Source organism: Ornithorhynchus anatinus, chromosome 12 (genome assembly GCF_004115215.2).
Source record: "Ornithorhynchus anatinus isolate Pmale09 chromosome 12, mOrnAna1.pri.v4, whole genome shotgun sequence".
In the NCBI taxonomy this organism is placed as follows: Eukaryota; Metazoa; Chordata; class Mammalia; order Monotremata; family Ornithorhynchidae; genus Ornithorhynchus; species Ornithorhynchus anatinus.
In genome coordinates, this window is record NC_041739.1 from 40,549,135 (window position 1) to 40,691,022 (window position 141,888).

Below are 141,888 nucleotides of genomic sequence, written 5' to 3' on the forward strand. Positions count from 1 at the left end.
TTCCTCGACGCCTTAGCGGAAGGTCCTTCGCAGGATCATAAATCCTGAGACTGCAGTAGGGAAGATGTGAAAGAGCTGTGGTTCGGCAGATCTGAAAGGGCGGGGAGTTCGAGAGAGCCGAGGGAAGGTCTTAAAGTCGCTGGCCAGGAGTTTCATTCATTCATCCAATAGTATTTATTGAGCGCTTACCATGTGCAGAGCACTGTACTAAGCGCTTGGAATGTACAAATCGGCAACAGAAGAGACAGTCCCTGCCCACTGACGGGCTTACAGTCTAATTCATTCATTCAATAGTATTTATCGAGCGCTTACTATGTGCAGAGCACTGTACTAAGCGCTCGGAATGTACAAATCGGCAACAGTTAGAGACAGTCCCTGCCCTTTGGCGGGCTTCCGGTCTAATCGGGGGAGACGGACAGACAAGAACAATAGCAATAAATAGAATCAAGGGGATGAACATCGCATTAAAACAATAGCAAACTGCCCCGAGGAACTGACAACCGAGGAAGTCTGTGAGGAATGGAGAGGCGGGCGGAACTAGGCTTTGAGAAAGTGATCCAGACGGTGACTTATGAGAAGGAGATGCCGAAAGCTGGGAGACCACGCGGTAGTTTCGCCGGGATACGGTGAGAGCCAGGATAGCGGTGATCCAACGGAAAGGAAGGGGCGGACCCGAGAAAGAGGGAGGAAGAACTAACACGGCACGGTGACAGACTGAATGGGAGAGCTGAAGGACGGCGGGAAGTCGCGGCTAGTACTGGTTTCTGTTGGCACCGACCGCTGCGTGAGCAATCGAAGGTAAAGAGCTAGAAGGCAATGGGATTTGCTATTTCCACTCTTGGGAAAATTCCAAGATCATAAAAGCATAGGTCTGTTATGAGCTTTCAGTCACCTGTTCTAGGGATGACCATATTTCGCTCTCCTCCCCCGCAACTTTGGTTTCCAGTGAAGTGACTAAGGAATGGGGGGACCAACGGGAAGTGGTGGGATTGGGAAAGACAGGGAGAGGAGGAATTGTGCAGTTTGGGCGAGACCAGGCCAAAGTCTGGGGGCTGACGAACCTTCCTCCTGCTCCAATTTAAATCTAATTTCTCCTTTTATTCTCAGTGTACCAGACCACAGAATAATTTATCAGTGCCTTAAAGGCAATTAAACCGGTGCTTCAGCAGGCTAAGTCATCCCATTTCCCCCCTTTCCCTTTTTCCCCCCTTTCCCTCTGCTCCTCCCCCCGTCCCTTCCCCTCCCCTCAGCACCGTACTCGTCCGCTCAACTGTATATATTTTCATTACCCTATTTATTTTGTTAATGAGATGTTCATCCCCTTGATTCTATTATTTTGTTAATGAGATGTACACCACCTTGATTCTATTTATTTACTATTGTTTTAATGCGATGTTCATCCCCTCGATTCTATATATTGCTATTGTTTTTGTCCGTCCGTCTCCCCCGACTAGTCTGTAAGTCCGTCAAAGGGCACCGATTTGTCCATTCCAAGTGCTTAGTACAGTGCTCTGCACATAGTAAGCGCTGAATGAATACTATTGAATGAATGAATGAATTTCTTTTAATTTTTCCTCCTAGACCTTGCTTTTCACTAATTACTGTATTTCCCTATCCAAGCTCTGTGGATCCCTGGTCTGTCGGCACCCAAAGGGGACCTGGTGTGGTGCAGCATGGCGTAGTGGATAGGGCACAGGCCTGGGAGTCAGAGGGTCACGGGTTCTAATCCCGGCTCCGCCACTTGTCTACTGTGTGACCTTGGGGAAGTCACTTCACTCCGCTGGGCCTCAGTTCTCTCATCTGGAAAACAGAGATTGAGACTGCGAGCCCCACGTGGGACTGTTTCCAACCAGATTCTTTGGGAAGCAGCGTGGCTCAGTGGAAAGAGCCCGGGCTTGGGAAGCAGAGGACGTGGGTTCTAATCCTGGCTCCGCCACCCGTCTGCTGTGTGCCCTTGGGCAAGCCGCTTCACTTCTCTGGACCTCAGTTACCTCACCTGGAAAATGGGATGAAGACTGTGAGCCTCACATGGGACAACCTGATTACTTTGCATCTACTCCAGCGCTTAGAAAAGTGTTTGGCACATAGTAAGCCCTTAACAAATACCATTATTATTATTACTGTAGCCAGCCCAGCCCCTAGAACAGTGCTCGGCACATAGTAAGAGCTTAACAAATATTCATTCATTCAATCGTATTTATTGAGTGCTTACTGCGTGCAGAGCACTGTACTAAGCGCTTGGAAATGACAGTTCAGCAACGCGGCCAGATGACCCCTGCCCAAAACGGGCTCACGGTCTGGGGAAGGGCGGCGGAGACAGACATCAAACTAAGTAAATAGGCATCGATGTAAATAAATAATAATAAAAACGATGGCATCTGTTTAGTGCTTACTCTGCACCAACAGTGCTCTAAGCGCTTACCTGGTGCCAAACACTGTTCTAAGCGCTGGGGGGGGATTCAAGATGATCAGGTTGTCCCACGTGGGGCTCACCGTCTCAATGCCCATTTTCCAGATGAGGGAACTGAGGCCCAGAGAAGGGAAATGACTTGCCCTAAGTCCCCCTTCCCCTCCCCTCAGCTGAGCCCCCTTTCCCTCTGCTCCTCCCCCTCCCCCTAGCACTGTGCTCTTTTGCATATGTTTTTATTACTTATTTTTTATTATATAAAAATATAAATATTTTTTATTAATTAATGAGGTGTCCAGCCCCTTGATTCTATTTATCGTGATGATGTTGTCTTGTTTTTGTCCGTCTGTCTCCCCCTTTTAGACTGTAATGGGGCGGGGATGGTCTCTCTCTGTTGCCGAATGGTCTGTTAATAATGTTGGTATTTGTTAAGCGCTTACTATGTTCAGAGCACTGTTCTAAGCGCTGGGGTAGACACAGGGGAATCAGGTTGTCCCACGTGGGGCTCGCAGTCTTAATCCCCATTTTTACAGATGAGGTAACTGAGGCACAGAGACGTGAAGCGACTTGCCTAAAGTCACACAGCTGACGAGTGGCAGAGCCGGGATTCGAACTCATGACCTCTGACTCCAAAGCCCGGGCTCTTTCCACTGAGCCACGCTGCTTCTCAAGCTCCGCACAGAGTCAGCGCTCGATAAATACGATGGAATGAACGAACGAATAAATGAATGAATGCACAGGGCCAACCAGGGCAGCCAAGCAGCGTGGCTCAGTGGCAAGAGCCCGGGCTTGGGAGTCAGAGGTCATGAGTTCGAATCCCAGCCCCGCCTCTTGCCAGCTGTGTGACTTGGGGCAAGTCGCTTCACCTCTCCGTGCCTCAGCGACCTCATCTGGAAAATGGGGATTAACTGTGAGCCCCACGGGGGACAACCTCATCACCTTGTATCCCCCCAGTGCTTAGAGCAGTGCTTTGCACATAGTAAGCGCTTAACAAATACCAACATTATCATTAAGGGGCCGAGCGGGGACCAGAACCCGTGACCTCTGACTCCCCAGCCCGGGCTCTCGCCCCTGAGTCCCGCTGCTCCTCTAATACACAGACTAAATAATCATGTTGGTATTTGTTAAGCGCTTCCTATGTGCAGAGCACTGTTCTAAGCGCTGGGGGAGATGCAGGGTCATCGGGTTGTCCCTCGCGAGGCTCCCGGTCTTCATCCCCATTTTCCAGATGAGGTCACTGAGGCCCAGAGAAGTGAAGCGACTGGCCCGCAGTCACACGGCTGACAAGTGGCGGAGCCGGGAGTCGAACTGAGCCACGCTGCTTCTCTAACGCCGTGGTTATTATTAGTATTGTACTCGAAAAGAGAACGGAACTAAAAAGGCAGTGAGGATTCGGACCCAAGGTGGTGACGCAAGCAAGGAAAGTAACACCCAGGGACAGTGTTGGATAGATCATTCATTCAGTAGTATTTATTGAGCGCTTACTACGTGCAGAGCACTGTACTAAGCGCTTGGAATGAACAAGTCGGCAACAGATAGAGACAATCCCTGCCGTTTGACGGGTTGACGGTCTAATCGGGGGAGACGGACAGACGAGAACGATGGCGATAGAGTGGAGGGGAAGAACATCTCGTAAAAACAGTGGCAACTAAATAGAATCGAGGCGATGTACATTTCATTAACAAAATAAAATAAAAAGGGACAATATGACCTAGGGCCCGTTCACCTCCGGAGAGGTACGAGTGACCCAAGGGCCCCCCTCCCCTGTTTGGCTGTGTCTTTATTTGCAACATGTAGGAGAAGTAGCCAATCACCAAAGAACTCGGACAAGTGTGTTTTCTTCAATGACAAAAGAGACTCTTCAAGCGGGTCTTATCTGTTTGGGGAAAGAAGCCATCTCCTGTCCCCCAGGAATTTGGAATTTGCGGATGTCCTCTACATCCCCCCTGAAATGGGGGACTTCCTGAGACAAAAACAGAGTCACTTAGATCAAGAGCTGCTACGCTCAGAATGCCGTTTTTAACAAGTAGTAGTAGTAGTGAAGCAGCGTGGCTCAGTGGAAAGAGCCCGGGCTTTGGAGTCAGAGGTCATGAGTTCAAATCCCAGCTCTGCCACTTGCCAGCTGTGTGACTGTGGGCAAGTCACTTCACTTCTCTGGGCCTCAGTTCCCTCATCTGTAAAATGGGAATTAAGACTGTGAGCCCCACGTGGGACATCCTGATTCCCCTGTGTCTACCCCAGTGCTTAGAACAGTGCCCGGCACATAGTAAGCGCTTAACAAATACCAACATTATTGGGAAGCAGCGTGGCTCAGTGGAAAGAGCATGGGCTTTGGAGTCAGGGCTCATGAGTTCGAATCCCAGCTCTGCCACTTGTCAGTTGTGTGACTGTGGGCAAGTCACTTCACTTCTCTGGGCCGCAGTTACCTCATCCGTAAAATGGGGATGAAGACTGTGAGCCCCACGTGGGACAACCTGATTCCCCTATGTCTACCCCAGCGCTTAGAACAGTGCTCGGCACATAGTAAGCGCTTAACAGATACCAACATTATTATTATTATTAGTGGTGGTATTTCTCGCAGTAAGGCCTGAGCAGGCGGCGGGCCGGGAAGGGGCAGGGGCGCGCTCCGGGCGGCAGGGGGCGCTGACGGGGCGGGGCCACGCGGGCGGCGCGAGGAGCGAAGAGGGGAAGGGGCCACGCGGGCGGCGCGAGGAACGAAGAGGGGAAGGGGCCACGCGGGCGGCGCGAGGAGCGAAGAGGAGGGGGAGGGGCCACGCGGGCGGCGCGCGGAAGGGAGGAGCGGGGGGGGGGGGTGGGAGGGAGTGGAGGGGCCACGCGGGCGGTGCGAGGAGCGAGGAGGGGGGAAGGGCCACGCGGGCGGCACGCGGAGAAGGGGGCGGGGTCACGCGGGCGGCGGGGGGTGAAGGGGGCGGGGCCACACGTGCGGCGCGCGGGAGGGGGACGGACCAGGCGGGCGGCGCAAGTGGAGGGGGCGGGGCCGGGCGGGCGGCGCGCGGCGGCGGGAGGGGCGGGGGCAGGAGGAGGAGGAGGAGGAGGGGGGGGGGGGGCGGCGATGCGAGCGCTGCTGTTGCGGGCTCGGGGCTTGTGGCGGCGCCCCCCGCCGCCCTCCCGCCCCGCCATGGCCCTCTACCGCACCGAGCCCAGGGGCCGCCCCCGCTCGCCGCACTACCGCCTCTACTTCAGTAAGTAACCGCCGCCCCCTCCCCCCCCAGCTCCCCCTCCCCCCTCTTTCTCTCTCTCTGTCAGTCATTCGATCGCATTGACTGAGCGCTTCCGGTGGGCAGAGCCCTGGACTAAGCGCTTGGGGCAACGGATGGAGACGATCCCTGCCCAGCAACGGCCTCACGCTCTCGCCCGCCCCCTCCCCCCCCGCTCCCCTTCCTCGTCTCCGCTCCCTTCGCCCCGCGACGACCCCGGGCCCACGTGACCGCGCCCCGGGGCCCCCGCGCACGTTACCGGGGCCCAGGCCCCGCCCCCCCGCACGTGATCACTTTCCCGGGCCCCGCCCCCCACGCGCGTGACCCCTGTCCAGGGCCCCGCCCCTGACACACGTGATCACTCTCCAGGGCCCCGCCCTTCTCACGTGACCCCTCTCCAGGGTCCCGCCCCCTGCGCGCGTGATTACTTTCCCGGGCCCCGCCCTCTGCACACGTGACCCCTTTCCATGGCCCCGCCCCCTGCGCACGTGACCCCTCTCCAGGGCCCCGCCCCTGCGCACGTGACCACTTCCTGGGTCCCGCCCCCTGCGCACGTGATTACCCCCCCCTTTGCGCGTGACCACTGGGACCTGGGTCCCGCCCCCTTTGCGCGTGACCATTCTCCAGGGCCCCGCCCCCTGCGCACGTGATCCCTTTCCAGGCCCCGCCTCCACACCGCCTGTGCACGTGACCACTGTCCAGGGCCCCGCCCCCCGCGCACGTGATTCATTCATTCAACCGTATTTGTTGAGCGCTTACTATATGCAGAGCACTGTCCTAAGCGCTCGGAATGGACACTTGGGCAAGAGAAAATGATGATAATGTTGCTATTTGTTAAGTGCTTACAATGTTCTAAGCGCTGGGGGAGATAGAGGGTCATCAGGTTGTCCCACGTGGGGCTCACAGTCTTCATCCCCATTTTACAGATGAGGTCACTGAGGCACAGAGAGGTGAAGTGACTTGCCCGCAGTCACACAGCTGACGAGCGGCAGAGCCAGGATTCGAACCCATGGAAGTCAGAAGGACCTGGATTCTGATTCCGGCTCTGCCATTTGTCTGCTCTGTAGCCTTGGGCGAGTCGCTTGACTTCTCCGAGCCTCGCTTCCCTCAACCGTAAATCTGTAAAACTGTTCATCTGGGAGCCTCGTGTGGGTAATGGACCGTGTTCGACCTCACTAATAATAATAATGTTGGCGTTTGTTAAGCGCTTACTCTGTGCAGAGCACCGTTCGAAGCGCTGGGGGAGATACAGGGTCATCAGGTTGTCCCACGTGAGGCTCACGGTTAATCCCCATTTGACAGATGAGGGAACCGAAGCACAGAGAAGTGAAGTGACTTGCCCACAGTCGCACAGCTGACAGGCGGCAGAGCCGGGATTCGAACCCATGACCTCGGACTCCCAAGCCCGGCCTCTTAAGTGACTTGGGAAGTGACTTGCCCAAAGCCACACAGCTGACGGTTGGCAGAGTCGGGATAGAGACCATCCCCGCTCAACGGCGGGCTCCCAGGCTAAAGGGGGGAGATGGACGGCAAAACGAAACGGAACAAAACCGAAACGAGACGACATCATCGAGAGAAATAGAATCGAGGAGATGGGCACCTCGTTACCGAAATAAATAGAGTCACAAATAATATAGACAAATGAGCACAGTGCTGAGGGGAAGGGGGAAGAGCAGAGGGTGGAGAGGACGGGAAACACGGACTTGGGAGTCAGAGGTCATGGGTTCTAATCTACCTCTACCTGTCTCCTTGCTCTGTTGTGTGTCTCCCTCTTCTAGCCCGTCGTTGGCTAGAGATTGTCTCGCTCTGTTGCCGAATTGTACTTTCCCAGCGCTCGGTACGGTGTTCCGCACCCAGTAAGTGCTCGATAAATACGACCGACCGGATGAATAATCCCGGCTCCCCCACTTATCAGCTGTGTGACTTTGGGCCGGTCACTCAGCTTCTCCGTGCCTCAGTTCCCTCATCTGGAAAACGGGGATGAAGACTGTGAGCCCCACATGAGACAGCCTGAATCCATTGCGTCTGTCCCAGCGCTTAGGACGGTGCTTTGCACAGAGTGAACGCTTAACAAATACCACCGTTGTTATTCCCTGCCTAAAGGAGACTGTCCAGTGGATGGGGACAGTCGAGCAGCACGATGCTGCATAGAGGACGCTCGGGGGAGTCTGCGCTAGAGTCGGCTGGGAGAATAAAGATAACACCCGGTTAGGCACATGGAATACCCAAGCATAGATGGGAGTCAGAGGTCCCGGGTTCTAATCCCGGCTCCGCCGCTTATCAGCTGTGTGACTTTGGGCAAGTGGCTCAACTTCTCTGTGCCTCAGGTACCTCGTCTGGAAAATGGGGATGAAGACTGGGAGCCTCAAGTAGGACAACCCGATTACCTTGTATCAACCCCAGCGCTTAGAACAGGGCTCTGCGCATAGTAAGCGCTTGATAAATACCAACATTATTAGTATTATTAGAACAGGGCTTGGCACATAGTAAGCACTCAACAGATACCTTTATTATTATCAGGAGGGACATCTCGAAACACTGGACAAACATGAAACTCTTTCCTCCTTTTGGGAAAAGTGGGCCGAGTAGGTAGGAACGGCCGTGCTTTCATTTTACCCATTTTAAAGGGAAAAATGATTTAATGTAGCGTGGTGATTCGTCGGCAGAGTCTGGGATGGGCTGAGATGGAGTTGGGTTGCAGGGAGGAGTCGTCGAGGAGTCCGGAGCTGTGTACTCCTCCACGGCGGATAGTGCCACCCTCGAGTGTGCGTCTCCTCCGGCGTCCTCGGACCGCCCTCGCTTTCTCCCTTCGGCTTAAAAATGTGCTGCAGGGAGAGAAGCCCGAGGCTGTTTTTTTCTTTTGTTTTTTTAAGTGGAGCAGCGATTGTAGGAGTTTTTCTGAGAAGCATTTTAAGAAATAACGGCTAATGATAACGATTAGGACGACGGTGTCCGTTCAGCACTTAAAATCGAGAGTAGACACGATACACGGAGGTCAGACACAGAGTCTTTATCTCCTGGGGCTTTTAGTCCGAGGGTCCAGGAGAAACCGCGTAGGGTTTCCGAAAGAATAGAGCAGTAGGAAACAAGAAATTCTGGAGGCGGCTTCGTTCTGGAGGGTTTGCCCATTAATCAGATGCCTAGAACGGGAAACTATATGTTTTTTTATTTTACCAGTGAACCGCATTTCAGCCTTTTTGAAAGAGTGGCAGGTTCAAGTTTAAACTCAGAAAATGCTGCATTTTCTTGGGCTGTTCTCATATATTTCTCCGGCTTTCCCTCCGATCTTGTCGTGCGATCGTTCGGAGAGATTTCCAGCCTCAGGTATGTCCTCCGGTCTCACGAATGGTAAGGAATGTGGTGACAGTCTCCCGTCTTTTCCCTTGGCAGTTGTCAGAGGCTCAGTCACTTGTACTTACGGAGCGCTTACTGTGGGTAGAGTTAGGATAAGTATAATGTAACAGAGTTGGTAGACATGTGCCCTGTCTTCAAGGAGTCCACAGTCCACCGGGGGTAGGCAGACATGGATATTCCCCCCCGTCCCGCCGTCGACCCCCGGCCCACGTCCTGCCTCCTCACCTCCGCCCAACTAACTCTCTTCCCCTCTTCGAAGCCCTATAGAGCGCTCACTTCCTCCAGGAGGCCTTCCCAGATTGAGCCCTCCCTTTCCCCCGGCCCCTCCTCCCCTCCCCATTCCCCCTACTCCCTCCCTCTGCTCTACCCCCTTCCTCTCCCCGCGGCACTTGCGTGTATTTGTGTATATTATTTATTACTCTATTAATGACGTGTATATATCTGTGATTCTCTTGATCTATTTTGATGGTATTGATGCCTGACTACTTGTTTTGTTTTGCTGTCTCTCTCCCCCGTTTAGACTGTGAGCCCGTCGTTGGGCAGGGATCGTCTCTACCCGTTGACGAATTGTCCGTTCCAAGAGCTTAGTACAGTGCTGTGCGCACAGTAAGCACTCAATAAATACAAATGAATGAGTGAATGAATATAAATAAATAAATTATTTGTATAAGCATAAGTGCTGTGGGACTGAGGGAGGGGTAAATAAAGGATACAAATCCAAGAGCGAGGGCAGCGAAGAAGAAGAGGAAGAATTCTGGTATTTTTAAGCCCTTAATTTGTGCCGGGCACTGTATTAAGCACTCAAATCCCGACTCTGCCCCTTGTCAGCTGTGTGACTGGGCAAATCACTTCACTTCTCTGGGCCTCAGTTCCCTCATCTGTAAAATGGGGATGAAGACTGTGAGCCTCACGTGGGACAACCTCATTCCCCTGTATCTACCCCAGCACTTAGAACAGTGCTCTGTATGTAGTAAGCGCTTAACAAATACCAACATTATTAATAATAACAATAATAATAATGTTGGTATTTGTTAAGCGCTTAGTACGTTCGAGGCACTGTACCTGATGCTGGGATAAATACAAGCTAATCGGTTCGGACACAGTCCCTATCGTTCATTCATTCAGTAGTATTTATTGAGCACTTACTTTGTGCAGAGCACTGTACTAAGCACTTGGAATGTACAATTCGGCAACAGAGACAATCCCTGCCCATTGACGGGCTCACAGTCGGGGGAGGGCTCACAGTCTCAATCCCCGTTTGACAGATGCGATAATTGAGGCCCAGAGAAGTGAAGTGACTTGTCCAAGGCCACACAGCAGATACGTGACGGAGCTGGGATTAGAACCCAGGACTTGCCGACTCCCAGTCCCCGGGTTCCATCCACCACGCCGTGTTGTGGGACTGAGGGAGGGGTGAATAAAGGATCCAATTCCAAAACCAAGGGCAAGGGAAATGCAGGAGGGAGTGGGAGAAGAGGAAATGAGAGCCTTGTAGGGGAAGGCCTCTTGGAGGAGGTGTTCCTTCAATTGGGGGGAGAGGGAGGTCAGCAAGGACCCTGCTGCTGGATAATCAAGGCAGGATAGGAAAAGTTCGTGGATTAACATGGATGGATAGTGTGGATCGGTGAGGAAAAGGTGAATTTTAGCCATGTTGTGAAAGTTGAACCAACGGGACTCGGTGACAGATTGAATATGTGGGTTGAATGAGAGCTGAGTCAAGGATAACACACCTAGATTAATAAGAATAATAATGTCATTTATTTAGTGCTTACTGAGTGTCAAGCACCGTTCTAAAACTGGAATAGATCCAAGCTAATGAGGTTGGACACAGTCGCTGTCCCACATGAGGCTCACAGTCTTAATCCCCGTTTTTCAGATGAGGTCACTGAGGCACAGGGAAGTTGTTTGACTTGCCCAAGGTCACAGAGCAGACAAGGGGCAGAGCCAGGTTTAGAAGCCAGGCTCTTCTGACTTGAGGGCCGCGCTCTATCCGCCGGGCCACACTCCTTCTCCGTTACGGGCTCGTGAGACGGAGGGAGGTGGTGCCGCCTACGGTGACGGGAAAGTCGGGGGGAGGACAGGGTTTGGGTGGGAAGATGAGGAGCTCCGTTTTGGTCAGGTTAAGGTTGAGGCGTCCGTCCTGAAGGCAGAAAGAAATGCAAGACTGCAAAGAGGAGAGAAATCGGGGCTGGAGATGTAGATTTGGGAATCACTGGCACAGAGTCGTTAGTTGCAACCGTGGGAGTGAATGAGTTCTCCAAGAGAGTGGGTGTAGATAGAGAAGAAAGGGGATCCGGAACTGAGCGGCGAGGGATTCCTACAGGTAGGAGGAGGGAGGCGGAGGAGGAGCCTGAAAAAGAGATGGAGAACGAGCGATCAGAGAGATGGGAGGAGAACCGGTGAAGTGAAGCCAAGGTCGGGTAATGTTTCGATCATTCATTCACTCAGTAGTATTTATTGAGCGCTTACTACGTGCAGAGCACCGTACTAAGCTTGTCTCCAGGAGAAGGAGCTGAAGGGCAGTGTTAAAGGAAGCCGAGAGGCCGAGATGGATTAGGACGGAGAAGGGGCCGTTGGATTTGGCAAGAAGGGGAGCACCGGGGACCTTTGAGAGGGCGGCTTCTGTGGAGCGAAGGGGACGGAAGCCAGATCGGGGGAGGGTGGAGGAGGGAACTGGAGACATCAGGTGTAGACAACTCACTCAAGGAGTTGGGAGAGGGATGGCAGGAGGGAGATGGGGCGATAACCGGAGGAGGCCGTGAGGTCGGGGGAGGGTTTTTGTAGGGTAGGGGAGAAGTGAACGCGTTTGAAAGCGGTGGGGAACGAGCCGTTGGAGATTCAACAGTTGTAGATGCAACAGTTGCAGATGCAACAGTGGTAGATGGTCGTCAGGGAGAGAGGAAGGGAGGGGTCGAGTGCTTTGATAAAGGTGTGAAGAGATGGGGTTGGAAGTGCGAGTGAAAGAGGTGGATTTTGAGGAGCGGCTGAAGATCTCTTGAGGTACCGCTGAGAAAGAGGGAAAGATGGGAAAGTCGAAGGGGTAGGAGAGCGGAGGGACTGGGGAGGAAGAGGGGAGACACTTGAGGGCTGTCGTGCCCGGCGGCTTCAGTTTTCTCAAAGTACGTGGCCGGGCCATCGATGGTGAGGGATTGAGTTGGGAAACGGGACGGGGGGACGAGGAGGCCGAGGAGGGAGTCGAACGTCCGAAACGAGTGGCGAGGGCAGTGGTCGTTGGAGGCGTTAAAGCCGGAGAAATAATGTTGCTGGGCAGAGGAGAGAGAAGAGTTAAAGCGGGCGAGGATGAGCTTGAGGTGCACGAGGTCGGCCCGATGGCCGGATTTCCGCCAGCAGAGCTCCGGGGCTTGGGCGCGTAGGCGGAGGAAGTGGACGGTGGAGGTGAGGCGGGGCTGAGGATTAGTCGTACAGATTGATGAAGGGATAGGATAAGCGTGGGGTCACGGAAATGTTGTAGCTGTATGTGTGACCAAAGCATTCCAAGTCCCAGCCCAGATCCTCCTCTGGCAGAGCAATCGGTAACCCAGTGGCCTTGTTCTTGGCCGGCAATTTAGGGATTTTCATTATTTAGATTAAAAACGGATGTAACCTTTTGAGAAATTAAGTCAGGGGACCCGGGTTCTAGTCCTGCCGGGTGACCTCGGGCAAGTTACTTAACTTTTTGGTGCCGCAGTTCTGTCATCGGCATAATGGGGGTTCATTAGCTGGTCTCCCACCCAGTTAGACTGTCAGCCCCGTGGGAGATGTGATCATTTTGTATTTAATAATAATAGTTATGGTATTTGTTAAGCGCTTGCTATGTGCAAAGCACCGTTCTAAGCACTGGGATTGATTCAGGGTAATCAGGTCGTCACAGTCTTCATCCCCATTTTCCAGATGAGGTCGCTGAGGCACCGAGAAGTTAAGCGACTTGCCCAAAGTCGCACAGCTGCCAAGTGGCGGAGCCGGGATTAGAACCCATGACCTCTGACTCCCAAGCCCGGGCTCTTTCCGCTAAGCCACGCTACTTCTCGTATCCTAGCACGTCGGGCAGTGCTTGGCACAAAGTAAACGCTTAACGAAAACCGCGATTATGAATTCTGCCCTTTTTTTTTTTTAGAGAACGATCCAGTCCATTGCCTCCTAATAATAGTAGTAAAAGCCTGGTATTTGTTAAGCGCTTACTGTGTGCCGAGCACTGTTCTAAGCGTCGGGTAGAGGCAGAGTACCCTCCTGTCATCCGAATATATAGTCCAAATCAGAATTTTCCTGTCGTTTTAGTGACTGCTAAAGTTATTGTAATGTTCTGTTCGAGTGAGGGCATTCCACTTTCCATTTCATTCATCTTTTTTAGATGGCTTTACGACTCTGCAATCTTCCCACTGTAAATGCTTCCTGCTATTGGAGGAGGAAAATGAATCCAACATTTGTGTCTACTGATTTAGGTTTCTAGATTTCAGAGAGGTTTGCTTGATCAAAATGGAAGAAATAGGTAAATTCATGAATTGGGAGTTTTAATTCTGGGCGGATGCTACTATCCTCTGGGATTCTGAGAAGATGACTTTACGTCTCTGTGCCTCAGTTTCTCTCTCAGTGAAATGAGAATAGAATGGTAGATCTCAGCCGTAATTGCCCCAAAACCAAGTTGAGGTTTTTTTTTCCTCATCCTCCTTGATCTGGAAAATAAAAGTTTGCTGTAAAAGCGGGGTAGGTATTTCTGTACCCTCTCAACTACTTGCTCAGTGACCTTGAACAAGTCGCTTCTCTGTGCCTTAGTGTTCCTCACCTGTCAGGTGGAGATTAAATACCCGTCATCCCCTCTTACTTCGACTGTGAGCCGGGGCAGGGGCTGTCCTATGTCCAGCGTGATTAACTTGTTAAGAGAAGCAGCGCGGCTTAGTGGAAAGAGCCCGAGCCAGACGGAGGGAGACGGAGGTCGTGGGTTCTAATCCCCGCTCTGCCACTTGGCAGCTGTGTGACTCTGGGCGAGTTGCTTCACTTCTCTGTGTCTCAGTGACCTCATCTGGAAATGGGGATTAAGACTGTGAGCCCCACTTGGGCCAACCTGATGACCTTGTATCTATCCCAGCGCTTAGAACGGTGTTTAACAGACACCAGAAAAACAAATATCCTGCACCGAGGGAAGAGTGCCATCATGGAGACCTAAAAAAACCCCCACAGCACTAAAATTTCATAGGTTGTGAACCTCAGTGAAGGGCAGCGTCTGGGACTTATTCTGACTTGTGTATGCTTCTCCCAGCACTTTTTACAATTCCCCGCCATAGTAAATGTTATGATCACTGCTATTTCTAAGCCCCAGATTGCGTCCTGTGCAGATTTTAGAATTAGAACCCTACTACAGAGGCTTGGACCTGCCCAGCAGCCAAACGGGAAATCCATGGCCCGTGATTTTAAATTCAGCCCGGCTTACAACCTGTGTTTTCACTTGGAGAGACCAGCTTGAGTGTGGGAGTGATTAAAATCACTTAAGAATCGGGAGGCCCAGGGGTAGATTCAGTTGCTCTGGAAGAAAATTTCTTGTCCTTTACTCCCTCCTCTTCTTTTCCTTTATTGAAATGGCTGCGAAGGGCTAGGGAATATGAGGGAGGCTTTCGGAGGTCAGAGTAGAGGCGTTTTTTGAGCACTTGTTGTGTCCAGAACACTTTACAAATGTCTGGGAGAGTACAATACGGTCGCCTCAGTAGCCCTGATCCTTGCCCACAAAAAGCAGCAGCCCGGCCTAGTGGAAAGACCGAGGGCCTGGGAGTCAGAGGGCTCGGGTTCTAATCCCAGCCCTGTCGCTTGTCTGCTGTGTGGCCTTGGGCGAGCCACTTAACATCTCTGTGCTTCCGTCACCTCATTTGTAAAATGAGGATTAAGATCGTGAACCCAATATGAAAGAGAGACTAAGTCCGACCTGATTATCTTGTATTTACCCCCGTGTTTAGTAGAGTGCATGGCAAAAAGCTATTGACACATGCCTTTTTTTTTTTTAAAAGAAACTGTCCAAAGGGAGAGACAGACATTAAAATAAATTACAAATAAGGGGAGCAATAATAGTAGTATTTGTCAAGCGCTTACTATGTGCCAGGAACTGTACTAAACGCTGGAATGGGAGGGTGCACTCAACACCACCCTCTCCGCAAACCTCCTCCGCCCTCTCCCTCCGCCGGTCTTTTACCACTAACCCGCAACCCTGGATCGCTTCCACGGTCGGCTTCCTCCGCTCCCGTGCTCTTATCTGCTTCAATTTGGCCCTCTCCGCTGCCCGACAACAATGCTCTCCTTCATAATTCGCTCCCATACCCGCTGCCCCCACCAGCTGTTCCAGACATTTAACTCCCTTCTCAAACCTCCCGTCCCCCCCCGCCCCCGCCGTCTCTTTCCCCTAATGACCCGGCCACATACTTCCATCAACAAAATTGAACCATCAGGCGCGATCGCCCTAAGATCACCCCCGCTCCTCTCCAGTGCCCTCCTCTTCTTATATTCCCTGCAGTAAGTCAAGATGAAATCTCTCGCCGCCTCTCTAAGTCTACTCCCTCCACCTGCGCTTCCGACCCGACCCTTCATACCTTTTTAAAACACTCGCCCCCTCCCTCCGCCCCTCCCTGACTGCCATCTTGGACCGTTCGCTTTCCGACGGCTTCTTCCCCGTTGCTTTCGAACATGCCGTGTCTCCCTTATCGTAAAAAAAACCCCTCCCTTGACCCCGTGACTCCCTCTAGTTATTGCCCTATCTCCCTCCCTCCCCCCATTTCTCTCCAAACTTCTCGAGAGAGTTGTTCACCCTCGCCGTCTCCATGTCCTCTCCTAGATTCCCTCCGACCCGGCCTCCGCCCCCTTCACTCCACAGAAACAGCCCTCTCTAAGGTTACCGGTGACCTTCTTCTCACCAAATGTGAAGTCTCTACTCCATTCCGATCCTCCTAGGCCTCCCGGCCGCCTTCGGCACCGTAAACCCACCGCCCTTCTCCTTGTAACTCTGTCCAACCTCGGCTTCACCGACACCGTCCTCTCTCTGCTGCTCTCCTCCTCTCTCTCTGACCGCTCCTTCTCGGTCTCTTTCGCGGGCTCCTCCTCTGCCTCCCACCCTCTGACGGTGGGGGTCCCTCAAGCTTCAGTTTTAGGTCCCTTTCTGTTCTCCCTCTACATCCACTCCCTTGGAGAACTCATTTGCTCCCGTGGTTTCATCTCTATGCAGATGAGTCCTAAATCTACATCTCCAGCCCTGACCTCTCTCCTTCCCTGCAATCTCACCTTTCTTCCTGCCTTCAAGACATATCTACTTGGAGTCCCACCGATACCTCAGATTAAGCATGTCCCAGACTGCCCTCCTTATCTTCCCTCCCAAACCCTGTCCTTTTCCTGTCTTTCCCATCACAGTAGACATCACCACCATCCTCCCTACCTCACAGGCCAGTAACGTTGGCTTTATCCTCGACTTCTCTCTCCCATTCCACCCACATATTCGATCCGTCACCAAATCCCGTCACGACGTTGTTAAAATCCATCCTTTCCTCTCCATCCTAACTGCTCCCACGCCGATCTGAGCACTCATCCTATCCCGCCTTGACTACTGCATCCGCCTCCTCGCCGACCTCCCGGCCTCCTGTCTCTCCCCACTCCAGTCCTGCTACTTCATTCTGCTACACGGATCATTTATCGACTGAAACGTTCAGTTCATGTCTTCCCACTCCTCAAGAACCTCCAGCTGCTGCCCACCCACCTCTGCGTCAAACAGAAACTCCTCACCATCGGCATTAAAGCGGTCAGTCGGCTCACCCCATCCTACCTCACCTCACCGATTTCCTACCTCAGCCCATCCTGCACGTGCTCGTCCCGTGCCAGCGTACTCACTGTGCCCCGATCGCGTCCATCTCGTCGCCGACCCCTTTCCCACATTCTCCCCCTCGCCTGGAACTCCCTCCCCTCTCCGAATATACCAGACCACCGCTCTCTCCGCCTGCAGAGTCTTATTAAGGTCACATCTCCAAGAGGCCTTCCCTGATTAATCTTATTTTCCCTGGCTTGCTCTCCCTTCTGCGTCATCGGCGCACTTCTATCTGTGACCTTTGGACATCTGATATTCACCCTACTCCCCAGCCCCGTAGCCCTTATATACATCTCTTTACATTTTCTATTATAAATTATTTATTCATAGTAACGTCCGCCTCCCCCTCTACGCTGTAAGCTCGGGCAAGGAACGTGACGGCTAATTCTGTTGTATTATACTCTCCCAAGCGCTCGGTACAGTGCTCTGCACATACTAAGCGCTCAATAAATATGATTGAATGCATGGATGTGTACACAAGAGCTTTGGTGGCTGGAGGTGGGGGTGAATATTAAGCGTTTAAGGGGTACAGATCCAAGTTCGGAGGTGATGCCCAGGAGAGGTGAGTAAGGGAAATGAGGGTTCAGCCAGGGAAGACGTCGTGTCGGATAAGAAGGGAGAGGAAATTCCAGGTCGCAGGGAGGACGTGGGCCAGGGGTCGGCAGCGACCTAGAGGCGATCGAGGTGCAGAGGGTAGGTTAGCGTTAGAGGAGCGAAGTGTGCGGGCCGAATTGGAGCGGGAGAGCAGCAACATGACCTTCCGTCCTCCCGCTGGCTCCTCCGCTCCTGTTCCCTTCTCAGGAATGATCCCAATTATCCCCCCACCCTCAGCCTCTCTCCTTCCCCTCCCTCAACCTCCCCCGCTTGCTCCGGTTGCCTGCCTGATCTGACGCTTTTGTTATCAGTAATACCTGGAGCAAATAAATCTACCCTCTGGCGTGCAGTGCAGGAGGAGAGGAGGGAGGGAATGGAGGCGAAGACAAAGTTCCCTGTTCCGAAATCCATAGCCTTAAGACGTACGTTTTTTGTCTTTGGGTTAGCCTACTTAGAAGAGTAAACCGAGAAGTTAATTCAGAGCGACAGTCAGGCCGAAAATACAGCCAGCCTCAGAATATTTCCAAATTAAAAGTTTTCACTGTAAAATTGTGCACTCGGCGATCGCCGATGGACGCGTCGGTGTAGCTCAATATGGTAGAAGGGCATTCTACCATATTATCTGTCCCGTAACAAACGAGCGCCCTAGCAAAGTAGTTAGACTGAAGACTTGGCCCACCTTTTCAACCAAAAAGAGGTAACTTTTGGGGTTATTTGAAAGGTGTTTCAAGGGTTGTGTTTTGACTCGGGTGGTGAGCGGGGGAAGGAGAGAGGTAGAGTGATTTGCTGGTCTTTCATCGTGTAATCATAAGGGTGCATCCTCCATCTTTTCATTTGGAGTTGGGGAAGAAGCTGTGACCCCTAAGGCTTGGCGACCTGCCTAATGGCAGCAAAGCGAAACTGAATCATTTGGGATCAATTGAAGAGTTCCACCCACCTCGTCTCCTGAATAATCCCAATTGCATAAACATGACCCGGGACTGTGTGGGACAGTTTTCCAACTCGGTTTTATAAACATTTTTTCACTTTTTGTATGTAAAGACAGAGGGGCCAGGCAAAAGACTTCAGAAACCCAGAAAGGAATCATTAGCCTCATATAAATTGGGATACGTTGTCGGTATTTACGTTAATGTTCAAAAGCCTTACTTGGAGGGAAGATGTTGCCAAGCCCTGTGCATTTCATTAAGACATTTTGCATCACTCTTGATGATAGGATGATATATTACACTGGCTTACTTTCGCTTGTTTTTGTTCTTGCAGAGAATTCAGAGGGTCACTACATTTCTCCTTTTCATGATATTCCTTTGTTGGCTGAATCGGAAGAGGTATCGTTTATCGGTCTGGTTCATTTTCGGTGGAGAGGGAATGAGGGGAGGGGGCCGCTTAAAGACAAACGCACTCCGGGTAGCCCACCCCAGAGCTCCGGGGGGGGGGGGGGGGGAAGAAGCCAGGGAAAGGGGAAGTGGGTGGAAGAGGCAAGATGAATGAAGAGCAAGAGGAGTCAGAGCGGGTGAGGGGCTGGAGGGCCTACATTTTGGTAGAAGAGTGGGAGCGGTAGGGGGAAGGGGTTCTGTGATGGATGGGAGGGAGAACCTTACGGGGGAAAGGTTCGAAGGGGAATGGCTAGAGCCCGGGCCTGGGAATCAGAAGGTCATGGCTTCCAACCCCGGATCCGCCACCCGTCTGCTGCGAGACTTTGGTCAAGTCACTTCACGTCCCCAGGCCTCAGTGACCTCATCCGTAAAATGGGGATGAAGGCCGTGAGCCCCAAATGGGACAAGAGCCTCTATCTGACCCGATTACCTTGTATCTACACCAGGGCTCAGAACAGTACTCGGCACGTAGTAAGTGCTTAACAAATGCCATCATTATTATTATTGTTATTATTATTATTAATAAATGTTAGGGAGAGGAGAAGGGGATTTAAGGGAGTGAGGAAGAAGAAACTGTCTTTGTAGAAGGTGTGAGGGTCGTTGGGAAATTAAGGGTCCAGTAATAATAATGTTGGTATTTGTTAAACGCTATGTGCGGAGCACTTCTCTAAGCGCTGGGGGAGATACAGGGTAATCAGATTGTCCCATGTGAGGCTCACAGTTAATCCCCATTTTGCAGATGGGGGAACTGAGGCACGGAGAAGTGAAGTGACTCGCACTGTTTGAGCAATGGGAACCATTTGGATGGAGGGTGTAGGGCCCATTCACGTAGGGCCAGTAGGGATGCTCAGTAGAGCCGGGGGGCGAGGGGCAGGATTGAGTTGGGGATCATTTTGGAGTGGGGAACGGAACAGGTGAGAGGAAGGATTTATGAGGGATTGTATAACCCACGGAGAAAATCCTGACTGTCGGCTTAAAGGCTCTCCATCAGCTCTCTCCAAGGATACCACCGAGGTTGGGAAGCACTTGGGGGGGGGGGGGGGATTCGGACCGTTGGGAGGCGTGGGGTGAGATTGCGGTCGACGGGATCGGAGGCCGTCCGTAGGGACGGGGACTTGGCTGGATGAAAGCAACGGCACTAGGGACTGTATTAGGAATGGGAACCGTTTGGATGGAGGGTGTAGGGCCCATTCGTGTAGGGCCAGTAGGAATGCTCAGTAGAGCTGGGGGGTGGGGGGGGGGGGCAGGATTGAGTTAGGGATCATTGTGGAGTGGGGAGTGGAACAGGTGAGAGGAAGGATTTATGAGGGATTGTATAACCCAAGGAGAAGATCCTGACTATTGGCTTAAAGGCTCTCCATCAGCTTTCTGCAACCGACAGAGTGGTTCTCTTTCCAGTCCGCACCCTTCCTCCTCCCAGACTCTCTGTCCACTCTCTGCCCTCTTCTTCATGAGAATCCCCCTGCCGGGAGCTTTCCATATTTGCCAGGCCGCAGTTCTCCCGGTGTTCAAAGGCTTTCTAGAATCCCACCTCCTCCGGGAAGTTCTCTCTCCACCCCGAACGCCCCAAGTCATGTCGACCCAACCACCACCCTGAAGCTGTATCGGTCGGTGTTGGTATTGTTGAGCACCTCTGTGTGCAAAGCACTGGACTCAGCGCTTGGAAAAGCACAATACCGTAGAGATCCCTGACCGGGACGGACTAGCAGTCTAAAGGGGAAGCCAAACGTTAAAATAAATTACAGGTAGGGGAAATAGGAGAATATAAGGTTATTGCCTTCGCCGGTGGTTTCGAACGTTTCACTCCCTCCCTGGCCCGCTGCGCCCAATTTAACAATAATAATAATAATAATGTTGGTATTTGTTAAGCGCTCACTATGTGCAGGGCACTGTTCTAAGCGCTGGGATAGATACAGGGTATTCAGGTGGTCCCACGTGAGGCTCACAGTTAATCCCCATTTTACAGATGAGATAACTGAGGCACAGAGAAGTGAAGTGAGTTGCCCACAGTCACACAGCTGACAAGTGGCAGAGCCGGGATTCGAACTCATGACCTCTGACTCCCAGGCCCGTGCTCTTTCCACCGAGCCACGCTGCTTCAATTTCTTGCCCCTAAGCTCGGTACAGTGCTCCGCACGCAGTAAGCGCTCAATAAATACGGTCGAATGAATGGTTTATTGATAAAATTGAAAAGTCAGGCAAGATCTCCCGAAAATCTTCTCTTCCCCTCTCCAGCCCCTCCCGTCTTTCCCAGCAGTACCTCAAGAGTATCCCCCCCTCAAAATATATCCCCTCCGACGCCGCATCTGCACACCTTATCACAACACTCGCCCCCTCCCTGACTGCCATCTTCGACCGTTCATTCCCCGGTGGTTCCCCCCCGCTTTCAAACATGCTCATGTTTCTTTTTTCGTTAAAAAAAAAAAAAACCCCTCCCTCGACTTCATGGCTCCCTCCAGTTGTCGCCCCACCTCCCTCCTATCGTTCCTCTCCGTAAATGAGATGTCTCCACCGGCCGCGTCCACCTCCTCTCCTCCGGTTCTCTCTTTGAACCCCTTCCATCTGACTTCCTCCTGCTTCACTCCAAGGAAACTCCTCTCAAAGGTCACCGGTGATCTCCTTGCCAAACCCAAGGGCCTCTACTCCACCCTAAGCCTTCTCGACGTCTCAGGAGGCCTTCCCCGATCAGGCCCTCTTCTCCCCGGTTCACTCTCCCTTCTGCCTCGTCCATGCCCTTGGATCTGTGACCTTCGGACATTTGCTGCCCCTCAACTCCACCGCGCTTGTGTGCGTATCTCCGAATTGTGGATTAGAAATCATTGATATTAATGCCTGTCTCCCCCTCTAGACTAAAAGCCTGTTATGGGCAGGGGATTTTTTCAGCTAATTTTGTCGTAGACTCCCAAGCGCTCAGTACAGTGTTCTGCACGTAGTAAGTGCTCAGTAAATAAAATCGATTGACTGATGAACCACTCCCTTCCGGAAACGTTTTCTAACGTTGGTGTCGCTGACGGTGTTCTCTCGTGACTCTTCTCCTGTCACTCCGGCTGCTCGTCGTCGGTCTCTTTCGCAGGCTCCTCTTCTGACTCCCACCCCTTGACTGTGGGGGTCCCTCAAGGCTCAGTTCTGGGTCCCCTTCTATTCTCCGTCTACACCCACTCCCTTGGAGAACTCCTCTGCTCCTGTAGCATCAACTACCGTCTCCACAGAGGTGATTCCCAAATGTACAACTCCAGCCCAGCCTCTCTCCCTCTCTGCAGTCTCACATTTCCTTTGGCCTTCAGGAGCTCTCTACCCGGATGTCCCGCCGACACCCCAGGCGTATCCAAGACAGAACTCCTCATCTTCCTACCCAAACCCTATCCTCCCCGTGTCTTCCCCGTTACTCGTAGAAAGCATCGCCATCCTTTCTGTCGCGCGGGTCCGTAATGTTGGCATTATCCTCAACTCATCCCTCTCGTTCAGTCTGCCGCCAAATCCTGTGGTTCTAACGTCTCAACACTGGAAAAATCCACCCTTTCCTCTCCATCCGAACAGTTCCCACACTGATCCAGGCACTTGACTGTCCTGCCTTGACTATTCTCTCAGCCTCCTTTTCTGACCTCGCTGCCTCCTTTTTCTCCCCGCTGCAGCCCTTACTTCACTCTGCCGCCGGGACCATTTTTCTCCGAAACCGTTCGGTCCGTGTTTCTCCGCTTCTCAAGAACCTCCAGGGCTTGGCCATCCGTCCATCCATCAAACGGAAGCTCCTTATCGTTCGTTCAATCCCCTTGCCCCCTCCTACGTTGCCTTGTGGGTTTCCTACTACAACCCAGCACGTTCACTTGGCTCCTCCAACGCGGGCCGTCGCGCTGTACCTCGACCTGGTCCATCTCGCCACCGACCCCTTGCCCGTGTCCTGCCTCTGTCCTGGATCTCCCTTCCCCTTCGTGTCGGGCAGACCGATACCCTCCCGGTCCTCAGAGTCGTATTAAAATCACCTCTTCCAAGGGAGTGGTTCATCTCGTCCTCATTACCCCTCCTCTCTGCTTCGTTGTCCTTGAGCTACGATTTGCACCCTTCAGTCTCCCTACCTTCAGCCCCCCAGCGTTTATGTACAGATCCGGAATTTATTTTAACATCTGTCTCCCCTTCGATCTCTCTGTGGGCAGGGAACATGTCTACCCACTCTCTTATATGTACATAAATGGAGTGGGGCTTGAGTGAGTATCAGAGTGCTTCAGTCGATTGTATTTTTGGGTGCTTACCGTGTGCGGAGCACTGTCCTGAGCGCTTGGGAGAGTACAATACAACAGTAAACGGAGACATTCTCTGCCCACAGTGAGCTTACAGTCTAGAGCGGGAGACCGACATTAATATAAACAAATAAACGATGGATATGTACATAAGTGGGGCTGGGAGGGGGGTTGACTAAAGAAAGCAAGTCAGAGCGACGCACAAGGGACACAGTCGTGATTAGCATTCATGCTAGGGAGCAGTGTGGTCTAGTGGAAGGTGCGAGGGCCTGGAAGTCAGAGGACCTAGGTTTTAATTCCAGTCCCCCCCATGTGCCTGCTGTGTGACCTTGGGCGAGTCACATCTCTACGCCGCAGTTTCCTCGTCTGTAAGATGCGGCTTTAACACCCGCCTCCGAAGCCTACCCAGATGGGGTGAAGCTTACCCAGGTTGTGAGCCCGGGCACCGGGACTGTCCCCGACCTGATTATTTTGTATCTTCCCCACTGCTTAGAACAGAGTTTGATGCCCAGAAAGCACTCAACAGCGTGGCTCAGTGGAAAGAGCCCGGGCTTGGGAGACAGAGGGCATGGGTTCGGGTCCCGTCTCTTCCCCTTGTCAGCTGTGTGACTGTGGGCAAGTCACTTAACTTCTCTGTGCCTGTTACCTCATCTGGAAAATGGGGATTAAGACTGGAAGCCTCACGTGGGACAACCTGATTACCCTGTATCTACCCCAGCGCTTAGAACAGTGCTGTGCACATAGTAAGCGCTTGACAAATACCAACGTTATTATTAGTATTATTATTACTCAACAAATACCTTTATTGTTACTGTTGTTCTTATTATTACACTTTGGAGTATGGTGTGTAGGGAACGGATCTTCTCCTTCGAGCGCTGTTTTTCAATATTGGTTGAGTTCCGCGTTCCCGGGCAAGAGGGACTCGGTCTGAGACTGTGTGAATGGCAGGTTTTTCCCCCTCCATCCCACCCAGAATCCTAGTTTAATTCGAAGCCAGTCAGAAGGCCCTAGAGAGGAGTAGTAATCGCACCTCGGGAGAATTATCCAGCACGAGGAGCATCCGAGCACTTTCACGTCTTGTTAGTCACCCTCCCTGGAGTTTCATTGCGATAATGAAATGGCTGTTTTATGCGCAGTCACCGCGAACCTCCAGTCTTCCTCTCGGTCTGAGCAGAGGATCTGCTTACCGCATCTAAGTGTGGAGAGGAAAAAACTCAAAACCACACACTGGCGAGGGAGTGGACTTTACTCGGCGTCCGTCTCACTTGAATGTCGCGTTCCCGGAGAACGACGCTCCCAAGTAACACCGCCGGTCTACGCGTTTACGTAGATCCGGTTACATTAGCGGGTCCTATTTCCATTTGCATTTCGATTTAACGATCCACTCGGGCAGTCTCGTCTATTGTTCCGTAGCGGTGCTGTATGTTTCCGTCTCGCCGGTATCCTCGTTTATAAATAGACTGGCCAATCTTACTTATTTTCTTTTCCCCCCTTCTTAGCAAAAGAACATTCCACCGAAGAGAGCCCGCATTGATGGAGATGAGGTAGGCAGTTGGATTTCTCTTGTTCCTGGGCGGCGCGGCTCGCCTCCGAAAGATTTGGTCCCCTAAACCAATTTATCGAAGTAGGTAGGAGGAAGCCATTTATTAAAGGGAAGGTCTTCGGTCCTGGGCAAGGCAGAGTCCCCTTCAAACGTGTCCTTATCGTGAAGCTTCCGGGGTGATTGACTGACTTGAAAATGAGATGCCAAACGACGCTTGTCACACCAGTCTTTGGTAGTGAACGCTTACTTTGTGCTCTAAATTAAACACTTAGGAGAGTTTGATAGAGTTCCCGCTAGGAACTCAAACGGTCTTTTCCGAGCAGATCGGAACCCGCCGCTCAGGTGAAGCATGGCATAGTGGCTGGCGCCCGGGCCTGGGAGTCAGAAGGTGCCGTGTTCAGATCCCGGCTCCGCCTGACGTTGGGTAGGTCCCTTGACTTCTCAGTGCCTCAGTTCCCTCATTTATAAAATGGAGATTGAGATTGTGAGCCCCATGCAGGACAGGGACTATGCCCAACCGGGTTTGCTCGTGTCATCCCGGCGCTCGGTACAGCGCCTGGCACATAGTAAGCGCTTAACAAATACCATGATTATTATTATTTGGCTGGCTCTGGTTGAAAACTGCACTTCCGGAGCTGTCCTGGGGCTGGAGTTAACTCATCTAAGCTCCCCCTCTAGACTGTAAACTCGTTGCGGGCAGGAACGTGTCTGCCAATTCTGTTGTATTGTACTCTCCCACGCGCTTTAGGTCAGTGTCTGCCCATGGTAGGCGCTCAGTAAATACCGTCGATTGATTGACCTCTCCAGGAAGTTTGCAGGGCTCCCGAGCGACTGTTATCCAGCCCTTTGCCCCCCACGTGTATCCCTGACTCTCTGCCTCACCCTCCACCTGCCTTCCGTCTTCTTTTCTCTCTCTCTGTTGAGTCTCATCGAGTCCTGGAGAGTTCATAATTCAACGTGTTCTTAAGATTACGTCCTAAAACTGGCATAGAAATAATAGATTGGGGCCTTGCACATTTCAGTGGGAAAGAAAGTGGAGGAGGGCTGAGAAATCATTCTTTAAGTCGGAAAGACTGGAAGAACTGGGCAAGTTAAAGAATCGGCAGTATTTATGGAGCCCTTACTTTATGGAGAGCACTGCGTTAAGCACTAGGGAGACTACAGCACGGTTGGTAATAGTAATAATAAGCACTGTTAAACACTATTAATACTAATAAGCCAATAGACACTTGAATAATGTTTAACAAGAGTGGGATTCAAGCCAGCACAAGGTAGAGACCTATCCGAGTACTGGAAAAAACTCCGCGACTTTTGGAGATGAATCGTTCTCATAAAGTGATCATTTGGTATCAGTCACTGGTATTTTTATCCCAAGCATTGTTCTAAGCACTAAGGTCATCAGGTTGTCCCACGTGGAGCTCCCAGTCTTCATCCCCATTTTCCAGATGAGGTCACTGAGGCCCAGAGAAGTGAAGTGACTTGCCCAAGGTCACACAGCAGACAGGCGGCGGAGCCGGGACTAGAACCCATGTCCTCTGACTGCCAAGCCCGGGCTCTTTCCACTCAGCCACGCTCCTTCTCTGGACACAATCTCTCCTCTCAGGAAGCTCAACTTTCAGTCAGTATCCTTCTTCTGGCCTGGTTCAGGACTCTGGGAGTGGATCTGGAAGCTGACAAGGTGTAAAATAGTATTTTCTGCCTTGCTGCCGCAGTTCTCCGTCATCCTACGCGTACGCTCAGTCAATCGCCCGGTCGTACTTATTGAGCACTTGTTACGTGCGGAGCGCCCTACTGAGCACTTGGGAGAATAGAATCCAACAGAATCAGCAGCCACGTTCTCTGCCCATAAATTCACGTGCATTCATCCGCTTGTAACCAGGCTTCCATAAATGAATAAATTATGAGAACATCTGCCATTCCCTTGGGCTTTTCTTTTTAAAAGTAACGGCGCCTATATTTCACCAGGTGCCAGGTTGCTCCTCAGAAGGCACAGGGAACGAAACATTACGGAATGGCTCTCCCGTTGTCGGAGAAGGCTCACGTGGCATGTTTCTCATGAGCAGTGGTTGAGGACTGCAGCAAGCAAGACGGAATCATTTTCAGGGCTACGTTTCCTCCTCGATGAGCAGTCCTGCCTTATCTACCCAATCGCTCACATCTATTGAGCGCTTAGTGGGTGCAGAGCACTGTTCTGAGCGCTTGGGAACGTACAGTATAACAGATCTGGTAGGCATGTTCCCTGCCCACAGGGAGCTTACCGTCTAGAGGGGGAGGCGGACGTTAAAGTAAAATCATAAGGGGGATTTTGTGGGCCCTCCTCTTGGAAACATTCATAAAGCCTGTAACTGCCCTTGTGACTTTTGCTATTAAAGCCTTATTCAGTGGTGACTAAAAGCCCTTTCTTTGTTTCCTCAGGAAGCTTCAGGGCAAGTTATTTAAGACAACGGCAAGGGGGGGATAAAAATACCAGTGACCGATACCAAATGATCACTTTATGTAAAAGATCCATCTCCAAAAATCGCAGAGTATTTTCAAGTACCCCGATAGGTCTCTGCCTTTGGCTGGCTTGAAACCCACTCTTGTTAAACATCACTACATTATTCAAGTGTCTAGCGTATTCTATAATTTAGGATTGACAAGGGAAGACGCCTATCGGTTCTTTGTCAATGGCAGGGCGAATTTAGCCTAGAATTTAATAGCTGTTAAATTTGGAAATGCAGACAAGAGGCTAAGCTCTGGCTCTTCCCAATCAGTCAATCAATAATATTTATTCTCTTCCCTCTTCTCACGCTGAATGTACCCTAGAATCGTTAGACTGCGAATTGAGAAGCTCAGGTTTGTATTTGATTCTAAAGGATGCATTTCTAGAAGTCCAGGGGCTCTAACACCACGTTCCACAAAAGAAATAGCAAATTGGAAAATTTAGGAGTAGTAGAATAGTATTAAACACCTACTGTGTGCGGAGCACCGTTCCGAGCACTGGGGAAGATGCCCACTGCAGTCTGTTTGGCACTCGTCTATTCTCAGTGTAGAGGAAACCTCAGGATTTGGAGTCAGCGACCTATTGAAATTAAAGGCAGAATTCCCTTGTGATTGATGGAGCTGTAGAAATTCGTAGAAAGCCTCATAATTTCTATTAAGTAGATCTCCATGTAATGGGATTCAAATGTGAGATTCAGATGTTGTGGGATTCAAATATTGTTACCTGAGACTTTTGTCCCTCGCTTTAGATGTTGTTAAAAGTATTATTTCTAGCTTTATTTGTCCGGTTCTTAATTATTTTAATGCATTACAATTACAGTAGGATTTTTCCCAGTGAGCTCTTGGTGAGGTTTGTGTTGCATTTTATGTTGCAGACGGTGTTTAATATGGTGGTGGAAGTGCCACGCTGGACCAATGCTAAAATGGAGGTACGGGATCGTTTGGCATTTAAAAGATTATTTTCCAATTAGAACGTCACTATACTCGGTTACTGTCTACCTGTCATGTGCATTTGCCATTTTCAGAATTTTCCTTTCTTAAGGTAGAAAATTCCTGCTCCACTTCCCCCCCCCCCCCATTAGCTTCCCAAACCAACCTTTTTTGCAATTTTCAAAATTCAAGGTCTCAGGAGTCATCCCATTTGGAGTCAGTTGACTTCACATAATAATCTTCCTTGGGTTTCCAGGTGTCTGAACTGTGGGTCTGAGGACCGAATGGACTCCTTTTGTAGGAATTAACAAGCACATCTGGAAAATATTTCCGAGTTGTATTTTTGTTCTGAGACACCAATAAAACCCCCATTTTTGAGTTTGATGCCGTATTTGTCGACCAATGCAAGGTATTTGAGTGCTTACTATGTGCAGAGCACTGTACTAGGCGCTTGGGAAAGTACAACAGAATTAAAGTTCTGAATTCTGTTTTTAGATATTTACCTCTGCAAAGATAAGATTTTGCTGGCCAGCCTTGGATTTTTATTAGCTATATAAGAACATTTTAGTGCGTGGTTATTGCACTCTGAGTTTTTTTTTCCCTTTTATACGGAAGACTGCATGTCTTTCAGGAGAGTTCCCTTTTGAAGTTCAGAAATGCTGACCGTTTCTCCGTATTGATTGATTTACTATCCCTTGAAGATCTAAGCAAAGTGTGTTGTTGATATTGTTAGCTGAGAATTTTGTCCTTCCACTTTAGATGTTGTTAAAAGTATTATTTCTAGCATTATTTAGAGAGGTCTTTTATCCAGTTCTTAATTATTTTAGCGCATTACAGTTACAGTAGGATTTTTTCCAGTGAGCCCTTGGTTAGGTTTTCAGTAGTTAAAAGAGAATAAAAAGCGGGGCGATTAGATCTTCCCTCCCCTCAGGTTCTCTGCAATTTCCAGTCTCCATAATCCTCCCCGCCTCCCCCCCAGAAGAAAAGGTATGGGATTTGAGGATGGGTGAAATTCTGCCTTATTTAAGGCTCTTTCTTCATCTTTCACCATTTTTAGACTCAATATTAGAGGCAGGTTTGTGTCATCAAGTAAGTGAACAGTTAGTAGTGGTTGGAGAATATCTCTCGGCCACTTGACAGAAACTTTAAAACCAACCAGTTACCGATAGTTACGGGATAACTGCTTTTATTAACACCCCAGTTTTTATTCTCTTTCAGCTACTGAAAACCTAACCACGAGCTCACTGGAAAAATTCCTACTGTAATTGTAGTGCATTAAAATGAACTCGATTTTACTTGTCGAGATTAACAGAGCCACCCTAAAATGAGCCACAGTCAATCGATTAACCCTCTAACCATTTTCATCTTTTCCCTTGTTTCAAATAATAATCTCGTAGCATCATAACGTTTCCTTCTTGGACCAAGACTTTATTTTATTGATTTTTTTTTTTATGGTAGTTAAGTGCTTACTATGTGCCAGGCGGTATACTAAACATTGGGGTAGATATAAGTTAAGCAGGCTGGACACATTCCCTGTAATCCGTGGGGCTTAATCCCCACTTTACAGAGGAGATCGTCGAGGTACCGAGCAGTTAAGTGACTTGCCCGGGGTTACACTGTGGACAAGCGGTGGAGCCGGAATCGGGTAATATATTATCGATAGTTCGTAGCTTGTAAAGCAGCGATGACAGCAAAACCTGTTTTTTAAAATCTAGTTTTAATTGTTGAACTGAGCTAAGGTAGTCGGGATATGAAAGAGTGTTAGGACATGGTGCTTTAAAAGCATTTTTCAGCTAGCGAGCTAGAAGATTAATTGCTGTTCGTTTCTCATTTCTCTTTTTCCCCCTCGATCCGCTTAGATTGCCACGAAGGAGCCATTGAATCCTATTAAGCAAGATATAAAGAAGGGCAAGCTACGATATGTGGCAAATATCTTCCCTCACAAGGGTTATATATGGAATTATGGTGCCCTCCCACAGGTAACGTTTTTGTTTATGATGGTGAAACTTTTCTGTTGTCGGTGTAAAATTGCCTTATCGGTCCTGAGCATTACCTGAAATCCAATCAACTGTAAGAAGAGTTTGTTTTAGGAGTTTGCACATTTGGAATTTTTTTATGCACTGTCTCACCGCATTGACGGAATCGGTTCTTAGCAGTGGGTTTATCCGTTCCCACCTAATTCAGTCAGGGGTTCGACGTTTTCCGAAACGTCAGAGCGTAAAATGATCGCTGTGCTACTCGCGGTATTCGTTAAGCGCTTACTGTGTGCCAGGCTCTGTACTGAGCACTGGGGTGGAGACGAGATAATCAGGTTCCACGTGGGGCTCACAGTCTAAGTAGGAGGGAGAACAGGTATTGAATCCCCTCTTTGTGTCTGAGGGAACTGAGGCACAGAAAGGTTAAGGGATTTTCCCGAGGTCACACGGCAGGTACGCAGAAGAGCTGGGATTAGAAGCCAGGTCCTCTGTTTCCCAAGCCCTTGGTCATTCCTCTGCACGACGCTGCTTCCCTGTATAGTCGCTCTTCGGGGCTGTTTCGCCATGCTTCTGTCAAGCGTAAGCGATGGCCATCGCAAGCCACCCGACTAGCCAACATGGCGGCCGGTACGACAGCTCCCGAACCAGACCTTCCCCAGCCGGCCACCTCACAAGCCCGCCGTCCTCGGCGGCCCACCCCAAGCAGCCTGCTGTCCGCTCGGGTCCTAGAGGCCGGCGTGGCCACCTCTCTAAGGGAATGCCGTCCTTTAAGTAGCTCGGCGTCGGTTGGGGGGCAAGCTGGGGGTGGGCGGTGGGTGACGTTCCTCCCCTCCCCCCGCTGGGTCCCGGCGAAATCCGAGGCGGGTGGACGATGGAAGCCCCTGGCGGGGGGGCAGAGAGGACGAGCGCGGTGGTCTCGGCTCCTGCCAGCGGGGACGGGGCCGGGTCTCGCTCTCTCGCGCCCCCTTGCCGTCCTGCCCCGCGGTCAGAGTAACGGTTGGAGCCGGTGATTCGGCGTGCCCGCCGGCACGAGAGCCGACGCTCAGACCCCCCGAACTCCTCGTCCGCCGGCCAAAGTCCCATCTACCCGGGACTGCGGACTGCGCAGACCTTCCCCGTTCCCCTCGGCGTGGCTCGGTTTCCCTTGGCAGACGCCCACGAGATGGCAGCAGAGACCGAAGTTCTCCCCGCCACCTCGGGGACGGGACGGGGCCGTGCCAGGAGCCGGTGGGGGGAGACGGACTAGACCCGGCCGCCGGCGGGGAGGCCGTCCGATGCCCGGCCCGCTCCCTGGTACGGAGGGGCAGCCCCCTCCCACTCGCCGCGGGAGTCCGGTGGAGCCCTGCGTCCGGTCGGCCTTGCAGACCCCCTTGAATGATGTATCGGTCGATGGACATCGAAGGACGGGAGCCGGGGGGAGGAGGAGGGGCGGGGCGGTGGTAGAGCAATTTTGGCTGGGCCGACAGGGCGGGGCGTGGGACGGAATGACGTCGCCTATCACGCGGGACCTAGGCGCGTCTTGATCCGGATCCTCCGTCGGTAGACTATTTCGGTTCGACCGAGGGAGGATAGACGGTCACATCTTTTCCGAGCGGTGTCTTTCCCTCGGACCGAATTCATTTTCCCCGAGTCGATTCCGCTGAGGCTTAATTGCCGTGCTCGCTGACTCGGTGCTGTCCCGTGTTTATGAAATGAGAGTGGAAGAGAGGTAGAGAAGAAGAAAATCCGGGGCGAAGTAGCCTTTCGAGCTGGGTAGGGAGTGGCGGGGGGCGGAAGGCGTTTTTCTCCCTACCCCGTCTGTCCCGGTCCTATCCCCCCCTTCCTTCGCCTCCTCGGTGTAAGACGACTGCTCCCCAAGCAGTAAAATGAACCGAAGAGACGTGTGCCAGAGTATAACAAGAATCGTTAGGCGGAGGAGCAGCTGCTTTTATGTTCACTTGAGCCGTCGGAACCCTCCATCTGTCTGGACGCTCGCTTTTTTCTTTTCCAGTCTTGTATGGAATTACAAGATACTCTTTAGCGGACGACTAAGCCTTAGGGACAGCTGCACATGCAGAATAAACACTGACCGGAAAAGAAAATAGAGGAAAAAAAAAGTTATCTGTGGAAGATTAGACTGTCTTGTGTAGCAACGGGCCACCCACGTGGACGCCTTCTAGGAGAAGAAACGGGCAGTCCGATATGGTCTCCGGGAAGGAATGAGAATGTTTATCCCAGTTCAGGAAACGACAGGTGGTTCGGCCACCCTTGGGGTCGCTAGAATCCGAGCCTGGGAAAGGAGTGGCGGTTTGGGCGGATGGCAGAGATGAGTTGGGGCTCTGAGGGGGAAGATGGGAAAATCTTCACGGCTTTACATTTTTAAGCCTCCACCGCTCCTCAGCTCCTCCCTCCACAGGAAGATATTTCAACTTGAAAGACCCTTTTCTGCCATGATATTGGAGGGCGTGTGGCAGTTATCCACAGCCTTCGTTTCCGAAAGAATGAACGCCCACCAGCGGGGGCTAGGCGTGGAAATCAACTTAAAAGGAGCCGACTCTACGGGAAGATCCTGAAGGTGAGGAGGCCAGAAAGAAAAAAAAAAAATCCGAGAGAGGCGGAGCGGACTCTCGGGGCAGGTCACTGGATTGTCAAAAGTGAGGTTTCCATCTGACAGCTTTCGGTTATTTCGAAGGACTGTGGCGAACGGCTCCACGGGGCCGGGATGGAGTCTTGAGTGTAGCTGACAAGCGGAGCTTGGCCAAAGGACTCCACTTGGAAGCGGTAAGGGGTTGACTCCGCCAGCATCCGACTCTCCGACTCCCCGGGAGCCGGCGTCTGCCCTCCCCCTCCGCGCCGCCGAGATGACTCCGTCCCGTCCTGCCTTCCGCCTCCCCCGGCCTGAGGCTTCCACAGAGCCCGGGAAAGACCGTTGGCTGCTGTATCGGTCACTGCGGCTACTGTTTTTCCTCAACTCTGAGTCTCTCTTTTTTTTTTTTTTAAGGTATTTGTTAAGCACTTATTATTTGCCAGGCACTGTTCTAAGCGCCGGGGTAAATGCAAGCTAATGAGGTTGGAGAAGGTCCGTGCCCCGCGTGGGGCTCTCGGACATATCCCCCATTTTACAGGTGAGGTAACTGAGGCACGGAGAACTGAAGTGGCTTGCCCAAGGTCTCCCAGCAGACGAGCGGTGGAGCCGGAATAGCATCCAGGTCCTTCTGAGTCTCAGTCCCGGGCTCCATCCGCTAGGCCCGTCTGCTTCTCAAGGAATAATAAAGACTCTCAAGGAGTAATAATGATAACCGTGGGGCATTTGTTCATTCATTCAATAGTATTTATTGAGCGCTCACTGCGTGCAGAGCACTGTACTAAACGCTTGGAATTTGTTAAGCTCTTACCACGTGTCAAGCCCTGTTCTAAATACCGGATGAGAGTGGACACAGTCCCTATCCCACATGGGGCTCCCTGTCTAAGCAGTCGGGAGAACGGGTATTTAATCCCATTTCACACCTGGAGAAACCAAAAGCCGAAGAAGTGACTTGTCCAAGGTCACCCAGCAGGCAAGTGGCGGAGCAGGGATTAGAAGCCAGGTCCTCTGACTCCTAGGACCGGGCTCTTTCCACGCTGCTTCTCGGGCGTGGTGCTCCTCTAGCCACAGGACCCTGTGGATTTTGCTCAAGGTTTGTACGGTTATCCGCCTTCTAATTTAATGTTCCATCATTTCTGACGTCTGCCTCCGGGCCCCGCTTACACTCATAGATCGCGAGGTCCCCATTGGACTGTGTCTAATTCCCACCTGTGTATTCTCTCCCAACACCTAGTGCTTGGCACACGGTAAGTGCTTAAATGCTCTCCCTCGTACTACCGTTCTAAAAAGTTAAACCGATTCTCAAAATCTAGGTATATCAATAAGTCTTTCCTCAACGTGTAACTTTCTCCTCATCTCAGTCCTTCACCTTGTCCCTGCCTTTCCGTTCGGCCGTCCTCTTCCCCAGCCTCGGCCTTAACGCGGAGGTGGATTTTCTTGCCATTGGTTTTTCGACGACGGAGGTTTGAATTTTGTCGAGAAAATAAGAGTTCGAGGCGCGTGACCGTTAGCCGCTAGATTTTCGGCCCACGACGCAGGACTCTTGCACCAATTCAGGCGTGTCGTACTGCTCGGCCTGCTAATGGTCCGTTCGGTCATTCGCAGTTTTCGCTGCGATAGTTGGCGAAGATAAGGCCAACCTCCCTCCAGCTTCCCCTTAAAAAGCAAGGTAGGATTTTCCTCCATTTCATTGATTCATTCAGTCTTATTTACTGTGCGCTCACAGTGTGCGAAGAGCTTGGGAGAGTACACTATAACAACAAACAGACATATTTGAAATGGATTTTGGAGCAGATTAAGCTTTCTTTGGAAGGCCAGGGGACTTAGATCGGCGTATTTTGGACACGTCATCAGGAGGACTGATTTTCTGGGGAAGATACTCATGCTAGGAAAAGTCCAGGGAAAACTAGGGAGAGGCAGACCGACAGCTAGATGGATAGAGACCCTAGCGACGGTAACGGAAAAACCGTTAGGAGAGTGGTGGATCGTGGCAGGGGATGGGACGTTCTGGAGAAAGCGTATCCGTGGAGTCGCTGGGAATCGGAAACAACTCGACGGCACCGGACCGTAATAATAATCAGTAGCCTGGCAGCCCTTAAAAGGGGCCCATGTTGACGCGCCGTTGTAAGAAATGGCTCCACCCTGTAACCTAAGCGTTGAGAGCAGCGGATGGGCTCACCTGGAAAGGGAGCTCTCACTCGTGGATACCGCCGTCAAGCGAGCCGGACCCGTGTTTCTCGTCAAACGCATTTATTCCCTAGGTCCGTCTGGGGAGCCTAATGTCCGTGTGCCTTCCTTAAATCGGTTCATCTCCAGTCGGTTCTGTGTTTTGCCGCTCTTCTGTGATTTGGCCTCTAATATAAAGAAATCTGGACAGAGCGGTTTCCAAGCCAACCGTGCTTAGAGGAATGCTCAAGCAGCGAAATGCTGTTTAAGGAGGAGTTTTTCCGTTGGCGTTGCATTCACCAACGTCTTGTCATTCTCTGAAACCGGCAGCTCTCCAGATCCACAGTGCATTAGTACCGTGCGCTATGCATCAATTAATTCGTTATGCATCGGTGTGTAGCGCATCTCCTGCATTAGCTACAAGGGGGGCGCCCCGGTTTGGCCGCGAGTTATATTTGGTGTTTCCGGGCTTAATTCTGCTCCACGTGCCGCTTAATTCACAAAGCCGTGTGCCCGTGAGCAAGCGTTCAGAGGACTCTCTCTCCGTCACGGGAGGGTTTAAGAGGTCTCTGGTGGCTCTCGGATTCACCATTTTAATCCTCACCGTCGTCTCAGTTCATAGCCTTGTGTAGAAAGGTTGTTGGTTAGCAAACTCTTGTGCACGTGAGAACTTCTGCTCTGCTCCCTCAGAGAAGTACTAGGGGAAGGGGAGAAGGAGCCTTCCAGGGAAACGGGAAGAGAGGTCAGTCTTGGAGAATTCCGGGCCGGAGAAGCGTGCTGGACTCTGAGAGCTCGGGGGCCGGGGGGTCGCCTTCTGTCGGACACCTGGCTTCCTCCCTGCTCTCCTCCACACCGTTGAGGGGACTCCATCCTTCATCCCGCCTTCCAGTGCCCCAGCGGGAAAGAGAAAAACACCGTCGACGTGAGGCTCCTTCCAAAACCCTGGGAAGGCCGTGGACGTGGTTGGCTGGGGCTGAGCTTGTACCCTGAACTCTGAGCCCGCGGAGCCTGAAATTCTGCTCTCTAGCTGCTGATGTTTTTTCTTATTTTGGCTATTTGTCCTTGTCGTTTCTGTTGCTTTAGTGTTCTACTGTTGTGTCGCTCCTCACGAGTCCGTGCGAGTCTGCCTCTTCAGTTGAGTCTCAGATCATAAGCCCCTTGAGGTTCAAGTTCCTTGTCTGATTCCCACCTCTGGTAATAGTAGAAATAATCATTGTGGTGTTTGATAGGCACTCATCATGTGCCAAGCTCTGTACTGAAAAGTTGGGTAGATACAAGAAGATCAAGTCAAACACCCTCCCTGTCTTGACACGGGGCTTCCAGTCTAAGGGGGAGGGAAACAGGTATCGCATTCCCGTTTTACAGCCGAAGAAACCGAGGCACAGAGAGGTTGAGTGGCGTGGCCAAGACAAGTGGCAGAACCGGGATTAGGATCCAGGTTCTCTGACTCCCTGGCCCTCGATCTCTCCACTAGGCCGTGACGCATCTCAATATACTGGTACGTTTCCAACTGGTTTCAACCCGGAGCCTCTTCACGTACGAGACAGATGCGATAACCACTATACTGCAGAACCTCTGGATCGTTTCCCAGGGCTGAACACGGTGCTTTGCACAGAGTAAGCGCTTAATAATACGCTCACTACCCTTTCTGTTGCTTGGGTTTCTTGCCAGCCCTCTCGCCTCTCTTCCCTGAAGATCAGTGAACCATCTAATCTATCGAGAGTGTGTACGGGAGTATTTCAGGAGGCGATAATCATAATAATTATGGTATTTGTGAAGCGCTTCCTATTCGCCAAGCACTGTTCTCAGCGCTGGGGTAGATACAAGGTAATCAAATGGTCCCACGTGGGGCTCACAGTCTTCATCCCCGTTTTAAGGATGAGGTAACTGAGGCACAGAGAGGTTAAGCGGCTTGCCCAAGGTCACACAGTGACAAATGGCGGAGTGGGGATTAGAATCCACGTCCTCTGACTCCCAAGACCGGGCTCTTTCCACTAAGCCACGGAGGAGAATTTCCATATTCACCTGCCTGTTTGCCCCACTTTTTGCCTAATTTGTGCAACCCCAAAAGAGGACGGGGTTATTATATGCAGAATTAAATCGAGAGTAGGGGGGAGCAGGAGGATAAAGAGAAGGGGAAGGAAGACCAAAGGAAGAAGAACCTTTGGCAAAGAAGGTAAACGAGAGAGTAGAAGCTAGAGACTCTCCCTATAGAGAAGCAGCGTGGCTCAGTGGAAAGAGAATGGGCTCGGGAGTCAGAGATCATGGGTTCGATTCCCGGCTCTGCCAGCTGTGTGACTGTGGGCAAGTCACTTCACTTCTCTGTGCCTCAGTTCTCTCATCTGGAAAATGGGGATTACCTGTGAGCCTCACGTGGGACAAACTGATTACCCTGTATCTACCCCAGCGCTTAGAACAGTGCTGGGCACATAGTAAGCGCTTAACAAATTCCGACGTTATAATTATCTCCCAGGGAGGGAGGGTCAGGATGCTCCAGACCGTTAGGATCCCGTCGCTTCAGTGTGGGAAGCTAATCTACGTTGTAAAACTTGAGAGGATTTGGAATCTCCTTTTTTTTGGAGATCTTCTGCAGCCTTCTAGTTCACGCAGTGCGACAGATCTAATTTTCAGATCACGGTTTGCTGCGTGACTTTGGGCAATTCCCTTCACTGCTCTGCGCCTCCATTAAAATCATCTCTAAAATGGGGATCCAGACCGTGAGCCCCACGTGGGCCTCGGACTGTGTCCAACCCGATTATCCCGTGTCCGTCCCAGTGCTTGGCACAGTGTCGGTCCCATAAGAATTGCTTAACAAATCCAAAGAGAAGAAGAGTCCGTCGGCCTTCTCCACTAGAGCGTGCGCTCACCGAGCCGTTGAATGCCCCATTTTCTCCGCCCGTGCCCTCTTCCGCGGGCGGTTCGTCAGTCGTCCGGATCCGAGGAGGAGAATCCCTGAAATCGCAGGAGTTGAGCAGAAAATAGCTCAGATGGCCACCTGAGAATTTCTCCTCTTCATCCGCCAATCCCCGGCCGGGCACGTCACGTAAGCCGGAGGGCTAGAGGCGCTGTCTTGGCACGGGGCCACCTTCATTTCGCCTGGAGCGGGATTAAAGAAAGGGAGCCCCAGAGGGGATCTCCGAAGGAAAATCTCCGCTCTGTGGGCCACGTGGTCACATAAAATGTCCGAGAGATTGGGAGCTTGTCGGGGGGGAGCAGCATTTCTTGGATCGACTCTTCTCCCGGGTGGAGGCTGTGAGTAGAACAGAAGGAAGAACGTTGGGTTGGGGATGAGGTGGAATGACTTTCGTTCGGTGTGTTCCGAGCCTTCACAACCTGCTAGGTGTTGCTCGGAGCGTCGCCACAACTCATCGTGTGCCCTCTAGTTGTTTACATTTGAAGGATGATATGCAATTCTTGAGATCTGGCCCAGTTGAACGGAGCATTACACTCAAACTGGATCTTTTTGGCAATCTTGAGTACACCATTCCTTGAGCTTTTCGGTGTAAGTTGCCGTTTTTGTCCAGTTCTGCAAAAAATGCTATTTTGGGATGTCAGTTTCTCTTTGGTGGCTAAGAGAATGGAATCTTGCGTACTCTTTTAGGCGAAAGCATTCAAGAATAACCCAAGAGCTTCTGGACCTCTCCGGTGGGGGGAAGGAAGAGGGCGTCCGTGAATAGAATAAAACGAGGCAGAAAAGCAATTGTTCCTTCCGTGTTAGTGTAAAGAAAATTGGGTTTCACCAGTAAACTTTGAAAAAGTCCTCCTAAAGAGATGACATTTGCTCCAGCCCTGATACCGTGGCAGCTCAGCCGGCGTGGTGACCGCAGGAGTGACTCAGGTACAAATCTTGGCAGGCAGCAGGAGACAGAATTGAAGAATCAAAACCCTGAGAGAGAGAGAGAGAGACCTTAAGTTCAGTCACTGACCGAGCCGGGAAGAAGTGGGTGTCGGGGATCTCATCCCACTTTGAGTTGTTTGATTTCTTAGATAAAGAAGCGTGAGAAGCAGAAAGAGCAAGCCTGCGAGTCAGAGGACCTGGGTTCTAGTCCTGGCTCCATCGCTTGTCTGCTGTGTGTGGTCTTGGGCAAGTCACCTCTCTGCGTCTCAGAATCCTCATCTGTAAAATGGGGATTAAATCCCTCTTCCGCGTGGAGCAGGGACTGTGTCCGACCTTATTGCCTTCTATCTACCCTAGCACTTAGAACGGTGCTTGGCGCACGGTACGTGCTTAACGAACGCCGTAATTATGATTACTTTATATCTGAGGGGCGGGAAACAAGGACGGATAAATACAGATTCTCTTTGAGTCGTCGAGTCTCGGAGGCCTTCTGCCGTGTTGGCCTTGAGCGGGTCTGAGGAGAACTTTCCCTTTGGGATTATGGGTGTCTGTCAAACTTAATGGTTAAACGGTAAGAGTGAAATAAAGAGATGTAGCGGGAGGGTATCGGAGAATCTGAACTTCTTTTTTTGTTGTTGTTATAGACTTGGGAAGATCCCCACCACAAAGATCACAACACCGCCTGCTGCGGGGATAATGATCCTATTGATGTCTGTGAAATAGGCTCAAAGGTACGTCTCTGTCCGAAAGGACCATTTTCACATTATTGTTGATGTATTGATGCCAAAGATGAGAGTTGGAAGGGTGGTTTTGAAAGTCATAAATTCTAAAAAGCTCATCTGGCTGTTGAGAGCAGAGTGCCCTGCCCGAAAACTCATGCAGTAAGTTTATGTGTGTTGTTTTTCCGAAAAGCCATCCGGGAACACGAGAGGACGCTTCAGCTACGTCTACGGGTGATGCGTTTCACACCGCGTGTGTCGAGGCCTGAGGCTTTTGGGTTAGGAACCCACTGGAGCGAGTACCTTGTTATGCCAGATTCTCCCGTGGCGGAAACTGTTCCGGGTTGCAGGTGATATTGGGAATGATCGCTTTCTCATTCCTTAAGGAGGCCGAACTTTCCCGTTTGGGGCACTGCCGCGAGGGGGATGTGGAGGCGAAGCCATCGTCCAGTCTGCCCATCCACCTGTCCCCCCTACCGCCCTTCCACCCCTTCCCCCGCATCCCGATTTTCGTAGCTGCAAGGAAAGCCACGGCTCTGTGTAGACTGGGGAGTTTCTGAACGGGAACTGACAGTGGCCTAAATCAGGTCTTTCCGCCTATTATCACTCAGTGGTATTTATTGAGTGCTAGCTAAGTGCAGAGTACTGTTAGGAGAACACCTTACAGTAGTAGGAAGACACGATCCCTGCCTACAAGGAGTTTACAGATTCGAGGAGACAAGCATTAAAATAAATCACAGATGTGGATAGACGGCTGGGGGAGGGTCGATATCGAAACGCCCAAGTGAACAGGCAGAGGAACGATGTAAAGAGGAGGAGGTAGCCACTGGAGGATTTTGAGAAGTGGGGAGAAATGTGCCACGTGGTGTTTTAGAGAAAATGAAAAATGAGCCGGGCAGCGGAGCGAAGTATGGAATAGAAAGGGGGAGGGGTAGAGAGCAGGGAGATCTGCAAGGAGGTCGAAGCAGTCGTCGAGTTGCTAAAGGTCAAGTGTCTGGTCCAGCGTCGTGACAGTTCGGATGGAGAAGGAGGGGTGGAACCTGGAGATGCCGTGAAGGTAGAATGACAGGATCTGGTGACCCACCGGATGATTGAAAGTGAGAGGCGAGCCGAGCTTAATGCCGGGTCTGCGAGCTTGGGAGATCGAGGATGGTGACGTCGTCAACTGTCCTGGGAAAGTTAATGGGGAGAGAGGATTCGGGGGCAGGGAGATGAGCAGTTCAGTTTTAATCATGTTACGTTTGAGGCGTTGGCCATATAGCGATGCCTGGAGTCGGGCCAATGTGAGAAGGAGGGGCTGGATCCGGGAGCCATCCGGATAGCGGTGGTTGTCGAAACCGTAGCCGGTCAGTCGTATTTACTGAGCACTCAGCTGGGTGCAGAGCCCTGTACCGAGTGCTCGGGAAAGTACCAGCAGATGAGCTAGCCAGGGGAGTGGATGTTTATAGAAAATAGCAGGGGACCCAGAACTGAGCTCTGAGGGAACGGGAGGCGGAGGAGGAGCCCGCGAAAGAGGAGCAGCCGGAGAGGCGGGAGGGGCACAAGTAGAAGACAGTGCAAGAGGCAGCTGAGAGGTCGAAGAGGATCGAGGCGGAAAAGAGTACGTTAGATTTGCAAGGAGGAGGTCATTAGCGACTTTAGGGAGAGCAGTTTCCGTGGAGCAGAGGGGACTGTGCCCGGAGGGGTTAGGCGGATGGGCAGGCTGGACGAAGGGAGTCGGTCGAGAGGAAGGGGAAGCGGTGTACGGGAACGACGAGGAACGGTCAGGAGAGGGATGGGAGAGTAGCCGGATGGTGCAGCGGAGTCGAGAGAGCCGAAACACACATGTGGTATGTTTGAAAGAGTGGAAGTTTTCGTGGGAGAGCGAGTGGTTCAGGAACCCGTACTTCCCACTGCGTCACGGTTGATCATCTTTCGTTGTCGCTTGGCCCCCATCCTTCCTCTCCACAGAACTCTCTCCGGGCTTCCCGTGTTCCTCCACATCCAGTAGGAGCTCCTCACGGATTTTTAGTGTCAAGGCTTTCAGTAGCTGGCCCTGCCTTGCCCGTTTACTTGTACCGATGTCCGTTCTCCCCCCACCGCCGTAGACTGGGAGTTCGCGGCGGCCAGGGATCGTCTCTCTTAATTGCCGTTTTGTACTTAATTGCCATATTGTACTGTACAACCCGCTTAGTACAGGGCCCTGCACCCGGTAAGCGCTCAGTAAGTACAGTTGAATGAATAAATGAATGAACACCTCCACTCTACCCCCTCTGTTCCCCAGCTTGCTAACTTCATTCCCTCCAAGCCACCCACGGACAACTCTCTCGCCTCAGTCTCCCGCTCAGTGCTGTTCCCCAACCCGGGAACTTTCTCCCCTCCAACTCTTTTTTTTTCCCCCACTTTCAAAGTCCTCCTAAAATCCCTCCTCTCTCCCGATCAGGTCCCGATACTCTGAGTCGTAGAAACCCGTCGGTCTCCTCCAGCCCGTCGGAACTTATTCGTTCCCTTCCTCAGAACGCGTGCCTTATGTGCTTGTTCGTTTGTATGTTGTTATTCCTTTGACTGTTCTAGTTGTAACCATTTGTGTGTTCGTCTCCCCGGCGAGAAGGTAGGCTCCTGTGGGCGGGAAACATCACTTGTCTTTTTATTTTTTCATACTTTCCAAGCGCTCAGTATGTGACGTTACACCAGACGGACACTCGTTGAGCACTAAAACTGCTCCGTGGAGCCTGCCTGAGGATTTATGATTAATTATGTTGCCTTATGATATATAACATTTAAATGTCCCCCCCCCCCGAGACGTATTCGTAAGCATCCTGGAGAACGCTCTAATGTTTCCTCCCACGGTAACCAGTCCGGGTCACTGGTGCTGGGGCCCGCTCCAAGATTTAGGGGAGAGACGGCGCCGGGAGGTTCTGTCCTCAAGAAACACCCTGCCTTGCTGGGGTCCCGCAAAGGTCACCCCTCGGGGTTACTGCCGGAAATCCCTGGGGTGCCCTCCTCTACTGGAGTGGAGCGGGGGCAGTCAGGGCCACAACCTGGAAAGGGAGACCTTTCGCTCCTAATGAGCGGCTCAACGTGAACGGCGCCGGCTCTTCGGGTCCCCCGCAGATGCGGCTCTGCCCGTTAGCCCCGCACGACCTGTGAAAACAGCAGTTCAGTCGGCCAAGCAACGGCCTTTTCGAGCTGGGGCCAAAATCAGGCCAGGAGAGTAGGCAGTTAAGTCATTTGTCCCCTTGATTCCTTTCCCGCCTTCCTTCTCAACCCCCAACGGCCTGGGCGTGTTGGAAATCTGTAATTGATTTCTCCTGAACCGGTGGGGAGCCCTTCTTCCTCACCGTGATGAAGAAGCCTTAATCTTTTCCCTGCAATAAGTGTATGTTGTAATCAGTGGTCTTTATTAAGCGCTTATTTAAATAGAGTTGGTAGGCATCATCCTTGCCCACGAGGGGCTTACGGTCTGGAGGGGGAGAGGGATGTTAAAGTAAATTCCGGCTGTGCATCTGAGGGCTGTGGAGCTGAGGATGGGGGTGAATATCGAGTGCTTAAAGGGTACAAATCCAAGTTCGAGGGTGATGTGGACAGAGACGGAATAGGGGAAACGAAGGCTTAGTTGGGGAAGGTCTCTTGAAGGGGATGTGAGTTTAATAAGGCTTTGAAGTTGAGGAGAGCGACGGTCTGTCCGGTATGAAGCGGGAGAGAGTTCTAGGCCGGACGCAGGACGAGGGCTAGGGATTGGTGGCGAGAGAGACGAGATGGAGGTACTCCTTACCGTTGACTTTAAAGCACTCACTCACCCTCTCCCTTCCTCTCGTTCCTCGTCGATTTCCTACTGCAACTCAGCACGGACCCTTAGTTGCTGTAAAACCGACCTACCTCGTTTTCCTCTGTCTCGCCACTGACCCCTCGCCCACGTCCCGCCTCTGGCCTGGACCTTCCTGCCTCTTCATATCTGATAGACCATCACTCTCCTTACCTTCAAAGCCTTATTTAAACCACATCTCCAAGAAGCCTTCCCCAACTAAGCCCTCATTTCCTCTACTCCTTGTCCCTTCTGTGTTACACGTAGCCCCGCAGCGCTTACGTACATATCTTACGTGCATATCATCCTCGACTCCGCTCTCTCATTCACCCCACACACCCAATCCGTCACCAAAACCCGCCGGCCTCACCTTCACAACATCGCCAAGATCCGCCCTTTCCTCTCCATCCAGACTGCTCCCTTGCTGGTTCAAGTTCTCCTAATATCCCCACTTATTATTATTGCATCAGCCTCCTCTCTGATCTCCCATCCTCCTGTCTCTCCCCGCTCCAGGCTATACTTCACTCCGCTGCCCGGCTCATCTTCCTGCAGAAACGCTCTGGGCATGTCACTCCCCTCCTCAAAACCCTCCAGTGGTTGCCCGTCAACCTCCGCACGAAACAAAAACTTCTCACTCTAGGCTTCAAGGGTCTCCATCCCCTCGCCCCCTCCTACCTCACCTCCCTTCTCTCTTTCCACCGCCCACCCCGTAGGCTCCGCTCCTCTGCCGCCAACCTCCTCACGGTGCCTCCTTCTCTCCTGTCCCGCCGTCGACCCCGGGCCCACGTCCTCCCGCTGTCCCGGAACGCCCTCCCTCCTCGCCTCCGCCAGACTAACTCTCTTCCCCTCTTCAAAGCCCTACTGAGAGCTCACTTCCTCCTGGAGGCCTTCCCAGACTGAGCCCTCCCTTTCCCCCTACCCCTCCTCCCCTCCCCATTCCCCCACTCCCTCCCTCTGCTCTACCCCCTTCCCCTCCCCACAGCGCTTGTGTACATTTGTATATATTCTTTATTACCCTATTTTACTGATGATGTGTATATATCTATGATGCTGTTGATCTATTTTAATGGCATTGACGCCTGTTTCGCTGTCTGTCTCCCCCATTTTGACTGTGAGCCCGTCGTTGGGCAGGGATTGTCTCTCTCTGTTGCCGAATTGTACATTCCAAGCGCTTAGTACAGGGCTCTGCCCAAAATAAGCGCTCAATAAATACGATTGAATGAATGAATGTAATTTGTTTTAAAGTCTCTCTCCCCCCTCTAGCCTGTCAGCTTCTTGCGGGCAGGGACCACGTCTGCCAACTCTATTATATTGTACTCTCCCTAGTGCCTAGAACGGTGCTCAGTATAGACGATTGATTGAGGGAATAGATCGGTGTTAGAGAAGCAAAATGACCATCCCGGGCTGTAATAGGAAACGACGTAGGGAAGGCGGAAGAGGGCAAGGTGGGTGGGAATGATTTCCATGGATCAGTCCCATTAACAGTAAACTCCCTTAGGATCTTTAGATAGTTTTTCTTTTAATTAAGGAGGATGAATCGGTAGGTGAGGGGAAGTTTTTCAAACAGGAGATCAGTGGAGGAAATAATGGATAGGTGGGGCTTCTCGCCTCTGAACTTTCCTCTAGGAGGATGAGAGGCTGAAATAAGTTGCCGGGTCAAGGGGGCAGTTTGTGAGTCTCAGTGGCTGGTGGTTTTCCTGTCGGGGGGGTCCCACCTCTGAGGACCGGGGGGGCCACGTTGGCAAGGGAAAGGGGCAAGAGAGGAGTTCTGGAAGCGCAGCTGCAGCATTTATTGAGCGCTTACTTTGTGCGGAGCACTGTTCAGTGAACTTGGGAGAGTAATAATAATAGCGATGGTTTTTGTTGAGGGCTTACTATGTGCCGAGCACTGTCCTGAGCAGGTTGTCCCACGTGGGGCTCACAGTCTTCATCCCCATTTTCCAGATGAGGTAACCGGGGCCCAGAGAAGTTAAGTGACTCGCCCAAAGTCACACAGCCGACAAGTGGCGGAGCTGAGATTAATAATGATAATAACGATTATGGTATTTGTTAAGTGCTTATTATGTGCCGAGCACTGTTCTAAGCGCTGGGGGGGGGATACAAGGTGATCAGGTTGTCCCACGTGGGGCTCACGGTCTTAATCCCCATTTTCCAGATGAGGTCACTGAGGCACAGAGAAGTGAAGTGACTTGCCCAAAGTCACACAGCTGACAAGCGGCGGAGCCGGGATCGGAACCCATGACCTCTGACTCCCAAGCCCGGGCTCTTTCCACTGAGCTACGCTGCTTCTCAAGGGTACAGTATAGTACAGTAGAACAATATCATACAATATCTACGATGTAGCAGAGTAATCCAAGGTCCCTCTAGACGGTAAACCCATTGTGGGCGGGGTTGTGTTGTTCTCTCCCAAGCTTTCACTCCAGTGTTCTGCACACAGTAAGCGCTCAATAAATACCGTCGATTGAGTTAGTAGACCCATTCCTTGCCCACATGGAGTTTACAGTCAGTTTACTGGACTAGACTTTCGAGATAGCGTGATAGAGGACGTGAATTCTGTCCTCAGGGAGCTTACAAACGATCGAGGAAAGGCGGACTCCAAGTGAAATGCAAATAGGAAGAAGAAAGTGGAAAGCGAATTGGAGTTTGAAATGTACAAAAGACTCCGGCTGGTATGGGTGCATGTGTGTAGAGGTGGTGCAAAAGTGTCTAGGTGGTGGTTGAGCGGGCATGATCCGGAGAGAAAAAATAATCAGGGAAAGCCTCCTGGAGAAAGTGGAATTTCAGAAGGGATTTAAGGACGGAGAGAGCCGCGGTCTGTGAATTCGAAGGCGGGGGGAGGAGTTCTTGACAGGAGAAAGGATTTTGTGAGCAAGGGGTCGGAGACAACGGAAAGGACAGCGAGGCACAGCGAATGGGTCAGCTTGAGGATTGAAGAGTGGGAGCTGGGGTGCAGTCGGAGCAGAGTGGATAACAAGGAGAGAACTGATGGAGGGCCTTAAACGGAACGATCGGGCGTTTCCGCTCGATAGAGTGAGACGAATGGATAATCACTGCAAGTTTTTCGAGGAGTGGAGAGAAGTGCTCAGAGTAACGTTTTAGAAAACGATTCTGGCAGAGCGAAGTGCAGATAGAGGAGAGACCGGAGGCAGGGTGACGGGCGAGGAGGCCGAAGCCGTAATCTGGTCGTGGGTATGACGGGCGCCAGGGTCAGGCCGTCAGTCATTGATTTGGATGGGGCGGAAGAGGTGGATCGGGGAAATATCGTGGAGGGAAGACCGACGGGACTTAAAGACAGACCGAACGTGAGAGTTAAAAGAGCAAGGAGTCAAGGACGATGCCAAGATGGCAGGCTTCAGAGACGGGGAAGGTGGGGGAACGTCGTCAACTGTGATGGGGGTGGATTTTGGAGGGAAGATGACTTCGGTTTCAGTCATACTGACATTAGGATCCACGTTGAGATGTCCCGGAGGCAGGGTGAAACGTGAGATTGCAGGGGAAGGGAAAGGGTGGGTACCAAAGTAGATCTGGGAGTCGGTCTGCATAGAAGAGGTAACCGAAACCGAGGGGGTGTAGGGACAGTGGGAAGAGAGAGGGACCTGGAAAGAGTCCCGCGGGACCCCCACGGGTAAGGGAGAGGGGGAGAGGGGGAGCCGGCGAAGGGGACCGAGAAGGAGCAGTCGGAGAGCCGGGAGCCGACGGGATCAGAGAACCCCAGGTTAGGTAGCGTCTCCAGGAGAAGGGAGAAGTCCGCAGTTTCCGAGGAAGGTCAAGATCGACTGGGGTAGAGTAGGACCCGGTATATTTGCCAAGGAGGAGGTCGTCGGCGACCTTGGAGAACGCCGTTCCGGTGGCCCGAAGGGGGCGAGAACCAGTTGTTGTGGCTCAAGAAGGGAGTTGAAAGGCGGTGCGTATGGGAGCGGTGGAAGAGAGAAGGCGTCGACAGTTGGTGGGTGCCGTGGGACGGTGGGAATAGGTTTGAAGACACAAGGGAAGAAGCCGTCAGAGAGCGAGCAGTTAGAGGATAGTGGTCGGGGAGGGAAGAAGAGGAGGAGCAGGCAATTTGGGTACGGGGTTAAGACGCTCAGGTATCTGGGATCAATTTTGAAAGCAGGCCAGACGATCTGCTCCGGAGAGATGGCCGGGAGGGATCCGAGCGTGATATAGGAGTGGGAGGGAGTTGGGAAGGGAACGGGGGTGGGGGGGCTTTAGGGACCTCCTACCCGCTGGCTTCAGTTTTGTCAGCAGTCTGAGGTTATCGGGGACAAGGGAGAAGTGGAGTGAAGGGTATCATGGGGGAGGGAATAATGGTCTGGAATCATTAGGGGGCGGGAACGGTCAGTCATCAATCGAACTTACTGAACGCTTACTGTGTGCAGACCACCGAAATCAGTGCGAGTACAGTGTAACAGAGTTGGTAGACGTATTCGTTCATTCAGTAGTATTTATTGAGCGCTTACTATGTGCAGAGCACTGTACTAAGCGCTTGGAATGTACGGATAGGCAACAGATAGAGACAGTCCCTGCCTATAACGAGCTCACGGTCTAGAGGGGGAGACAGAAATCGGTATGAACGGATAAGTCATTTGTAATGTATGATTTAAACATCAATTAAATTAATGCCGCGGATCTGGGGGTGAGACGAATATCGGATATCCCACGCCGATGCCAACGGGCGTGACGGTGGAGGTTGAAGGAGGAATGTTGCCGGGGGAGAGAGAGAAGGCCGAATTGTGGCAGACGGAGGTGAGCCGATCCCGGCGCCTGGGTTTCCGTTAACGAGCGCGGAATTGGAGGAAGGGCATTGCGGAGGTGACCCGGGGCTGGGGGTCGTGCCGTGAGATGGACAGAGGGAAAGGAGGGCGACGGAGAGGGTGAGGCCGAGGTCGTGGGTCCGGGCATCCAGAGAAAGGTGGTTTAGTGGGGCGTTCGAGAAGGCGGGACGGCTTGGGGTGAGCGGTAGAGTTCTGAAGATTAGAGGTCTCTGGGGGTGAGTTGTGCGGAGAGGGGTGTGGGTAAGCTGGCCGGTTAGTAGATGAATGGTGAGAGAGCAGTATTTAATAATAATAATAATAATAATGTCGGTATTTGTTAAGCACTTACTATGTGCAGAGCACTCTTCTAAGCGCTAGGGCAGATACAGGGTAATCAGCCACCTTACTGCCACAGGCTGTCGTTATATCCCGGCTAGACTACCGTGTCAGCCTTCTCTCTGACCTCCCTTCCTCCTCTCTCGCCCCGCTCCGGTCTATTCTTCACTCCGCTGCCCGGCTCATCTTCCCGCAGAGACGATCTGGGCACGTCACTCCCCTTCTTAAACAGCTCCAGCGGTTGCCTATCGACCTCCGCTCCGAACAGAAACTCCTCACTCTAGGCTTCGAGGCTCTCCGTCACCTCGCCCCTTCCTACCTCTCCTCCCTTCCCTCTCTCCACCGCCCACCCCGCACGCTCCGCTCCTCCGCCGCCCACCTCCTCGCCGTCCCCCGGTCTCGCCCGTCCCGCCGTCGACCCCCGGGCCGCGTCCTCCCGCGGTCCCGGAACGCCCTCCCTCCTCGCCTCCGCCAAACTGATTCTCTTCCCCTCTTCAAAACCCTACTTGAAACTCACCTCCTCCGAGAGGCCTTCCCAGACTGAGCTCCTCTTCTCCCTCTACTCCCTCGGCCACCCCCCCTTCACCTGTCCGCAGCTAAACCCTCTTTTCCCCCTTTCCCTCTGCTCCTCCCCCTCTCCCTTCCCGTCCCCTCGGCACCGTACTCGTCCGCTCGACTGTATATATTTCCGTCACCCTATTTATTTTGTTAATGAATTGTACATCGCCTCGATTCTATTTAGTCGCCATCGGTTTTTACGAGACGTTCTTCCCCTCGACTCTATTTATCGCCGTCGTCCTCGTCCGTCCGTCTCCCCCGATCGGACCGTGAGCCCGTCAGACGGCGGGGACCGTCTCTATCCGTTGCCGACTTGTTCGTTCCAAGCGCTTAGTACAGTGCTGTGCACATAGTAAGCGCTCAATAAATACTATTGAATGAATGAAGGTCGTCCCACGTGAGGCTCACCGTCTTCATCCCCATTTTCCAGATGAGGTAACCGAGGCACCGAGAAGTGAGGCGACTTGCCCACGGTCGCCCGGCCGCCGGGCGGCAGAGCCGGGATTCGAACCCACGACCTCTGACTCCCAAGCCCGGCGTCTTTCCACTGAGCCACGCTGCTTCCCGGGTTCGGAGTTGAAGTTAGAAACGGTAGAATGACTAGCGATGTGACCAGCTTGGCGTGTGGGTGAAGTGGGGGAGAACGGGGAAGGGTCTGTGGAGTTGAGAAGCGAGAGGAGATGGGTAGCCGGTGTGGGGGTGGTCAGCGGAAATAGCCGTGTCAGTGTTGAGGTGCCCCGGGATCGGTTGAGGAGAGGAGGAGAGAAAGGCGCCCAGGTCATTCGGGAAAGCCGAAGCAGGGCCCGGGAATGATAACAATAACCGTAATAATAATAATAATGGAAGCAGCGTGGCTCGGTGGAAAGAGCCTGGGCTTCGGAGTCAGAGGTCATGCCTGTCAGCTGGGGGACTGTGGGCGAGTCACTTCACTTCTCTGGGCCTCAGTGACCTCATCTGGAAAATGGGGATTAACTGTGAGCCTCACGTGGGACGACCTGATGACCCTGTATCTACCCCAGCGCTTAGAACGGTGCTCTTCACGTAGTAAGCGCTTAACGGATGCCAACGTCGTCATTTGTTAAGCCCTTACTGCGCGTCAGGAACTGTCGTAAGGGCCGGGGCGGATACGAGCGGATGGGGTTGGACCCGGTCCCTGTCCCACGTGGGGCTCCCAGTCTCAATCCCCATTTTCCAGATGAGGTCACCGAGGCCCAGAGAAGTGAAGTGACCGGTCCGAGGTCACACGAGAGGACCGGCGGCAGAGCCGGGATTAGAACCCGTAACCTTCTCACTCCCGGGCCCGTGCGCTGGCCACCGAGCCGTGCCGGCTCTCCAACGGATGGCTGCGGCTGGTAGTTGAAGCCCACGGCGGGGGCTCGGATCGAAGGGGCGGGACGGAAGGGGACGGATGCAGCTTAGACCGTGATCCCCGTGTGGGACGGGGACCGTGTCCAACCTGATGAGCTTGTATCTACTCCAGCGTTTCGTACGGCGCTCGGATCGTAGTTCGGCACGAGGTAAATATTCCTGTCATCGTCGTCGTCGTGATGACGCGGGGCAAGGAACGGGAACGCCCACCCCCCCCCCCCCCGCCGGAATCAGGGAGAGGGTGGCTCTTTCGGAAAGGGCTAGGTGTCGGTGGAGGTGAGGAGGAGGAGGAAGAGGAGGAGTGAATGGGACGGAAATAGGTCGAGGTCGAGAGGGAGCTCTCCAAAGATTGGGAGTGCCGCAGGTCACCCCAGGTGGTGTGGTAAGATGGAGAGTCGGGAGGCGGAGGGTGCCGGGGTCGGATCGGGGGGACTGAGCCGACGAGGCGCGTCGCCGGGCCGGCGGTTCGGGGAGGCCGGGGGAGAGAGAGGACGTCGGGGAAGCGGTGAGGAGAGGGGGGCGGGTATCGGAAGTGTCGGAGGGGGTATCTGTCAGCTGCCCTCCGGCCCTCGCGGGCTCCGGGAAACGGTCGATGAACTGCATGTATCGAGAGCGTACTGTGTGCAGAGCACTGTATCGAGTGCTTGGGCGAGTAGGATACAACAGTATAACAGACCTTCCCTGCCCACAATAAGCTTACAGTCTAGAAGGGGAGACGGACATCAGTAGAAATCATGAAATTACAGATATGCAAGTGGCGTGGGGCCGGGGGGGAGGGATCGGAGAAAGGGAGCGAGTCGGGGCGACGCGGAAGGGAGCGGGAGAAGAGGAACCGGGGGCTAAGTCAGGGAAGGCTTCTTGGGGGAGATGTGCCTCGAGCGAGACTTGGAAGTTGGAGAGAGTGACGGTCGTCGGATGTGAAGTGGGAGGGTGTTCCGGGTAAGAGGCAGACGTGGGCGAGGGGTCGGCGGAAGGGCCGGTGGAAGGAGCCGAGAGCGGAGGAGCCGCCGGCCCTGCCGCTTGTCACCTGTGTGACCGTGGGCAAGTCACTTCTCTGTGCCTCAGTTACCTCATCTGGAAAATGGGGATTAAGACCGTGAGCCTCACGTGGGACAACCCGACGACCCCGTATCTCCCCCAGCGCTTAGAACCGTGCTCTGCGCGTAGTAAGCGCTCAACGAGTAGCATTATTATTATGATGATGACTGCCCCGGGCCTCCGTCACCCTGTAGACAACACTGCCCCGTCATCCTCTTGTCTTTCCCGTCCCTGGAGACAACACCACTGTCCTCCCCGTCTCACGAGCCAGTAGCCTTGGCAGCATCCTCAACTCCTCTCTCTCATTCCACCCCCGTATTTATTCAGCCTGTCACCAGATTCCGTCGGTTCGACCGTCACAGCGTTGCTGAAAGCCACCCTTCCCTCTCCGTCCTCACGGCTGCCACTTATCCTATCCCGCCTCGACTCCCGCACCCGCCTTCCCTCTGACGTCCCGGCCGCCGCCTCTCCCCGCCCCGCCCCGTACGTCGGATCGTTTATCGACGGAAACGTTGGATCCGTGAAGCCCCGCCTCCCCGAGAACGTCCGGGGGCTGCCCGCCCACCGCCACGGCCCACGGAAGCCTTCGGTCAGCTCGCCCCGTCCTTCCTCGCCTCACCCCACCGATTTCCTGCTCCCGCCCAGCCCACGCACTCTGCTCCTCTCCCACCGCCGTGCCCCGATCTGCTCGGTCTCGCCGCCGACCCAGCTCCCGCGTCCTCCCCCTAACCTGGAACTCCCTCCCCTTCCGCCAGACCGCCGCCCTCTCCACCTTCGAAGCACCGTCAAGGCGGCATCTCCTCCAGGAGGCCTTCCCCGATTTAAGCCCTCCTTTCCCCCGCCCGCCGTCCCTTCTGCCTGTGCGCTTCCATCTCGTGACCTCTGGACATTCGATTTTCGCCCCACCCCCAACCCCCCAGCACTTACGTACTTACGTTTAAATCATCTATTATAAATTCACTATTTATTCGTTTGACCGTGTCTCCCCCTCCAGACTGTGAGCTCGTCACGGGCTGGGACCGTGTCTGCTAATTCCGTTGTGCTCTCCGAAGCGCTCGGTACGGTGCTCCGCACCCGGCAGGCTCTCGGTGAATGCGATGGGTGGATCGATCCATTTCTCTGTGCCTCGGTTACCTCCTCTGTAAGATGGGGATTGAGAGCGCGAGCCCCACGTGGGACACGGACTGTGTCCGATCCGCTTAGCTTGTGTCTACCCCAGCGCTTAATGCGGTGCCTGGCCCATAGTGAGTGGTTAACAAATACCATTAAAAAGGAAAAAAAAAGGGGGCAGGCCTTGTGGGCTTCAGTGGCGATGACACCCCAGATTCTTCTCGCCACTTCCACGGTGCGTTTTTACGGGCTTTACGGCCATGGCGTGGTCAGGTTCATTTGGATGGCTGGTCGGTGACCCCGGTCTGAAGGAAAGAGTAGCACGGTGTGGCCTAGTGGATAGAGCACGGGTGTGGGAGTCGGAAGTTCGTGGGTTCCGATCCCGGCTCCTCCTCTCGGCCGCCGTGTGGCCTCGGGCGAGTCGGTTCGCCTCTCCGTGCCTCGGCTACTCCGTCTGTAAAACGGGGATTGAGACCGTGGGCCCCGTGTGGGACTGGGATTGTATCCGACCCAATTTGCTCGTGTCTCTCCCAGTGCCTATTACAGTGCCTGGCAACTTAAGAAATACCACGGTTATTAGTATCATCGTTTAGCAGGGTTTAAAATCTTCCACGGGTGGCGTTAGGTCAGCGACAGCCAGTAGGAGAGGGCGTTCGAAGGGATGGAGAGACACGCCACCGGGCCGGAAGAGCTCGTGCGGGTCTGGAAGAGCTCGTGCGGGGGCCGGAAGAGCGTGGGCTGGACGGTAATAACATTTCTAGGCCTGGAAGGGCAGGCCCCGTCCAGAGAAGGGGAAAGCCTGGGAGCCTAGAGGTCCCGTGGTTTCCCGAATCTTAAACTGGGGCTGAGGGAGACAGCGATGCGGGCGAAATTAAAATTCCAAGTTCTCAAGTGTAGAACCCTGGGGCCTCAAACAGTCAACATTGGCCGGCTGCCCGTCACCCGATATATATCTTGAAACTTACAAAAAGGCACCTTCACCTCCTGCTTCTCAAAGGGGCAGTTAACTGGACCGCTTTCCTCAACGGAGCGGAGAAACGGGAATCGTCGTGAGCATTCGGTAGGAGAAACGCGTTGTCGGGGAAAGCCCGGGGCGGCGGGGCCCAGCGGGGGCCTGGGAGTCGGAGGCCCCGGGTTCTAAATCCTGATTCTGCCGCCCGTCTGCTGGGCGACCTCGGACAGTTCGCTTCGCTTCTCCGTGTCCGTCACCTCGTCCGCAAAATGGGGATTGAGGCTGTGAGCCCCGTGCGAGGCGGGGACCGTGTCCAACCTTCCGTCGACCCCAGCGCTTAGCGTAGTGGCCGGCACGCGGTAAGCGCTTGGCAGATACCGCCGGAGGAAAAAAAAAGAGCCAGAGGAGATTTCCATTTAGGTCCCACGAGGCGCAGCACACGGAGGTGTAACAGGAACTCGGGGCCCTTCTCTAACTTGGAAATTAGTAGATGGCTGGAGACCTGTGTGACGAGGTACGGGTCCCCTTGAGCGCCCTTAAGTATTCAATCTCAACTATCTGAGTGGCTGAAATTTTGAAGAGCAGGTGCTGTTCGTCTCAGCTTCGGACAGTTCCCGACGTTTGACAGATTTTTCTAGATCTCTTCTAGTTGTGTAGATTATGAGATATTCCGGGGGGGGGGGGGGGGCAGGCCACGCTGAATGAAAAAAGCCGCCATGGAGAAATGGCTTCCGCGGGCTTTAACGACGCAGTCCGTCGGTCTGATTTTTTCAGTTTTCAACCGTCAGTGTATTTTTAAACCGTGTCAGTTACCCCTTCACTAGGTATTTGCGATCGGGACTCTCTCCTTATTGGAACGAGCTTTATGTCATAAAACCGGAGTGCTCGGCAGGAAAAATAAAATAAACGTACGCTAAACGAAGTCACAATAAATGATGCAGTTGGAAGTCTCGAGAGGATGGATTTCACAGATAAGCGCGGCTAAATTGCCGGCCGGGAGGGGAGGCGACGGATAGAGAAGGAAGTTTACAGTGAATGGAAAAGGGTTCTCAGTGAGCGGATTTTTACGGATTTGGGAAATGGGTCGATGAGTTGGGCGGGCTGGAGTCCGCAGCGTTCCTCGAACCCGCAAGGCTTCCGAAGCTGCGCCGATGTAAGAGGCAGGATTACATTTGGACGTTTGGGGAAATCCACCTTTTGTTCTCCATGCCAGAAGTGGTCTGTTTATCAGATGCTCTTCCGGCACGGGCTTGGCCTCGCAGTGTCTCTTTACGTAGAATTTGCAACCGAATCAGCGTTTCACATTGGGAAGTAGTATCGCCTTCCCCGTCGTGCAGGATTCTGGCCCCTCTGGCTGTGCCAGACGGAATCCAGAACGTCTCTTTTGGCCCCGAGCTGTCCTTGCGACTGTCCGGCAGACGTGCTCCTCCCCGGCCTTGGGACGACTCTTCCCCGCGCTCGTTCCTCCCGTCTCAGAAACAGTAATGCCGTTCAGCTCTCCGCCCAGAGCGACGACAGCTTCGGGCTCTGGTCTCAGGTCGTTGGTTCATTCGGTCAGCCGTATTGATTGAGCGCTTACTCCGTGCAGAGCACTGGACCAAGCACTTGGGAGAGCGCGATGGCACAGTCAACAGGCAGATTGCCTGTCCACGGTGAGCTTACGGTCGGGGTGATGGAGAGGGACTGGGAAAGGTCCATCCGTCGCTCACCTTCAGAACAACACTGCGCATCCCGGCTTCTCCGGGGGGAGAAAAGCTGCCAACGATTTGAGGGACGACCGAAGGAATCCCTCCTTTCCTCAAATCCCCGTCGTTACGGCGATGCCTTTCCAGGCTGACCCGAACCCAACAAACTCTGGAGTCGTTTGCGTAATAACTATTTTCTTTCCTCGAAAATTAGGCAATTTGGATTACCGCCCTTCGTGGAGGATTTAGTTCACCCTCTGTTGTCCGCTGCCTCTGGTTTTGATAAAGTCGTCGAATTATAGGTTTAACAGAGAGTAAAATGTCATATCCCCAGATCGTAGAGGTAGAAACAAACTAGAGAGGTGATCTGTCTCCAAGCAAGGATTCACCTAAATTAGACACATCAGGCATATTGATAAGGATGGGCTGCTTTTGCTGGGATACTTCCTTTCATTCCAAGGTATTTATTGAGCATCTAACGTACGTGGAACACTGAAGTGTTACTAAGCCCAGGAGAAAGTTCAGGGATGGTAATCGAGACGTTTTCCCTGGCTCCCGGGGGCTTGTGAGGGTGAAGTCTACCGACTTCATCGTATTTCGCTCTCCCAAGTGCGTAGTACGGTGCCCTGTTCTAAGGAAGCACTCGATAAATGCCATTGTCTGACAGCCTGACTGTCAAACGAGGAAAGTTGAAAAGAAAATCGCGAAACAGTAAAAGGGAAAGCAAAGAGCTGTAATTCGTTAGGGGAGAAAGCAATCTGCAAGTTTTTCACCGCTCCTACCGTGAGAAAAAAAGCAGGGCTCAGTGGAAAGAGCCCGGGCTTAGGAGTCAGAGGTCATGGGTTCTAATCCCGCCTCCGCCACCTGTCAGCTCTGTGACTTTGGGCCAGTCACTTCACTTCTCGGTGCTTCAGTTACCTCATCTGGAAAATGGGGATGAAGACTGTGAGCCTCACATGGGACAACCTGATTACCTCGTATCTGCCCCAGCGCCGAGAACAGTGCAAGGCTTAATAAGGGCTTAACAGATGCCAACATAATTATTATTGCCAGCCAGTCCAGAATCCAGCCAGTCCAAGTGCTTAATACAGTGCTTTGCACACAGTAAGCGACCAGTAAATACTGGTCTGCTGCCCGGATTCTCCTTCTACAGAAACGCTCTGGGCACGTCACCCCCCTCCTCAAAAATCTCCAGTGGTTGCTATCAGCCTCCGTATCGAGCAGAAACTCCTCCCTGTCAGTTTCAAAGCTCTCCATCCCCTCGCCCCCTCCTACCTCTCCTCCCTTCTCTCTTTCCACCGCCCGCCCCGCTCCTCCGCCGCCCACCTCCTCGCCGTCCCCCGTTCCAGCCCGGCCCGCCGTCGACCCCCGGCCCGCGTCCTCCCGCGGTCCCGGAACGCCCCCCCCCCCCCCCCCCCACCTCCGACAAACTCATTCTCTTCCCCCTTTCAAAGCCCTACTGAGGGCTCACCTCCTCCAGGAGGCCTTCCCAGACTGAATCCCCCTTGCCTTCTGCTCCTCCTCCCCTCCCCATCACCCCGACTCCTTCCCTCTGCTCTACCGCCTTCCCACAGCACTGACGTCTGTTCGTACGTATTTATTATTAATGATGTGTATATATCTATAATTCTGTTTCTCTAGTTTGTTACTATCGATGTCTGTCTGCTTGTTTCGCTGTCTGGCTCCCCCTTCTAGACTGCGAGCCGGTTGTTGGGTGGGGATCGTCTCTGTTGCCGAATTGTACTCCCCAGGCGCTTAGTACCGTGCTCTGCACTCAGTAAGCGCTCAGTAAATACGATCGAATGAATAAATGAAGTAGATACGATCGGCGGGCGATTGAGTGAAAGATTCCAGCGGTCACATCGGTTTCGAAGGGAGTGGGCGCCGCCTCTCGGTCTCTGCCCTGGGAGGAGATCTCTCCGGGTGGTCCGGGGCGGCGGGGTGGGCGGCGTCTCCCTCGGGGCCCTCGGTGGAGATGGAGCCGTGGACTTGGCCTGCCCCTGCACCTCCGGCCTACCTGTCTCGCGTCAACCCTGTCCATCCCGATCAGACTGTAAGCCCGTCAGTGGGCAGGGATCGTCTCCCATCTGTTGCCGACTTGTACATTCCAAGCGCTCGGTACGGTGCCCTGCACGCAGTAAGCGCTCAATAAATACTGTTGAATGAACGAATCCCACGCCAGCCGGACTTCGAGAGGGTGGGCGAATTCCTAACACCTTCTTAGTAAAAATGACAGAGACGGGTGCATTTGGAAAAAGCCCTTATTGGGCGTTAGCGGCCGGGGATCCGTTCGTTCAGTCGTATTTATTGAGCTCTTACTGTGTGCAGAGCTCTTGGAAAGTGCCATTAGACCGCGAGCCCGACAGCGGGCGGGGATCGTCTCTGTCTGTTGCCGAGTCGTCCATTCCAAGCGCTTCGTACAGTGCTCTGCACGTAGTGAGCGCTCAGTAAATACTGTTGAATGAATGAATGCAGCGATAAAGAGAGACGATCCCTGCCCACACCGGGCTCACAGTCTAGAGGGGGGAGACAGACGTCGATACAAGTGATCAGGCAACGCTATAAATAAATAGAATTATAGCTAAATACACATATTCCTAAGTGCTGTAAGCATTTAACAAATATCATTATCATTATTCATATCTAGAGAGAGAGAGAGAGAGCTGTCCTTTGTTGTCATTCATTCAATCGTACTTATTGAGTGTTTACTGCGTGCGGAGCACTGTTAATAACAATAATAATAATGTTGGTATCTGTTAAGCGCTTACTATGTGCAGAGCACTGTTCTAAGCGCCGAGGGAGATACAGGGTAATCAGGTTGTCCCCCGTGAGGCTCACAGCTAATCCCCATTTTCCAGATGAGGGAACTGAGGCCCAGAGAAGCGAAGTGACTCGCCCACGGTCCCACAGCTGACAAGTGGCAGAGCCGGGAGTCGAACCCATGACCTCGGACTCCGAAGCCCGGGCTCTTTCCGTTCTAAGTGCTCGTTTTCTCTAAGCGGAGACTACGATAGAGAGGTCTCAGATCAATGAGGGATCGGCACCCACACCGTTCCCCGAGGAAGAGCGGGTCCACGTTGTGCTGATCTCCCTGCTTCCGTTCCGCTGCCGCGGACAATTTCACCGGGGGACGTAGCTACACTTGACGGCTCTGGGCAAAGCCGTGCAGGACGGACAGATGATGGTCTGATTCTAAAGATCTTCCGGTTATGGATCGTTCGGTCAGTGGTGTGCAGAGCGCCGTGCTAGGCGCCTGGGAGAATTCAATACAGTAGAGTTGGCAGATGTGATGATAACGGTATTTTTTTAAGCACTCACTACGTGCCGGGCCCCGTATGAAGCGCTGGGGTGGATACAAGCCAGTCGGGTTGGACACGGTCCCCGGCCCGCACGGGGCTCACGCTCTCGGACCCCATTCTACAGATGAGAGGACTGAGGCCCAGAGAAGCGAAGCGACTTGCCCCGGGTCACACAGCGGACGGGTGGCGGAGCCGGGTTCGGGTGTGATCCCTGCCCGCAAAGGAGCTCCCAATCTAAAGGAGACTCCGCAGCCTCCCCGGGTAGCCCGTTCCAGTACTGAATCGCCTGGAAACTTGCAAGATCGTGACCGGGTCTAACCAAACGTCCTTGCCGTCATTTAAGCCCAATCAGTGAGTTCTCCTTTGGGTTTCGATCACACGGCAAGAGCGTTAGTTCAAAATTACAAGTTATGCGTGTGTGGAGAAGGAGAAGAAAAAGAAGGGAAGGGAGGGAAGGAAAGGTTGCCTTTCTGCCCGTCTCCGGGAAGGAACGGCATGAGAGGAACCCGGCTGAGGAGGAGGGAAGACTTAGGGTCTGGTAGTGACGGGGAATGGCCATCTTCCCTGGTCGAAGTCTCTCTCCCTCTCTCGCCTTGTCTTTGGTCGTCTCTGCTACATTCCCCTCACGCCGCAGTTGTTTCCGTCCTTTGTTGAGGTACGTAAACGGGCGGGTGGTCTTCACGCACGGGTCATCGCCTGAGCGGTATTCGCCGGTGAGCGACGTCGACCTCCCCCCTAAGAGTAACTCGGCTCTCAATATTTCCCTGAAGGTTCTCGGTAAACGAGTGGAAGACGCTTTCGAAAAAAGAGCACGGAGAAGCGGCGTGGCCTCGTGGATAGAGCCCGGGGCTGGGAGTCAGAAGGACCCGAGTTCTAGTTCTGCCCGGCCGCCCGGGTGTGCGACTTCGGGCGAGTCACTGAACTGCTCTGTGCCTCGGTTACCTCATCTGCCAAGTGGGGATAAAGGCTTCGAGCCCCGTGTGGGACGTGGACTGTGTCCGACCTGCTTTACTTATATCTGCTCCGGCATTTAATACGGTGCCTGGCATATAGTAATCGCTTAATGAATGCGATGGAAAAAATGTCTCGTTTCTTCTCCCTCTTTATGAAACAGCTGGCTACGGATGAAAATTATACAGGAGCATCTTGTCCTGTGGAAAGACCCAGACCACTCTCAACTGGGAACTTCCGGCGGCCCCACTGGGAACTTCCGGCGACTTCCAGGCATCCGTGAACATGCCGTACCGTGGGTGGCATATTTTGTCCTTAAATCTTGCATAGAGCCTGAAATCATGCACATCCTTTTAAAGCAAATTCAAAAAGTCACACCCTACAGTACTTGCGTAAATCTTCTTAGACTCCATCTGCACTCCGCTAATTCCCCTACCCATAATCTCCTATAATAATGATGATGATGATGATGGGATTTGTTCAGCGCCTACTGTGTGCCAAGCACTGTTCTAAGCCCCGGGATAGATACAGGGTCATCGGATTGTCCCGTGTGGGGCTCGCGGTCGTAATCCCCGTTTTCCAGAAGAGGTAACTGAGGCACAGAGAAGTGAAGTGACTTGCCCAAAGTCACACAGCGGCCGAGTGGCGGAGTCGGGATTAGAACCCACGTCCTCTGACTCCCGAGCCCGGGCTCTTGCCACTGAGCCGAGCTGCTTTAGTGTCCGCCTCCCCCGTAGTCTATAAGCTCCTTGACGGCAGGGATCGTGTTTTGCCAACTCTGTCACGCTGTACTTTCCCAAGCACTTGGTACAGTGCTCCGCACACCGTAAACACTCGGTAAATTCCGTCGATAGATGAATTTCATTCTTATCTTTTGGGTTTCTGTTGAGGCCCAAGTAATTATCCGGTAATTGGCCTTCGAAGCGCCACTGAAATGCTTCAGGGTAAAACCAGACACTTTTGTCTGGACTGGCTCTGTGGACAGTCCTGAATTCAGTTGCCAGATTAGACAACTTTCCGCTTCATTTAGGCCGTGTTGATTTCTCATTACTTAAATGTACCTGCCTACAGTAATTTAGAATAGGCAGTGTGCATTTTCTCTCCTCCCCATTACTCTCCACGGTCAGTGAGAAGCTCACGTCAATCAGTCCATCCAACGTGAATTGGAACACTATTTTCCAAATAGGAAATAACTCCCTGGAAAGGATATTTGCTTTTTTTTAATCGATCAGTAACCTTTATTGAACGCCTGCCGGGCCACGCACTTTATCGTTGCGTACCAGAGCACGTGGTAGAGTTCGGTGGAGTGAGCAGACCTCTGTCTTGAAGGAGCTCAAAGTCTGGAGGCAAAAAAGGCAGTAAAATAACGTACAGAGAGGCAGAAGAAGGAAACGGAGTATGTGTATGAGTTAGTTTTTAAGGAGGAGTGTTGATATTCATTCATTCAATAGTATTTATTGAACGCTTACTATGTGCAGAGCGCTGTACTAAGCGCTCGGAACGGACAGATCGGCAACAGATAGAGACGGTCCCTGCCCATTGACGGGCTTACAGTCTAATAATATATAAGCGGGGAAGATTCAGAATTAACCAATCGGTGGGATTTATTGAGCCCCTACTGTGTGCTGAGCACTAAACTAAGCCCTCGTCGAGGGAGGGATTCTGAAGGAGAGATGAATTTAGAAAGATGGGAAAATGAGGAACGCGGTTTTCCCAGTTGCGGGCAGAGGGTAAGTGGTGAGGAAGACGTCCGTCGGGATGCGAGTCGAGAGCGAGACGCACCGAGAAGATTAGTTTGAGAGGAGTGAAGACTGTGAGCTGGGGGGAAGTGGGAGAAGAGAGCGGATAAGAGCCGACAGAGGGCCTTAAAACCGTCGATCGGGAGCTTCCGCTGGATACGAAGCAGAACGGACACCTAGCGCAGGTTTTCGAGGAATTCATTCATTCAGTAGCATTTATCGAGCGCTTACTATGTGCCGAGCACTGTACTGAGCGCTTGGAATGTACAGTTCGGTAACGGGTAGAGACAGTCCCTGCCCTTTGACGGGCTTACGGTCTAATCGGGGGAGACGGACGGACAAAAACAATAGCAATAAATAGATTCAAGGCGAGGAACATCTCATTAAAACAATAGCAAATGCATTAGAGTCAAGATAAGACGTATGCGGGATGACGCTTTAGAAAAATGATCCGGGCAGGAGGGAAGTCTGGAGAGGGGAGAAACTGGAGGAAGGAAAACCAGGGAGGGAGGTGTTGACGAGTTAGCAGGTTGGCAGGTGCCTTCTTCACTGATGTGAATTCAGGTTCTTACGGACTTGAACTCGAACGTGTCTTCGGTGAACGGCGAAGCTCCTGGAAGGTATTTTCAGACCTTGGCTCAGCAGCGTCCAGATTTCCGTTGTTAGGAGAGAGAGGTCTGGGCGTCTGCAAGTCCGGTCTAGTTCATTGGCTTACACCCTCCAGCAGTTAAAAATCTAACTGCTAGTCGGATATATAAACCGCTGCAAGTTAAGATGGGTTCGGGGAAGGTTCTGCCGGTTTTGCGATTGTAAATATTGTGCACATTATCGAAAGGGGATAGTTTATTTTATGGACAAAACCGTCTGAAAGGTATTCTGCCCCCACCCCCGGTCTGAATCATATAAAGATACATAAGTGACTTTTTTGCCACATCCATAGTTTCAAAATGTCCATCTAGATTTTGATTTTGAAAACGTGTTTGGAAATTTAGGCCCAAGCGAACGTTTCAGCTCTTCTGAGAGCAAAACTTTACAGCCGAGTCGGAACCCTTAAAAATAGGATCTTTTAAAAAGCGCGGGTGTAAACCTGGCGTCGACAGCCCGAATGAACCACCGTAATAACTTTCCGAAGAAGATGAAACATCTGTTTTTACGTCTTGCCGTTTCCGTGATTTTCTCAAGAGCTATTTCTTCAAACCCGCTACGTTTACTAGTTTTAAGATCTCTTAATGTACTGCTATCCTTTTAATGTTAGCCTTCGAACGCCATCCGTACGGACCTGTTTTTAAAGTGGTTTGGATTCACGTTACCGTTTTTATTTTCTACGAGAAGGCGAGCGACCTAGTCCGTAAACCACGCGTTGGAAAGTCAAATATAGTGAAAGACTTTCCTTCCGTGGCGCGAATTGGGATTGGGATTATATGGTGACCCGAAGAGAAAGCGCTTCTCTAGTTCAGAGTCGATTTCTGGCACTCTTCTAAATCTTGTATTTCAGGCTCTATAAATAACTCACTCCTTTTGGTTTCTGGAGTGCCGGTGTGAGTCACCGGTTGTCAGTTTTCCTGGGCCCCAAAAGTAAAAACCCAAATGGGTTAGGATTTGGTTTTCCGTAAGCGTCTGATCCGGGCAACTTCGGATTTCCCTTCGGCCGTTGGCGGCCCCCGGCATCTCTCTGTTCGATTTAGAAAAGCCGAGCTCAGGTTGGGCGGAGCAGAGTGGGTCTGTGTTTTTCTCCCACGCTGGGAGGCCCCGGACCTGTGTGCGGAGCGCTCTGCTAAGCGCCCGGGAGCGTAACAGCGATAATAATAACGATGATGATATCCGTTAAGCGCCTGCTTCGTGCCAAGCACTATTCTAAGCGCTGAGGTAGGTACAGGGCAATCGGGTCGTCCCACGCGGGGCTCATCCTTTTAATCCCCATTTTCCAGATGAGGCACCGAGAAGTGAAGTGACTTGCCCGAGGTCACCCAGCAGGCGCGTGGCGGAGGCGGGGTTAGAACCCGTGACCTCCGACTCCGACGTAACAGAGCTGGGAGACGTTCCCTGCCCACAACTGGCTTACCGTCCAGAGAGGGAGGCGGGCGTTAACGTAGGTAAAGTAAAGACGTGTACGTAAGTGCCGTGGGACCGAGGAAGGGGTGAAGGAAGGGACCAAATCCAAGCGCCGAAGCGACGCGGGAGGGACCGGCAGTAAAGGAAGCGAGGGCTTAGTTGGGGAAGGCCGCTCGGAGTCGGTCAGTCGTATCTATCGAGCGCTTACCGCGTACGGAGCGCCGTCCGAGTGCTTGGAAGAGTACGGCGTAACCATGTAACAGACACGGTCCCTGCCCCCAGCGAGCTTACCTTACGGTCTCCGGGAGGAGGCGTCGGCCGAATAAGGCCCTGAAGGCGGGGCCGGCGATCGTCGGATACGGAGAGGGAGGAAATTCCAGGCCAGAGGCGGGACGGGGGAGAAGGTCGGGGGGCTAGATAGATGAGACCGGCACCATTCCTGCCGTCTGGTTTCCGAACCGAAGCCCGGGGACGAAGGGGAGGAGACCTGTCCTTTCTGGAGCGCCCGGAATGACGACGGTCACCTGGGTTTCGCCGCCCGGTTTCCGGGCAGTCCGGGCCCCCCCGGGAGATCAGCGTCACTGGGTGGAGGAGCTCAGCGACGGCGCTCGGTGGAAAGAGCACGGGCTCTGGAGTCGGAGATCCTGGGTTCGAATCCCAGCTCTGCCACTTGTCAGCCGTGGGACTGTGGGCGAGTCACTTCACTTCTCTGTGCCTCAGTTACCTCATCTGTAAAATGGGGATTAAGACCGTGAGCCCCACGCGGGACGACCCGATTCCCCTGCGTCTACCCCAGCGCTCAGAAGAGTGCCCTGCACACAGGAAGCGCTTAACAAATACCGACACCGTTATCATTATCAATATAAAATTAATAGCGACGGTGGTGGGATTCGTTAAGAACGGACTCCGGGCCAGACGCTCGACCCAACACCGAGGTCGACACAAGATGATCGGGGCAGTCCCTGCCCCGCGTGGGGCTCACGGTCTAAGAAAGCGCGGGGACGGGTACTTTACAGGCGAGGAGACCGAGGCCCAGACGAGTTGTGATCCGCCCAGAGTCACGCACGGCCGGTAAGTGGAGGAGCTGGGATTGGAACCCGGGTCCCCCGACTCCCGGGCGCGCACGCTTTCCGCCGGGCCGTTGGGTAAGCGGCCTCATCGTTGATAGTGGCCGCAGCCGGAATCGGGCATTTCTGGACTTGAAGTCCTGTTTCTGTGAGGGTAGCTTGTTTTGTTTCTTTTTATGGCATCCGTTGAGCACTTACGGCGTGCCGGGCATCGTTCTAAGCGCTGGGGCAGATAACGAGTCGATCGGGCCGGACTGTGTCCGGACTGTGTCCACGTCGGGCTCGGAGTCTTAATCCCCATTTTCCGGATGAGGTGACTGAGGCACGGAGAAGTGACCCGCCCAAGGCCACGCGGCAGGCAGGGCGCCCGAGCCGGGATTAGGACCCAGCTCTTTCTTAACCGTGGAGGACGGCGAGGGACCGTTGGCCGAACGCGGGCTTTCCGTTGCGCCTTTCCGGTCCCTCTTTCCCCACCCCTTCCTGAACTCACTCTGAAGTTCCCTCTTGGGTTCCGCCCTGGCGTCTTAATCCTCGCGTGGACCGCGGTCTGGAGGAAGGAAAGGGGCACCCGGGGGAAGGGTCCGAAACCAAGCGTTCTGAGATCTGACCCTCCCCCAGAGAGTCGACCCTGGCCCGGCTCCCGACCCTCGGGTGGCTGGCTGCGCCGAGGTAATAATAATAACGTCGGTGTCTGTTAAGCGCTTACTGTGTGCAGGGCACTGTTCTAAGCGCTGGGGGAGATACGGGCTCATCGGGTCGTCCCACGTGAGGCTCACGGTTACTCCCCATTTTACAGATGAGGTCACTGAGGCACCGAGAAGTGAAGTGACTGGCCCACGGTCACACGGCTGCCAAGGGGCAGAGCCGGGAGTCGGACCCGTGACCTCTGACTCCGAAGCCCGGGCTCTTTCCACTGAGCCACCCTGGCGGCGGTTTACCGGAGCTTGGGTTTGCCCGCTCCTGGTCCGCTTCGTCGAAATGACAAGCATCCCGTTGAGTTTGAAGATCAAAGGGCCCTATTAGTAGATCGCTTGATCCAAACCATATTCACATGCGTAATTGCCCCACTTTTTCGCCAACCGTTTGCGACCCCAAAACAAGAGAGGTGTCTCTAGGTGGGGAGTTAAGTCAAGCAATAACGGGGAGTAGGAAGAGAAATCTAAGAGGGCCCGCGAAGCTGCCCGGCCCGGCTCCGCCACTTGTCAGCTGTGGGACCGTGGGCAAGTCACTTCACTTCCCCGTGCCTCAGTGACCTCATCTGGAAAATGGGGATGAAGACCGGGAGCCTCACGGGGGGCAGCCCGATGACCCCGTATCCACCCCGGCGCTTCGAACGGTGCTCTGCACGTAGTGAGCGCTTACCGGATACCGACGTCGTCACTGAAGCGTCTTCCGTGGTCACCCAGAAACCCAGCACGAGCGCCCTGCCGACGGGCGTCTCCGAAACGGAAGCAGCTGCAACTCTAATCCTTTGCCTCTGCGAGGAAACACGATAGGTTTAGTGTGCAATCTCCCGAGCGGAGTTGCAGCTTTAGGATGTCACCTAGGTCACAAGCAGTAAAAGGACGTCGTCCCCACAGTTCCCGGGGAGAGGATGGTCTTGGTGGAAAACGTCCCTTCTACCCACGTGCGCCGGACGGGAAAGAGGCTGCCAGATTCCCCAGGCTGGCAGGAGCAGAGTTCGGGGTTAAAAGATGCGGCCCGGGGATTCCACACCGAAGGCAGATTAAGCCGGCTTTTGAAAGCCCCGGGGTTGTAACGGATTCGAAAGCCTCGAAAGAAAATAACACCTCGTGGCAGTGGGAATGCAAGAGGGAAGGAAGGAACGAGGCGGTTCCGCCAGACCCGCGTGATCCGCGCGGTGCGTTTCAGGGACGCGGGAGCGTCGCCTCCGAGAGTGGAATCGGGAAGCGAATTCTCGTAGCAAATGCTACTCTACGTTAAGATGGGGGAAAGGCCGCGAATGCCGTCGTGAGGTTTTTTGTCGGTCTTTTGGTTTCGTTCAATCCTCCCCGGGGACAGAGACCCGTAATCCTGAGAACACACTCGGACCGCGGAGTCCAACAGTTCGGGCACCGTTCCGAACTCCGGTCGGCTGTAGCAGCGGGGGCGACGTTTTACTGATCGTTAGGACCCGTCAGTAAATGTGTCACCGGAGCACTTAATCCTTCGCGGGATCTTGCCGTGAGACCTCCCGCTATCCTCTCGTTTGTTTTCGTTCCTTACGGCGGGCCTGCCTTTCGGTCCGATTTCCACCTTCGTCGCTATAAAGGCTTCGACGAAGCCTCCGCGGGCTTCTCGGCGACTCTTTCGATGCTGAGATCCCCCCTCTGTGTCTGAAGGTTCACGCCCGCGGCGAGATCGTCCGAGTGAAGATCCTCGGTGCCTTGGCCCTGATCGACGAGAGCGAGACGGATTGGAAGTTAATCGCTATCAACGTGGCCGACCCCGACGCCCCCAAGTTCCACGGTGAGTCTCTCTACCTTTCCAAGAAATCCGGAATCCCGGGGCTGAAATGTCAGGATCATACCCGGTCTATTTAATTGGGAGCTAAACGCGCGTCCGCCGCTTTTTACCGGTTTGGCCGGAGACTCGCTGGGCGTTCTGATAAGTCGCCGTCTGCCTCGCGTCACTGGGACGAGGGAAGCGGGAGGCAGGGGAGGAAGCGGACCACCAAATAATAGCTTAAGCCCAAAGCGTACGTGCCGTGGGGCACCGGCTCAGGTGGCCAGGGTTTTTTAGCTGTTAAAGAGATCAGAAACCGGTGTGCGGGGGCGGCGAAAGTAAGGTGAGAAGTAGTGAGGAGATGGCTCGCTGGCATTTTGACAGGACTGTGAAATCTGCCTGGTGTGTGTGTGTGTGTGTGTGTGTGTTTACGCACCTGCGTGTGAAGAAGGGAGGGGAGAGTCCGTGATGGATTCTTGCGCGTATCCCGCCCCCCTCAAATTGCTCTTTTCCTCTCTCTCGCTTCCTCTGCCCTTCCTTGCCTTCTCTGCCTCCCTCGTCCTCCCCCTTTACACTCGGCCCTTCTCCAGGGGGCCGAGGCCCAGGTTTGTGGAGAGCCCAACTGGGCGTCGGAAGATGGCCGATAATCGTAATAATTATGGTATTTCTGAAGCGCCTAGCTACGGGCCAGGCACCGGGCTGAACGCTGGAGGGGGTGCCAGGAGATCGGGTGGGACACGGCCCCTGCCCCCAAATGGAGCTCACAGTCTCCGTCCCCATTTTCCAGATGAGGTAACCGAGGCCCAGAGAGGTGAAGCGACCCGCCCAGGGTCGCACGGCAGACGCGTGGCGGAGCCGGGATCGGAACCCGGGACCTTCTGACTCCCAGGCCCGTGCTCTCTCCGCTAGGCCGTGCTGCTTCTCTAGGCCATTCTCCTTCTCCGAGAGCCGTCTCGGTTCCCTCCCTACGAGGACGGGCGGGCGGCGAGGAAAATGGGTTGTATAAAGCCGGGAGGCGATGCCTCAGATTGTGTTTCGGGCGTGATCGTCTCTGGAAAGAGGTGGGGGAGAGAGTGGTAGAAAAGGAAGTTCCTTAGTGCGGGAGTTCTGTTTTTAAGCCTTTCCACGCGTTTCTGCTCAGATCAGAATCCAGCCGTAGTCCTGTGGATTTAGAGTCTCGTCAGATAATTTTGATATTTCTCATGTCCTCCTCTTGATTTCTCTCACCTAACCCTTCGCCTCGACGCTCAGGTTCTCTCAAAATGGGAGCGACGGGGGGAAAACGTACTCGGGAACCAGGGCCCGACCGCGGTCGGTCCCTTCCCGTAGTTTCTCGATCCCGAAGCCTCCGTCCCGAGGACCGTCCATCGTTCTCGACGGGACCGTCCAGCCTGCTCAGAGAGGAGAAGGGGAATTAGGTCACTGCTGGACAGGCAGGGAATTGATCATGGGTTCGTCTCTCGTACCGGCGTCTCCAAACCTCAGCCGCGATCACGGAAATTGTCCGGAACCTTTGCCGCGGAATCGAGGACCTTTAAGTGTGTTTTGAAAGTTTGGCCTCGGGTCTGTTTTAATGTCCTCGGATGAGCTGAGATTCTCACCTCTGGAGAGAGGTGATTCTGAGATAGGCGTTGGGTAATGTAGAAAGTGTGGGGTGTTTTTCCCCGAAAGAGAGGAGCAAGAAATAGCTTGAAATTTGTGTTTTTGAGGGGAGGGATCGGGAGAGGAGTTTCATCAAGGAGGTGAGTCGTTCTCTGTTTTGATTTTCAAGCGACGCGCAGTGTCGTGTGTGTTTCGTTTAAATTCATCCCCAGAATCGCGTTTCCTCTCACCTCCTCCCTGTGCCTCGTTCTCGCCCGTCCCGCCGTTGACCCCCGGCCCACGTCCCGCCTCTGGCCTGGAACGCCCTCCCTCCTCGAATCGGCCAAACAGTCACTCCCCCCCCCCCCCCCGCCTTCGAAGCCCTACCGGGAGCTCACCTCCTCCGAGAGGCCTTCCCAGACTGAGCCCCCCTTTTCCTCAGCCCCCCGTCCGCCCCGACTCGCCCCCTTTGCTCTACCCCCCCCTCCCCGCCCGCAGCACTTGTGTATATATTGTACATATCTATGATCCTATTTAATGCCTCTTTACTTGTTTTGATGTCTGTCTCCCCCCTTCTAGACTGTAAGTCCCCCGAGGGCAGGGATCGTCTCCCTTCATTGCTGAATTATCCTTTCCAAGCACTTAATGCGGTGCTCCGCACACAATAAGCGCGCAATAAATGCGATGGGATGAATCCCGGCTCCGCCACTCCTCTGCTCCGTGACCTCGGACGAGTCGCTTCACTTCTCTGGGCCTCAGTTACCTCATCTGTGAAATGGGGACCAAGGCTCCGAGCCCTAGTGGGAAGCAGCGTGGCTCGGTGGAAAGAGCCCGGGCTTGGGAGTCAGAGGTCACGGGTCCGCCGCTTGCCAGCTGTGTGACCTTGGGCGAGTCACTTGACTTCTCTGTGCCTCGGTTCGCTCATCTGTAAAATGGGGGTGAAGACCGCGAGCCCCACGTGGGACGACCTGATCACCTTGTCTCCCCCCAGTGCTTAGAACGGTGCTTTGCACATGGTAAGCGCTTAACCAATACCACCGTTATTATAAGGACCGTGTCCAACCTGATTAACCCGTATTAACCTGTGATTGAGATCGTGGGCCGCGGAGCGTGTCCGACGTAATCATCAACTTCCTGTTCCGGCGCTTAGTACGTCCCGGTGCCTGGCACACAGCGAGCGATTCACAAATACCGCAAAAGACGCGCGACTCCAGTATGAAGTGAGGGACCTCTGTATAGATTTCAGCCTCGAAGAATGCGCTAAACTTCGTTTTAACCTGGAACCACCCCAGCGATCGGAACGGTGCTTGACGTACAGCGAGCGCCTGAGAAACAGCGCTCACGGTAGAATTATCGAGGCCGGCACCGGGTGGAAACCTGCGACCGATCCTTCCCGCCCGTCCTAAAGTTGCCCGAGGCGGACGGCGGACCCCGTCCGGAGGGGCTGGGCGCGGAGAGCTGCCGCGAGGCTGGCAGGCTCTGCGCTCCGGGGTCTCTCTCTCCCCGGGCCGGCCGGGGGGTCCCGCCTCCCTCCCGGCATCCCCCGGCTCTATAACGTCGGTGTCTGTTAAGCGCTTACTATGCGCCGAGCACCGTTCTAACCGCCGGGGTGGCCGCGGGGTCATCGGGTCGTCCCCCGTGAGGCTCACGGTTAATCCCCATTTTACGGATGAGGTAACTGAGGCGCAGAGAAGCGAAGTGACTCGCCCACGGTCACCCAGCTGACAGGTGGCCGCTCTGCACTCCCGGCATCCTCTGCCCCGGCCTCCGGCCCCGCCGTCTGACGGGCCTCGGGGGCTAGTTCAGTTTTAACCCCCCGTGTTGGTTGGCTGAAACGTTCTGCCAGGCTTTCTATCCCGGTGCAGTTTCTCTGCGCTTGTTCCCGGAGACAGAACATTCATCGGTTGCCGTGAGGGGGTGTTTTCAAATGGGTCGACCGATGGAGTCCCTCTCTCTCGGAGCCGTCGTCTGTTCCGGTTTTTTAACTTTTCCTGACGGGAAGGTTAACTAAGACCGGCGTGCCCGGAAAAACGAAGTTCAGCACGTTTTTCGAGGCCGAAATTTATGCAGAGGTTCCTCACTTCATACCGGAGATGTGTTGTTTTTTTTTTATGGTTATCTGTTCATCGCTTACTCTGTGCCGGGCACCGGAACATACTAAGCGCCGGAATAGCTAAACGATAATCACGTTGGACACGCTCCGCGGCCCACGATCTTAATCACCGTTTTACAGGCGGAGGTAACTGAGCCCAGAGATAGTAGCAGTAATAATGTTGGTATTTGGTAAGCGCTTACTATGTGCGGAGCGCTGTTCTAAGCGCCGGGGTAGATACGGGGTCATCAGGTTGTCCCGCGTGAGACTCACAGTTAATCCCCATTTAGCAGATGGGGTCACTGAGGCACAGAGATGTTAAGTGACTTGCCCAGGGCCCCTCAGCGGGCAAGTGGCAGAGTTGGGATTAGAACCCAGGTCCTTCCGACTCCCGGGCCTGTGCTCTCTGCCTTCTGTGCTCTCCCAAAGGGCAGATCAGAGCAGACCGGCGTAAACCGTGTGCGGTTTTGGGCTGAAAAAAAGAGAGCTGGGATCCAGACCCTTTCTCCTGAGCCAGTCGCACTCAAGCGCCGCTGAGCAGTGTAGGGAACTGGGAATATCCCAGGCCTGAGGATCACGGGACCCGCCTTCTAGTCCCTCTCTTGCTGGGCGACCTAGGGTGAGTGCCGTAACTTCTCTGTGCCTCTCTGTCATCCTCTGTGAAAGGGAAGTCGATCCCCGGTCTCCTTTGCCCTTTAGATCGGGAGCCCCGCGTGGGACGGGCGCGGGGTCCGACTCGCTTATTTTGCGCCTGCCTCGGCCACCCGATGCGTAGTCGGCGCTTGCTTAACAGATGCCGTCATCGGCGTTGGGATCGTCGGCGGCATCCAGACGGATCACGCGTGAGGGCGTGCCGCCCATCTCCTGACGTTCCGCGCCGGAGACCCAGCGGGAGGGAGTCCGCCGAGCCGGCCAGGCCCGCGGGGCGGGGAGATCTGCAGGTTTTGCGGACCTAATAATGTCGGTATTTGTTAAGCGCTTACTACGTACAGAGCACTGTTCTAAGCGCTGGCGTAGACACGGGGGAATCAGGTTGTCCCACGTGGGGCTCACGGTCTTCATCCCCATTTTACAGATGAGGTGACTGAGGCACCGAGAAGTTAAGCGACCCGCCCAAAGTCACGCAGCTGACAAGTGGCCGAGCCGGGAGTCGAACCCGCGACCTCCGACTCCAAAGCCCGGGCTCTTTCCACTGGGCCACGCCGCTCCCTTCCGGGTCGGGCCAGCCGGGACCGCGACGGGGAGGAGAGGCCTCAGCGACGGCCTCTGCGAGGTACCGGCCGCCCGCGGGGGCGGCCGTCTCGGCTTCCGGTTCCCGCGGCCGAACGTCCCCCTCCCGACCCGCACGCGGATCATTCGTTCGGCCGTGTGCATCGAGCGCCGTGGGCGGGCGATTCTTTGCACCCAGGTGACGGATGCCGTGGGGCGGAGCGGCGCGTGAGGGGAATTTAGCGAACGAAGAAACAGCCGGGGTACAGACTGGGAGCCCTCCGAGGGCAGCCGAAACAGGAGGAGGGCCGTTTCCGAGGCTGAGTTGGCCCCGGGGGCAGCCCTGGGCCGCTCTGCGCAGCTGGAACGCCGATGACCGGAAAGAGGTCCGCCGGCTCAGTCCCGCGCGCGTCTCCCCGCTCCGCGCGTCGGTCCGAGGTTCCTTATTCGATGCGTCAGCTCCGTCCGTCGCGCGATTCGGGTCGGCGCGGCGGCTCTAGTGATAAAACGTATCGCGTTAGCAGGGAGTAGGCAGGGACGGACCGGGAGAGGACATGCGGTTTCTCCTCAAACTGCAAGTACGCAGGAGGGCTTCCTGGTTCTCCCTCTTTAGACCGTGAGCGCCTCGTAAGTTTCTTTTTAAAAAAAATGCTATCCGTTAAGCCCGTATCCTACGCCGGGCACCGTACCGAGCCCCGGCGACGAGGTCGGACACGGTCCACGTCTCCCGTGGGGCTCACGGTCTCAATCCCCCATCTCACAGCCGAGGTGACCGCAGCACGGGGAAGCTGAGCGACCCGTGCGAGGTCACGCGGCGGACGGGCGGTGGAGCCGGGATTAGAACCCGGGTCCTCTGAGCCCCGGGCCCGAGCCCGCTCCGCTGAAGGTGGACGTCAGGGAGGGGGCGAGAACCGCGATGAGGCGCGGAGGGGGTGGCTTTCGAGGGGAGGCGGGAGATCTCCTCCGGAGATACCGCCGGGAAGGACGGGAGAGTCGAAGTGGGGGCGGGAAGGGGGAGGGACCGAGGAGGGGTCGGGGCGATTTGGGGGAGCTCAACCCTGATGGTGTCAGTTTTCGCAATAAGGAGGCGTCCGGGTCACTGGGGGCGTGGGAGGGGGGAGGTGGGGGGGGGGGGCGGCCGGGGGGTCCGAGGAGGGAGTCAAACGTCTGCAACAGCTGGCGAGGGCGGTGGGCACGGGTGTCCACAGGGGCGGAGGCGTCGTTCTGCCGGGCCGAGGAGAGGGCGGAGTTAAAGCACGCGAGGACGAAGTGGGTCCGACGTCTCGATCTCCGCCGGCCGCGCCCCGCGGCTCCGGGACGAGGGCGGAGGAGGCGGACTGTGATCCGGGGCCGTGGATCAGTGGTAGGAGATGGCTGGAGGGATAGGGGAGCGAGTCAGTTGAGTTCAGGAGGGAGGGCGGTGTTGAGGACGTCTCTTTGGTTATCGGGGGAGGGGAGTTTGGGAACGGAGGCCGAGTGGGGTACGACGGGCGATCGGACGGGGCCCCGCGACCGGAGGGTCCGAGGGCTGGCGGGGGGGGGACGCAGCCCCCGTCTCGCGTAGGGATCGCGGTCTCATTCCCCGTTTTACAGAGGAGGGACCTCGGGCACAGATAAGTGAAGTGACTTGCCCGAGGCCACCCAGCAGTGGCGGCCCCGGGATCAGAACCCGGGTCCTCTGGCTTCTAGGCCCGGGCCTCGATCGCTAAGGCGTGCCGCTTCCCTCTGGGCCGCGGCGCTTTGTCCGCGGACCCGTTAGGAAAGATGAGCCCGCCGTTGGGTGGGGACGGCGTCTTTCCGTTGCCGAATCGTACTCTCCCAGCGTCCGGTACGGCGCTCTGCACCCGCTAAGCGCCCCGTGACTACGACTGAACGGGTGAACGGGAGGGGGCGGCCGGAGGGACGGAGAGGGTTTGGATGGGAGCGAGTGGACGATCCTGCCCGGGTCCCTCCACTCCTCAAAAATCTCTTGACCAGTAGCTTCAACACGCTCCATCGACCCTCGCTCGTCCACATATCCGTTCTCTTCGGCCGTTAATAATAATAATAATAATAATAATAATAATAATACCACCACCGATTGTCTCGTTTTTGTTTAATTCTGTTCCGCTCTGCCGTCCGTCTCCCCCGTTTAGACCGCGAGCCCGTCATCGGGCGGGGACGGGCTCTGTCTCTGGCCGAATTGTCCGTTCCGGGCGCTCGGTACAGTGCTCTGCACATAGTAAGCGCTCGGTAAATACTATCCAACGGATATTTAAGTGCTTACTGTGTGTCGAGCGCTGTTCTAAGCGCCGGGGTAGGCTAATCGGGTTGGACGCTAACCCTGTCCCGTAAGGGCCTCCCGGTCTTAATCCCCATTTTACAGATGAGGCAGCTGAGGCCCGGAGAAGCCAAGCGACTCGGCCGGGGTCACCCGGGAGACAAGTGGCAGAGGCCGAATTAGAACCCGCGCCCTCTGCCTCCCGGGCCCGTGCTCCATCCGCGCCGCTTCTCCGTCATACCCCAGCGCGCCATCTTCATTCCTCTCAATCCAAGCCCCTCACCCCGTCTCTCTCCCATCAGGATCCAGACCGCGCTCTTCCCAGTTCTTTAACGGTATTCGTTCGTCACTCGCTCTGTGCCAAGCACTGCTCTTCGAAGCTGGGGTCGATAGACGTCAATCTGGTCGGGGGCACGGTCCCGGCCCCGCGTGGGGCTCACGGTCCAAGTAGGAAGGAGGTCAGATGTCGACTCCCCGTTTTACGCGTGAGGAAACCCGGGCCCAGAGAAGTCAAGTGGCTTACCCGAGGCCACGCGGCAAGCAGAGAAGCAGCGTGGCTCGGTGGCAAGAGCCCGGGCTTGGGGGTCAGAGGCCGTGGGTTCGACTCCCGGCTCTGCCTCCTGTCAGCCGTGTGACCGTGGGCGAGTCGCTTCACTTCCCTGGGCCTCGGTCACCTCGTCTGTAAAATGGGGATTAGCCGCGAGCCTCGCGTGGGACGACCCGATGAGCCTGCGTCTACCCCAGCGCTTAGAACGGTGCTCTGCACGTAGCAAGTGCTCAACGAATACCAACACGCAGCAGGTCGTGGCTCGGTGGAAAGAGCCCGGGCTTCGGAGCCAGAGGCCGTGGGTTCGACTCCCGGCTCTGCCTCCTGTCAGCCGTGTGACCGTGGGCGAGTCGCTTCACTTCCCTGGGCCTCGGTCACCTCGTCTGTAAAATGGGGATTAGCCGCGAGCCTCGCGTGGGACGACCCGATGAGCCTGCGTCTACCCCAGCGCTTAGAACGGTGCTCTGCACGTAGCAAGTGCTCAACGAATAACAACACGCAGCAGGTCAGCGGCAGAGCTGGGATGGACCCCCCCCCCCGGGTCCTCTGACTCCCGGGTCCGAGCCCTTTCCACGACAGCACGCTGGGTCTTCGAGACCCTGCCGAATTCACCCCTCTCTCAGGAGCACCTCCTCTGTTGATTTTAAATTCCCGCGGGGTTAAGTCACCCACCTCTGCCGCTTCAACACCTCTGCACCACCTACACAGTCGTACCCGTCCGTGGCGTCCGCTGTGTACTTTACTACTCGTTTTTTTGCCCGTCTTCCACGGATCGTAAGCTCTCCGAAGGCATGGACCGTGTCTTCTCCCTGCGTTCTACTCTCCAGACGCTCTGCTGCAAATAATGGTATTTATCGAGCGCTTACTGGGTCCAGAGCACTGTATTGAGCGCTTGGGGGGTCTACGATGCTACTGCAGGCTAGTGATCTGAATGCTGTCGATTGAACCGTGAGCCCGCCTGAGGGCAGGGACTGTCTCTAGCTGTTAGCGATTTGTACTTTCCGAGCGCTTAGTACAGTGCTCTGCGCATAGTAAGCGCTCGGTCAATACTACCGAATGAATGATCGACCGAATGCCAGCTAGTGAATTGGGGAAGGCAACTGCAAGACAGAGACTAAAAATGCAAGAGAAGGGCCTTAACCCCAGCAAACTCCGGGAATTCATTACAGCCTGCATCCCGCCAAACGACAAGGGAGCCGGATACCCACTGGCCGGCAGGGATTGGCGGCGGCGGCGGCGGTATTTCTTAAGCGCTTACCGTGTACAGAGCCCTGTGCTAAGCAGTCGGGAGAGCGCAGTACGTCTGACTTAGGATCGAGTTCCCTGCCCCCAGTGAGCTTAGTCTAGAGACGTTCATATACATGAATAATTTATAATATTATTATTATTATGGTATTTGTTCAGCTCTTACTATGTGCCAAGCACTGTTCTAAGCCCTGGGATAGCTACAGGGTCATCGGGTTGTCCCACGTGGGGCTCGAAGTCTTAATTCCCATTTTCCGGGTGAGGAAACTGAGACGCAGAGAAGTGAAGTGGCTTGCCCACGGTCACGCAGCAGACGGGTGGCGGAGCCGGGATTAGAACCCACGCCCTCCGACTCCCCAGCCCGGGCTCTTTCCGCTAAGCCGTGCCGCTTCTATAATGATATATATATATATATATATATATAATAATCATATATAATGTGGCATCGTTGATTCTTGGCACTGTAAAGAATTGGAGTCGGCAGCAGCCCGAGACGATTGCGTATCCTGCCCAGAGCAGCTCCCGGTAAGCGGACAGGCAGCCCGACGGAACCGGTAGTTTATCCGGGCCGCAAGCGTCCAGGCAGGTAGTAACCGCCACCGAATCCAAGATGCAACGGGAGGTAGAAATTCCGGGAGCGTTTTCCGGCCGCCGGTGGCAGATAACGGAATCGGATAACCCCATTTTGACCCGCTAGCGTGAGAGTTTCCCCGGCTGTCGGAAGCCGGATCTAGGCGTCCTCCGGCTCCCCGCTTCTCTCGTCCCTCCCGCCCGGAGTTCACGGCTGGAAGAGAGTCGGAGAGATCCCGGCCTCCGTCTCCGATTCCCAGACCTTGGATCGGGCTTTCTCCAACAGCTTAGGATGCCAAGATTGGGAATTCAGACTGTTCTGCCTAGACCTGTAGCAAGCTTGGGAGCGGTAGGCAGGCTCTGAAGACCTCGTGGGCCCGGAAGAACTGGTTCTGGAGTCTTCCTTTCCACCCCGTTAGGATACGCTCGATTCCCGTTGGAGGGTTGGGTTAAAAGCCAAAAGGTTGGAGGGCAAAGACGATCCGGTGCTCCCTCGACCGGATACCTCTGGAGGCCTTCACCCCCGAATTAGAACCTCCCGTAGAGGTTCCGTCTGCTTTGGCCTTTTACTTTCCGTACGCGAGAAGGAGGAGACCTTGCGTGTCTGGAATTCTTCCGATTCTCGAATCAGCCGAGCGAACCTCCGACTCGGAGCCCCGTGTGGGACGGGGACCGCGTCCAGACTGATTAAACCCGTATCTTCCCCGGCGCGCGGCACGGTGCTTGACGCGTTTCAAGCACCCAACAGACGTAATTTCAAAAAAAATCTATCGGCGTTTGTTATTAAGGTATTTAAGCGTGTCAGATACTGGCTTAAGCACTGGGGTAAATACAAGATAATCAGATCAGTCCCAGTTCCACACGGGACTCGTGATTTCATAGGTACTGGATCCCCGGCTTACCGAGGAGGAGATTGAGGTCCAGAGAAGTGAAGTGACCTGTCCGAGGTCACACAGCAGGCAGGCGACCCAACCGCCATTAGAATCCGGGTCCTCCGACTCCTGAAGCCCTGCCCTTTCTACTAGGCCGTGCTGTTCCTCGTGAAAAGATATTATTTTCGTTTGCTTTGTTGTGACTCGAAACATCCTTTTAGAGATCTCAGTCTAGATTTGGTAGTAGAGTCTTGAGAATCCCCTTGATAAGGGTGATCACGAGGGTGTTTGTGAAGCGCTGACCGTGTGTCGGGCACTGTTCTGAGCACTGGGGTAGCTACAGGGTAATCAGGTTGGACGCGGTCCCTGCCCCACGTGGGGCTCCCGGTCTTAATCCCCGTTCGACAGACGAGCTACGGAGAAGCTCGGAGACCTTGCGCGACGTCACGCGACGGGGAAGAGGCGGAGGCGGGATTGGAACCCGGGTCCTCCTGCCTCCCGGGCCCGTGCTCCACCCACCGGGCTGCGCTGCTTCCGTTTCCGACCGAGCCGGCGGGAGGGGCCGCGCAGAAGTCGGGGGTACAGAGCGCGTTAGTTTTCGTGTCACGTAGGCGTGTGCTCTTCACGTTCTGATGGTCAGAGCAGGTCGTGACAGCTGAGAAGCTTTCAGCGAACTTGTGGAAGTACGCGTTATTAAAAGGAAAGGAATTCTCCGGTCTGGCACCTCCATTCCCGGTGCCCGAAGTGCAGGCCGTGCCTCTGTATGGATCCGAACGGCCGCTGCCTCTGAATGTCTGGAAGGCGTTCTTAAAAACGTATGTCCTCGCTTCCCCCGGACTTTGTTTGAAGTGTCTGTCGCGAGCGTGTTCAGCTCCGCAAGAAACGGCGTCTGTAGCGCCGACGCGGGCGCTCGTACGGTTTCTTTGGTGGCTTCCTCTAGCCAGACCCTGTCGAATGCGAAGCTACAAAAGAACTCACCAGACTGAAGAGTCCCAGGCCGGTGTCCGTCCGGCCCCCCCGAGAGCGGCGCCAGAGACCCTTTCCGTGGACCCGAAGGGAGCCGTCCGTGAAGTCAGTCCCCAGAGATGATCTTCAGAGAGCGAATGAGGAGAATGAACGCAGTAACCGAAGGGCAGCCTCGCTTTGTTATTTTGCAAAAGCCGTCGTCCGTTGTCGTTACTCCGTGGTGAGTTGTGGTGGAAACGGACCCGGCCGGGGCCGAGAGGAGTACCGGCCGGGGAGGAAAGAGACGCGTCCCGTTGTCCTTGCCGGGGTACGTTCATCCCCGGCCCTCGGCGGCTCCCCGAGGAACCGTTCCGTTAGCGTCGTCGTTATCCTCGTCGTCGTCGTCGGTGTCCGCTAACGCTTTATCGTTATCATTAGCCCCGCATGCGTTAGTACTGTTAGTACTGTTTCTGTCCGTCCGTCTCCCCCGATTAGACTGTAAGCCCGTCGCTGGGCAGGGACCGTCTCTATCTGTTGCAGATTTGTCCCTTCCAAGCGCTCAGTACAGTGCTCTGCACCTAGTAAGCGCTCACTAAATACTATCGAACGAATGTACGAATGAACCCTTCTCTCGGCGGCCGCCTCCTGTACTTGCTCGTTCTCGGATCGCCGTTCGCCGCGAGTGGCTTTAGCGGATAGACCGCGGGCCCGGGAGGCGGGAGGACCGGGCTTCCAATCCCGGCTCCACCACCTGCCTGCCGGGTGACCTCGGACGGGTCATCTCACTTCCCTCCGCCCCGGTTTCCTCATCTGAAAACGGGGATTGAGACCGGGAGCCCCACGTGGGCCGTGGACTGCGTCCAACCCGAGTAGCGCGGCTGTCTCCGCACTTGGTTCACAGTGAGCGCTTCGTTCATTCGTTCAATAGTATTTATTGAGCGCGTACTATGTGCAGAGCACTGTACCGAGCGCTTGGAATGTACAGGTCGGTCACAGATAGGGACGCGGTCCCTGCCCTTTGACGGGCTCACGGTCTAGCTGGGGGAGACCACGGACGGGAACGACAGCGATACATAGGATCGAGGGGATGGACGTCTCATTCGAGCAATAGCAGATAAATAGAATCGAGGCGACGTACATCTCATTAACAAAATGAACAGGGCGATGAAGATCTGTACGGTCGAGCGGACGGGTACGGCGCCGAGGGGATGATGGGAAGGGAGAGGGGGAGGAGCAGAGGGAGAGGGCGGAAAGGAGGGCTTAGCTGCGGAGAGGTGAAGGGGAGGGTAGAGGGAGCAGAGGGAAAAGGGGGAGCTCGGTCTGGGAAGGCCTCTTGGAGGAGGTGAGCTTCACAGATACCATAAAAAAAAAAAAAAAGGGGGTGAGGTCGATGGGGACTTCGACCGGGAGCCATGGCTGGTTCATCCTCGTCTTCCTCGGGCCGGATTTGAAGAGTTTGGCTTGCTTGCTGCCCCGCTGTATCACCCGCTGCCGTGAATTTCTCCCTCTTTCTTCCTGAAGGAAGCCTCTCGAGACTCCCAGGCTTTGCTTTCTTTTTTTCCCCGTTTCTCGCCCCCCCTGAGCCCCACGTGGAATCCATTCTCCCTTTGGGCTGAGGAAAACCTTCCTCGAGTGTCAAGGTGGCTCCCGGCTCAGCTAACGCGGTCAGCCTGAGAGTTGAGAGAACTCCCCTTTCTGATGAGGGAAGGAGTATAGCCTGTTTTCAGTGAATCCATCCGTGACGTTTACTGAGCCCCTGTTGTGTGCAGGGCACTGTACTGGACTCTTCGGGGAGCACCGCGGTCGAGTAAGTAGCTGAGACCCCCCCCCCCCCCCGCCCGCTCTCGAGGACCTTGAAATCTAGCGAGACGGCCGTTAAAATAAACGACAGGTAAGGGAAGCATCAGAGGGGTAAAGCGAGGGCCTGGGAGTCGGAGGGCCTGGGTTCTAATCTCGACTCCACCACGCGTCTGCTGCGTGACCCCGGGCGGGTCCCGAGACTTCTCTGTGCCTCAGTTACCTCAGCTGTAAAATGGGGATGAAGACTTGGAGGCCCACGTGGGGTATGGACTGTTTCCAACCTGATTAGCTAGAGAGGCAGCGTGGCGCAGTGGAAAGAGCCCGGGCTTGGGAGTCAGAGGACGCGGACTCTAATCCCGGCGCCGCCGCCTGTCTGCTGGGTGACCTTGGGCAGGTCACTTCGCCGCTCTGTGCCTCAGTTCCCTCATCCGGAAAACGGGGATTAAAAGTGTGAGCCCCACGTGGGACGGCCTGATGACCTTGTATAATAACGTCGGTATTGGTTAAGCGCCTACTGTGGGCGGAGCACTGTTCTAAGCGCTGGGAGATATACGGGGTCATCAGGTTGTCCCGCGTGAGGCTCACGGTTAATCCCCAATTTACAGATGAGGTAACCGAGGCCCAGAGAAGCGAAGTGACTCGCCCACAGTCACACAGCTGCCAAGTGGCAGAGCCGGGAGTCGAACCCACGACCTCTGACTCCCAAGCCCGGGCTCTTTCCACTGAGCCACGCCGCTCGTATCTACCCCAGCGCTTAGAACAGCGCTCGGCACGTAGTAAGCGCTCAGTAAGTACCGTGATTATTATTATCGTACCTACTCCAGAGCTCGGTAGAGTGCCTGCAACGTGGTAAGCAGTTAAGAAATTCTATAAAAGAGAAAAAAAGTGAGATTTTTTTTTTTTAAAAAAAAAAGGGTGGTTGTCCTCCAGCTGGACTTCCTTCCCAATTTCCTCTACTCTCCTCCTTTCGGGGAGCTCACTCCCTCACATAAATTTAACTCACACCTCTTCCGTGTTGATTCCCAAATCCACCCGCGGAGAAGCAGCGTGGCGTAGTGGATGGAGCCCGGGCCTGGGAGTCGGAAGGTCATGGGTTCTGATCCCGGCTCCGCCACTTGTCTGCCGTGTGACCTCGGGCGTGTCGCTTCTCTGGGCCTCGGGTACCTCGTCTGTAAGACCGTGAGCCCCACGTGGGACGGGGACCGTGTCCAACTCCATTTGCTTGTATCCATCGCAGCGCTTAGTCCAGCGGAACGACCCGGAGAAGATTAGCGTGGCCCCCGCGCGAGGATGACGCGCAAATTCGCGAAGCGACCCGTATTTTTATCGTGATGCAGTTGTCTCGTTTTGGTCCGTCCGTCTCCCCCCATTAGACGGCGAGCCCGTCGAGGGGCGGGGGTCGTCCCTCTCTGTTGCCGAATCGTCCGTTCCGAGCGCTTAGTACAGTGCTCTGCACGTAGTAAGCGCTCGATAAGTGCCGTCGAGTGAATGAACGTAGTGCTTAATAAATGCCATAATAATAATAACCCCCAAACCCGAAGCTCTCATCTAATCCTTCCGCCTCCAGGGTGTAACTCGCGGACACCCCACCGACACCTCAAGCTCGACGTGCCTCGAACCGAACCCGTCATCCCTCCTAAGACGCCCTCCTCCGAGCTTCCCTTTCTCCGTCGGGGGCCGCTCCACCCTCCCCGCCCGAGAAGCCCACGCGGCCGTAGCCTTATCCTTGCCTTCTCTGCGTCCTTCCTCCCCCGTGGCGAGTCCGTGGCAAAATCCGCCGTCCGTAACGGCTCTCGGATAATCCGACGGCTACCGACGGGGGCCGGTCCTCGGGGAGGCCCTCCTCCGGGAAGCCTTCCTCCATTAACTCACCACCCGCCGGTCACGTCGGCCACCCCGAGCACTTTGTGACTCGAATCTCTACCCTCGGCGTGGATGTGCGCGCTTACGATCGCGTTCGCTCATCTTCCTTATCTTCTTTATGAATGGAAGTGAGGAGATTTATCCGCCGATTAGACCGCAAGCCCGTCGAAGGGCAGGGACCGTCTCTCATCTGTCGCCGATTTGTCCATTCCAAGCGCTCGGTACAGTGCTCTGCACACAGTGAGCGCTCGATAAATACTGTTGAATGAGTGAATGAGATCTAGTTATCGGTCCAGCTGCCTCGTCCTGACGTATTTGTACTTTCTCCCGGTGCGTCCTCTGACTCTCGTTACCTCTGTAAATCACAACCGTCTTCTCGCTGTTGTGGTTAGGACGGCTCGGCCCTTCCCGTGTACTAAGCTCCGTACTAAGCACCGAGGTGGATACGGGATACCGAGATTGGATACGGTCCCTCTTCCGCAGTCTAAATGGGAGGGAGTAGGATCGAATCCCCATTTTACGGAAGAAGGACCTGCGGCACGGAGAAGTGAAGTCGCTCGCCCCAGCTCACACAGCAGACGAGTGGCGGGGCCGGGATCGGGACCCAGCTCCTCTGTCTCCCCGGCCCGTGCTCTTCTCACTAGACCAGTTGCGCTTACCCGTGTTTCCCCCGCCGAACTGCGGATCCTCGAAGACGGGTGCTCGTTACCGTTGTGTTCGACAGAGGCGGCGCGGTTTAGCGGAAGGAGCCCGGGCTCGGGAGTCAGGCGACGTAGGTTCTAATCCCGGCTCCGCCACCTGTCCGCCCTGTGGCCTTGGACGAACCGCTTAACTTCCCTGTGCCTCAGTTCCCTCTTCCGGAAAACGGGGACTAAGACTGTGAGCCCCACGTGGGACAACCTGATGACCCTGTATCTACCCCAGAGCTCAGAAGAGTGCTTGGCACACAGTGGGCGCTTAACAAATGCCATTATTATCACTGCTATTATTTTATTCTCCTGAACACTTTATACGATCCAGCTTTCGCTGTCGGTTCTGGACGTGAGGACCCAGCCCTCCTGTCCTGAACAGAGCTAAGGCTCTCCATCCCCTGGCCCCCTCCTACCTCTCCTCCCTTCTCTCTCTCCACCGCCCACCCCGCCCGCTCCGCTCCTCGGCCGCCCGCCTCCTCGCCGTCCCCCGTCCTCGCCCGTCCCGCCGTCGACCCCCGGGCCGCGTCCTCCCGCGGTCCCGGGACGCCCTCCCTCCTCGCCTCCGCCGGACTCATTCTCTTCCCCTCTTCGAAACCCAACTCGGAGGTCACCTCCTCCGAGAGGCCTTCCCTGACCGAGCTCCCCTTCTCCCTCTGCTCCCTCTACCCCCCCTTCACCTCTCCTCAGCTAAGCCCTCTTCTCCCCCCTCTCCCTCCGCGCCTCCCCCTCTCCCTTCCCACCCCCTCGGCGCCGTGCCCGTCCGCTCGACCGTATAGATCTTCATCGCCCTTTTTATTTTGTTAACGAGATGTACGTCGCCTCGATTCTGTGTATTGCTACTGTTTTAATGAGACGTTCTTCCCCTCCATTCTATCCGTCGTCATCGTTCTCGTCCGTCCGTCTCCCCCGACTAGACCGCGAGCCCGTCAGAGGGCGGGGACCGTCTCTATCCGTTACCCATCTGTCCATTTCAAGCGCTCGGTACAGTGCTCTGCACATAGTAAGCGCTCGATAAATACTGTCGAATGAATGAGTGAATCTTCCCACGCAAAACCCTTCCCTCCCCATCGCTGTAGACCGCACCACCGTCCTCCCCGTCTCACAAGCCCGTAACCTCGGGATTAGCCTCCGCTCGGCTCTCTCGCCGAACGCTCTTAACGCAGTCCGTCGGTTCGGCCTTCGCGACGTCATCAAAATCCACCCGTTCCTCCCCGTCCCGACCGCTACCTCGTCGATTCAGGCCCTCGTCCCGTCCCGTCTTGATGACCGCGTCGGCCTCCTCGCTGACCTCCCTGCCTCCCGTCTCTCCTCCCCCGCAGTCCGTTCTTCGCTCCGCTGCCGGGATCATTTTTCTCCCCACCTGTTCAGTCTCCGTTTCCCCGCTCCTCCTGAAGCTCCAGTGGTCCCAGTCGAGCCGAAACTCCTCCCCGTTGGCTTTGAAACACTCGTTCACCTCGCCCCCCTCCCCCCCCCCCCACACCTGAAGCAGCGTGGCTCAGTGGAAAGAGCCCGGGCTTGGGAGTCCGAGGTCTCGGGTCCGAATCCCAGCTCTACCACTTGTCAGCTGTGTGACCGGGGGCAAGTCGCTCAACCTCTCGGTGCCCCGGTTCCCTCATCTGTAAAATGGGGATGAAGACTGGGAGCCCCACGTGGGACGGCCTGATTACCCTGTCTCCGCCCCAGTGCTTAGAACAGTGCTCCGCACACGGTAAGCGCTTAACAAATACCAACATTATCATTGTTACCTACCCCTCTGATTTCTTCCTGCAACCCAACCTGCGTACGTCCCTCCCTTCCCTCCTCGCTGTACCTCCTTCTCTTCTATTTCGTGGCTGACCTCTTCCCCACATCCTGCCCCTGGCCTTGAACAATAATAATAACCATTATTATTATCATTATTGTATTTGTTAAGCGCTTAACTGCGGGTCAGTCACCGTTCTAAGCGCTGGCGTGGATGCGGGCGGATCGGGTTGGACACGGTCCCTGTCCCACACGGGGCTCACAGTCTCGCTCCCCACTTTGGCAGATGAGGTCCCGAAGTGAAGCGACTTGCCTAAGGTCACACAGCAGACTAGTGGCAGAGCCGGGATTAGAACCCATGACCTTTTAACTCCCAGGCCCGGGCTCCGTCCACTACTCCATGCCGCTCCTGGAACCCGCTCCCTCTTCACTCCCCTCACCCTCAAAGCCTTGTTAAAATCACACCTCCAGGAGGCCTTCCCTCATTAAGCGCTTAGTACAGTGCGCTGCACATAGTAAGCGCTCAATAAATACTACTGAATGAATTTCCTCTTCTCCCACTCTCTCCTCGTTGTCCTCGAACTCGGATTTGTTCCTTTTATTCACCTTTTTTTTGCACCCCTCACCGCAGCCCAACGGCACCCACGTACCTGGCCGTAACCCGTCCCTCTTACCGTCTCTCCCCACTCTAGACCGTAAGCTCCCAGCGGGCGGGGCACGTGTCCACCGCCTCTCCCAAGTGCTTAGTACAGAGTAAGCGCTTAATAGATACCGTCGTTCGATTAGCGGTCAGGAAATCCTGCTGCTTGATAGATCACGCCTTCCCGAAGTCTCCATTTTGTCCCCAGGCCACGCGTTGACTTCGCAGCCGGCCGATCGATAGTCTGGTCATTTAAAAAAAATTTTTTTTTGGCATTTATTAAGCCCTTACTACGTGCCAAGCATTGCTCTGAGCGCTGGGGTAGATACAGGGCGATCAGGTTGTCCCACGTGGGGCTCCCAGTCTTCATCCCCCTTTTACAGATGAGGTCACTGAGGCACAGAGGAAGTGAAATGACTTGCCCGCGGTCACACAGCTGACGGGTGGCGGAGCCGGGCTCAGAACCCATGACCTCTGACTCCCCAAGCCCGGGCTCTTTCCCACTGAGCCACGCTGCTTCTCCGGGGTGACCGGTGGGGATGCTCTCCGCCGTGCTTTTCGGTCTCCAACCCCACACGGATTCCGGCCAGGGGAGCGGCGTCGGAGAGAGCGGTGGCTCAATTGCGCGATCTGTCACCCGCGGCGGATTGTTCAAAACGGCGGGCCTGGCGGACAGGGCCCGGGCCCGGAGCTGGGTCGTAATCCCGGGCCCGCCGCTCGCCCGCCGCGTGACCTCGGGCGAGTCACCTAACTTCTCTGTGCCCCGGTCTCCTCATCGGAAGAAAACCGGGGATTCGGTGTCTGTTCTCCCTCCCCCGTTTATTGTGAGCCCCTTATGGGTCGGGGGCTAAAAGTGCGAGCCCCACGTGGGACGACCTGGTGACCCTCTGTCTACCCCGGCGCTTAGAACAGTGCCCGGCGCGTAGTAAGCGCTTGATAACTACCGTGATCGTTATCGTTATTATTATAGAAGCCGCGTGGTCTGGGAGACAGAAGGACTTGTGTTCTAATCCTGGCCCTTCCCCTCGTCTGCTCGGTGACCTGGCTTCTCTGCGCCTCAGTTACCTCATCTGTAAAATGGGGATTAAACCCCCCTCCCTCCCATTTCGACTGCGGTCCGGGGACTCCGCCCAGCCCGATCACCTCGTGTCCGCCTCAGCCCTCCGAACAACCTGGGACACCTAGCGCTCGGCCAACCCAATTTAAAAAAAAAAACCCTCCTTTTTAGGAAATTCCAGAAGTCCGGGTGACCCGATGTAGTTTTGCCGATAATTTTCGAAATCATCCACCCTTGGTTTTTCGTGAGAGGGAGGCCTTTAAAATGATTCGGTTGTATCTTCCGTTGATTGTCTAAAAGAGATTCGGCGAGTTCGAAGGTGTGTTCTGTCACGGAATCTCAGCGACGACTCGGAACTGTTTCAGGTGGGCTGGTAGAAGACCGCGACACCTTCTTCACCCGATTCTTTTAAAGAACGTTAATCAGCAGAGGAGTTTAGGCGGCCACTCTGAGCACGACCGGCTGAAACTGATATTTAGCGTCGCAAAATAATTTCCCTATGACGATGCTTTTCGGGGTGATTCTCCTTCCCCCGTCTTCGAAACTTAGAATTCACTTCAAGCCTGTCGTCGTCGCGAGTGTTTTCTTTTTTTCGTGCAGAGGTACTTTTTTCTTCAGAAGTGGGGTGATGTTTTTGCCATCTCTTATTAAGAAGAATTCCCTTCGGTTGTGAGACGAAAGACGTTAATGAATATCCTAGGTTGGTGTCTGGTGAACGACGCAAAGCATTTCCCTCTTTACGGGGAATAATAATAAAGAGACACTTAAAGACATCGCCCCAAAGCTAATGGGTCTGAAATTCCTTGTTTTAAAATTTAAGTCCGTGCCTGAGCGGCCTTTGGGGTTTATTTGGGTGTGATTATTCATTCAGTAGCATAATCATAATAATAATAATAATGTTGGTATTTGTTAAGCGCTTACTATGTGCCGAGCACTGTTCTAAACGCCGGGGTGGACACGGGGGAATCAGGTTGTCCCACGTGGGGCTCACGGTCTTCATCCCCATTTTACAGATGAGGGAACTGAGGCGCAGAGAATAATAATAATAATAATGTTGGTATTTGTTAAGCGCTTACTATGGGCAGAGTGCTGGGGTGGACACGGGGGAATCAGGTCGTCCCACGTGGGGCTCACAGTCTTAGTCCCCATTTTACAGATGAGGTAACTGAGGCACAGAGAGAAGTGAAGTGACTTGCCCACAGTCACACAGCCGACAAGTGGCAGAGCTGGGATTCGAACTCGTGACCTCTGACCCCAACGCCCGTGCTCTTTCCACTGAGCCACGCTGCTTCTCTTAATAATGTTGGTATCTGTTAAGCGCTTACTATGTGCAGAGCACTGTTCTAAGCGCTGGGGTGGACACGGGGGAATCAGGTTGTCCCACGTGGGGCTCACGGTCTTCATCCCCGTTTTACAGATGAGGGAACTGAGGCCCAGAGAAGTGACTCGCCCACAGTCACACAGCTGACAAGTGGCTGAGCCGGGATTCGAACCCATGACCTCTGACTCCAAAGCCCGTGCTCTAGCCATGCTAGTATCTATTGAGCGCCTGCGTGCAGAGCACTGTACTAAGCGCTTGGAATGTACATTTCGGCAACACACAGAGACAACGCCTGCCCATCGACGGGCTCACCCGATCATAAAAGCTGAACGTGTGATATCCCTTTATCGCTAGTGACATCGATGTGTAAAGACACCAAAAGAGGGAAGACTTAACCCCCCCCCCCCCGGGATTTATTCAGATAAAAAGGCGGACGCGTTCTTGAGACAGCAGCGTGGCTCAGTGGAGAGAGCCCGGGCCTGGAAGTCAGAGGTCAGGGGTTCGAATCCCGGCTCCGCCGCTTGTCCGCTGTGTGACTGTGGGCGAGTCACTTCACTTCTCTGAGCCTCAGTTCCCTCATCTGTAAAATGGGGAATAGAACTGTGAGCCCCACGTGGGACAATCTGATCACCCTGCATCCGCCCCAGCGCCTAGGACAGCGCTCTGCACATAGTAAGCGCTTACCAAATACCAACAGCAACACCGGGGCTCCGCCGGGACCGTCGGCCAGCGTGACCGGGGCTGCAGCCCGGGGTGTCTTGAGCGTCGGATGTGAAGTTTCACCCGCCTGACTTTCGTCTGCGTCTCTAGAAGGCGGACGATTCGGTGCTCCCTCGCTGTTTTGAAACGGCGCCCACCCAGGTGGAGTTTCCCACCCCGGTTAATTAGCAGTCTCTCCTCCCAGCCCTGGCAGAGTTCCCCATTCGTGCAGTCAAACCGTCCCCCCCCCGTCCCCCCCGATTCTTCCAGACTCGCATCGCTTAGCATACCGTCTATCAACCGCTAGACATTTCCATCGTTTAACGAAGGCCGAATGCCAAGTCGACGACGTAACGCGGCGGGAAATGCCCGTTTTCTAAGAGGACGCGGGCCACCGAACCTCAGATATAAAGTAACCGACGTTCAAACGTACGCGGGTCCGCTCGCGGGCCGGCGCGTCCCTGGTCACTTATCCTTGCCGCCGCCGTGCCGGGGACGGCTCTGGGGGAAACCGAAATCCCCATCGCGACCTTCCGCCAGTGCCGCCGTTTCCCTCAGCTGCCTCCTGAGGTGTTTATTTTCGTAAGGCCCGGGAATGTTTATTCACATCCCAGCTGCTTTTCTTCGGTCCAGTGCCGGGGCGTTCGGGCGGAGTCTCCTCGGCTACTGCCTGGCTTCCTTCATTACCCCTCGATGCTTGCAGTTGGAATTTAAATTCCGGATGAACCAGAGAAAACCAAAAAAAATCCAGGAGGGGCAGCGGAAAGAGGACGGGAATCCGAAGACCTGGGTTCTAATCCCACCTCCGCCACATGCCTGCCCCTTAACCTCCCTCTACCTCCGTTCCCTCACCTGCAGAATGGGGATCCGCTACCTGTTCTCTCGCTTACTTCGACCGTGAGCCCCGTGCCGGACCCGATGACCTTGTCTCTGTCCCGGCGCTTGGCACGTAGTAAGCGCTTAACGAACACGGCGGTCGGCATCGTTATCGTCATCCGATCATCCCCGAACCCGGACGGCCCCTATCTGATATTTCCCTTCTGCCCTCCAACTTCCGCACTCCGTGAAGCCGCCCGAAGGAAAACCGTGTGGCCCGAGAGGAATAAAAGCGTCACGCTGTTCATCCCATGGGACTGTGGTTGTGAGAATGAAGCAAACAGATGTACAGAAGAAGTGATAAATTGTGCTAAATCGTAAATTAAGGCGAAATAGAGAAAGTCCAAATAGATTCGGAGTTAATGAACTGGCCCCAAGATTCGGTTCTTAGCGGCCGTGATGAACGAGGTAGGAGGGGATTGAAATGTGGCGTATGAAATACCTTTAATTCGCTAAAGCTTTTTGAGATCCGAAAAACCGAGACAGACCCTCTTCCTAGAACTCGAACAGTCTTCTGTGCGAAGTCTGAGAAACCGATCCCCTTTCTTCCCGGGAAGTTTCGGGATGACTCACCGTCAGAAAACAAAAATCCGAGGGCGAGTTACTTGGCTTCGGGCCTGACGTCTCGTACGCATCCTCGCCTGCTTTAACTCCGCCGCCCAGCAACAGTATCGCTCCTTCCTCGTCAGCTCCCGTGCCCTTTCCCCGCGCCGGCTGTTTCAGACGTTTAACTCCCTTTCCAAAACCCTCAGTCCCCCAGCCTCTCACCCGGCCCTTGGCGCCTAGATGACCTCGCCACCTACTTCGTTCATAAAATCGAGGCAGTTAGACGCGACCTCCCTAGAATCTCCGCGGCTCTTCTCCGGTCCCGTCCTCCCCCTCCCCCGTCCTTCCCAGCGGTATAAGAAGAGATCGGCCCTCTCCGCCTGCACGTCCGACCCCATCCACCCTGGCCCCTTCCCTTCTTCCTTCTCTGACGGTCATCTTCGACCGCTCGCCCTCCAGCGGCTCCCGCCCCACTGCTTTCAGACACGCCCGCGTATTCCCCCGTCCTGTCCCAAAAGACAACCCTCCCTTGACCCCACGGCTCTCTCCCGTTAACGCCCTGTCACCCCCCCCCCCCCCCCGCCGTTCCTCTCCAGACTCCTTTGGAGTATGCTCACTGCCTCCCGTCCTCTGTGGGAGATCCTCGAGGCTCTGTTCTAGATCCCCTTCGCTTCCCCATCTCCGCCCGCTCACTCGGTGAACTCATTCACTCCCACGGCTTCATCGGCCTCTACGTTGCTGATTCCCAAATGTACCTCTCTGGCCCCGACCGAGACGCCCTTCTCTGACGTCTTGCATTTCCTCTTGTCCCCAAGTCGTCTCTACTCGGATGTCCAGCCGGCGCCTCGGACTTAACGTGCCCGGAACGGGATTTCTCATCTTCCCGCCCGAACCCTGTCCTCCCTGTGACTTTTCCATCGCCGCAGACGGCACCATCACCCTCCCTGTCCCACAGGCCCTTAACCCGGGCATTATCCCTCGACTCGTCCCTCTCATTCAACCCGCGTATTCGGTCTGTCGCCGAATCCCGACGGTTCTACCGGCCCAACTTGGCTAAAATCCACCCTTTCCTCTCCACTCAGACTCTTGCCACGCTGTTCCAGTCGCTTACCTCCAGGCTCGACAAATGCATCAGCCTCCCCTCCGACCTCCCTGCCTCCCGTCTCCCCCGATTCCGGTCCGTACTTCACTCGGCTGCCCCGATCATTTTTCTGAAGGAGGTTCAGTCCGCGTCTCCCCACTCCTCAGGTACCTCGAGCGGGTGCCCTTCCACCTCCGCCTCAGACGGAAACTCCTTACCGTCGGCTTGAAAGCGCTAACTCCTACCTCGGCCCCCGCTCTTCCGTTACGACGCGTCCCGAAAGCCTCACTCTTCTCACCCCGGCTCGTTCACTGTACCTGGCTCACCTCTCTCACCGTCAGCTCTTCACCCCCGTCACAGTTCACTCCCTCTCCCTTCTTGTGAGGCGGACCACCACTCTTCCCCCTTCAAACCTTAGGAAAATCCCCTCTCCTCCAAGAGGCCTTCCCCGGCTAAGTCCTCATTTCCCCCATTAGCCCTCCCCTGTTGCATTTCCTACGCTCTGAATTCTAAACCCGCTGGGCACCTGATATTCATCCAGCCGACAGCCTCGGAGCACTTACGTACATATCCGTAATTTATTTTAACGCCTGTGCCTCCCACTAGACTGTACGCTCCTCGTAGGCAGGAAGCGTGTCTACCAACTCTATCGCACGGTGATTTGCTCACCAAAAATTCCACTGATTGATTGAACCCCTGTGGCTCTGTCACCCCAGTGGCCCTGCCAGGTGTCGAATGCAAGAGCGGTGTGTGTTCGGGGGGAGGTGGGAGGATGATTAAAGCAAAGTGATTCCCGGTGGGTGTAAGATTGGTTGAACTCTTCGTTTTTTTAAAAGAAAGACTAACAAAAAGCGAACCCACAGTCTCGCTCTGGTTTTGAAGAGGGGAGCAGAGGGTATGATTAAATGACCCACAGAGAATAAAAGCAAATTAGGAAACGCCTGGGGGGTAACTCCCTTCTTACCAAACTAGCCGGGTGCCACAAAACCTTTGGGTTCCTTTTGTTGTCCGAATAACCTAGTAATAGGAGGGGGGAATATGAACCTTGGTTAAATATAGAAAGCGTAAATATTCTTTAAAAATTTACCGATTTATGTATCTCTGTAGGGAAGCAGCGTGGCCTAGTGGCTAGAACGCGGCCCTGGGTGTCATAAGGACCTGGGTTCTGATCTCGGCTCCGCCTCCTGTCTGCCGTATGACCTGGGGCAAGTTGCCTGCCTTCTCTGTGCCTCGGTCCCTTCATCTGTAAAACGGGGATTAAGACCGTGAGCCCCGTGTGGGCCGGGGATTTTGTCCAACCCAAGTTGCTTGTATCTACCCCAGCGCTTGGTACAGTGCCTAGCACATAGTAAGGGCTTAACAAACACCAAAATCGTTATCATTATATCTTTTTACCCTTGGGTGATAAGGTTATGTTCAATGAGAGATTTAAAGAGCCTCTGAACCTCATTGTCCAATATACCGAAAATGTATCTCTTTTTTAAAAATGCCCGTTGGAGAAATCATCGGTCGATCAATCCTTGGTATTTACTGAGCGCTCGCTATGTGCAGAAGGCTGCTGTAAGTGCTCGGGAGAGTACAGCACAGCAGAATTAGAAACATTCCCGGCTCATTATGAGCTTACAGGAAAATAGTCCCGATTTTGTTACGGGAGGAATGGCTAAGGGACGGTTTTCCTAAACGTTTAATCTTTATCGGATGTTATATCTGTGCTACGAGGAGGCTTTCCTCTACCCTGTTTTTGTTAGGCTAGTGGTTGAAATAAACAGTAGTTGGGATTGTAACGGGAGAATCATTAATAAATGCTACTATTATGACTAGAGCGGAGAGTAGAATCTGGGGGAAGCAAAACAGTGGCCCCTCCAAAGCATAACAGACACTTGTTAGAGGACGTTTCCCCTTCCGCCATTTTAGGAGGGGAGAAACCCAGAGTTGGTGGGTGGTCCTTGAGCTCTCTTATCAGTTAATCGAACTGACAGTGGGATTTTTTTTTTGAGCGTTTATGGATGCAGAGCACAATACGAAACGTTTGGGAGGCTACGGTACGACGGAGTTCCCTGCCCGCATGAGCTTACGGTTATTCAAGACGCAGAACGCAGTGCACTTTACAGAAGAACGTCCGGGTTGGCTGATTTCTACGGTTGGATTAATTCATCTTTTGCTCTCTCCCTCCCACCCACCACTTTGTCTTGACTTCCTCTTCCTTTAGAGATGGCGGCCTCAGCACCGTTGACTTGACCCCTAATTTCTTGTTATCCGCTACTAGCTTTCCGTCGCCATCAAATAAAAGGCCAACGTGCGCCATAGACCTCATGCCTGGTGTTCTGCGGCAGTGGGTTTGAGTTATCCTTTACGTCGCTCGGCGGCCAAGCAGTCGTTCTTTTGCTCTGGTCCCGTTTCTTTATATTCGTCTTTGCTGTTCGAGCCTAGTTTCCATTTCTTCTATTGCCGTTTCGGGTCACGACTGGTTGAGCTAACTTTATTTTTTGCCCCTCTTTGTCGTTAAAAGAGGTCATCCTCTTCACCTGCACTCCTTAGCCTAAAAAAACCCACCTGTAGTCGGTGAATTCGGGGGTTTTTTTTCCTCTTCGGTCTAAATTGGATAATTCAAGACAAAAAAAACCGTATACATTTAGAATTCTAGCCTGTGGGGATGTTCCCGTCATCTACCCGACTTCTTATTTTTAAGCAGTCTTCTTAAGTGGGGAAGCAGCGTGGCTCAGTGGAAAGAGCCTGGGCTTCGGAGTCAGAGGTCATGGGTTCGACTCCCGGCTCTGCCCCTTGTCAGCTGTGTGACTGTGGGCGAGTCACTTCACTTCTCTCTGCCTCACTCAGTTACCTCATCTGTCAAATGGGGGTTAACCGTGAGTGAGCCTCACGTGGGACGACCCGATTCCCCTGTGTCTCCCCCAGCGCTTAGAACAGCGCTGTACACATAGTAAGCGCTTAACAAATACCAACATTATTATTATCATTATTTTGATTTTGATGGTGTGCCTTCTACCTTCCAAATCTTAGCAGCCTAAATTTTTAAATATCCTTTGAGAAAAGAAGAGCCGACCACCTATCTTCAATGTTTAATTCATTCCCCTAGCTGAGGATAGGGTACTGGACCAGATGAACAGTTGAGGTTTGTTTCTTATTCCCCGATGTGTTTGTGAAGAACGCCTAAAGAAGATCATATGCCTTATTTCCTCCATCTTTTGCACCGAAAGTGACCTCACCGTATTTCATTTTTTTTATGGTGTTTTTTTTTAAGCGCTTACTCTGTGCCGTGTACTGGGGTGGACACAAGCAAATCAGTTTGGACCCAGTCCCCTGTCCCACCTGGGGCTCACAGTCTTAATCCCCTTTTGACACATGCGGTAACTGAAGCACAGAGAGGTTACGTGGCTTGCCCCGAGTTACCCAGCAGACGAGTGGTGGAGCTGGGATTCGAACCCAGGTCCTTCTGACTCCCTGGCCCGGGCGCTACCCACTGGACCACATCTTGGGATTCTGGCAGCTGTGGAGTTAAGTCACCTGCCACTCTCCATACACTGGGAGTCGGCGGGTCATGGGTTCTAATCTCAGCTCCGCCGCGTGCGTGCTGTGTGGCCCTGGGCAAGTCATTTCACTTCTCTGTGCCTCAGTTCCCTCATCTGTAAAATGGGGATTAGGAACGTGAGCCGTGCGGGGGGCAGGGACCGTATCCCACCCGATTTCCTTGTATCCGCCCCGGTGCTCGGTACAGTGCCAGGCACACAGGAGGTGCTTAACAAATACCACAGTTATCATTATTATTGTTATTATTATTGCCAGGACACGTGCCCTAAACACTTTGGAAAGATTCATTTCTTTTCTTATTCTCTCAAGAGACTGTATTTACCTCCTTGGATATCACAATTAGTCTTTTTCCCTAATCATGCAACTCGAACAGTGACTTCTTCGGTGAGCTTCCTGTATTTCTGGTATTTGGGAATTATGCGTTTCCGCCAATCCTGCCACTCAGTCCATACCGTTTGACTGTTGCCAACCTTCTCGCTGCGCCTCGTTCTCGCCCGTCCCGCCGCCGGCCCCCTGGCCCGCGTCCTACCCCGGCCTGGAACGCCCTCCCTCCTCAAATCCGCCCGTCACATTTCCCCGCTTCCAGGCCCTACTGAAAGCTCACCTCCTCCAGGAGGCCTTCCCAGACTAAGCCCCCCTTTTCCTCAACTCCCCCTCCGCGCCGGCCCGGCTGGCTCCCTTTGCTCTACCCCCATCTCCTCCCCCCACAGCACTTGTGTATATATGGACGTAGCTATAGATCTATTTATATTGATGCCCGTTCGCTTGTTTTGATGTATATATCTACAGTTCTGTGTATTTATATTGATGCCCCTTGTTTTGATGTCCGACTCCCCCCTTCTAGGCTGTAAACCCGGTGTGGGCAGGGATCGTCCCCCTCTGTGGTCGAAGTGTGCTCTCCCATCACTTAGTAGAGTGCTCTGCACGCAGTAAGCGCTCAAGGAATACGATTGAACGAACGAACGAACCACTGGCCAACTAATACTGAAGGCAATTCCACTTCCCTCTTTTTCTCACGTATCTTTCCAGCTGTTTTCCAGCTCTCTGCGTCTCACGCTGGCTCGGTTTCATCAGTCTTCTGGGCATCGTCACTGAGTTGAGCGAGCTCAGACCTCCCAGCTCTGTCTAGACTTCTGCTAGATTGTCCCCGAATTGGAAAGCGTATTCTTAGAAGGCTCAAAATGTTCTGGCTTTAATATCTTGGGTCCAAGTGGTCCCGTCCCTCGCTAAGTCTCTCCTTCCCTCCCTCCCTTCCTGCCTTTTCATTTCCATCCCACGGATGCACCCCGGACACGGGGTTATTGCAGAGGTTGCAGGCAGAGGTGGCGAGAGGCGGCTGGAGCAGTGGTTAATTGCTTCCGGAAGCCAGTGGGCGACAAACCGTAGGTTGAGACTAAGGAGACGGGGGACCCGTCAGCATTTGGGGTTTGCAAGTGGATGCGGGGCCGAGGCGAGGGAGTTTAAATGGGGAGATGGCAGAAGGTCGGCGACGTCTCTTCTCCCTCCCCGCACCTCGGCTCCCACGCTTTCGAGGTTTGTAGGCGGCGGTGGATGGAGATAAAGCGCTCCGGGGGTCTTCACAAACTTCGCGGCCAAAATGGCGATCGTGACCCGAGGTCGCCATTTCCATCCGCTCGTTCCGTAATTGCCCTGCCCTGCCGTTGAAGCTCTTCTTTCTCCTAGCAGTCCGTCGCTCTCCGTCTGTGTCCCCTGTTAGGTTGTAAGCTCTTCCAGGGCAAGGAGGGTGCCTAGTGCTTAGTACGGTGCTCCGCACGCAGTAAGCGCTCGGTAGATGCGATCGAATGAGTGAATGAGTGTTTTCAAAATCTACTGAACTCTCCCAAGATCGTAGTCCACTGTTCTGCTCACAGTTCTGTTGACTGATTGACTTTTCACATTGATGTTCAGAAGGAAGGAAACTGCTCTCCGAGATGTCTCTCTGTCAGTTTACGGTAAAAGATGGATGGGCAAGCCCTCCGTATCGCAATAAATGACAAGGGAAGATATCCGTTGGGCGTAGTTTGGGAGGAGAATTATGTCTGTAGCTCTGAGTATTGAAAACAGAACAGAAAAAAAAAAAAAACCGAGACCATCCTGCCAAACTGTTTACAAGACTGATTAAATTGATGTTAACAGAGCCTGCTCTTTGTCTTTTTTTAATATACAGATATCGATGATGTCAGGAAGTACAAGCCAGGATACCTCGAAGCCACGCTGAACTGGTTCCGATTTTATAAGGTGCCAGATGGAAAGCCAGAAAATCGGTTCGGTTTTAACGGAGAGTTCAAAGACAAGGTAAAGACGATACAGACTTTAAAATGCAGCTCGCCGACGTGTGCTTCGTGGAAACGCAGACGAGTAGAACATTTTGGTGTCCGCCTTATGAAAAGATACCAACAGAAAATAAGTCATCTATTGGGTTCTATATAATAATAATGATGATGATGGCATTTGTTAAGCGCTTACTATGTGCAGAGCACTGTTCTAAGCGCTGGGGGGATACTAGGTGATCAGATTGCCCCACGTGGGGCTCACGGTCTTCATTCCCATTTTCCAGATGAAGTAACCGAGGCTCAGAGAAGTGAAGTGACTTGCCCAAAGTCACCCAGCTGATAAGTGGCGGGGCCGGGATTAGAACCCAGGACCTCTGACTCCCAAGCCCGGGCTCTTTCCACTGAGCCACGCTGCTTCTCTCTCCCACCCACCCCCGACGCTCCCTTTCCCCTCCACTGCGGGGAACGTGGCTGTTACGTTGTTGTATCGTACTCTCCCGAGCGCTTAGTACGGTTCCCTGTACACAGCGAGCGCTCGACGAATACGACGGAATGACCGACTGCCGTGCCGAAGAGAAGCAGGGCGTGGAGTTTCACTCTGTCGTTTCCACATTGAAAATAAAAGTTAACCGAATTGTGTTTTCTTGGCCAGAGTCAGTGGCTTCCATTGGCTCATACCCAGAAAACGCGCAAAAGCTAAGCAGACGGATGAGGCGTAGCTCTATTGAAAACTACATAGTAATTTGGTGGGTTTTCTTTGCCCCGCGTCGGTCCTACAGAAACTTCGGTTGGGGCTGCTTTTCCTTTTAGGGGTATGAGTCTGTGCTCACGGACTATGATGCCGAAAATCGCTTTTGGCCTAGGTCCGTCTTAGGCAACGTTTCCCACTCCTGCTATTTAAAATTTGGGATTTGAACTCTCTACACCGACTTGTTTACTGTAGGTGTAGACGTACCTTCCTTTTCCTAGGAATACCGTCCCCCTGGCCGTATTCTAATAACCACTGAAACAAGAGTCCGTTCAGCAATTTGTATTCGGCTATTCGTGTCACCCCCTCCTGCTCCCTAACCAGGAATAGAATTTTTTCAACTCACTTTTCCCCGAATTAATCACGTACACGGTGTGTTCAAACCCAGATGGGCATCCAAGCCGTCCTGATTGACAAATAAGTGCCGGCCGCTCTCCTTCAGTGCGGAAAAAGGCTTGGAGCCGGGTGTCAGGGGACCGGGGTTCTGGGCCTGCTTTAGCCACTTGCCTGCCGGGAAACCTTGGCCAAGTCGTTCACGTTCTCTGTGACTCAGTTTCCTCATCTCTAGCGGAGGCATAAAATACGTATTATCCCTCCTTAGATTGTATGCCCCACGTCGGTGAGACCGTGCATCCAATCGGATTATCTGCATCTACCCCAGAGATTGGCACCTAGCAAGCACATGATAAATACCATCACTGTTATTCTTTTTGTGCCGAATAGAACTGGCAAGAGTGTGCCTGTCTGCGACCTTCCTTTCCCTGCCGGAATTATTTGCTGTGCTGCAGGGGCGTTTTATTTGGTGTTATTTGATTTGTTTTGTTCTGGGGCGAGGGCGGGGCGTGGTGGGAATCTGGAGGGTAGGTCCAGTGAAAGGGAGAAGTGCACAAAGCATCACAGGGAAGAATCAAGAGGCTTTTTCGGCTGCCGCGTAATAAAGCGGGCTGGCTGTTCTGCCGAGATCGATCTTGGAGATTCCCCAAGTCTCCAATCTTTTAATAAGAATTCTAATGCAAATCTGTCATGTTATGATCTTGGGTGCCGAGAAGGCTTAGTTATCCTAAGGGGGGAAAAAAAATGAATCCTCTATATCATACAGATGCCTGGCAAGATTTCTTAACCTCTGAATCTGTGTGGCGTTCTGCAGAATTTGTGCCAAAGGAATTCACATTTTAAAATGCACACAGGATGCTTTAAAAATATTGTGGGCTTTTGTTTTTTTCCATTTCAACATACCATTTCAGAGCGTTGCCTTTTTTCTCTCAACGATCTAGGATTTTGCTCATGACGTCATTAAATCCACACACGAGTGTTGGAAAGCTTTGCTCCACAAAAAGGTCGACGGAGGGGCTATAAATTGGTAAGGAGGTGATCAAACCGAATTTCACTTCTCCTCTTCTTACTTCTCCGTTCTTCCCACCCAGGACGCTCATTTATATCCCTTAGATCTTTTGTGTGTGTTAAAATTAATTGGGATACTACGCACGAAAAATGCAGTCACCTAATTTCCGTGCTACCTCACAGATCTATTCCCGGAAACACAGTAATTAGATTTTTCAATAAGAGCTATTCCGTTTGTTGTTGTTTTTTTGAATTTACAGAAACTGAGCTCCACTTCAGAAATCCTAAATGACCATCTGTGGTAATTATATCATCAGGTATCGGTAGTCAGAGTCATAATGGTACATGGTCATCGTTCAGTGAGGGCATTCGGTCCCGTCGCCACGGTACCTTGTGACGATTGCTGGTTAGATACATTTAAATGCAGAAAATTAAAATATCTTTGCACACCGGATTGGATCTTGGATATTGGAAGTTGTCGAGCCCTTCTCTGTGACGCCATTTTGCATCGTATTCCACGTTCCCGGATCTTCGTGTCTTATCGCCAAGCCCATTCCTTGCGCCGAGCGAATTCCCCCTCCTCTACCTGCCTAGCCAATCTGTTCCAGGATATAACTCGGCCTTTTCAGTTCGACAGAGCGTTACGAAAACCTCCCGTAGATATCACCCAATTACACCAGTGATATTTGAGTTGTTCACTGCTAATGAACGCAGCGAAGGGTTTTATTCAGGTTTTCGGCATGGATTTCTATCACGTATATGTTCTGCAGCTATATACGTGTAAAAGAGGCTACCTGGAGAAAAGCAGTTGGTACATATTCAAAGTCTAAGAGCTTGCAGGATCATTTGCAATAAAATTAATTTCAAGGGTCCCTGGGACAAGCATCTGAAACTCGGGCGTCTTTAACTGTCCCTGTGCACTTTCCAGAGGTGAGGTCGCAATAATAATACGGTGAATAAAGAATTTGCGAGGACAAAAACCGGCTCACGTATGTGAATGACGGTGAGCTCCTTAAAAGTTTTATCCTACAGTAGACCTTGTTTATAAAGGTAGTCAAGAGACCGAGAAATCACCTATGCTCTGGCCAGATGTTACCCACAGAGGGATCGAGTCACCAAATTTATGTTGCCTGAGCGGTTTTCCGGGTCTGGAAAGTGCACGGTGCTCTAATGGGCGTAAGAGGGATTTCACCACTAGATTCTGCGGTATGTTTATCGAAGTATCTTTTCTGTAGACTTGACTGGTTTGATTCCGATTTCCGTTCCCTAATTTTAAGAGCGCTTCCCTCTCCCACCGAATTCCGTGAGCATGGCCTCGTGGAAAGAGCCCGGGCCTGGGAGTCAGAGGACGTGGGTTCTAATCCCGGCTCCGCCACCTGTCTGCTGTGTGACCTTGGGCAAGTCACTTAACTTCTCTGTGCCTCACTTAGCTCATCTGTAAAATCGGGGATTAAGACCGTGAGCCCCGGGTAGGACAGGGACTGTGTCCAACCTGATTACCTGGTATCTACCCCAGCGCTTAGAACAGTGCTTGGCATATGTGAAGCAGCGTGGCTCAGTGGAAAGAGCCCGGGCTTCGGAGTCAGAGGTCATGGGTTCGACCCCCGGCTCTGCCACCTGTCAGCCGTGTGACTGTGGGCGAGTCACTTCGCTTCTCTGGGCCTCAGCTACCTCATCTGGAAAATGGGGATTCACCCTGAGCCTCACGTTGGACAACCTGATCCCCCCTGTATCTCCCCCAGCGCTTAGAACGGTGCTCTGCAAATAGTAAGCGCTTAACAAATACCAACATTATTATATAGTAAACGCTTCAGAAATATCACAATTATTATTACGTTACAATTTGCTTTCCTTGTATTCCGCATTCAGTGCCAGGGTCACGTTCCTGAGGGTAAGAGTCCTTCGTACGTGATGCCGAAGGCCGAAGGGCCCGGGCCCGGGACTTACAGTCAGATCTCACCGTACGATATTTTCTCAGCTTTGCCCGAAAGCCGTACACATCTTCTGTTTATTTAAGCGGGCGGCCCTACTGATAAACGGGCTTCCACTTTTAGAGATTAAGAGATCGTGGGTTCGTTTGTGTCTGACGGTTGTCGTTCTCATTCGTCTTTCTCCCGGTCTAATGGTCGCGTTCTTATTTTTCAGCTTAAATGTGCAGGTACAAGATAGCCCGTTCCGCTGCAGCGCCGAGGAAGCCAGATCGGTAGTACAGACGGTAAGGAGAAAGCCTTGCGGTAGAAATACTTAGACTCCGAGTCCCGTTTGAGACGGACTGTGCCCAACCTGAGTATCTTATAGTTACCCGAAGTATTTAGTACGGTGCTTGGCACGCAGTCGGTGCTTGACAGTTCTCTCGATTAGTATCATTTGCGGTATTTAAGTGCTTATTCTGTGTCGTGCACCCGAGTAGATACAAGATAATCAGGTCCCCCATAGGGCGCTCGGTCTAAATAGGAAAACGGGTATTGAGTCCCCGTTTTTCAGATGATTAGCGAGATTGTTGTTATGGTATTTGTTAGGCGCTTCTAGGCACCCGGCACTGTTCTGAGCGCTGGGATAGATACAAGCTAATCGGGTTGGACACCGTCTCTGTCCCACATGGGGCTCACAGTCTCAATCCCCATTTTACAGGTCAGGCTTCAAAGCTCTCCATCCCCTCGCCCCCTCCTACCTCTCCTCCCTTCTCTCTTTCCACCGCCCACCCCGCGCGCTCCGCTCCTCCGCCGCCCACCTCCTCGCCGTCCCTCGGTCTCGCCCGTCCCGCCGTCGACCCCCGGGCCGCGTCCTCCCGCGGTCCCGGGACGCCCTCCCTCCTCACCTCCGCCAAACTGACTCTCTTCCCCTCTTCAAAGCCCTACTGAGAGCTCACCTCCTCCAGGAGGCCTTCCCAGGCTCAGCTCCTCCTTTCCCTCCGCTCCCCCTCCCCTCCCACCCTCTGCTCTTCCCCTTCCCCTCCCCTCAGCACTGTGCTAATTTCTCTATGTCATTTATTACCCTATTTATTTTGTTAATGACGTGTACATCTCCTCGATTCTACGTATCCTGATGATGTCTTGTTTCGGTTTTGTTCTGTTTTGCTTTGCTGTCCGTCTCCCCCGTTTAAACTGTGAGCACATCATTGGGCCGGGATCATCTCTATCTGTTGCCAAATTGTCCATTCCAAGCGCTTAGTACAGTGCTCTGCACACAGTGAGCGCTCAATAAATACTGTTGAGTGAATGAATGAGGGAACTGAGGCCCAGAGAAGTGAAGTGACTTGCCCAGGGTCACACAACAGAGACAAGTGACCGAGCTGGGTTTAGAAGCCATGACCTGTACTCAGGAAGTGCTCGTCTGATACCACTGATTGATTGATTGATTGATTGATTGATGGGGGAGTCGAGGGTAACGCGTTGTAGCTTCTTTAATGATACGGGGCAACGCGGCCTAATGGAAGGAGCATGGGACAGGAAGGCAGGAGACCTCCATTCTAATCCCACTCTGTCACCGGCCGGCTCTGTGACTTTGGTCAGGTCACTTCACCTCTCCGGGCCTCAGTTTCCACCCCTGCACCTTTCTCTGCATCCCGGCTCCGCCACGAGACCTTGGGCGAGTCATTTCACGTCTCTGGGCCTCAGTTATCTCATCTGTAAAACGGGGATCGAGACTGGGAACCCACCGTGGGACCGGGACTGTGTCCCAACCCGATTTGGTTGCATTCACCCCGGGCCTTGGGACATTGCTTAGAAATAAAAAAAAATAAAAAATGGTGGTATTTGTTAAGCGCTTACTATGTGCAAAGCACTGTTCTAAGCGCTGGGGGGTGCAGGGTGATCGGCTTGTCCCACGTGGGGCTCACAGTTTTAATCCCCATTTTACCGAGGAGGTAACCGAGGCACCGAGAAGTGAAGTGACTCGCCCACGGCCACACAGCAGACGAGTGGCAGAGCTGGGATTCGAACCCATGACCTCGGACTCCCAAGCCCGGGCTCTTTCTCCTGAGCCACGCTGCTTCTCAAATGCTTGACAGATACCACAGCCATGATTATTTTTATTACTGTCTTACGTCGTGAACCCTGTGCGGGAAAGAGACGGCGTCATCTCGTTATACCCCCTGCTCTCGGCACGGGGTCTCGGCACTTAGCTCCAAATAAATACAGGAGAGAGAAACAGAAACTGTAGACATCCAGCTGGCAAGTATGTTTCAATACAAGTCGGCGCCGTGCGGAAAAGACGAGGTTAAGAATGTAACACCGTGGCCAGCGAAGGACTCGGGGAAACTTGAGTCGGTTAATCACGTAGGCCATTGGAGAGGAGAGTTTTAATTGTATTTTCTACAAGGCTCGTTACCTTTAAGTGTCCCGATTCCAGGTAGCAAGATGAAGTGTTATTTCTATCTAGACTGTGGTCTTTTCTGCTGCCCCGTTGCCGTGAGCTTCCTCCCCCCCCCCCCCACTGCTAGCCGTCTGTGTATCCACCCAATAGATCCATCGCTGGCTTACATCATTAATGAGTCGGGTGTCTTTGAGGGACTCCGGAAACCAGTTGAAGCATTTAAATGGGTTGTCTTTTCCTCTCTTTTTTTCTAAGAATAGTTGGGCTTCCTGTTCCATTTCAAAATCCCCCATTTTCCCCTTCAGTCCGTAAACGTGTACTCCCTTCATCTCCTGCAGACCGCAGCTTCAGAGCCCTTCTGAAATCACCTCTCCGCGGAAGGGACTTCTCCGACTTCATTTCTCACCTCCCTGTTTAGAAACGCCACTTCGGCTCTTCAACTCCCCGCTTCCCTAAATACTTGGGTACTCACGACCGCTGTCGCTCTTAGGTTCCCCGTCACTTCTTCCTACCTGTAATTTGGGAAACAGAATCCTAAATTACAGGTAGGAAGAAGTGACGGGGAACCTAAGAACGATAACCCTGTAGTTTAGGGGTTTTTTCCCCTGCCCGACAGTTACCTCTCCGAAGGCAGGGATTAGTCATGTTTACTGATGTCGTAGTAATACTAACACCGGTAATACTATTACTTCTGAAGTGCTTCCTGTAGGCCGAGCACCGTTCTGTGCACTGGGAGAAACGCCACGGGGGGAGTTAGATGTGGCCCCCGTCCCTAGGCAGCACTAATAAATAAAAACTAATAAGAGTAAAGTGCTCTGCACCCGGTAGTAATAAATACTATCGATTAATCGTTTTTTCCCCACGGGGCTGGCTTGTATCAATCCAGGGATCGGCCGGAAGCGGCACGGTCACGTGGAAAGAACCGGGGCCAGGGAGTCAGAGGACCCGGGTTCTGATACGGGCTGTGCCGTTTGCCTGCTGTGTGAGCTTAGGCAAGCTACTTCCCTTTTTTCTCCTCCCCTTCTGAACGGTATTTGTTAGCGCTTACTGTGTGCCAGACACTGCACTGAGCACTGGGGTCGATATATGCTACTCAGGTTGGACTCGGGCCCCGTCCCACAGCTTTGCCATCGGCTTTAAAGCAGTCCAGCCCCTCGCCCCCTCCTGCGGCACCTTGCCGCTCTCCTGCCCGGCCCGCGCACCGCACTCCGACGCTGACCTTCTCACCGCGTGTCGACCTCGTCTATCTCGCCGCCCGACCTCTCGCCCGCGTCCCGCCTCTTCGTGTCCGACAGACACCGACCGTCCCCCCTCGTCGCCTCAGCGAGGCACATCTCCTCCAGGAGGCCTTCCCTGACTACGCCCCCGTTTCCTTCTCCTCCACTCTCTCCCGCGTCGCCCCGGCTCGCTCCCTTCATCCGTCCCCCTTCCCGACCCCACGGCCCTTACGTGCGTAGCCGTAGTTTCATTTATATTAATGTCTGTCTCCCCCTCTAGACTGTAATCTCACTGTGGGCGAGGAATGTGTTGGTTCTGTTGTGATACCGTACTCTCCTTAGCCTCTTAGTACGGTGCTTTGCACACAGTAAGCGCTCGGTAGAGATGATCGACTGGATTTTGCCAGTGTTTCTTCCAGTCACGCTCCCCCTCAGTCCCCAAGTGCAGCAAACGGGAAGGCCAGACGTTGGAAAATCCCCCTGAGCATTTTACAGGCAAATCCATTTTCGGTGCCCCTCACTGCCCGCGTTGGCCGGCTCTTTTCGGGATCACCGTTAACGGGTGGTAAGCCCAAACGTACCAGGATAAAAATCACCGAATACGCGCCGAAGCGGGAAATGAAATAGATCTGGGACGATCGGGTCGACGGGGTATTTTGAATTCATCGCAGAAAACGAGATTGCGGATCGGCTTTGTGATGATGATGATAAGAGAGCAGCGTGGCTCGGCGGAAAGAGCCAGGGCTTGGGAGTCCGAGGTCATGGGTTCGAATGCCGCCTCTGCCACGTTCATTCATTCATTCATTCAATAGTATTTATTGAGCGCTTACTATGTGCAGAGCACTGTACTAAGCGCTTGGAACGAAGAAGTCGGCAACAGATAGACACGGTCCCCGCCGTCTGACGGGCTCACGGTCCGATCGGGGGAGACGGACGGACGAGGACGATGGCGATAAATAGAGTCGAGGGGAAGAACGTCTCGTAAAAGCCGATGGCGACTAAATAGAATCGAGGCGATGTACAATTCATTAACAAAATAAATAGGGTGATAGAAATATATACAGTCGAGCGGACGAGTACGGTGCCGTGGGGACGGGAAGGGAGAGGTGGAGGAGCAGAGGGAAAAGGGGAAAAGAGGGTTTAGCTGCAGAGAGGTGAAGGGGGGGTGGTCGAGGGAGTAGAGGGAGAAGAGGAGCTCAGTCTGGGAAGGCCTCTCGGAGGAGGAGAGTTTCAAGTAGGGTTTTGAAGAGGGGAAGAGAATCAGTTTGGCGGAGGTGAGGAGGGAGGGCGTTCCGGGACCGAGGGAGGGCGTTCCGGGACCGCGGGAGGACGTGGCCCGGGGGTCGACGGCGGGACGGGCGAGACCGAGGGACGGCGAGGAGATGGGCGGCGGAGGAGCGGAGCGTGCGGGGTGGGCGGTAGAAAGAGAGAAGGGAGGAGAGGTAGGAAGGGGCGAGGTGATGGACAGCCTCGAAGCCTAGAGTGAGGAGTTTCTGTTCGGAGCGGAGGTCGATAGGCAACCACCGGAGTTGTTTAAGAAGGGGAGTGACACGCCCAGATCGTTTCTGCGGGAAGATGAGCCGGGCAGCGGAGTGAAGAATAGACCGGAGCGGGGCGAGAGAGGAGGAAGGGAGGTCAGAGAGAAGGCTGACACGGTAGTCTAGCCGGGATATATCGAGAGCCCGTAGCAGTAAGGTAGCCGTTTGGGTGTAGAGGAAAGGGCGGATCTTGGCGATAACGTAAAGGTGAAACCGGCAGGTCTTGGTAACGGATAGGATGCGTGGGGTGAACGAGAGAGACGAGTCAAGGATGACACCGAGATCGCGGGCCCGAGAGACGGGAAGGACGGTCGTGCCATTCACGGTGATAGAGAAGTCTAGGAGAGGACCGGGTTCGGGAGGGAAGATGAGGAGCGCAGTCTCGCTCACGTTGAGTTTTAGGTGGCGGGCCGACATCCAGGTGGAGACGTCCCGGAGGCGGGAGGAGATGCGAGCCTGAAGGGAGGGGGAGAGGACAGGGGCGGAGATGTAGATCTGCGTGTCATCTGCGTAGAGATGGTAGTCAAAGCCGTGAGAGCGAATGAGTTCACCGAGGGAGTGAGTGTAAATGGAGACAGAAGAGGGCCGAGAACTGACCCTTGAGGAACTCCAACGGTTAAAGGATGGGAGGGGGAGGAGGCGCCAGCGAAGGAGACCGAGAATGACCGGCCAGAGAGGTAAGAGGAGAACCGGGAGAGGACGTAGTCCGTGAAGCCGAGGTGAGATGAGGTATGGAGGAGGAGGGGCTGGTCGACAGCGTCAAAGGCAGCAGAGAGGTCAAGGAGGATCAGAATGGAGTAGGAGCCATTGGATTTGGCAAGAAGGAGGTCACGGGTGACCTTAGGGCAGTCTCGGTAGAGCGGAGGGGACGGAAGCCAGATCGGAGGGGGTCCAGGAGAGAATGGGAGTTAAGGAATTCTAGGCATCGATTGTAGACGACTCGTTCTAGGATTTTGGAAAGGAAGGGTAGTAGGGAGATAGGGCGATAACTGGAGGGGGAAGTGGGGTCGAGAGCGGGTTTTTTTAGGATGGGGGAGACGTGGGCACGTTTGAAGGCAGCGGGGAAGGAGCCGTTGGAGATTGAGTGGTTAGAAATAGAAGTTAAGGAAGGGAGGAGGGCAGGGGCGACGGTTTTAATAAGGTGAGAGGGAATGGGGTCCGAGGCGCAGGTGGAGGGGGTGGCGCTTGCGAGGAGGGAGGAGATCTCCTCTGAGGATACTGCAGGGAAGGATGGGAGAGTAGGGCAGAGGGTCGGTGAGGGGGAGGGGAGAGGCGGAGGGGTGACTTTGGGGAGCTCAGACCTGATCGTGTTGATTTTCGTGAGGAAATAGGTGGCCAGATCATTGGGGGTGAGAGATGGGGGAGGGGGAGGAACAGGGGGCCTAAGGAGAGAGTTAAAGGTCCGGAACAATCGGCGGGGGTGACGGGCATGGATGTCGATGAGGGAGGAGAAGAAGTTTTGCCTGGCGGAGGAGAGGGCAGAGTTAAGGCAGGAAAGGAGTTGAGTTCAGTAGAGACAGTGGTTTTGAGGGGATTCATTCATTCACTCAATAATATTTATTGAGCGCTTACTAGGTGCAGAGCACTGTACTAAGTGCTTGGAATGTACAAATCGGCAACAGATAGAGACAGTCTTACAGGCCTTTGACAGGCTTACAGTCTAATCGAGGGAGACAGATAGACAAGAACAATGGCAATAAATAGAGTCATGGGGAAGAACATCTCATTAAAACAATAGCAAATAAATAGAATGGGGGTGAGAGATGGGGGAGGGGGAGGAACAGGGGGCCTAAGGAGAGAGTTAAAGGTCCGGAACAATCGGCGGGGGTGACGGGCATGGGTGTCGATGAGGGAGGAGAAGAAGTTTTGCCTGGCGGAGGAGAGGGCGGAGTTAAGGCAGGAAAGGATAAATTTGAAGTGTGTGAGGCCGGCTCGGTGCTTGGACTTTCGCCAGCGGCGCTCGGCAGCTCGAGCATAGGAGCGTAGGAGGCGGACGGAGGAGGTGATCCGGGGCTGTGGGTTAGTGGAGCGAGAGCGGCGGAGGGAAAGGGGGGCGAGAGAGTCGAGATGAGTAGAGAGGGTGGAGTCGAGAGCGGAGACCCGATCGTCGAGAGCGGGAAGAGAGGACAGGGCGGCGAGGTGAGGAGAGATGCTATTGGAAAGACGGATGGGATCGAGAGAGCGGAGGTCTCCGTGGGGCAGTAGCGAAGATTTGCAGGGGGAGGGAGTGTGAGAGATGAGGCAGGTGAGAAGGTTATGGTCAGAGAGAGGGATTTCAGAGTCGGTGAGGGAGGAGATAGTGCAGCGGTAGGAGATGACGAGGTCGAGGGTGTGACCGAGTCGGTGAGTGGGCGCGGTATGGTGGAGGAGGAGGTCGGCAGAGTCGAGGAGGGATAGCGGGCGGGCGGCAGAGGAGTCGTCGGGTACGTCCGTATGGATGTCTAAGTCTCCGAGGATCAGAGTGGGCAGAGAGAAGGAGAGAAGGTGTTGTCAGCTGGGTGCCCGTGGGCAAGTCGCTTCACTTCTCTGTGCTTCCCTCATCTGTAAAATGGGGATTGACTGGGAGCCTCATGTGGGACAACCTGATTACCCTGTATCTCCCCCAGCGCTTAGAACAGTGTTCGGCACGTAGTGAGCGCTTACCAGATGCAGTATTTGTAGACGGGGAGAGCTGTGGTCGTCCCGGCGGATTCAGGGGAGCAGCATATCTACGTGAGAAGGACCGCTCCTTTGCTAGCTAGCTAGCTTCCGGAGGATACGGAGGGCCGCTTGCGCCGAGAGGGCGGGAGAGGCAGAAATGCGAGCTCCGGGCGGATATCTCTGCCGCGGACGTGTCTCAGACGACCCCCTGGCACGACGGAGCGGCGGTGACGGGGTTCGCTGACACGTGTCTGCGGCGGGCTCCGGGCCAGCCGAGAGCTGACGGAGGAGGAGACCGTAAGCTCGCCGTGGGCAGGGGATGTGTCTGTTATTATAATGGGGAATTTACTGTGCCCTTACCGTGCGCTCCGTAAATATGAGAGACGCACCGACTGAGGACTTTCGGCTCCTTCGGGACATCGTTGACAGCTCACTGTGGGCAGGGAGTGTGCCTGTTTGTTCCATTTTACTCTCCCAAGTGCTTAGTACGGTGTTCTGCACCCACTCGTCAAATCAGGAAATACGATTGAATCAGCGTGGCTCAGTGGATAGAGCACGGGATTGGGAGTCGGCGGTCATGGGTTCGAATCCCGGCTCTGCCACTCGTCAGCTGTGTGACTGTGGGCGACTCACTTCACTGGGCCTCAGTTACCTCATCTGTAAAATGGGGATGAAGCCTGTGAGCCTCATGTCGGACAACCTAATTACCTTCTATACCCCAGCGCTTAGAACAGTGCTCTGCGCATAGTAAGCGCTTAATAAATACCAACATTATCATTATGAATTGAATGAACGAGTGAGCCCTGTGAGCCAGAGAGAATCTGTTGGGCAATTTACATCTCCCGGGCTTTAATCTTGGCAAATTGCAATCTGTCAATCAGTGGTTATAATAATAATGATAATAGTGTTTTTTAAGTGCTTAATATGTGCCGGGCACAGTCCTAAGCACCGGGATAGCTGCAAGATAATTAGAATACAGTCGCCGGTCCACTTGGGACTCACCGTCCTAATCCCCATTTTACAGATGAGGAAACTGAGGCCCAGAGAAGTGAAGCGACTCGCCCGAGGTCACAGAGCAGACACTTGGCGGAGCCGGGATTAGAACCCTTCTGACTCCCAGGCCCGGGCTCCGTCCACCGGGCGATGCTTCTTCTCGCATTATGGGTTGTTCATTTGACGGCTGCATGCAGAAAACTGCATCAGGCGCTTGGGAGAGCGCGATGCAACCGAGTCGGGAGACACCCTCCCCGCCCACACGGACCTTATAGTCTACGGGGAGAGACAGACCTTAAAATAAATTACAGATGTGTACATAAGTGCCGGGGGGCTGAGGGTGGGGTGAACATCAAGCTCTTTCAGGGTGCCCATCCAAATCGTCGTCGTTTCTCGTCTTTTTCTTTGTTTGCCGTCCTCCGAGGACACCTCCGTCGCCTGGCTCTGACGTTCTCAGTCCTCAGGTGGCTCAGGTTGGGCAATTACCCCGTTGGTGATTTTGTAAAAACGTATCATTTCTTGTCTTTTCTCAGTCCTGACCTGGAGCCCTTTTGCCGTTTCATCTCTCTCGAACAACAGAGATGTCTTCGAGTCCAATTTTTCTAAGAGTATAATTCCTAACTTTCCTTTCTTTTTTTCAAACAAAAATCAATTTATTCTTCTGGGACAGAATTATGAACTTACCCCAGCCGGAGTTGGCCACGGTAACGTTATCCGTCAGCGAGCGTGACACGTCCCCTCACTCCACCGGATAATGCCACCGGATCGCTTTTGGCTCCCGAGTCAAAGCGAGCCATTCATCAGTCACCGTGCAGCCCTTCCAGAAGAACACCAACTGCTACGAAAACGTATCCGACACCGGGGTGCTGTAAACTCCAGTCCGCTCGACGCGATGAGCACGGGTGTTATTTCCCGGGGAGGGGGTCGCTCCGGACCCTCCTCCGGGATAGGCTCCGGGCACCCAGACGACAAAAGGGGCTCTGAGTGTCTGTTTCCAAGGTGCCCTGAATCCCGCACCTGCCCCGTTCAGCTGTGCTAGCTGGCGGTGACCCCCCCCCCCCCCCCGTGCGTGGGATCGCGCTCGCCACTCGCCCCAACGGCAGGAGCAGCTGCTCTCTCTTTCCCTCCCCGTTCTCGGGACAGACGGCTAGCGGGAGGGCCGGAGAGTTAGGCCGGACGCGGAGCCTTGGAAAACCTTTTACGTATTTGCGAAGTCTAAGGAAAAAGGCGACGAGGCCGTTCACCCCGACGGCAGAGGGACGGGGGGTCTCCGTATGTTCAGAAGGCTCGCAAAGAGGAGGAAGGGGATCCGTGGGCAGATAATGAGGGACGACTTCACCACACCCCATCTGAAAACAGACACGCGCAGACCTACCCACTCGCTCCGTGAGTCAAAACCCGCCCACGTTGGCCTGGACCCACACTTTCCAAGTGGTGTTATTTCGAGAGGCGATAAAAAAGCTTAGAGAATGTGGGGAGGAGTGTTTCGGATTAACCGCCCCGCACTCCATCGGCCCGGACGAGCGCGCGCCGACTGTAAGATAGAGACAGGCTGCTAAAACTGCAGAGTAAATAACTGCCAAAATCCCCTATTAGACTGGAAGCGTCGGGCTGCGTAATGTTTTTCGCCTTACGGTAGCTCGCCCCCTTCCTTTCAGTAACGCTCTTTAAGCTGATGAGGAGCCACTCGATCATTCTATTTTTACACCCTCTCCGCCCGCCTCCGAAACGTTTGGCAGCTCCAACAAGAAGCAGCTGCCGGTTTCGAACAGGAAATCTAAACAGGCTAACTCTCCTTCGAACCCACTAATGGGAGCCAAGGGACGGCGAAAGAAGCAACCTTAGTCATGCGTTTCGGTGGAATCGGTGTTACTTCGTTCGGGGACACGTGCGGGTCGTCGGTATTTCCGGACCCGCGTCGAAGCCTCCCCGGGCCCGGGTTTGCTCTTCAAGGGCTGCGTGGGCCAGATGATGCCCACCTCCCTCTGTCTCCTTAGGGCGGCATTAGAGGTCCCACCTGCGATCTGCCCATCTGGGGATTTTTCCACAATTCCCTCACCCAGACTTCTCCCGGAATGGGTTCGTGAAGCCCCGTCTGGGAGGTTGCTCAAGAAAATCCAGACCTCCCTGCCTTGGGCCCTCCTCCCACCCTCTCCCTTCTGCCCTGGGAGGGCGGGGGCCCCCTCACGGACCCTAGAGAGCATCGTCTCCGACTCCTGTCCCTCTGGCCGCAGAGGTTTGAGACCTGAGGGATTCCGCTAAGATGTGGGGGGTGAGGGGTTCGACACGGTCGGGAGTTCGGGCGTCGGGCCTGGCCCTGAGCTTGCGGGAGATCGGGGGTCATGGGAGGGCCCGGTTAGAGAAACAGCGAGCAGGAGGTGAGGACTGTGCTTTTCAGGAAGGAACGTTTGTACCCAATTCATCAAAGTGCTGGAAAAAACGGGAAGTGTGCCCTTTGGTATCGGCACCTCCTTTGTGCCACTGTCTTTTCTTCTCCCCGCTCCTTTCCTTGGTCCATCCGTACACCCTCTGGCCTTCTGGTCTTCCGAAACCCCTACCCAGAAGCAGCGTGGCTCAGTGGCAAGAGCGCGGGCTCGGGAGCCAGAGGCCGCGGGTCCCGTTCCCGGCTCCGCCGCTTGTCCGCTCTGTGGCCTCGTCGCTTCTCCGCGCCTCGGTCACCTCGTCTGTCAAATGGGGATTGAGGCCGCGAGCCCCGTGTGCGACGGGGACTGTGTCCGACTGGATTACCTTGTGTCTGACCCAGAACATTGCTTGGCACGTAGCGAGTGCCTAACAAATACTATTATAATCATTATTATTGGCTTTAAACCGCTCGTTCAGCTCGTCCCCTCCTACGCCGATTTCCTACTGTAACCCAGACCACACACTTCATTCCTCTAATGCCAACTTACTGTATCTCGATCTCATCTGTTGACCCCTTGCCCACATCCTCCCCCTGGCGTGGAACTCCTTCCCCTTCCGTATACGCCAGACCTCCCACTCTCCCCCCCTTCAAAGACTTCGTATCGCAGCGTGGCTCAGTGGAAAGAGCACAGGCTTGGGAGTCAGAGGTCATGGGTTCGAATGCCGCCTCTGCCACTTGTCAGCTGTGTGACTGTGGGCAAGTCACTTCACTTCTCTGTGCCTCAGTTACCTCATCTGTAAATTGGGCATTTAGATTGTGAGCCTCGGTGGGACAACCTGATGACCCTGTATCTACCCCAGCGCTCTGCACATAGCAAGCGCTTAACAAATACCAACCTTGTTGTATTGAAATCACAATGTCTTCAAGGGGCCCCAATTAAGCTGTGTTCTCCCCTACTCCCTCTCCCTTCTGGGTCGCCCTTGCCCTTTGGTTTAGTGATAATAATAATAATAATAATGGCATTTATTAAGCGCTTACTCTGTGCCAAGCACTGTACTAAGCTTTGAGATGGATACAAGCAAAGCGAGTTGGACACGGTCCCTTGTCTGTATCCTTTAAACGCTTGATATTCCCCCCACCGTCAGCCCCCAAGCGCCATGTACCTATCTGTAATTTCTTTTTAGATCCGTCTCCCTCTCTAGCTGCTGTGGGTAGGTAGCACGTCTGCCAATTCTATTGTATTGTACTCTCCTAAGTGCTTCGGACACAGTAAGCCTTCACTAAATGCCATTGATCGATCCTCCGAGGGCGCAGAATAATAATAACGATTATGGCATCTGTTAAGCGCTTACTATGTGTCAAGCACTGGGGGAGAGACAAGGTCATCAGGTTGTCCCACAGAGGGCTCCCGGTCTTAATCCCCGTTTCACAGATGAGGGAACCGAAGCTCAGAGAAGTTCCGTGACCTGGCCTAGGTCACACGGAGGACTAGCGGCGGAGCCGGGATTAGAACCCACGTCCCCCGACTCCCGAGCCCGTGCATTTTCCACCGAGCCACGCTGCTTCTCAATCACCTCAGACATCCTTGGCCATTTTTCTGGCCACTGGTGAGAAGGGCAAGGGTTTTTAGAGCTTTCGGAACTCTCTTTATAAGAAACTGAAGGGGAGGCTCAAGATGGGAGTCTTATGTCCAGCCACAGGCTCCCGGCTCTCGGGACCAACAGCAGACTTGGTTATCTGAAAGGTTTTTGGTTGCTTTTGAGAGAGGAGTGTTTTGGAAAGATGGGGTACGCTGGAGGATGCAGCGGCAGGTCGCACATTCCACGTTTGTATCTAGTACCTTCTTGACGTGCCGGGCGTGTATTCGTAGCGAGGTCAAAAGCGAGATCCTGAAAGTGTCCTTGTGTGGAAGGTTACACCGGTGCTTGTTCCGAGGGAGGGAAAACCTTCCTCCGTACAACCCCTCCGCAGGGTTTCTGATTCGCTTTTATGCGGCTAGGTCCGTACGCTCCTCTGTGTACACTCCCACTCCCTTTTGGACGTGTCTTTATGTGCTGTTGTTCCCCCTACCTGTAATTTATTTTAACAGCCGTCTTCCCAGATAGATTGTAAGCTCCTCCAGGGGAGGGATGGTGTCTGCCAACGCTAATGTTCTCTCCGCAGCACAGAGTAAGCACTCGATAAATACCACTGATTGGGCGTATTATTATTATCATATATTATTGTATCATTACTGTATTATTAGTTGTTTTTTCCTGCACATGTCAAAATGGCCATTTCAGAGGCTGCGCTGAAGACCCCCTCTGAACCGTGGGTTTCGTTAAGCGGCGGCTATGAGCCAAACTCTAGGGTAGATACAAGATAACCAGGTGGAACACGGTTCCTCTCCCTCCTGGGGCTCCCAGTCGAGGAGGGAGGGAGAACGGGGCAATTAATCAGTCGTATTCATCGAGCGCTTACTGTGTGCGGAGCACTGTACTCGGCACTTGGGAAAGTACGGTACGGTAGAATTGGAAAACGCAGGCGGTTCAATCCCCATTTCACAGAAGAGGAAACTGAGGCACAGACCAGTTAACGGTCAAGGTCGCGCACGGCAGACGAGCGGCGGGACGGGGATCGGAACCCGGCTCTCCGGACCATCGGGCCCGTGCTCTCTCCGGTAGGCCACGCGGCTTCTCTAAGAAAAGCCCCACGCGCGTTAGCCAGAAGTTTAAAAATCCTATCGCCCCCCTTATCGGTATCCCATTTATCAGACAATCCGCACCATAGGTCACATTCAAGTGTAAAAGGAGGACTGATTAGAAATGGGAATTCGAAATTATCTCTCCCGGAGTCCGGACACGTCTTACCTGGGCTTCGTTTGCGGCTCCGAGAACAGGGTCGTTTCTGCCTGTTTTTACCCTTGTCCTGCGGACGCCATTTCGTCCACGACCTTGCCCGATTGTCCCCTCCCGCCCCTTCTCTCCCGCTTGACAGTTCTAAATGATCAGGGTAGCGCCGCCGAGGTACGATCTCTTATCCTGAAAAGGCTCTTCGTTACTTCCCGATAACCACAGTGGGCAGCGTCGGGGCCCTTAAATCGTTCTGCCCGCTTTCCTCTGGCCTAATCGAATCAGAGGAGAAGATGGAGGAGTCAGAGTTAATATAGTCTGTTACGAGCTTTCCCTCTATTGTGTCGGTGGTTTAAACGCATTGTTTACTTCACATATATCTAAATTTTTTAAGCGATACCATCTGTGAAACTGTCAAGGACAGCCAAACCTTTACTTGACGCCCCTCCCAAGAATAGCTAATTTGCTTTACAAGGAAGCCAAAAACAACTTTTTTTTTTAATCTTCCCTCCAATTCGAGTCGTTGGAAGACCTCCCAGCGGACCCTATATTCAGCTCGACTTCTGGGTTGCCATCTTAAAATTAAGGAAGGGCCAAAATCCCCGACACCCCTAACCCCCACCTTCCTCACCCCCTAGACTGAGAAGCAGCAGTGCCTAGTGATAATAATAATCATGGTATTTGTTAAGCGCTTACTATGTGCCGAGCACCGTTCTAAGCGCTGGGGTAGGTAATCCCCATTTTACAGATGCGGTAACGGGCACAGAGAAGTTGTGACTCGCCCGAGGTCACACAGCAGACAAGTGGCGGGGTCGGGATTAGAACCCATGACCTCTGACTCCCGAGCCCGTGCTCTTTCCGCTGAGTCGGAGGACCTGGCTTCGAATCCTGACTCGGCCACTTGCCGGCTGCGTGACCTTGATCGAGTCACTTCTCTGTGCCTCAGTTCTCCCATCTGCAAAATGGGGATTCGATATTATCCATTCTCCCACGTGAGCCCCAGGCGGGATCTATCTCGTGTTTACCCCGGCGCTTAGTAGAGCGCTTAGCACGTGGTAAACGCCGTGATCGTTACTGTTGCTGTCGTCATTCCTTGTTGGGTTCCCGGAGAGGCGGTGGCTCACCGGAGGAGGGCCCCGAGATAGTCGCTGAAATCAACTGCCCGGCGTGGGAGAGACCCCCAGTTAGGCCAGTGATTGTCCCCCCCCCCCCGCCCCAACCCCCTGCCGAGTAGGTGAGGGGTCACCCCAGAATCTCCCCCACCCTCCCTGGCATTTCCAGCAAGGATTTAACCGAGCGCTCTCCCTCGTGGCTACAGAGTGATGGGAGCCTGGTGATGGGAGGCGGAGGCGGGGGACGATGATCTTTAGCCCGCCCCGTTAACGGGGAGAATTGACCCCCCCTGGTCATTTTCAGAATGGGCTTTCCCCTTCCCGGTCGTTCCTTTATCCTGTTCAGCGTAAACCTGAACAAATCTCCCCCAGTTTATGAGAGAGCACGGAACCGGAAGTCAGGAGACCCCGGCCTGAGGCCTTCGGCGGGCGGCGTGACCTGGGGCAAGTCACTTAACCTTTCATTCATTCGTTCAATAGTATTTGTTGAGCGGTTACTAGGTGCAGAGGACTGTACTAAGCGCTCGGAATGTACAAATCGGTAACAGATAGAGACGGTCCCTGCCCTTTGACGGGCTCACGGTCTAATCGGGGGAGACAGGAACAGTGGCAATAAATGGAATCAAGACCTCTCTGGACCTCAGTGTCCACCTCCATAAAAAGGGGAGCGGGGAAATGGTGAGCCCCGTGCGGGACAGGGACCGTCCGACGGCCCCCGATCTCACGCGCTTTGTAGCCACCCCGGCCCTTAACACGTCGGGAGCGCTTCGTAAATACCGGTAACCTAATCGGCAGAGGCATTTCCAGAGATTTTGGCTCCTGGGGCAGATTGCAGCTAAGGCAGCTCCCAGTCTAGTTGGCTTCCCAACCTCCAACGTCCTTGATGTGAGACGGGAGGGGAGAGGAGCTACTGAGCGTCTTCCTCCGTCCAGCTAGACTCCCGACGCTCGCTCTGCGACCCTCCAGGATTGCCTGAACCAGCAAATTGCTATTCCTTAGAGCATTTTCAGAGAAGCAGCGGGGCTCAGTGGGAAGAGCCCGGGCTTAGGAGTCAGGGGTCGTGGGTTCTAATCCCGCTTGTCAGCTGTGTGACTTTGGGCAAGTCACTTCACTTCTCTGTGCCTCAGTTACCTCCGTCTGTAAAATGGGGATTGAAACTGTGAGCCCCGTGTGGGACAATCCGATTACCCTGTATCCCCCCAGCGCTTAGAACAGTGCCTGGCACATAGTAAGCGCTTAACAAATACCATAATTACTATTTTTATTAAAATGGGGATAAGGCCGTGAGCCCCACGTGGGACAACCTGATGACCATCCATCTACCCCGGCGCTTAGAACAGCGCTTGGAGCAGAGTGAGCGCTTAACCTTTATTATTATTATTCTCATTATCCTCACCCCACCCCTACTCCCAGAGTACTTATATACATAATTTTGTATACTCTGTTGCTTTCCTGTTTGTAACTTATTGTATTGACTGCCTCCCTCGCTCGACTGTAAGCGCCCGGGAGCAGGGCCACCCCGTTTATCCGATGATAAATATTTATTCATCCCCTCCCGCCTTGATGACTCGGCCTCCTCGCTGTCCTCCCAGCCCCCTGTCTCTCCCCACTCCAGTCCATACTTCGCTCTGCTACCCAGATGATTCTTCTCCAGAAAGTTCAGGCACGTTTGCCCTCTCCTCAAGAACCTCCAGTGCTTGCCCATCCACCTCCACATCCTAAGAGAAACTCCTCACCGTTGGCTATAAAGCAGTGAATCGCCTTGCCCCCTCTTACCTCGCCTCGCTACTCTCCTGCCGCAACCCAGCCCGCACACTTTGCTCCTCCAACGCCGACCTTCTCGCTGTATCTCGTCTTGTCTCGCCCACGTCCTCCCTGCGCCCTGGAACGCCCTCTCTCATTTCGGACAGACGAGTACTCTTCACCCCCCTTCGAAACCTCATTGAAGGCACACCTCCTCCAAGAGGCCTTCCCTGACTAAGCCCTCCTTTCCTCTTCTCCCGCTCCCTTCTGCGTCCCCCTGACTTGCTTTTATTAATGAACTCCTAGCCCCACAGCACTTACGTCCATAAATGTAATTTATTATTTCTATCAATGTCTGTTTCCCCCTCTGAACTGTAGGCCCGTTGTGGACGGGGAGTGTCTCTGTTCACTGTGATATTGTGCCAGATCTTAGTACGGTGCTCTGCACACAGTAAGCGCTCAATAAATCAGACTGACTATTGTAATAATAATAATAATAATGTTGGCATTTGTTAAGCGCTTACTATGTGCAGAGCACTCTTCTAAGCGCTGGGGTAGACACAAGGGAATCAGGATGTCCCGCGTGGGGCTCACGGGCTTCATCCCCGTTTTCCAGATGAGGTAACTGAGGCGCAGAGAAGTGAAGTGACTCGCCCACAGTCACACAGCTGACAAGTGGTGGAGCCGGGATTCGAACCCATGACCTCGGACTCCAAAGCCCACGCTCTTTCCACTGAGCCACGCTCCTTCACTCTCCCAAGGACTTAGTACGGTGTTCTGAGAACCCCAGAAAGTACCACCAGGGCTGCATTTCCAGACTTTTGAGGGCTGCAGTTTTGCCCATTTAGGATTTTGTACCCCCCAGCAGGACCCTTCTCCGTGAGCAGCTGACCCCCCCCCCCCCCCCTTAGTCTCTGCCGATCAGCTATCTCTTCCAGACACAGAAAGAGAGCAGAAGGAAAGAAATGTGTGTTAATGTCTGTCCTTTTTGTGAATTTATTCCGTTCTTGCCCTATTCATGGGGAGTGGTCTACTTGGCTGGAGTCCCGAGTGGAAAAGATAAAGTTTGTCAGAAAGCCATTCTTCCTTGTTTGGTGCTTGCTGAGTCTCTCTCTCTCTCTCTGTCCCTCTCCCTCCCTCTCCCCTTGACTTGCCTTGGCCCACCCACCTCAACAAGTTTCCATCCTCAGAAATAACAAACGCCGACGACCCGCTTTTCTCATAAAGAAACCCTTCAAAACTGTCAGATACTATCCTTTAGTGTCAAGTTTTGACCATTAAAAGGTATGATTGGGAGAACGTTAATAGGGAGATTTACTTAGAACCCTTAAGGTGGCAAGAAGGTATTTTGTCCTCGGTACCATCTTCTTCTTCTTAGTTCTGAAATCTGTTGCCTGCGCTCACGAAGCTCTGGCAAACCAACACTTTGACAGACGTAGGTAAAATCAGTCTGTCGTCCTGCTGCAGGGTTGTGTGGGTTTTCTCCTGTTTGTTGGATGTGTTTGTGCTGAAACAGGTTGGGATGTGAGTTCCTCTCACGGAGCCTTCATTAAAAGCAGGACTGGTGTTTTTATCTCGTAGGCATCTTCTTCAATGGACCAAGATCCCGTTTCCAAAGAAGGTACGATCCGTGTTTATTCCATATGGCCACCGGGACTAAATCGCTTGCATTCGTGGAAACATAATGAAGGCATAAAAATAGAAAAGGCTTTTATATAAACCAAGCGTACCAAACCGTAAAATATTTATATCAATTCCCTAGCCGAGAAAACCTAGTAATATTCCTCTATTTCAGGGAACGGGAAGGAACATATGGTTACCGTTTTCAACCTAGGAAATGTTGTTTTGATTATTCTGGGACTTGTTTTCTCTCCCAACCCCTGCAGCGGCAGCCAGTCGACGACGGTAGTTTTAAAGCGATGCCAAGTTCCTTTGTGCCCCGGAAGTATTCTGGGTTTTTTTTTTGCTTCTCTCCTTCCATTTCTCCCCTTAGTGAACGAGGAGCCTGAGGTGAAGAATCAAAATCCAAGGAAGGTTTTAAAAAAAGGCAAAAGCCATTTTTATGAGAAAATTATCTATGGAAAACAAGAAAAATCTGTAGTGGGTAAAGAGGAGGATATTCTACTTAGAAGATAAGAAAAGAAAAGAAAAGAAAAGAAAAGAAAAGAAAAGAAAAGAAAAGAAAAGAAAAGAAAAGAAAAGAAAGGAAAGAAAGGAAAGAAAGGAAAGAAAGGAAGGAAGAAAGGAAGAAAGGAAGAAAGGAAGAAAGGAAGAAAGAAAGAAAGAAAGAAAAACAACAGTGCAACACAGGGCTAAAACCATGAGTCAGGCTCCAAAATGTTTGCAAAAAAGAACGTATCAACACGATTTTGTGGGAAAGCAAGCTGCTCTCCTTATTTGGTATATTTCCAAAAAGTCGTCCCTCCACGAAACTTTCCCATTTTGGGTATCTGACAGTTGGGTGGAGTTGGCTAATCCTCCCATGTTGATTCTAGAGCTGGTAACCGGAGGGATTTTCGTGGTGGTCAGTAAGTAAATACTCTTACTGTGTGCAGGGCACTGTGCTGAGCATTTGGAAGAGTACCATCCAACAGAGTTGGTAGACATGTTCCCCACCCAGAAGGAGCTTACAGTCTAGAAGGAGAGGTGCACATTCACGCAGATCAATAAATTACAGTCCCATGTGATTGTCTCCAGTGGTGCCATTAAACGAAGCATGGGGATTTGAGCTCTGTGCGAGCACTCACCGCATGACCTGAAACAAAGTTTGAGGAATTCAGAGGGCCCAAGAACTTAGCCTCTGCAGTAGTGGGGAAAGCAGGAACGGTTGAAAAAGGGGAAAGGAGAGCTACCTTTTTCCACTCGCTTGCATGAGCCTAGCCGCTCATTGAAAGCGAAAATATAATTCATACCCTCTGTCTCTTTTTTTGACATAGATGATGGGTGGCACTTTCTCAGCAAGTAATTGAAACGTCTCTTCCTCAAGCCTCCGGTCAGCGGCCCCCTCCCGCCTCCAGCGCTGCCCGTAGGATTTGCCGGCTCCCCGTGAATCGAGAGCGGAGAATCGGATTCTCGGAACTCCACGGCTCGTAAATAAACCCGCGCGTTTTCAGCCACCGCGCTCTCAGCGCTACTTCAGGATGGGCAAGGATCTTCACAGAGCGGTGGCTGATTTCCAGAAAACGTTAAAAACTCTCGGTGCCCGACCATCTCCGACACCAAGAAAGATCTCGGCAGGTTATGGATCGATCAGTGGTCTTTATTGAGCACTTTCCGAGCGCAGAGCACTGCACTGTACCCTGGGGAGTGTCCAGCACAATACCGTCGGGAAACACGGTCACAGGAAACTTACGGTCTAGCGGGGAAGACAGCCATTTGAAATAGGGTGTGAATGTAGAGTGTGGAATTATGTGTGGCTCAAGATATTCATTCAATAGTATTTCATTCAATAGTATTTATTGAGCGCTTACTATGTGCAGAGCACTGTACTGAGCGCTTGGAATGAACAAGTCGGCATAGGATGGTGATAGAGGGTAGGAAGTCATGAGAAGGCACAGTTGGAATTTAGAAAAATCTTGAAGATAGTGGACGGGGCAGACCGAAAAATCGACGTTCACCGGATTCCACAGCACTGGGAAGAAGGACTTCCCATCGGGGTTTAAAGGTGGCGGGTTCAGAACCAAACCATCGGGCTTAGCTCTTCCCAGGCCGCGTGGGGAGTCTGTGGGATGCGTTTCCATGGAAAGTCTACTGGTAGACGCATTAAAGGGCCTTCGGTAGATATTGAGAGGGAAACAGTATGGCCTAGTGGATGGAGCAGGGCTCCACCATTTGTCTGCTGTGGGATCTTGGTCAAGTCACTTACCTTCTCTGCACCCCAGTTATTTCATCTATAAAATGGGGATTAAGAATGAGCCTCAGCTCTTAATACAGTGCCTGGCACATAGTGCTTCGTTAATACCATTTTTTTTTTTAAAAAAAAAAAAAGCATAACAAAGGAAAGGTACCGGAGATACCACTAGACCGTAACTCCCTGCAGGTAGGGAATGTGCCTACCAACTCTGTTGTATTTGTAATAATTATTATTATTATAGTACTTTAAGTGCTTACTATGTTCCAGGCACCGTTTTAAGTGCTGGGGCGGATACAAGCAAATCGGGTTGTACACAGTCCCTGTCCCACATGGGGCTCACCGTCGTAATCCCCATTTTACAGATGGGGGAACTGAGACTCAGAGAAGTGAGGCGCCCTGCCCGAGGTCACAGAGCAGACGTGGCGGAATCGGGATTAGAACCTAGTTCCTTCTGACTCTACTGTCCCAAGCGCTTAGTACGGCGCTCTGTACACAAGTGCTCAATAAATGCGATCGATTGAGATGGAGTTCTGAGGCACACGTCTTCCGATTTGAAAAGAGCGGGTAGAGGTCTTTGTCGTTATGAAAGTGATGGAGAGGGGATCCAGATTGATAACTGGAGCAGACTGATTTGGAGCTAAGAGACAACAGTATAGTGATATTTGAAAGAAGCATCAGTATCTAGTATATTAGGAGGAGGGATATGCGAATGAGGAACCCAAATACACTTCTATTGTTTAAAAAGATGAACCTGAGAAATAAATGATGATCAGTAGTATTTACTGACCGCCTGCTGTGTACAGAACACCGTACCGAGTCTCCTTTTGTCGTGGGCTGCCGAGTCGTTCCCAACCCATAGGGACTCATTCATTCATTCAATGGTATTCACTGAGCACGTACCATGAGCAGAGCACTGTACTAAGCGCTCGGAATGGACAATTCGGCAACAGACAGAGACGATCCCTGCCCATTGGCGGGCTCACAGTCTGATCGGGGGAGACAGACGGACAAAAACAAGACGACTTAATCACGATAAATAGAATGAAGGGGATGTACGCCTCATCAACGAAATAAATAGGGTAATAATAATGTAGACATGGACACATCTCTCCCAGAATGCCCCACTGCCATCTGCTATTGTCCTGGTAGCGGATCCGTAGAGTTTTCCTGGTAAAAATCCGGAAGCGGTTCACCACTGCCTCCTTCCGTGCAGTGAATTTGAGTCTCCGCCCTCGACTCTCTCCCGTGCCGCTGCTGCCCAGCTCCGGTGAGTTTTGACTCGTAGCAGACGGCCTTCCACCCGCCAGCCACCGCCCAAGCTAGGAGTGGAATCGGTAGGCCTCTGCTTGACTCTCCTTCCCGTAGCCGAGGCTGGTAGAGGACTGGAAACTCTCCGGGCGTGATCACGAGAGGGGGGGTAGAAGTACAGTAGAGGTAAAAGGCATAATCCCTCCTCTCACGGAGCATGAAATCTCACCGTTAGGCTAGTGTTGGGGGAACCAAGAGTATAAGAGAATGTGAAAGTGGAGACGACGAGCGAAACACGTTCGCATTCAAGAGAATGCGGCGGCGTTTCACGAACTGATTTCATCACCTCTTCACGCTGTTCCCGCGAGGTGGAGATTTTCGCGGTATCCAAATGGAAGGATCCTTTACGAACCTGAGGTCCGCGGCGGGTTATCAGAGGAAAGATTAGGGTTGTTCAAAGATATTTCCGTAACCGTGAGGCTGGGTGTCGAAGAGGACCAAGCATCTTGGTGTCGGTCTGCCCCCCTCGAGTCATTGTTCGTAACTCTCGTTTTCTTCCCATATCGGAGCAGTCCTATTGGTGACGGGTAAGGATTTCTCCTATCCGGAAGCTTTTCTCGGCCGCATTTTGTCCACTACGTCCCCGTAGTTTATTAATGATGATGATGATGATGATGGTATTGGTTAAGCGCTTACTATGCGCCGAGCACTCTTCTAAATGCCGAGGTAGATACAAGGTAATCTGGTTGTCCCACGTGGGGCTCACAGTCTTCGGAGAAGCAGCGTGGCTCGGTGGAAAGAGCCCGGGTTTGGGAGTCAGAGGTCGTGGGTTCTAATCCCGGCTCCGCCGTTTGTCTGCTGTGTGACCTTGGGCAAGTCACTTCACATCTCTGTGCCTCAGTTACCTCATCTGTAAAAATGGGGATTAAAAAAATGTGAGCCCACGTGCGACAATCCGATTACCCTGTATCTACCCCAGCGCTTAGAACAGCGCTCTGCACATAGTAAGCACTTAACAAATACCATAATAATTATTAACCCCCATTTTACAGTTGAGGAGACCGAGGCCCAGAGAAGTGACTTGCCCCAAGTCACAGAGCCGACCGGTGGCGGAGCCGGGATTAGAACCCCTGACCTCTGCCTCCCAAGCCCGTACTCTTGCCGCTAAGCCACGCTGCTTCTCTACGGAAACTGTGTTGGAAGGGACCGTGAAAGGGATTCTACTCCTCAGACGGGACTACACCCAATCCATTCCGGAGAGATGAGAATCTATTTAAACGGAGGAGTCGTAACGCTCTCCTCAGGGACCTTACTTGCTTTTTCCAACTTCTAATGATTTACGTGTCTCTCCTCTGTACCCTCTCCCAGCATTCAGCCTCTCAATCGATCAGTGGTATTTGCGTGGCTCAGTGGAAAGAGCCCGGGCTTGGGAGTCAGAGGTCGATGGGTTCTAATCCCAACTCTGCCACTTATCAGCTGTGTGACTTTGGGCAAGTCACTTAACTTCTCTGTGCCTCAGTTACCTCATCTGGAAACTGGGGATGAAGACTGGGAGCCCCAACTGGGACAACCTGATTACCTTGTATCTACCCAGTGCTTAGGACAGTGCAACATTGTTAAATACCATCATTATTATTAATCATTACTAACGAGCTCAAGGTCTAGCCCGTCCCTTGACTTCTGAGATCCGGAACCCAACCCGGTCGTCCCATTAAGGGTCCCTCCAGTGCTGGATTCACTGCCTCCGTGTTGCCGCTTTTCATCTGGGTATTTTCTAAATACACATATTACGCTTCGGCACCACGGTGAACGTTATCTGGAGTCATAATAATTACAATAATAATAATGTTGGTATTTGTTAAGCGCTTACTACGTGCAAAGCACTGTTCTAAGCGCTGGGGTAGATACAGGGTCATCAGGTTGTCCCACGTGAGGCTCCCAGTCTTCATCCCCATTTTACAGATGAGGTAACTGAGGCACAGAGAAGTGAAGTGACTTGCCCAAGGTCACACAGCTGCCAAGTGGCAGAGCCGGGAGTCGAACCCGTGACCTCTGACTCCCAAGCCCGGGCTCTTTCCACTGAGCCACGCTGCTCCTCTAAGTCATTCATTCGTTCGTTCAATAGTATTTATTGAGCGCTTACCATGTGCAGAGCACTGGAATGGACAATTCGGCAGCAGATAGAGACGATCCCTGCCCATTGACGGGTTTACGGTCTAATCCCAAAGTGCTTCCCATCCAAGGAATAATTTAGGGAGAGAATCGGGTTAGTCATTCTTTTTGGAAGAGACGTGTGTCCGCCAGTATGCCGGGAGGCGTCGGAGCGGTTTGGGCCGGCGCAAGGGGTACGTCCCGGACTCTCGTCTCCCTCCAGGCCCGCCCGTCCCATCCCGTTCCTGGGACAACCTCCCCTCCGAGGGACGGAGGGGGCGGAGGTGGGAGGACTGAGGCGGTTGGATGCTGACGGCGCAAAGAGACTCGCGGGATTCCCCCACATGCGTCTCGTGTGGGCGTCAATGGGTCTGGATTTTCGTGTAATCCCGGGTGTGGCTCGGTGTGGGTCTGCGACTCGGACCGTTTCTGCGTTGGCTACGGATGGTTCTGTGCACCGTGCTGGGACTCCGTGGTGCAGACAATCTTCCGCGTGCCTCGAGCAGCGGGCATCTCCGTGCCACCCAAAGTCATCATAATAATAATCACTGTGGTATTCTCGTTAAGCGCTTACTATGTGCCGGGCACCGTACTAAACCCTGGGCTGGGTCCCAGCAAATCGGGTTGGACCCAGTCCCTGTCCCTCATGGGGCTCACAGTCCTTAATCCCCATTTTCCAGATGAGGTGACCGAGGCCCCGAGAAGTGAAGCGACTCGCCTAAGGCCAAAGAGCGGAGAAGTGGCGCAGCCGGGATTAGAACCCATGACCTGCCTCCCGGGCCCGTGTCCCATCCACGACGCCACGCTGCTTCTCCGCGGCCCCTCACCCGGGGCGGAGGATTCGGGAGCGTTTTCACAAGTGGAGAAGCGAGCTGGAGCTGAAGCGGCGGGGCCTGGTGGCAAGGGACGTGGGCCTGGGAGGCCGGAGACCAGGGTTCTAATCCTGGCTCTGAGGCCTGCTTGCTGCCTGACGCTAGGCCACTCTTTTAACTCTTCCGGTCCTCCGTTTCCTCATCTGTAAAGTGAAGATTAAATACCCGTCCCACCTCCCGCTTAGACTGGGTTATACTGTATCCTCCCCAGTGCGTGGCCTACAGTAAGCGCGTAACGGATGCTAGGTATCATCATCACTGTTAAAACCACAGCACTGATGATCCGCCTCCTCGTGATCTCTCCTCTCAACCCTCCACTGCCCATCCCCGTTACTCCCTCTCTCCGCCTTGCCGCCATCTTCCCTCCCGACGGCCTCCGGCGCCTTGTCGTCCGGCGTGGTCACCCACCTCTCGCCTCCCCGCAACGTGACTCCGCAGGCCATGGTACCCCTCCTCCTTCGTGGGGAAGCCCGTCCCCCACCCCCCGCCCATCCCGGACCTGTTCTTGGCCCGCTCACCTCACTCCCGCTCGCTGTCTCGGACACTTGTTCCCCTTCTGCCCCCTCCCAAGGGGGCCTCGTCTTCTCCCCAGGCAAGGGGGGGGAGTCAGCCTACTCCCCGCCCCTCGGTGTTGCTTTCACTCCAGCCCCCGACCCGAATCTCCCTTCCCCGTCACCCTCCGCTGCGACTGGTCACTGATATCCGCTGCCCTCCTGTTCCCCCTTCTGCACTTCTTGCCGATTTTGACGGTTTTCTCACCTCGCTCTCTCTTCTAACCCCCTGGGAACTAATCCCCGGAGGAACAGCGTGGCCTAGTGGATAGAGTACGGGCCCCGGAGTCGGAAGGACCTGGGTTCTAATCCTGGCTCCGCCATTGAGCAAGTCCCCGTGCCTCAGTTCCCTCATCTATAAAATGGGGATTTTATAACTGTGAAAGCTTCACCTTTCCCGGACTGAGCTTCCCCTTTTCCCTCTGCTCCCTCTGCTCCCTCTCTGCTCCCCTTTCGCCTCCCCTCGGCTAAGCCCCCTTTCCCCCCGCTCCTCCCCCTCTCCCTTCGCCTCCCCCTCAGCACTGTGGTCATTCGGATAGATTTTTCTATTACCCTATTTATTCTGTTAATGAGGTGTCCATCCCCATGATTCTATTTATCGTGATTGAGTTGTCTTGTTTTTGACCGTCTGACTCCCCCGATTAGACTGTGAGCCCGTCAGCGGGCAGGGATTGTGTCTCTCTGTTGCCGTAGTGTACGTTCCGAGCGCTTAGTACAGTGCTCTGCACCTAGTGAGCGCTCGATAAATACTATCGAATGAATGAATGAGTCCCCTGTGGGACATGGGCTGTGTCCAACCGGATTGCCGTGTACCTACCCCAGTGCTCGGAACAGTACCTAGCACGTAGTAAGCACTTAAATATCCAAAAAAACCAGGAACCGCCTAGTTTATGATCAGACTGACCCCCCACTAAGCCACCCACTCCTCTCCCACCCCAGTACTGCCGACATCTCCCTAAACCCCTCCTCAGACCTGCCCACACACCCACTTGGATCTGATCATCTTAAAACAATGCCTCACCTCTATTCTACATCTGCCATCTCGGTTTCATCTCCACCAGCCTTCTTCCAGACCCGGTACGGTCTGGCTTTTGACCCCTTCACTCCACCAGGGCCGCTTTAAAGCTCACCAGTGATCTCCTCACAGTCAGATTCGAAGAGCTGAACTCTGTCCTGATCCCCGCCGACCTTTCGGTTGCCTTGGACGCTGGACTCCTCCCTCTTCCTTCGCACGCCGCCAGGCCTTGGTTTTGTTGACCTAGTGCAAGCCTGGCTCTCCGTCCTCTCTGGCTACTCCTCGTTGTGGTTCGTTTGCTCCTCTTCGGCCTCTCGTCCTCTGGCTTCGAGTGTTTCGCAAGACTCCGGAGTCCCCTCCTATTCTCACTCTTGGCTCACCCTCTCGGGGAGCTCATCCGCTCACACGGCTACAGCTACCAACTCATCTTCCCTGCAGGCCCTCATTTCCTCTCGCTTCCAGGATATCTCCACTTGGTTGTCCCCCTGGACAGCGCAAACCCAATGCGTCCGAAATAGAACTCCTGATCTTCCCTCCTAAACCTAATTTTACCACTGATCTTCCCAATTCCGCCCACCGTCCTCCCTTCCCAGAAGCCCACATCCTCCAGGTCCTCCTCAACTCCTCGCTGTTTTTCAACTCTCCCATTCAGTCTACGGGCAATTCCCGCCAGTTCTTCCAACGTGACATCTCTCAGATCCACTCCTCCACCCAGTTACCACCTCGGGACAAGCTCTAGACGCATCGCGGCCAGACTGTCATATCAGTCTCCTTGCCGGCCTCCCTGCCGCCGGCCTCTCCGCTCTCCAATCCGCACTCGAATATCCGACCGTGTCTGGGAATATCATTTGGCCCATATCTCCACTCCTCGAAAAGCCCGTCAATGGGCAGGGACCGTATCTGTTGCCGATTCGTACGTTCCAAGCGCTTAGGACAGTGCACATAGTAAGCGCTCAATAAATACTATTGAATTCCCAGGTCCCTCCGCATCAGACGGATAGAACACGGGCCCGGGAGTCAGAAGGACGTGGGTTCTAATCCCGGCTCTGCCGCGTACCTGCCGCGTGACCTAGGGCAAGTCGCTTCGCTTCTCCGGGCCTCAGTTTCCTCACCTGTTAAATGGGGCTTCAGTAGCTGTTCCCCCTCCTACTTGAGCCTCACATGGGACCTGAGGATCGTGTATCTACCCCAGCCCTCGGTTGAGTGCTCGGCACCCAGTAAACACTTAACGAGCCTTGTCTTATGCTGCGGAGTCGTCTCCGACCCACAGCGACACCATGGACACATCCCTCCCAGGAAGCCCCACCTCCGTCTGCAGTCGTTCTGGTGGTGGATCTACAGAGTTTTCTCGGTAAAGATACGGAAGTGGTTTACCAGTGCCTCCTTCCACGCCGTCAACTTGAGTCTCCGCCCTCGACTCTCTCCCGTGTCGCTGCTGCCCAGAACACGTGAGTTTTGACTTGTAGCCGATGGCCTTCCCCTCGCCAGCCATGGCCAAGCTAGGAATGGAATGGACAGGCCTCTGCTTGACCCTCCCTCCCGTAGTCAAGACTGATAGAGGACTGGAAACTCTCCAGGTGCGACCCTGAGAGGATATCTAACACGTACCGTAATTATTATTATTAGTATCGAACAGAAACCCGTCCTTGGTAACTTGGGAACTTTAAGTCTTTTGCCAGAAAAAGAGAGGGAGGGGAAAGGAGTGTGTGTCTCTGTGTGGGTATAGCTTTGGTCGTGTGTTTCCTAGATAAAACGAATCGGAAAAATGTCACATCGAAAAGACCGCCAAAGCCCAAGGAGCATGGTTCCCCAAGAAAACTGAAAAGAGATCATTCTATAGTCAATCAGTGGTATTTGTTGAGTTCTTATCGGGTGCAGAACACTGTACTGGGTGCTTGAAAAAGTATAATAAAATAGATTAGGGAGATAAGACCCTCTGCCCACAAGGAGCTTACAGTCTAGAGGGAGAGAGACATTAAAATAAATTACAGATAAGGGGAAATGACAGAGTAAAAGGCTGAGAAGGTAAGTGCTGTGGGGCTGGGGGTGGGGTGAATATCAAGTGCTTATTCATTCATTCAATAGTATTTATTGAGCCCTTACTATGTGCGGAGAGCACTGTACTAAGCGCTTGGCTTAAGAGGGACAGATCTGTAAAATGGGGATTCAGTTCCTGTACTTAGACTGTGAGCCTCATGTGGGACAGGGAGTATATCCTACCTGATTAACTTGTACCCAACACAATGTTTAGAACAGTGCTCGGCACACAGTAAGTGCTTAACAGATGCAATTATTATGTTCTTGATTATCATTACCCAAGTGCATAGAGAAGGAGCGTGGCTTAGTGGAAAGAGCACGGGCTTGGCAGTCAGAGGATGTGGGTTCAAATCCCCGCTCCGCCACTCGTCTGCTGTGTGACCTTGGGCCTTTAACTTCGCTGTGCCTCAGTTCCCTCATCTGTAAAATGGGGGTGAAGACTGTGAGCCCCAAGTGGGACAACCTGATCCCCTTGTATCCACCCTAGCGCTTAGAACAGTGCTTGGCCACATATAAAGCGCTTCACAAATACCATGATTATTATCATTATAGGCATAGCGGAGGGTGGGTCGGGGAAATGGGGGCTTAGTCGGGGAAGGCTTTGGATGAGATGTGATTTTAGGAGGGTTTTGAAGCGGTGGGGGAGAGTGGCAGTCTGTTGGAAATGAAGGGGGAGGGAGTTCCAGGCCAAACGCAAGCATGTACTGAGCCCTGAACACTCTCTTCATGACCTGTGAATGATCCCAAGCGGAAGAGCGAATCACCAAACGCCAGGAGTTGAAAGGAGCGTCCCCTCTGCCCCTTGGGTCCAGTGAGGTTCTGTCGGACGGACCCGATGGGGTCTGACGGGGTTCCGAGTGAGAGCCGCGAAGAGAACGGCCTCCTGCAGAAGACAGCACGTGACGGCCAGTTACGAATTCACCATCCTCTCTCATCTTCACATATTTAGGAGGAAATAACTTGTACTGAAAATGTTATTTTCACGGGCACGCAAGGGGTGATGTTTGGATTAGTTTTAATGGGGTCAAAGACCTAGGCACTACATTCCAAAGCAGCAACTCAGCTAAAATAAAGAGGGGGGAGTCCTCTGCCTTCTTTGAGACGGACGCAAACACACACGCACACGTCAGTTAAACACCAAACCCCCAAATCAGATGAGTTCTTCTTGGAAAAAGGACATTGAATACCTAAGTGCAATAAATACTTATCTTTCCAGGAAACAAATAGCGATCTGATTCAGGGTTTCATTTTGTAACGGAGAATTGTTTCCTCGGGACTCCGCTGGTGACTGCTCCTTTGTTCGAGAGTCACCCTGGGCTCGCACAGAGCAGCCTTTCTCCCTGCCCCGCTCCGCGCTGACGCCACCCAGATAATATCCTCCTCATTGGAGGGAGCAGGCGGCTCTTACTGCCTCAACAACTGTTCGGAGCTGACCTGACTCGGCCCTAATGCTCCCACCTGTTAGCTCTGGATTGGAAACTGGCCCTTTGACGTCCAGGTCCCGCCTGTCAAGAAAGAAAAGTCCGGGGAAAAGGTAAACTTTATTGGTCGTGCACTTTCTTCCCACCACGGGAAAAAAAAGTTCCTCTACAAACAGATGTTCACGGAGGGAGAAAGACAGGGTCTAATGGGGCGATGGGATTTCTGCTTCACATGCCTGAAGTTCTTTCAAATCATCAACCTTTGCTCCGGGGTATCCCGCACTGACCGTCATTTTAGTCATAGGACCCTCACACGTGCTCGGCTGCACTGGACTGAGGCAATCACGAGAATGTCTCATTTCATCACATGAACACGTGCCCGGCAGTCCTCCCTTAGCGACTCCTCTTCTAGGAGAACCCTCGGCCGACTTCTACCTGCCAATATTGCTCCACATGAAGCGTGCGACTTCAATTACGAACCCTATTGACAGGGAAGGATCCCAGGAAATGCCTGGAAAGAGGTGGCAGAATTCCCCGGAATTTACAAAATAGCCGTAGGAGTAATAGTATTTATTGAGTACCCACTGAGGCCAGTGCACTTGAGAGATAAAGCAAAGAAGTGACATTCCCTTGCCCACAAGAAGGTTACACTCTAACGGGTCGTCAGACATTAAAATATCGACAGAGTCAAAATAATGACTCGAATCTTGTTCTTGTCGTTGTCTTATGCTGTCGAGTCCGGGGTCCGAACCACGGCGACGCCACAGACGCGTCTCTCCCGGAACGCCCCGCTCCCATCGTTCTGGTGGTGGTTCCATAGAGTTTTCTCGTAAAAATGGGGAAGCAGTTTACCATCGCCTCATTCCGCACGGTAGACGAGTCTCCGTCCTCGACTCTCTCCCGTGCTGCCGCTGCCCAACACGGGTGAGTTTTGACTCGGAGCAGTTGGTCTTCCACTCGCTAGCCACGGGCCAAGCCAGGGATGGAATTGCTAGGCCTCTGCTTGCCTCTCCCTTCTGTAGTCGTGACTGGTGGAGGACTGGAAACTCTCCAGGTGTGACCCTGAGCGGGGAGACTCGAATCTTCAACAGAATAAATGTATATAGCAGAGAACTGTGGACGGGTAAGAGGAACAACATTTTAAGCTCACCTGCCATTGGTTAGGGCCACTGAGCCAGCCTGAAAGTCCTTCAGGGCAAAGATTGGGTTGAACTCTTCCAAGCATTTAGTACAGGGCTCTGCGTGCAGGAAGAGCTCAATAAATGCTCTGATTAATCTGATTAATCAGAGAAGCAGTGTGGCCCAGTGGCTAGACCCCCGACCTGGGAGTCAGAAGGACCTGGGTTCTAATGCTGGCCCCGCCTCTTGTCTGCTGGGTGACCTTGGGCAAGCCACTGAACGTCTCCGTGCCTCGGTTACCGCATCTATAAAATGGGGATTAAGACTGTGAGCCCCTCGTGGGACGACCTGTTTACCTTGTATCTACCCCAGCGCTTACAACAGTGCTTGGCACATAGTAAGTGCTTAACAAATACCATAATTTTGAGAAGCATCGTGGCTTAGTGGAAAGAGCATGGGCTTGGGAGTCAGAGGTCGTGGGTTCTAATCCTCTGTCAGCTGTGTGACTCTGGGCAAGTCACTTAATTTCCCTGTGCCTCAGTTACCTCATCTGTAAAAAATGACTTGAGCCCCAGCTGGGACAACCTGATTACAGATACACCCAGCGCTTAGAACAGTGCCTGGCACATACTAAGCGCTTAACGAATACCATCATTCTTCTTATTATTTCACTTCTCTGTGCCTCAGTTCCCTCATCTGTACAATGGGAATTAAGACACTGAGCCCTAAGTGGGACAGGGACCGTGTGCAACCCGATTATCTCATATCTACCCCAGCACTTAGAACAGTGCCTGGCATTAAGCGCTTAACAAATACTGCAATTATTATTATTATTATTATTATTAGAAAACTTTCTGGTACGGATGGTTTTAAGTCCAGCTCTTCAACCGAACTGGCCTTACTAACCGGAACGCATCGGCTCCAGGTTAAAGAACGGCCCGAGGCCAGGACCCGTCAAACCCATAAACACGGCCCTAGGATGGGAGAGGGTGGTAAGGCCTCAAAAGTAATTATTGGTATTTATTGAGTGCTTACCTTGTGCGGAACACGACGTACTAAAGCACTCCGGAGGGTGCGATTCAACTGAGTCGATAGATTCATTCCCTGCCCTCAAGGAGTTTACAGTCTGGAGCCAGGAGAAAATATGCCAACTCCAACTGGATCTTTGTCACGTGGCATCTCTTGGGCCAGAAGGCTAGCGGCCAAGCCCTGAAACAGGAGGAGTTAAGGGCTCCAGGCTGCTTAGAAGAGAGGAAATATAGATGGATTTCTCCGGGGAAGCGGAGCGTGAAGATGAGCAGGTTTAATGATGATGAATTGTATGTAGAAAATTAAGCTGTGAGAACGGAAGCCAACTGGAAAGAGGCAGAACCAGATGACTCCGTAAAAAGCATCCAGGAGCTGGTTCCCAGCAGCGTGGCTTAATGGAAAGAGCACCGGCTTGGGAGTCAGAGGACGTGTGTTCTAATCCTCCTCGGCCACTTGTCTGCTGTGTGACCCCGGGCCAGCCACTTAACCTCTCTGGGCCTCAGTTATCTATCTGGAAAATGGGGATTAAGACTGTGAGCCCCACGTGGGACAACCTTGTATCTACCCCTGCGCTTAGAAGAATGCTTGGTACATAGTAAGCGCTTCACAAATGCCATCATCATTAATATTATTATCATTAAAGAAGGTCTGGATACGGAGGAAGACCGGGAAGCCCCTGGTCCCTCTGGTCGAGATGCTATAGCGGGAAGATCCAGCTGAAATCTGCCTGCTTCCTCTCTTTTAAATCCATCATTAGGTTAATCCGTTGGGGTGGGGTTAAAGAGAAGGGCTCTAAACTCATCAGCACCATATTTAACCCATACTCTCGTTAACATATTTCCTGAATTAATGGGGAATATTTATGTGGAATCCATGTTCTTCAGTCTCCTCTCCCTCAGTGCTTTACAAGTACCTGGAGGAAAGGCCCGTGTGTTTTACTGTGCTCTTGGGTCCCTGATACAGCTCAGCCTCCCCTCTGCAGTCAGGCAATCAATCAGTGGTATTTACTGAGCGCTTCCTGTGCGCAGCACTGTACTGAGCGCTGGAGAGAGTTCAGTGCGACAGAGTCGGTAAATACACCTCCTGCCTTCAAGGAGTTTACAGTCTAGAACAGTGCCTGGCACATAGTAAGTGCTTAACAAATACCATCACTATTATTATTATTATTATAGAGGGGAAGACGGACAGTCACATAAATAAATTACGGATGTGTACATAAGTGCGGTGGGGCTGAGGGTGGGGGTGAGTATCAGACGTTTCAAAGGGTGAGGGAGAGGGAAGAGGGATAAAGAGGGCTTAATACAGCGCTTTGCACACAGTAAGCGCTCAGTAAATATGCTCAATAAATAAGAGTGAATGCGTGAATAACAATAATAATAACGTCGGTATTTAAGTGCTCACTGTGTGCCGAGCACTGTTCTAAGCGCTGGGGTATACAGGGTCATCGGGTTGTCCCACGTGAGGCTCACAATCTTCATGCCCATTTTGCAGATGAGGGAACTGAGGCACAGAGAAGTGAAGTGACTTACCCACAGTCACACAGCTGCCAAGTGGCAGATCCAGGATTCGAACCCATGACCTCTGATTCCCAAGCCCGGGCGCTTTCCACTGAGCCACGCTGCTTCTCTAATGAATAATGAGAGTCCTCTTGCAGTCCTGTGCTACAGGCCAGGAGATCGTGGATTTATAGAGCAGCGCTGGCTGTCATTGCGGGGACTCAAATTTTGAAGCGTTCAACTGATCCTTCCCAAATTTCCAGAGACACTGAGAGGAAGTGGAAGAGAGAGGGAGAGAGATTATATATGTGCTCTGAACTTCAACTGTAATGTCCTATCTGGCAAAGCCATGCCGGACTGCTAGATTGCAAACTAGATCATAAATTCTTCTGCCGGGGTGTAAACTCTTTGAGGGCAGGGCTCCCGTCTAGCAACTCTACTGGACTGGGAGAAGCGGCATGGCTTAGCGGATAGAGAAGGACCTGGGTTCTGATCCCGGCTCTGCCACCTGGCTGCCCTGAGACCTTGGGGAAGTCACTTCACTTCTCTGGGTCTCAGTTACCTCGTTCGTAAAACGGGGATTAGGACGGTGAGCCCCATGTGGGGCGGGGGCAGTGTCCAACCTGATTAGCTTGTATCGAATCTAATTAGGAAGCTGTATGGCTTAGGGGAAAGAGCCCGGGCTGGGGAGTCATAGGTCATGGGTTCTAATTCCGGCTCCACCACTTGTCAGCTGGGTGACTTTGGTAAAGTCACTTCCCCTGTAAAATGGGGATTGAGACCGTGAGCCCCACGTGGAACAACCTGATTACCTTGTATCTACCCCAGCGCTTAGAATGGTGTTTAGCACATAGTAAGTGCTTCACAAATACCATCGTTATTATTATTATCTACCCCAGCACTAAGAACACGTAATGAACACTTAACAAATTGCCATCATCATTATTATTATTATTGATCTCCCAAGTGCTTAGAACAGTGCCCCTCACAGAATTAAATGCTCAGTAAATAGCATCGATCGACTTGATTGACTGCATGTCTGGCCTCAACTCCGCCAAAGAAATCATTTTGCTGGAAGAGTCTTTTCATTCATTCATTCTTTCAATCGTATTTATGGAGCGCTTACTGTGTGCAGAGCTCCGTACTAAGCGCTTGGAATGTACAGTTCGGCAACGGATAGAGACAATCCCTGCCCGACGACGGGCTCGCAGTCTGTAAGGGGGAGACAGACAGCAAAACAAAACGAGTCTTTTATGAAAACCAGGCCCTCTAAGCGAGCCTGGAGAAGGAGAGATGGGAGAGGGAGGGGAGTTGGTGACTCCGTGGGTATCCTTCCCTTATTCTGTTCTCAGCAGACCCCCGCGCTCTACAGAAACACCCTAATGATATAACCCTGGGGAGAGGACGTCGTCTGCCAATCCGGGGCTGTGTGCGCATGAGGGAAGGGGTGAATTGGGGAGGCCGCTTCTTCACCACCACCCCCGCCCCCCCCAGAGGACTGTTTAGTGGCATTGACATCCTTGGCTGCTGCTTTTCTAGCCCAGTGAAGGGCCCTGGTGGAACTGGTCAATTCACCAGCCAGTGGCATCTGTCGAGCGCTTACTGTTTGCAGGCACTGGAGTAAACTCTTGGGAAAGAGTCCTCAGAACTGTGAGCCCGTTGTGGACAGGAGGCGTCTCTCTTTATTGCCGTATTGTACTTTCCAAACACTTAGTACAGTGCTCAGCACACAGTAATAATAATAATGTTGGTATTTGTTAAGCGCTTACTATGTGCAGAGCACTGTTCTAAGCGCTGGGGGAGATACGGGGTCATCAGGTCGTCCCACGTGAGGCTCACAGTTAATCCCCGTTTTACAGATGAGGTAACTGAGGCACAGAGAAGTTAAGTGACTCGCCCACAGTCACACAGCTGACAAGTGGCAGAGCCGGGAGTCGAACCCATGACCTCTGACTCCCAAGCAGTAAGCGCTCAATAAATATGATTGAGTGAATAAATGAATGAACCGTCTCTGAACCCGCCCAGCCGCTGCCTGCCGTGGCCCAAGACGATTTTCTGTTTGTCCCGGCCAGCCTGCCGTTAGCCACTGTGGCTTTAATGGTGGTATCTCTTAAGCTCTTACTATGTGCAAAGCACTGTTCTAAGCGCCGAGGGGGATACAAGGTGATCAGGTTGTCCCACGTGGGGCTCACAGTTTTAATCTCCGTTTTACAGATGAGGTAACTGAGGCACAGAGAAGTTATTTGGGAAAGGAACCCTCAGCAAACCTGCTTAAGACCATTTAGAAAAAAGAAGAAATAAATTCCGGACTTTCTCTCGGTTTTTAAAGAAAGATTTTTATAGCATTCTGGGAGGGAATCCACCAGTTCTGTTTCTTTCTTGCAAATCGAAGGGCCTCGTGATCTGTCTGCCACCCGTGTCAGCAGAGCGTGGGCCAGCTGAGACTGGTAGGCCTATCTCTCTAAGTCACTGACAACCTCCGGGAGCCGAGCTCCCTCCACAGCAGCGTGGCTCGGTGGAAAGAGCACGGGCTTTGGAGTCAGAGGCCATGGGTTCGAATTCCGGCTCTGCCACTTGTCAGCTGTGTGACTGTGGGCAAGTCACTTAACTTCTCTGGGCCTCAGTTCCCTCATCTGTAAAATGGGGATTAAGACTGTGAGCCCCACGTGGGACAACCTGATTCCCCTGTGTCTACCCCAGGGCTTAGAACAGTGCTCTGCACATAGTAAGCGCTTAACAAATACCGACATTATTATTACTCGGCAGCGAAAGTCCTACCGTGGGGATAAAGAAGATGCTGTCGCCGAAAAGGACCCGGCTCGGCCAAAACACGGACAGCGATCCGACGGGGCAGTTTCCTTCCCCTTTAAATCGAGCTGAGGTTAAGTTTAGCATTTAAAACTCTCTTTCCTTAAGCGAGGGTTATGAAACTGACATGAAAGTGGTTTTACCTTGTGCACCTGCAGCAGATTGCTGGGTCTGGTGGAGGTGCTGTCTGTCAAGGAACCATTATCCAGATAAACTTCAAAGGCCTTTACACAATACGACGTGCCAATATAACTTAGTAAAAAACACAAGTCAGTGAAGACGGGCCCTCTAAGAATGCAGTTTAAATATGGGTAAAATTTCGCTCCTTTCTACGTGGTAAGATTTTCTCAGGGATTTTTGTCATTGGTAGAAATAGTTAGAGAAGCAGCGTGGCGCAGTGGAAAGAGCACGGGCTTTGGAGTCAGGGCTCATGAGTTCGAATCCCAGCTCTGCCACTTGTCAGCTGTGTGACTGTGGGCAAGTCACTTAACTTCTCTGTGCCTCAGTTCCCTCATCTGTAAAATGGGGATTAAGACTGTGAGCCCCACGTGGGACAACCTGATTCCCCTGTGTTTACCCCAGCGCTTAGAACAGTGCTCTGCACATAGTAAGCGCTTAACAAATACCAACATTAACATTATTCAGCGAGCACTGACCGAATGCAGTACAAAAGGAGCATCAGTTAAATCCCCACTCACAGAGAGCTTACGGTTTGGGAGAGAAGGGAGTTCCGGAGGCTGGGTACATTGTGAGTATGGGGGTCAGAGGCCGGCAAAACAGAAGTGGAGATGGATTTGGGTCGAGCAAAAAGTGGGAGCAGGGAGGATGGGATGAGGAGAACCCAGAGGAAAGGTGGAGAGAGCTGGTGGAGAGCCTTTGAGCCAGCGGGAAAGAGTCTTGGGCTGGAAATGTGTCTGCTATATTGTTTTGTTGTACTCTTCCAAGTGCTTAGTAGAGTGCCCTGCACACAATAAGCACTCGATAAATACGGCTGATTGATTTGTATGAATCCTAGGAAGATGGGCATCCATTGAAGAGTTTTGAGGAGAGGCAAGTCTTCAGAAGACGACCCAGGCAGCACTGTGGAGTACGGCCCGAAGGAGGAGAGGCCAGAGGCAGGGAGGCCAGCAAAGAGGCCGACAGAGGAGTCCGATGTCGATACGGCGAGAGTTGGAATGAGATAATTGGGCTCGACGGCCCCGTGACGAGGACGCGGAACAATTTCTCGGTTGTGGTTCACCGGCGACTTTCCCGAATCTTGTTCTTCGGGGCTAAGTCCCACTCTGTCTCCAGCCAGAGGTGATTTTTCCACCGGCCGCTGGAAAGAAGCAAGGCCCAGGTGAGCAGCAGACCCCGACGGCTGTGTGACTGAGGGGTCGTGGCTGCCTCAGGGATTCTGTGCCTCAGTGAGGTGTGACGGCCCGTCAGCGCCAATCCAGCCTCGAGGATGCCTCAGGGCCCGATCCGGCCTTCATTACAGTCCCACGCTAGGCTAGCAAACAGCCCGCCTGGTGACAGACCCTCTTGGGCAGTCTCAGATCTGCCTGGAGCAAACTTCAGAGGGCTCCCCCGATGCTGGGGAGCAGAAGTGACCACTTGCCTCACTATATGCTGGGGACACCTCAGTGGGACGGTCAGGTCCGTGAAGCGTCCCGGACCTGGACCGGGCAAAACCGTCGTCTTTCTTGCATTCGGCAGGACTGCTTCCATCTTTAAATGAGCGAGAGGGATGCCGGAGGATGGAGCAACTAAGTGGAAGGGAAGGGTGGCTATCTCAGGCCCCACAATTCAAGGCCTGATAAATGGGGCTCAGTCAACCTGATTATAGGCTCCTGTAGCCTCCGCCCTCATCCAACACTGTGGCAATCCTTAGGTAGCTCCACGCCCACCTCCTAGGCCCAGCTCGCCCCCGACCTCATAGCCACCGGACCCATTCCTTGTCCGGGCTTCTCCAACAGAGCTCCGATCCCTGGTCTGGGCTTCCCTCACGTTTCCGCACTCTGCTTTTCCCCCGCCAGCTCTCAATAACAGTGGTGTGCACTAGGGAGTTCGTTAAGCACTTACCGTGTGCCGAGGGCTGAACTAAGAGCTGGGAAAGCTACAAGATAATCAGGCTGGGCACAGTTCCCCTCCCACAAGGGGCTTCCTCAGGCTCAAAGAGCCGGTTCCCCTACCTGAGCAGCCTGACTCCCCCGCCAGCTCCTTCCGCCGGCCCTCCCCCAGGCCATAGCGTGTCCTGGCAATGCCTTCCAAACTGTTGTGGTCCAGGGTTAGAGCCCGAGTTGCCCGGGGACACGCGTGGCTCTGAACTCCTTCCCGACGCCTCTCCGGTGTTGCAGCCGATTCTGTCGTTTAGCGGGGAAAAAGATGCCTCTGCTTCTCGTTCAGTGTCTGCCTTCCCCGTTTTGCTAGCTGGATTTCCGGGGCCTTACTCTTCGAGGGGGCTGATGATGAAGGTCAGTGGGATGAGACGCCCTCCAGCTCTCCTCTTCCCGCAGCAGCAGGCAAGCCCGTAGCCAATCATCCGGTCGCCACCACCTGGTGCCCAATTTTTTTTCTTTTCTCATCTCATCCTGGCTTAATCTTTTAAAATGTCAATCCCTCCAGCAGAGGATGAGTGTCAGGGGGAGGTACGGGGTCAAGACAGGAGCATCCTGGCCTGGCACAGAGCAGGGAAGCCACATTTGGGAGCGGTAAAAAATTAAAGGGGGAGGCGAGCGAGGAGATTTGGGAAGAGGACAGAGAGGCATAGGAAGGAAGGGTCAATAAAGAATAAAATGATCTACCTGCGGACCAGGTGGCAGTGTCGCCTGGCACAGCAGGATGAAGACACCCAACGAAGGGAACCGAGGAACAGCTTCTCGGCCCGAGCTGCCGTTGGCAGTCGGAGGCAGTTCCCCTCCTCAGGGGGCTGATGGGTGTCGGAGAGGCCTGAGAACTGCCCGGTCAGCGGTGGAATCCGGGAGTTGCTATCTTCCCTCCAGGGGGCCAGCAGGCCGAGGGTCAGACGCTGGCGGCTCAGAAGCAGCGTGGTCTAGTGGATAGAGCCCAGGCCGGGAGTCAGACGGACCTGGGTTCTAATCCCAGCTCTGCTACTTGTCTGCTGTGGGACCTGGGGCAAGTCACTTCACTTCTCTGGGCCTCAGTTACCTCATCTGGAAAATGGGGATTAAGACCGTGAGCCCTATATGGCACCGGGACTGGGTCCAACCCGATTATCTTGTAGCTAGCCTAGCGCTTAGTACAGTTCCTGGCATACAGTAAGCACTTCACAAATACCACGATTATTATTATTACTATCCTGTTTTATAAATACTGATATGTGCCTGGCCGTAACTCACTTAGCTCATGAAAATGAAGAGTCTTAAGCAGAATATCTCCAATTGAAGTTTAGTTAAAATATTCCCAAGGTCCAAATATTGCACCGAAACAATATCACAACATTAAAAACTGTCACGATCAACAGCTTCGTGATCAAAAAGCAAGGGATATATGTACCGATAGTAACAGATTCAAATTAGTTTCTTAGGTACAAATGGAAATCCTTAATATTCAGAGTGTCCTCTATCTAATCTGAGACGGCAAAAGATTCCCTGTGCTAATATACTAGGGTTTTATTATATATGCGAAATGTCTCTGCCATTATGGAATGCTAAATTGGATTGGCCTTATCACTTTATCCCTTCTATCCAGTCTGTTCTTCAAAGGTTAAGGAAGAAGAAAGTGGGATTCGTTAGCTCTTATTATACGTCAAGCAGGAATGAAGCGGAAACGGCATCGCTAGGTGAATGATTCCCAAATCTACCTCTCTCTTTCTCCTCTCTGCCTTAAAACAGGGTTTAATTGTGGGGGCAAACAGACCCGGAATTGGACTTTGGGGCTGGGAGAGGAGGAGCTCTGGGGTTCTGGGATGGGGTATCAGCTCTTTCTATCCTTGAGGCAAAGTACAGTAGCCAATTCGGGTCAAGTTTCCTCCTCCTTCCCTGGGGTCTAATTAATTCAGGCAAAGTCAGAGGTTTGGTCTTCTGCAGGCCTACACTGCTCACCGGCATCCAGGAGTGCCAGAATCTAGTCTGGCAAGACTTAGTCTCCTCAGGAATACTGCCAGTGGGGCATTAAGGGAAGGTGAGGAAGAACAGTGTTCTGCATTTGGTTTAGGCCTTCTTCTTCCCCTCTGTGGCGATCACCCACAGGCCGGGCTGAGGCAGGCTAGGTTGGCCTCCCCTGGGCTCTCCTTAACGAGCCAATAAAAGGCATCAAGCACCACTGGCCCAGGGAACCTCCACTCCACCAGGGTAAAAGCCGACGATAATTGAGTTTCTGGGCCAGCTGAGTCCCAGAGCGGTCCTTCCAATGAACGCCAGCTATTTTTTCCTTCTTCCATCCCCCTCCCTCCCCCTCCCCCAACGAGCAGCCACCTCTGGAGAGAGTGGGGGCTCTCAGGGGAGTTTGCATCTCTCACCGAAATTGTTCTGATTAACCCCTAGCTCTGGAGAGCCAGGTTTGCTGACAGGCTTGGGGAAAGTGGAATGTCCTGGGGCAAGCACGGGCAAGGGGTTAGAGATAAACCAGGGCTGGTGCCTGGGGGCTGGTCAGGTTCAAAGATTCTCTTCAGCTGGAAACGGAACCGTAACCGGGACGGCCTCAAGCAGCACCCGGGGGACGAGAGGTCGGAGACGGAGATGGGTTTGGTGGTTTCATTTAGAGCTAATCTGCGCTGGCGGTGGGAGGGCTGAAGGTGATTGCTCTGCCGGGTTTATTAAGCAGGGCTGGAGCTGGACTCTGTTTGAGGGAGCTCTTTCTGTTTGTGTGAGATGAAGCTATTTCCCAAAGCTCTACATTCCTTGATTTTCCTTGGGCTCATCCCCATTGGATGTGACAGCCAGGAGAAGGCCCATGGATGCACTCATTCAGGTGAGCTTTTGGAAAGGGAAAGGGGATGGAATTGAAATTTGAAATTGAAATTGTTGCTTTGAAATGGAGTAAAAGGCCAGTGGAAGTGATTCTGATGGTTGTTAAGCTTGCTCATTGAGTGTCAGCCCCCTGTGGAAGCCTGCAATTGGCACAGAACAATGTATGGAGGTTGAGTTGTTGTCATCCAACTGTCTTCTGCCACGTGTCTGCTGTGAGACCTTGGACAAGTCACTTACCTTCTCTGGGCCTCAGTTTCCTCACCTGTTAAATGGGGATTAAGACCGTGAGCCATGTGGGGGATAGGGACTATGTCCAACCCGATTATCTTGTAACTACCCCAGCGCTTAGTACAATGCCTGGCACATAGTAAGTGTTTAACAAATACCGTAATAGTCATTATTATTAAATATCTGAAGATCATGCCAATCAATAAACCAGGTGGTATGTCGAGGGCTTATGGGGTGTAGAACACTGTGCCAAGCACCTGGGAAAGTTTAATACAGTAGAGTTGGTGGTAGACACAGTCCCAGCCCTCAAGGAGATTGGAGTCTAGTTGGGAGGGAGACAGTGAATAAATTTATTTACTTAAAATAAATTCATTAAAATAAGGGGCATGCAAATGTCCCTGTGGGTGCAGAGGCCCGTGTTTAAACTGTGGAATGGATTGTTGGCTCCACAGCAGTGTCGATGGAGAGCCGGTGGTGTGAACGGCGTTGG

The 141,888-nt window shown here is 53.3% G+C and overlaps 1 protein-coding gene and 1 non-coding gene across 3 annotated transcripts; both read left to right on the top strand.

Moving 5' to 3' along the window:
• The first annotated feature begins 5,501 nt into the window (after positions 1 to 5,501).
• Positions 5,502 to 120,280, top strand: PPA2 (inorganic pyrophosphatase 2). 2 transcript variants are annotated; one of them, XM_029076819.1, is made up of 12 exons: positions 5,502 to 5,610; positions 18,662 to 18,726; positions 24,509 to 24,553; positions 27,909 to 27,962; positions 29,823 to 29,942; positions 39,151 to 39,237; positions 66,258 to 66,384; positions 95,710 to 95,837; positions 97,838 to 97,923; positions 100,050 to 100,119; positions 118,239 to 118,278; positions 119,594 to 120,280. In XM_029076819.1, exons 1-12 carry the CDS (start codon positions 5,547 to 5,549, stop codon positions 119,620 to 119,622), a joined length of 915 nt encoding a protein of 304 aa, XP_028932652.1. In that variant the 5' UTR covers positions 5,502 to 5,546; the 3' UTR covers positions 119,623 to 120,280. The 2 variants fall into 2 exon arrangements, with proteins under 2 accessions (XP_028932652.1, XP_028932653.1); XM_029076820.1 differs by lacking the exon at positions 24,509 to 24,553.
• On the top strand, positions 80,702 to 80,806 carry LOC114815767. The gene has a single exon (XR_003763569.1). It is a non-coding gene; the product is annotated as a U6 spliceosomal RNA (small nuclear RNA).
• Positions 120,281 to 141,888: the final 21,608 nt, after the last annotated feature.

Coding starts and splice junctions, on each gene's coding strand:
- PPA2 (XM_029076819.1), top strand. CDS start 5,547: ATGGCCCTCTACCGCACCGAGCCCAGGGGCCGCCCCCGCTCGCCGCAC. Junction 27,963..29,822: donor GGACCAATGCTAAAATGGAG/GTACGGGATCGT, acceptor CGATCCGCTTAG/ATTGCCACGAAGGAGCCATT. Junction 100,120..118,238: donor CCAGATCGGTAGTACAGACG/GTAAGGAGAAAG, acceptor TTTATCTCGTAG/GCATCTTCTTCAATGGACCA.